Source organism: Micromys minutus (genome assembly GCF_963924665.1).
Source record: "Micromys minutus genome assembly, chromosome: 27".
Classification (NCBI taxonomy): domain Eukaryota; kingdom Metazoa; phylum Chordata; class Mammalia; order Rodentia; family Muridae; genus Micromys; species Micromys minutus.
The window spans coordinates 26,699,160-26,843,338 of NC_137962.1; the positions used below are offsets into that span (position 1 = coordinate 26,699,160).

The 144,179-nt window shown below is 42.8% G+C and overlaps 2 protein-coding genes and 3 pseudogenes across 6 annotated transcripts; 2 read left to right on the forward strand and 3 right to left on the reverse strand.

Moving 5' to 3' along the window:
- Window positions 1–7,004: 7,004 nt before the first annotated feature.
- LOC308437964 (ATP synthase subunit g, mitochondrial-like) lies at window positions 7,005–7,377 on the reverse strand (annotated as a pseudogene). The gene has a single exon. The product of its transcript is annotated as an ATP synthase subunit g, mitochondrial-like (transcript).
- Window positions 7,378–14,722: 7,345 nt separating this feature from the next.
- YAF2 (YY1 associated factor 2) lies at window positions 14,723–65,221 on the forward strand. Its single transcript, XM_080939199.1, has 4 exons — window positions 14,723–14,882; window positions 15,181–15,306; window positions 63,048–63,200; window positions 63,790–65,221. Exons 1-4 carry the CDS (start codon window positions 14,857–14,859, stop codon window positions 64,025–64,027), a joined length of 543 nt encoding a protein of 180 aa, XP_080795325.1. The 5' UTR covers window positions 14,723–14,856; the 3' UTR covers window positions 64,028–65,221.
- Window positions 38,039–58,690, reverse strand: LOC308438098 (peptidyl-prolyl cis-trans isomerase D-like; annotated as a pseudogene). Its single transcript has 2 exons — window positions 57,618–58,690; window positions 38,039–38,131 (listed from the first exon to the last, which is right to left on the reverse strand). The product of its transcript is annotated as a peptidyl-prolyl cis-trans isomerase D-like (transcript).
- Window positions 65,222–74,493: 9,272 nt separating the features above from the next.
- GXYLT1 (glucoside xylosyltransferase 1) lies at window positions 74,494–108,216 on the forward strand. 2 transcript variants are annotated; one of them, XM_080938876.1, is made up of 8 exons: window positions 74,494–74,741; window positions 82,760–82,852; window positions 89,170–89,341; window positions 91,609–91,734; window positions 96,035–96,286; window positions 100,282–100,405; window positions 100,727–100,899; window positions 103,134–108,216. In XM_080938876.1, exons 1-8 carry the CDS (start codon window positions 74,536–74,538, stop codon window positions 103,293–103,295), a joined length of 1,308 nt encoding a protein of 435 aa, XP_080795002.1. In that variant the 5' UTR covers window positions 74,494–74,535; the 3' UTR covers window positions 103,296–108,216. The 2 variants fall into 2 exon arrangements, with proteins under 2 accessions (XP_080795002.1, XP_080795003.1); XM_080938877.1 differs by lacking the exon at window positions 82,760–82,852.
- Window positions 108,217–128,558: 20,342 nt separating this feature from the next.
- LOC308438358 (large ribosomal subunit protein eL29-like) lies at window positions 128,559–129,073 on the reverse strand (annotated as a pseudogene). The gene has a single exon. The product of its transcript is annotated as a large ribosomal subunit protein eL29-like (transcript).
- Between the last annotated feature and the right edge of the window lie 15,106 nt (window positions 129,074–144,179).

Consider the following 144,179-nt stretch of genomic DNA (forward strand, 5'->3'; position numbering starts at 1 on the left):
ATGCCAAGAAATGCTTGTGAACCCCCAAAAAGACCACCAAGGAGCTGATTCCAATGCAATCTTATTGGGGTCTCTTTATTCAAGCTCCAGCTTGGGCCACACCACCTCTTTGAAGCAGGAGAATGGGAGGGGCCCTGAGCTCAGTTTCAAGCAAGCATTTATAGAGGCAAGAAATGGGTATCCAGCCTGGTACACATCTGATTGGGGGCCATTCTGACCTTTAACATCATAGGCTGGTGCTGGGAACCAAACTGTATGCTTAACTTGTGTTTTCTTCCTTTCACGATGTGGATTCCTTCCTTCTTTCTTCCTTTCTTTCTTTCTTTTTTTTCTCTTTGTCTAGAGGACACTATTTGGTATTTTAACAACAGGAACTTAAAAACTTGTTTTTGCTAAGAACCACCGACTTCTCGACACGGCACACAATCGACCACTGGCTTCTTGCCCTTCGTTTTGTTTCTGTCTCCCTTGCTTTGAGTTCGTGCCTCCTCACCATTTCCTTTAGGCATGTTACTTTCAGATCATCTAGTTTTGACTTTGCCAAGCCTGTCTTAGTTACTGTTCGATTGCTATGAAGAGACACCGTGACCACGGCAACTTGTAAAAGATAGTGTTTCGGCTGGTGAGATGGCTCAGTGGTTAAGAGCACTGACTGCTCTTCCAGAGGTCCTGAGTTCAAATCCCAGCAACCACATGGTGGCTCACAACCATCTGTAATGGGATCTAATGCTCTCTTCTGGTGTGTCTGAAGACAGCTGCAGTGTGTTTATATATAATAAATAAATTAATCTTAAGAGAGAGAGACTGGTTTATCCTAGAGTCTTAAAAAAAAAAAAAAAAAGATAGTGTTTGACTGGGCGCTGGCTCAGTTTCAGAGGGTGAGCCCATTGTCATGGCGGTGGAAAACGGCAGGAGCAGTAGCGGAGAGCTTACATCTGACCCGCAAGCAGCAGAGAGAGGGGGTTGGGGGGAGAGGAAAGAGAGAGGGAGAGGCCTGGAACTTTCTCTGGAGATGGCTGGCTTTGAACTTAGAGAGATTCACCTGCCTCTGCCTCTACCTCTCCAGCCCGAGACCCCCTTACCCTCAATTACTCTTCTGAGTGGGCCTATGGACCTTGGCAGCAATGGTGCCAATATTGGTGGTACATTTCCACAACTCCAAGTCTACTGTGTCACACAGTTCCTTCTGCACGGCTAGCATGAGGAAAGGAACCAGAATGCCATTCCCACCCCGCCCCCAGTGATAGTGCTCAACCCCTGATTTAAAGGGCCAGGAGCTTAAGTGGATGGAAGCAGAGAACATGACTGGAAAAGCAGGAGGCTTTGCTGTTTCCTGGCTCTGCTCTGCCCCATTTTCACCACCATGATGGACCAACACTGAGGAGACTGAGTTAAAACATCCTAACTTCTTGGGTTTTCTGGGAAGAAAATCAAATCCAGAGATCTCCCCAGAGAAAGCCTTCACTGTGGTTTCTTATTGTTAAAATTCCAACAGATGATGCTTTGTCTTCTCCCCTTTAAGGTGAGTGTTTTTCGGCTTGTTGAGGCAGTGACAATACACACAGACGATTAGCATATAAAAGGAGATTGATAACATTGATCCTTCTGTTAGCTTCACACTGTATTTTCCCCTCAGGGAAACACTTGATACATAGTCTAACCAATGACTAGACCTGTGTAGTTACTGCAACAGTACACAGGTCTTGGGTTTAATCTCCTGCACCAGGACAAAGTATCCCTTTCAGAAGGCTGTGTTGGAAGATGTCTACAAAGTAAGCATTAACAAAGTATTATCTGTTGGAGTTTGAACAGTAATAAACCACAGTGAAAGGCTTTTTGGGGGGTTCCTTTGTGGATTTGGGAAAAATTAAAAGCAAATTGTATGACAATAATAACCAATACGCTATATATTGTGCATTCCATTTTCAGTCTCTCTCTCTCTCTCTCTCTCTCTCTCTCTCTCTCTCTCTCTCTCTCTCTATTTAGGTCTTTCAAGATTTCTCTAGTTCTGGCTGTCCTGGAACATGCTCTGTAGGCTAGGCTGGCCTAGAACCCAAGAGATCTACCTGTTTCTGCCTCCTGAGTGCTGGGACTGAAGGTGTGCACCACCACCAGAATACATCTCCATTTTATTATATTTTGTTTCATATACCTAAGTAACCATAATTATATATTGAGCATTCACTATATATAAATTGAATGCTGAATATTTTTCATAAATTTTTCTTACTGTTGTTTTTTAGGAAATATAAAAGGTCTGTTTACTCCCCTTCACATATAACTACATGATAAGTCATTATCCCCACAGGAATTTGGCTTCCTTTGGATAAAGGTGCTTGTGTTTTTGACCTAAGAACACATTCTAAACTTTTTACCCACCTCTGGATTTTACATTAGGGAGCTGTGTTGTTTCTCCAGGGAAAGGTGCATGGATATTCTGTGAATGACCGCTCAGAGCATAGCCCCCTGGGGTTTTTCTTGACTACATCAGTCCTTAGGAGATGAACTCATGATTCCTGCGTACTTAAAAGGGTAGGTAAAGGGATGCCTGACTAAGAAGATCCCTTATTGGATAGTCTCAAGATTGATAGGAGCACATGAGGAAAGGGGGAGGGGCTTGGAAACATCAACTACTTCTTCTGAGGACTTAAGCATGCCAATACATTGTAGCAAGAGAATGTTCAAAGCTCAGTTAGAGAAGGCAGAGCCTAAAGGGTAACAGTAGAGAGTCCATTCTCAGGACCAGTTAGTTTCAAGTTATTCACTTATGTTACGTATAAGTTCACTGTAGCTGTATTCAGAGTCACCAGAAGAGGGCATCAGATCCCATCATAGATGGTTATGAGCCAACATGTAGTTGCTGGGATTTGAACTCAGGACCTCTGGAAGAGCAACCAGTGCTCTCAACCACTGAGCCAGCTCTCCAGCCCGAGTTAGTTCATTCTTATAAGTTAGTAAGTAAAGTTTCCTGTGCTCTTAAAAGAAATATAAGTTGAACGGAAATTATTAATCGTTATGTTTCTGCTCTTTATAGAAAAGTTGTACAAGGCAGGACCAAGGTATAAAAGACAACTTACAAAACATTGGGAACAAAAAAAAAAAAAAAAAAAAAAAAAAAAAGAGAGAGAAAAAAAAGAAAAGAAAGAAACATTGGGAGTGTATTGAATTAGTAGGTAATAAAATACAAAAATTATATGTCTGTTAAGAGTTTGTTTGGATTCTCATTGTTTTTTACTTTGAAACTGCATGTCTGCTGTCTGTGCACAAACTAGATGGTGCCTGGATAGATATAATCATTTGGCTTGCGGTATTCAGGTGTGCTTAGCTATGACATAATCATTTGAATTGGAATACTACACTGCTTAGATATGGGGAAAGGTTCATCACTGACTACAAGGAAGAAAGGGGAACGAGAAGTGAATTTAATAAATATTTCCTGATATCCTTGGATAATGATTAAGAGAAACCTGAAACTGTATGTGTTTGAATGTTCTGGATTTCTGTATAAATAAGTCATTCCAGGCTTGAGATATTCCAGGGTCACTTGCTTGAATGACAGCAAGTGGTCAGAGTCCTTTTCAATGACTCTACATCTCTTCTGAAGTCACGGACAAGGGCTCCGCTCAGACGGAAGTCAAAGACACAGCTAAGCATTGTTTTGTTCTGTTTAGTCCAGCTGGGCAATTAGCTCCCCAGTGCCATCATGGCCAACAGTGACAGGCCCAAGATCCTGACTAAATATCATTAGCACCAACATACTACTCCATTACTGTAATTTTAACAAATTATAGAGACAAAGATTCCTGTTATGTGCTCTTCCGTGTTTCTGTTGATTTAGTCCTCATGCTGACTCATTGTTTCTCAAATGTAACAATTCATCAATTATCTTAAAAGGCAATATATACTTCCGGTGGTTTGAATATGCTTGTCCCATGGGAAGTGGCACTATGAGGAGGTGTGACCTTGTTGGAATAGTTGTGGCCCTGTTGGAGGAAGTGTGTCACTGTGAAGCTGGGCTTTGAGGGTTCCTAGTACTCAAGCTCCACCCAGTGTAGAAGGGACAGTCTCCTTCTGCCTGCCTTGAGATCAAGATGTAGGACTCTCAGCTTCTTGTCCAGCACCATGTCTTCCTGCACGCTGCCATGCCTCCTGCCATGAAAATGGGTTGAAGCTCTAAACCTGTAAGCCAGCTGTTATTAAATATTGTCCTTTATAAAAGTTGCCTTGGTCATGGTATCTCTTCACAAAAGTAATATCCTAACAATTCTAAATACAAGCAGTAATGAAAGAGTTAAAATATTAAACACTAATGTGTAGAATAGACCTCCTTAAATCTGGTGCAAGCAATTTTAGCTGAGACAAGACGGAAAATCATAAAAAACAAACAGAACACCCAGATACATGTACGATCATTAATTACTTGAAGGGATAGATTAAGACTTCTCTTTCCCGGATCTTAATCTCCAATAGCGGGGTGGTCATTCCACATTTATTCTTATGAAGTAACTCCAAATCAGCATGTGTTTGCTTGGATTTTTTTGGTAGCATGAAGCAGTTTCTCCTATGAAGACTCGGTTTTCTTGCGACAAACAAGAAGGACAGGAAGTGAGGGAAAATGTTTATTTTCCATTCATGTGTATCACATCAGTTCATCTGCTGCATCTTCCCTACCTGAAGCCTGCAGCCCAAGGCTGTTGGGCCGCTTCCGGTGAAACAGCCCACAAATGAAACCATTTCAGTAGGCAGAGGGCACAGGGCAAAGGGAATCAGCTCCAGCTGTTTTAATGCATCTCTGTGGCCTGTCCCAAGATAGATGAAGGGCTTTACAGATTGTTAGACGAGAGCTAACAAGTTAGACAAGTGGGCCACGACAGAGGTTGGCAAAGAACAAAAGTCATGCCGTCCAATGACAATGAAAACTGATGATGGATAGAAAATTCAGGTTAAATCAGCTTGAACTAAGAATCAACCAAGGGAAAACAAAAAAAGACCTTTGTAGAATCCAGTAAAGATGTGCTGTGTAGTCTGTAGTCTGATCTCCAGTGAACTCAAAAGTCATTGCTACACCAATGTGTGTGTGTTTGTGCACCCGTGTATGAAAATGCACAGCCTTGCCCACGCTAGTGAAAATGCTCTACCACTAACATCTCTACCCTGAAATCTGACTTTTGATAGAAGCTAACATGAGATCCTGTGGTCAGATACTTTGATTTTCTTCCTAAAATACTTGCACCAACTGTCTCTATCTGAAATACACTCAGGTGCTTGCACACAAGTGTGTGGTTTTGCACTCTGCCTTACGGCCAAGGTGTAGAACTCCGCTGGGAAGCCGAAAACTAGAGGATCTAGATTGCATTTACCCATGCTTGCTGTTGGCTGCTGGGCTCGAGGGAAGCACCAATATCCCTCTCAGGGGATGGGAGGACAAGAGCCTAAGATGTGGGAGGCCGAAGCTTTGGTTCCCTGACTTCTGGGTATCCAGTTGCCACTGGAAATTGTGAAGAGGAGTTAGACTGGAGAGTAGAAGGATTCATGGGTCTGTAAGGGACATCCAGATGGCGCTGAATTTGCCTGGGGAATGGGGAACTCCAGTTTAGCACACTGGCGATTGTCCTTAGCTTAGCAGTGGTTGTCTGGGAGAGCAGAGAGGCCTTTTGTGGAGACTTAGGCTGTGCAGCTCTGTAGATAAAGGCTCTCTGCTGATGAGAGAGACAGTCTTTGGTTTCAAACTGTTTATTGATTATTCATTGTGGAAAATGGGTGCATACCATCTCCTCAGGGTGGACCAGAAGGAAGGTCTGGGAAGGAATGCTTACTGGCTAAACCTTCAGAGCCTCTAGAGATCTCAATAGCATGGAGAACTGTTCTGATGGGAAGGTCACATTCCTATGTAAGGAGTGTGGTCACCGACAGGGGCCTGGAAGCAGGTGAAGCAGCCACCATCCTCTCAGGTTCCTGGGCTTCCAACCCACTCAACCTTACCTAGTTTTCTGCCATGGTTCGTTGCCCCACACAAGTGCTGAGCCAGGAAGCACAAGAATGTGTGTAAATCTGTCTCTATTGTCAGGAAACAACTCAGGGCACATGATCTGCCCTAGATAAATCAGCAGAGTCCTGTTTGTCTCGAGTTATGAACAGCAGGAATTATTAGCTCATTCACAGAGGCTCCGACAATGGCTCTTTCTAAATGTAGAACAACATTTCTCACCTGAGAACAGAACCAATGGGATTACTAGCTTTGACTTCGGATAAGTGAGTAAGTCCTAGTGGCAACTGTTTCTTCCACAGCAGGACCTCACTTTACCTGGGAACATCTACTGGATCACCTGTTATTCCCTTGTCTTTGTTTCTTGAATTCACATATATTAGGGCTAATGGGGAGCTCCTAAGAGTGTTCTTAATGACAGAGTTTCAAATGCTACTTGCCTTGTTAGTCAGGACTAATGAGCTCACTGGCAGACAGGGCTATCGGTGGGTTTAGTTTTGTTGCTTTTGTTAGGACAGGGACCGGATGTCAATGATAGGCCCTTTAGGAAGCATCACTAAGGCGTTAATTTAGATAATGTTCCCATCTCAGTTAACTTGTGTGGAGTGTAAATAAAGCACATAAAGCAAATAAACATATACCAGGAGTTCCGATCTCACACAATCTAGCCATAAAATGTCATGACATGGACAGCGAGAACCATTGGCATCTTTGATATTTCCATTTTATGACTATATAAAATTTCACTTTTTTTTTTTTTTGAGAACTCAATGACATTAGAGTAGAAAAATAAAGCTCTGGAAAATGGGATTCATAAGAAAGCCATTTCTATTTCATGCAGATTTAAGTACTAGGGTATTGAATTGAGAATAGTTTCACCACGTACAATCTATACATGAAGTTTATACAGATATTATATTTTGTTCCCATATGTTTATATAGCCCATTAATCTAAGAGACATTCATCTGAAAGCCTTTTTTTTTTCCCCACAGCTAGGACTTTATTTATATTGCAGTTTCATTACACATGGTCCAAGAATATTCAAATAAGAACTTAAATCAGAAGCTAAAGATTGGTCTTCAAACATCATAGCCAACAATGCCACGTTTGCCTATGATCTCTCCCATATAAAACCACATCCACACCTCAGTGGCCACCAAACCATTCAGCACAGCTTCCTTAACTGTAAGGTGTCTGAAGCTACCAGTTTTAGCATGCTGAATTATTTTTTTCACGCTCTGAATAGCTGTAGGGATTTCATCAGGGGTTGGGGGAACCAGCTCAGCCTTGGCGTAGTGCCAAAATGTGGCCAATCTAGGCTTCAAGTAAGTCACAGCAACGGCCACCATCTACAGTGCTTTCTCTGCGAAGTTACGATGAACTTGGCCATGGTCTAAAGTGGAAGGTACATCTCCCCGAACCACCTGCTGAATCCTGAAACCCTTTTTTAATCTTGCCAAGAAACAGGAGTGTGTATATGTGTGTATATTTGTGTGTGTATGTCTCTGGGTGTGTGTGTATGTTTGTGTGTGTATGTTTGTGTGTGTATGTCTCTGGGTGTGTGTGTATGTTTGTGTATGTATGTCTCTGGGTGTGTGTGTGTATGTTTGTGTGTGTATGTCTCTGGGTGTGTGTGTATGTTTGTGTGTGTATGTCTCTGGGTGTGTGTGTATGTTTGTGTGTGTATGTCTCTGGGTGTGCGTGTGTGCGCACGCTTACACGCACATGGATACATGCTTAGGGCCACTTTGACAAATAAATGACAAAGTGTAATATTGGTGGTAATGATCACAAACTTTACCCAGAAGACAGTCCTCCTTCCTGTCTTCCCCATGCATGACAAGATAGAGGGAAGAAAGGCAGGCAGGTGGTAACAGGTGTGACATTAGCATGAGGGGACAGTTGGTAAAGCACTCACCACATGAGCAGTACAACTTGACTTTGAATCCCTACAGGCTGGTAGGTTGGACGTGGAAGTCTCTAGTCCTAGTGTTCCTGTGTTAAGATGAGGGGTGGAGATGGGAGAATCCCCCAAATTCCTTGGATTGGGTGGCCTGGTACAGCAGCAAACAAACAGGGCAGAGACCTGTCATAAGCAAGGTGGAAGGCACAGGACAAAGAACAGCCATCGATACCTTCTGGCCTCTACATGCTCACTGTGGTACCGACATACAAATGTGTTCTCCCTCTTTCTCTCGTGTGCACACACACACACACACCACACACACACACATATACATCACACAAATTAAAAAATAAAAAAAGTCTGGCTCACATCCAGCCTCCCATCTCTTGTTTGGTTGGTTCATTCTGATGGAAGCTGCATCTTGAGTTGCTCTGGAAAGAGGTCTACACGGCAGACGGCTGGTGAAGACCTCTAGACAACAGCCTCTAAGGAACCGTCAGAAGCGATCAGTGCCTCCGGGCAGTCTCTGAGATGATGTCTGCTCCGGTACTGAGGCTGTGTTCCCGTGATACACAGAGCCAGGGTACTCAGCTCATATCTGCCCAGATGCTTGACCCACTATTAGGTCAGTGGCCTTTGACTGTTAGGCTTTATTGTAATCTGTAATACAGCAATGAAAAATCAACACAGAAGGTGAGATATAAAATAGATTGATGACTTAAAAAGATACTTTAGAAAGCACTTTTGCTTTTTATAGGGCAGAGAAATCCTAGTGTCATATCCCACTGCATTATAACAGACACAGCTCTCCTCACGCTTACAAAAAGAAGTGCTACAAAATCCCCACCAGGGAGGAACTGCTTGTTTTCTCACCACCCACCACGGTGTGCAAGTGGCTCACACTGTGCCCTCAGTTGGGAAGGAGAGGGGAGGGAACGCTGGCCCTCAGCTCACCTTCTCCTTTTTATTTGATCTAGAACGTCCGTTTAAGAAATGGCGCTGCCCACTTTCAGCTTGTTTTGATCTTGGAGGAAATTGTTACTCGATGCATTTGAGGAAAAGTGATCTAGGGTGGGAAGTAGGTCAGGAGCCGCCAGAGATTAAGTTTAGCCATACCAGACAGCAGGTGGCAAGCTGGGTACATGAAACCAGGTGCACCTGCATGCCAGAAGAGGGCATCAGATCCCATTACAGATGCCTGTGAGCCACCATGTGGTTGGTGGGAATTGAACTCAGGACCTTTGGTAGAGCAGCCAGTGCTCTTAACCACCGAGCCATCTCTCCAGGCCATTGGTCTACATCTTGACTGTGTGATCCTGATTACATGACTGTACACATCATCCAAAATTTATAGAAGAATGAATTTCACTGTATTATGTATGTATTGTGCATATAGATGTATACAAATACATGTATATGAACCCACGCCCACTGTTTGGTTTTTGAGAAAGGGTCTCACTATGTAGCCCTTGTTGGCCTGGAACTATGTAAACCAGGCTAGCCTTCAACTCAGAGATCTGTCTCTCTCTGTCTTAGGAATTAATTATTTTTTTTAAAAAAGATTTATTATATTTATATATAAGTGTGCTGTAACTGTCTTTAGACACACCAGAAGAGGGCTTCAGATCTCATCACAAATGGCTGTGAGCCACCATGTGGTTGCTGGGATTTGAACTCAGGACCTCTGAAAGAACAGATAGTGCTTTTAACCACTGAGCCATCTCTCCAGCCCACTGCCTCTGGAAGTAAATGCATGTGTACCACACCTGGCGCTGTAAAAAAAAATTATATACAAATTTGTCTTTCCATCTAAATGGATTTTCAGAAATTTAGATAGCTTTAACTCTATAACATTCTATTATTTCAAAGTAATTCAGAAATTTATCTAGTCAACAATTTAGAAATATGATCTAAGTGCCGTAGTTGACAGTTGTAATCCTGTATTGGTTAGACAGAGGCCCTGAGCAGAGCAGTCTGGTCTTCAGTGTGAGACCCTGCAGGAATGAAGTCCTGGAGTGATCCCCAGGGTTAGAGTCAGATGGATCCCTGGAGCCCGAGGGCCATCTAGTACAGGTGAACTGGTGAGCAAGCTCCTGTCTCTCTCTCTCAAAAGAAAAAAAAAAAGACAGTGGAGAACGACTGAGGATGACAGGTAACTTCAATTTACACACACACACACACACACACACACACACACATCACCATATCTAGATTAAAAGAACATAGTTCAAACAACACTTTCATTATATCAAAATAAGTTCCAGTGAGCACGGTGAGATGTAATACTCAAACAGCCATGTCTATGAAATAGTCGACTTTACAGCATACTAAGCACTTATTCTTTGTATCCAAAAGCACAATGGAAAAGTCATAGTGTGGACCTCTAAGGCTTTGGAGCAAACCTATGCCTCTTTTGTAGATGATTTTTTTTTTTTTTTGAGGCCTGCTGCTGTCTTTATATTTAACTCTGTGTAGAGATGGAACAGCTAACCATGACATATTACCAAACGACCACATCAAGTTTCTTTTTCTGAAATGGACTAAGCCCAAAATCTATATGTCTATGTATAGTGACAAGCATTCCATAGAAATTGTGCGTAGGATATTGGATATAAGCAGGAATAAAGACCGACACACAGTAGGAATTCCTTCTGTCCGCATCTGAAGCTTTATAGAGTCTCGTGCAACAGATGAAGGAAAAACTTTAGGCCTGGTTTACAAACGGTTCCATGTGATAGGGCGCCTCCAACCAAGGTAGATGGCCATGTTACTCTAATCCTAACGAGAAGCGGCTCTGGGAACAGCAGTAGAGAATCACTCTGGTTAGGAGAAAGTTCAGCAATTCAACTGTCCACGTTGTCTGGATCAGGGCAAGGTTAGGGTGTGGATGTGTGTTGATTCCTGGGCAATTTCACCTTGTAGCTTTGCTGGATACATTACTACAGTCAAGTATCTAACTGGGAAACAGCACCTGATGTGGCAAGTTTCCTTGAATGAAGAAATCAGCTGCCTCAAGGGTTTATTATATTGACCATTTCCTTGTGGGATGGAAGAAAGGTGCTTTCAGTGAACCGGCAGGTATTCTATGTCCGCCCTCCCTGCATTAAAGAACTCCTTGTATTCTGAACCACAGTGCTTCTGGTTAATCTCCTGTCAAAGGAAAGCAGCACTCTGTTCATTCCTGTGGAGTTACTGGTCATCACAGACTTCATCTCTACGAGGCAACTGCCCCTACAGAAAAGTACAACGCTTAGAACAAGTCTTGGTTGCATCAGACAACATCCTGAAAGAGCGCGATGCTTCCGGCTCATTGGTTTGTTTGGTGTGATACGGCTTTCCTCTGCAGCCCAGGCTGGCCTATCACTCTCAGGAGGATCCTTCTGCTGCCTGCAGCCTCCTGGGTGATGCGACTCTCTGTGTTTGGAATGCTTGGTGTGATGCTGTCTTGCAAGATGCAATGTGTCTTTTGGATCAGAGGTCAAAAGATGGTGCTGTCCTTCTGGTTACCAGAATACAAGAGCAGGGGGTAGGGGGCGAGAGGGGAGGCTGGGGAGGTTGGTCAACTGGGAAAGTTCTAGCTAGCTGTGAAAGCACAGGGCCCAAGCTCAGCTTCTTAGGATCTTCAGGAAAAGCTGGATGCGGGTGGTGTGAGCCTGTTATCCCAGCACGGGAGAGGCAGAGACAAAGGATCTAGAGGTTCACTGGCCAGCCTGTCTACCGTGTCAGAGAGCCCCAGGTCCAGTAGGAGACTTGATCTCAAAAGGAAGGTGGAGATTGGGAAAGACACCTGATGTTGACAGCTAGCCTGCATTTGCATGTGTGCTCACAGAGAGACAGTCAGGGAGAGAGAGAGAGAGAGGATGTGGTTCTTACTCATCATACCTGTGTGCAGACATTTTGTTTTCTGTGGCCTCCATACTGAACACTACTTAACTAGGGGTTATGAATCCTAAGACACTCCCCTGAGACCACAACAGTGGTTCCAATGAATGGAAAGATGAAACCATTACTTGAATATTTAGCACTCCTTATACCACTGGGCCACCTGCTAAATAAGGAACTTAACCTGTTAAGTGGGGCAACTGAACCTGACTATAAAAGTAAACCTGATCTGCTGATATGCTGTAAGGGTAGAAATGGTGGAATTGTCTTCAGTGCAAGGTGGTCTTGAGAACACTTCTTTTTTTAATTTCTTTATTTCATGTTCAGACATACCAGAAGAGGGCATTGGATCCCCATTACAGATGTTTGTGAGCTACCATGTGGCTGTTGGGAATTGAACTCAGAACGTCTGGAAGAGCAATCAAAGTTCTTGACCACTGAGCCATCTCTCCAGCCCCCAAGAGCACTTCTTAATACTTTGGTTTCTAATAGTTGGAGCTGGTGAAGACCTTAGCATTCACATGATGTCAGTACCGCTTGAGCAGAAAGTCTCTTCAGGAACCTTGTCAGGTAAAGAACTCAGCCTGCCGAGGTGACTTAGGGTTTTCTAATGCTGTGGTGAAACACCATGACCAAAAAGCAAGCTGGGGAGGATTTATTTGGTTTATACATCCATATTGCTGTTCATCACTGTAGAAAGTCCAGCAGGAACTCACATAGGGCAGGAACCTGGAGGCAGGAGCTGATACAGAGGCCATGGAGGGGTGCTGCTCATGGTTTGTTCAGCCTGCTTTTTCCATCCAATACTAAGAAGATGCTTTTCGGCTAGACCTCATGGAGGCATTTCTCTCAGCTGAGGTTCCCTATTCTCTGATGACTCTAGCTTGGGTCAAGTTGACATAAACTAGCAAATACACTGAGAAATGAGATAGTTACTAAAATCAACTAGGACCCTGTGAGGAACTTCAGAAAGCAAGTGTAGATACTGAAGACGGGTTCTTTAAGTGACAGGTAGATTCCTGTAGGCTCTGCAGTAGAGGTAACAGGCCAGTCCAGAGCTGGTCCAACAGGATTGCTTCTCTGCTTTCCACTTTCAGCCCTCTTCCTGTGTCTCCTTAAAGACATAATTAAAATGAGGCAGCTGGGGAAGATGGCTCAGTGGTTAAAAGCTCTGCGTGACTTAGGAAGAGTGACTGCTCTTCCTGAAGTTCCATTCTCAGCATCCACATGGTGGGTCTTTAACTCTAGTTCCAGGGGACCCAACCCCATCACACAGCCATACATGGAGGCAAAACACCTAGGCCCGTGTAAGTCCTTTAAAAACCGAGATCATTAGCGTAGGCCCTAATCTGGTGAATGGTATCCTTTCAGGAGAGTGTGGCATAGGTAGAAGTGACAAGAGATTAGGATACAGGTGCTCTCATACAAAGATGCCCTTTGAAGGTGCGACTTAAACAGATGGCTCTCTGAAGGCAGAGTGGCCTGACATTCTTTTCTTCTACATGGGGCCTCCAGGATTACGGGAAAATACATTTCCACTGCATACATCCACCACTCAGCCTCTAACATCTATTTCTACCTTGCAAAATGAATGCAACCTCTAACATATAACTTTTATCCTCATCCAAGTCAGTCTGTTTTGCAAAAATAAACTAGACAACCAAGCAAACCCCACATACAACAATCTTCTAAAAGTTTTCTATTTTTCAGACTTTTAGCAACTTAGAGCAAGTGCCCCATCATTTGAGCTCTGGTCCTGCCCGTTCTGCAAGTTTCTTCTCTCAGCAGCTTGTGGCCCAGTTCCCTCTTAATTACTCCAATTCATCTCTAATTCCCAATGATAAAAAGGAGAGCATTCCCCACTTCGGTTACTAACTCTTGTTGCTTGGTAAGTAATACACCAATGCAGTAGTCTCCCCTTAGCTGGGGGTTTGCTTTCCTATTTCAATCGCCCACAGACAATATAGTTCAAAATATGAGGGACTTCATAACTAATTAAGTTCTTAGTTGCTACCCCATTCTGAGCATTATGATGAAAATTTGCTCGGTCCTGCTTTGGCCCAGGTGGATAGAATTTTCTAAACACCCTTATAGTGTATCCCAACCAGGAGCCACCCAGCTAGCTGTCTTTGCCTCAGATCAACTGTTAGGTACGCAGTGCTTGGACTGGGTCCTCTTCAGTTAGTTAAGCCTAACACTAAGCTACGACGCCTACATCGGTACACCCAAGTAAGGCAGAAGAAGGCTCTGCGAGAGGATGGATTTCATCTACCCTTTCTTCAGGAGCAACTTTCCTGAGGACGGACGATTCACCGACTTGGCATGCTAAGGTCGCCTCTCGATCAGAGGGATGGCACAGTAACTCTGGTTGTGGGCTACCCGCTAGATGGGCGGGGTGGGAACAGAGCAGAAAGGACCAGCGAGATGGCTGCTTGGGTCTAGCAGGCGACAGACAGAAATAACGAGGCTGGGGGAGGTGGTGTCCAGGGCACAAGCAACCTCGTTTGTGTCATGAAGGCTCACGAGCGTCCGTTTTATAACCAGCCACTGCAGAGCCCCGTGAGGCCAAAGCCTCTGGAATGAAAACGGGATCAGACCCTGGTTTCGTCACGTTTGAATTATGTAAGCCAGAGGAGGGCACCGAACCTCTCCGGAGCCTCCGGGTCGCTTCCCCCAATGAAGGACGACAGTCCCCGCCGCGCCGGGCTCACGCGTGTCTGCGGACGCCTGCCGCCGCGCCCCTCCGGGCGTGCGAGCCACGGCCCGAGAGCTGCGGGCGGCGAGCGGGCCGGCCGGAGGGAGGCGGGCGCCGCGAACCCGCCGCCGGTGCTGGGCCGCGCTCCCCGCGTTTGAAGTCTCCGGCGCGGCCGCTGGTTGGCCGGCGCGGGTCACGTGCGCGCGGGCAGGAGTTTCCCCGACAGCTGGAGGCTGCGTGGGATCCGGCGGCGGCGGCGGCGGTGGCGGCGGCGGCGGCGGCGGCTGCAGCTCGCGGCGCGGCCTTCCCCGCCCCCTCGCTTCCGCCGGCCCCTCACCGCGGCGCTGACAGACCCGGCCGCGGCCTCGCGCGCGTCGGCAGCGAGCATGGGCGACAAGAAGAGCCCCACCAGGTAGGGCGCCCGCGGCCCGGTGGCGCGGGGCGCGCGTGTGTGTGCGTGCGTGTGTGTGTGTGTGTGTGTGTGTGTGTGTGTGTGTGTGTGTGTGCGTGTGGAGCGGGGAGAGGGGGTGCGGCGCCGCGCGCGGCTGCCCACAATGGGCCGCGATGGCGGCCGGGGTCAGCGGCCGCGCTCCCCTCCCCCGCGCGGCGCCGGGCGGGGCGGGGGTCGCGGGCCGGGCGGGGCGGGGCACGGGGCCGGGCGCGGCCTGCCGCTGACCCCGCGCTGCGTCGTGTCCGGTTGTGTCCTGCAGGCCGAAGCGGCAGCCGAAGCCCGCCTCGGATGAGGGCTACTGGGACTGCAGCGTCTGCACCTTCCGGAACAGCGCCGAGGCCTTCAAGTGCATGATGTGCGATGTGCGGAAGGGCACCTCCACCCGGTGAGTCCGGCGCGCCCGCGGCCCCCCGCGCGACGCGGACGGCGGGGCGGCCAGCCAGGCGGCGGCCGCGGTGGGGCGCGACCCTGCGGAGCCGCGGCTTGCGGCGAGGGGTCGGCGGCGGCGGCGGCGGCGGCGCCTGCTGCGGAGATGACTGAAGGGGGGGTGTCGCCGGACGCTGCCATTCTGTGCGTGGCCGGTGCGGTGCCCCCTCCCCGGCCAGGCGCGGAGAGACGTTGGCCGCATTGTGGTGGTAGTGTGCGGGGAGGGGGCGGGGACGCGGGCGGGGAGGGGGAGGGGACGGAGGAAAGGCCGCGGTGTCATTCGGTCCCCCTGGGGAAAAAGTATCGCTGTAGGATCGGAATAGATTAAACTTTCTTAGTAAGGGTTGTCCGATGTCCGAAGGGTCTGGCCAAGGTTTCGCGTCTTTTTTTTTTTTGTTTTGTTTTTGTTTTATTTGTTTGTTTATTTCTTATTTTACAATTAAGTAGTTGGGAGGAGAGCCCGGCAACGCATTTTTTTTTTTTTTTTTAATTTTAACTGGAGTGCCTGAATATCTACACAAACGGGATTACATGATCTTTGTTTCCAGCCCTAAATTTGTTGTATGGGAGATCCGCAGTATTGTCTTTTAAAAAGATTTAAAAGAGTTAAATCTAGGAAATTGATACTTGGTGGCATTTTTCATCTGTCTCCACCTGGTTCCCTCGAAGGAAGGCAGACTTTAAATTCACTTCTTGGAGTCCTGTGATTTGTAGCAATATTTAAGTACCTTATTTATTTTGCTACTCCGAAGCCTATTAAAATATGTTATCACAGAACATGGGGAATTTTCTGTTTGAAAAAAAGAAGGCCCATATAATTTTGACATTCTAAATAGTTAAAGTTATTTTAAAAACACGAGGTATCCTGGTTTTAAATAAAATTCAGTTTATAGAATTTTATTAACATTGTAAGTGTAGAGACATGTCGGGATTTTATTGTTTCTACAATACTGGTTGCTTTTGACATCCCTGTCATAAATCTCAATAGGTTTTTATTGTGAATTCTCACTCACATTGATTACAATTTTTTTCAGCATTTCCTGGTGTCTTTTAAAAAGCAAGGTTTTAAATACCTTTTAAGTTCAAGGAGAGATTCTAAAAAGAGAAACTACTTGCTATTTTTGGACTCAGTTTTAAGTGTTTTGAGAAGCACAGTGAATTTGTCTATATAAGGATGGAAACGGCTTAGCATGTAATATGTATGTATTTGTAAGTAAGCAGTATGTAGATCATGTGATTTGTTAGGTTGAGGCAGGCGTTTGAAGTAGAGATAATTACTATAATTCTAATTCTGCTACTATATTGCTGCTTTTGTTTTTGTTTTCCTTCTATTCTCTCATGCTTTGAGAAAAACACTGAATTAGAAGAGCCTATTTGTTTATTTGCAGGGACAGCAAGGATGGGGGGAAGCTGGTGTCCTACTCCACAGCCAGTCTTGGGGTTAGAGGAACCCCGAGAAGTAGAGTAGGTGGTGACACTCAGAAGAGAAGCACCAGGCTGAATCCCTGGCACCTGGAAGAGGGGAGTTGGCCCAGACCAGAAGTGGGCCTACTTTAAAAGAGGCCTGAGGCCCACCTGGAGGCCCCTGACTTTTTTTTTTTACCAGTGTATTTGAGCTCTTGTAGATCCAATTTTTAGTGGTGGAAACATTACTTGAGGAGGACTCAGAGAAGCATTGTCATTTGGATTGAAACTGAAGAGGCTCTGGGCCACTCAGCAGAAGTCTAAGGGACACTGTTCCTAAAAGTAAGTGTTCTGCATTGTGACCCCCTCAGCTTCTTCCTCGTTCTGAAGTCTCTTTGACTCTGCCCCCAAATTAACTATTAGGAGCTCTCATTTCTCTGCTGTCTGTTACGTTTCCTTTTGCTTTTTCTGAAATCGAGTGCCATCCATGTTTGGATAGAACAGTAGAACAGGGCATCGTTAACAAGGAGATGTTGGTTCCATCCAGAAGGTTTCCTTATAGGATGATAGGAGAACAGGATGAAGGACTGTGAAACACAGATGGAAAGCAAGGGTTGATATGGGGGACACTTTCCCCAGGTGACGTGTTTATTAGTGGATAGAATTTAGAGTAAGGCTGGCAAGAAGGAAAGCAGGGTGGGCAGCTGCAGCACACAGGGATACAGCTTGCTAATGACTTGTTTGTGTGACCACAGCCAGCATTTGAGTCCCTTGGCTCAGAACGACCTCTGAACTGCATCTGTTTTAATTGTCAAATGTGAAGCCAAGCCTAAGCTATTCTAGGTGTCTGAAACCTTTTTTTCTTTAGGTCTTTATAGAAGATGGGTCCGTAGTGTTTCTTTAAATATTTTACCGAAATGGACGTATCCTTACATATGTATGCGTGCATACATGTAATTTTAATTAAAGCACCTGAGTCATATGCTGATAGGTCCTGTCATTCTGCAGAATGAGGCTATAGTCATATAGTTTATGCCACAATCAAATGTCACTGGACATAGCTTTAATTCCTCAGTTAATAAATTACATCCTATCAACTTACACCATTTTTCTTACTGAGTTTCATTTGTATTTGATGGCTTTCGTTTAAATTCAATTAATGCTTTAAAAAATCTAGACTATAAACAAGATACTTCAAGGATATTAAGTTTCTATATTGTGCTTTTTATGAGAAACTGATGAATGAAACATTCCCCATCCCCCCCCCCAAAAAAAAAGAAAAGAAAACCAAGATTCTTTTGAGTCAGCCTTTCTCTGTAGTTTAGGCTACCCTTGAACATACAGCATTCTCCTTGCCATAGCTTCCTGAGTGCTGGGATTACAGGTGTGAGCCACCCTAGACAGGGAGTATTTTAAAAAGCAAAACCAACATAAAAACCATTAAGATAAAAACAATAAAAAACCATTGTCAGAGGTGCTGCCTGGTCTCTTTTATAGCTGGCTTTTGTTTTAAGTTCAGTGAGTGTTATACTGTAGAACTTAAGGAGAACTGTTGAGTGTCTCAGGAAGGGAAGGATCTAGTGTTGCCTGTGAAGGTGTTCATTGCTGGGTTATTGGATTAAGACGGATCTTCATGGAGGAATAGAGAAGTCCTTCCTTGCTTACTTTGGACAGCAGATAGTTAAAAGTGTAGGTAACAGCTGTTGGCTTTGGCTTGGATCTGATGAGAGCTGTAAGGTCCAGTCAGTTACATGTTCAGGCATAACAGATCATGCAGTTCCCAAGATAGCGCCGTGGGTGCCTTTGGGGAGATAATAAGTGAGGGGCTGGAAAGGTGGGTCATGGCTAAGGGCACTGGGTGCTCTTTCCCAACCCCACAACTGACAGCCCTGGGGTCTGTGATGTCTTCTGGCCTCTGTCAGTAACAAACATACATGGTATATAGACAAGTGCAGGCAAAATACTCAAACACATAAATGGATAAATACAAATGAATTCTTTATAAGATGAGATTATATCTTCAGTGTGAACTGAAGAGATGACAGTTTCCTATTAAAATATATGTATAGTCTATAGATAGCGGAGTATTATGGTTAGGAGCTGATATTTAATGGTAACAAGTTATTTCAGTTTCTATAAAGTAGGAATAATTTCTAAAGTAAACATTTTGAAGAAACCATAACACAACCAGTTATTACGAGGTGAAAATCTTCACAGTACATCTGTGATCTGTCACAGTGGCTTTCTGTTTGTTACCACTTCTTCTAGATACCAGGTATTGAAATGAGTCCTTTGCCCCCACTACTTCTTATGTTTGGGAGGGTTTATCCTCTGTCTTGGGTCAAAGAACTCATGTAACTTCTTTCCTTCCAGGGAGATTGTGAGGGGGATAAGTGTTTGGATAGTATCTAGTGATGGTTTCAGAGTGTCTGAGGAGGAGCCTTGGGAGCCAGTGATGCCCCAGTTGTGTTCATAACAGCACTAATCTTTGGTGGCTCTTCTCACGGTGGACCACTGTGAACAGGGCAGAGGTGGTGGGAGGTAAGTGTGTCCATCTAGTGTGTTTCAAAGCAGAGGCACTGCTGCCAGTGTTTCAGCCTACCCCTCCCTGCCTAGTGACAGTCCACCTCAGTGTCACCTAAGAGGGCCTTGGGAAGCAGAACACAAGGCTGGGTTCCTCACATCTTTGCTCTCAGCAGTCTGCTGAAACGGGAAGTACACACAGAGCACTTGTGCTGTGGCCAAGGGGAGATACTTGTGCTGCCGCCGACACAAGCGGAACTGGCTGTCTTCATTTTCATGACACTTTGTTTACACTTAAAAGGCTACTTGGAAAACCATAATTATTGAGATGTGAATCTTTCATACACATTTTCTGAAAATAAATTCAGTAAGTCTGTCACTTCTAAAAGAAGAAATGACAGTATTTTTATCAGTGATAAAAGTCAAGTGAAAACTATACTTTTCAAAACTCATAATCACAGTGATGAGCTTTGTCTTCTGAATGCTCTTCTCATTTTTGTATGTACTACTTTTACTTTCTGCTTTGTTCCAATTTTTGTTCTGGTAAGATTGGTGTTGATACCACTGAATATAATTTCTGATATTTTCATGAACTGTCTCCACATTTGGAAGATCTGTATAATTTAGTGAGCTGTTACGTCTTGATAATCAATGCAGTGTGGTGTTAAAGAACCCTGCATAGATAGTCAAAGTATAAAACAGAAAGGTTTAAAGAAATATCTTGAAAATGTAGTTGATGTGGTTTTAGGTTTACATTGCAGCTAAACTTTAAGAAAGGACCACTTGGTAAGAAGAGCATCCGTAGTACATAAAGGGCCATGGAGGCCGGGGCTTTGTGGCGTGCGCTTGTCCTTCTAGTCTGAGGTCAGCCTGGGCTACAGCATAAGACACCATATTTATAAAAAGAAAAGAAAAAAGACCTTTTCTTTTTCACCATACCTATTAAAGTCTAAGTATATTTCTTATTCTTTTGGGCCAAGATAACATAGTGCAAAAAATTAAGAGCATAAATAGGTATATTGGGAAGCAAAAAAAAAAAAAAAAAAAAAAAAAAGCACTATATACAAAGTTATTGTTATTTTGGAAAATGCAGGTATTCTTTTCCCCTTATAGGGGATATATCATTTAACTAAAATGTGATGTGTTTAAGATGAACTAGCAAATCTATATTATATATTTGTGTGGTTTCTGCACATGGAATGCAAGGCCTCATGAGTGGTAAAGCAATGCTCTGTCACTGACCTGTGGTCTCAGGGTTTTATTTCCAATATAGCACAGATGAGAACCATAAACAGAGGTAAAAATCTACCTCAGTGTTTAGATAGTATCTAGTGATGATTTCAGAGTGTCAGCGGAGGAACCTTGGGAACACTGAGCACTTTTACAGTACTTAATGATGTCCAAGTTGTGTTCATCCTGTTAAGAGAACTGGCTACTCTTCTAGAGGATCACGGATCAGTTCCGAGAACCTACAAGGCTTGTTTATGACTTATCCCAGGGCGATCTGAAGACCTCTTCTTACCTCTTTGGGCATTGTATCATGTGGTTCACATACACATATACAGGCAAACACTCATATACAAAAAATAAAAATAAATCTTTACAAAACCCACATAGACATAGCTTTTAAGAGGTGCTGGAGAGATGGCTCAGAGGTTAAGAGCACCAACTGCTCTTCCAGAGGTCCTGAGTTCAAATTCCAGCAACTACATGGTAGTTCACAACCATCTGTAATGAGATCTGATGCCCTCTTCTGGTGTGTCTGAAGACAGCAACAGTGCACTCATATAAAAAATAAGTAAATCTTTAAAAAAAAAAAAAAAGACATGATGAGATCTTGAGACCAGAAATGATGTGAACTGCTAGCCTACGGTTTCTCAGGCTGGGGTTTCTCTTGTAAAGAGGTTGACTGGAACAGATACTATTCCTCCTGATTTATTCGGATAACTGATGGTCCACCTTAATGCTAAATCTTGTTGACTCGATTTCAGTCTTCTTCCAGTGCCACCTTGGTCTTTGGTGGTGGCTTTTGTTTTTGAATGAAATACTCTTTCCTTGATGTCACAAACACATTTTTTCCTAGTAAGTCTCTGAAATTAATTTTTTCCCAGCCATATCTGACTTTTCTACATTCCTGTCCTTGGATGAGGCATGAACCTTCTTTCTTACCTAAGCTAGACACCATCATTGTCTATCTCAACTGTGACCCTAATTTACTGGGATTCTTCATCTGTAGTCATTCATGGGTTATCTCAGGTCCTTTGTCTATAGTTTGTGTAGTTACACTTAATTCTGTGCCATTTCTTTCCTGAGACATTAGACTAATTGATCTCTTTCTCAAAATGGTGCATACATCTTTTAAAGATCTTGCACAATATTGGTCTTTGTATGTTTTAAAAAAGTGGTTTCTGAATAAATGATGAGCCTCAAAGCACGGTGCTCAGGTGTTCTGGGCTCTTCCTGGGCAATAGTGTTTCTGTGTGCCTCAGACAGGGAGGTGGAGACAGACTGAGACACGGTTCTGCCCCACACCAATGAACCAGTAAGTTTAATTGGGGTTACTTAGAGGAGGAGCATGCACTGTCCACAAAGAGTCTTCCTTCTGTTAGTTTGTATGTTTCCATAGAGAAGAAGGGGTGACTTGTGTGCTTTCTTAGATGGCTGTCCTTTCTCTCCTGGCAGTTAGGAAATGTCGTGTGCAGCCACACTGCCTTCAGGGTGGCGGTGGCTGTTAGAGCTCCTCAACACTCCAGTCTGTCCTCTGGCTCTTTTAGTTTCTGTGGTCCTTTTTTCACATGATCCCTGAGCCTTGATGAAGATTATTTTCTCTTAATGTGCTATTGTCCATGCTAAGAGTCACTTACCTTTAACACTTTGACTGGTTAGGAGTCTGCAGTAATCATTGAGCCTATAAAATAAGACTTGTCTGGCCAAACCCAGCAACAGTAATAACCCTTGGGAATAAACATAGAAGGTGGTTTGATAGGTTTTGATAAATGGAGAAGAGAGTTCCTCAACTTTCATCCAGTCATCTAGCTTCATACCCCGTTAGCAAAAATGACAGCCATGACTTCTCCAGCATTCTCTGTAACCTCTCCAGCTCTGGCTCTTGTCTTGCCTAATGCGTACTTTCAATCATGAGTTTCTTCCAGTGGACTTGGTCTCACAAGGTAGTTGAGTATATTCATGCCAGTCCTGGAGTTATTGTGCCGCCAATGGGCACATCTTGACTGGCATACTGATTAACATGAAGGGTACATGGTGAGTAAGACCATTGGCAACAGTTCTTTATCAGCCTTCACAGTACCTTTCTCTACTACAAATCATAGCCAGTAGAGAGTATGCTTTGAACTAGCCTCACCTCATTTCTCCATGTTCTGGAACCAAAGTTTATGCAGTAACCATAAGGCTTGTAGAAGAGTTTTTTGATTTTCCATCCAGGCAGTGTTCCTTCATGCAAATGTTTGGACCATTGTTTTAGCATTTATAGGCACAGGTAGTTGTAGGATTTTTTTCTGTCATCCTGTTGGGTGTTATTGGTACCTGACCTAGCTATAAACTCAAGAATGTCAGTGTCCCTGGCACTTTATGTGAATTGGATTTCTTATTTGTGCTTTTAGTTGCTCTTACATGTTTTCAAGATGCTTCTCTAACTCTCTGACATTGGGAGTTGGCTTTATGTAACGAGGTGAGGTAGAACACTCACACTAGGAAGAAAGCACTGGCAGCAGGTCCAGTCAGCAGGAACAATCTGATCCCATCACTCCCACCCGTTGGGTGATAGAGTAGATCCTTAGGTAACACTGCTTGTTTGTGCATCTCTAACCCTCATCCCTGTCTGCATTTCAGTTGCTGAGAAAACTGACCAAAAGCAGCTTGGGAGGAAAGGGATCACTACACCTCACATGTCCTAGTCTGTCATTGAAGGAACCTGGAGGTGGGAACTGCAGCATGGAGGACTGCTGCTTTCTGTCTGCTTCCCTCGTCTTGTTCTGCTACTCTCCTTAGGTAACCCTTAGGGATGGCACTGCCCACTGTGGGCTGGGCCCTCTGATGTCAGTTGGCAGTTAAGAAAATGCCCACAGGCCGATCCGATAGAGGCAAATCCTTAATTGAAGTTCCCTCCCTCCCAGGTGCATCCGTTTGGCTTTGGAAGCTGACTGACTTCCCATTTCCCCAGGGGTTAGGTAGGGCTAGCTCTAGTGCCTCAGGAGGTATGCCTTTGCTTGCCACCGAGGCTCTGAGTAAGTGGTGCTGGCAGTTGCTTTCTCATTGGCTACTCCTACCTGTTGAAAGGACCCAAGCTGAGAGAACAGTTTGTGCTCCCTGAGGGTGGGGGTAAGGATGGAGATACATAGGATACTCTGGGGATGCTTACCCACCCCTGGGACAAGTTAAATCTATGTCCTTTCCCAAGCTTTCCTGGCACTAAGCTCTCACATGCTGCACATGCATATACACAGGCAAACATGCATCATAAATATTAAGCAGTGGCATTTGTTGTTCAGGGAAACAGTTAAATAGCTTCTTGGCACATTAGTTTTTAGTGACCATTAGTGGTCTGGCTGTAGGAATTCAGTCAAAGCATTTCTATGACTAATTGGTACGTTACCGCGGTCGCAGTCTGTTCCCATGTAGCCTTCCATTTGTCAGTCTTCCCTACTTGGCTGGGAAGGAGGGGTGACCCTTTAGTCACAGTATCAGATCCAGAGCTACAGCCAGGCTGCCTGAGTGCTGCTTGGTCGGTTCATTGTTTCTTCTTTGGGAGTCTCTAACACTAGCTTGCTAAGATTTTGCATGTTTCTCTTTTCTTTTGGACTGACTAGAATGCCATTATCCGTAGTGGGAATGTTAATGTTCAAAGTGTTTTGTTCAAGGATTTAAACCAAAGGTTTCATCTGAGTCCTTGAACCTTTGGTTTAAAAATTATATTTTCCCTTAAATTATTTCATTTAAAGCTTGTAATGAAATGTTTTATCATTGTGGTTTTTAAATATTCACTTAGTCAAGTATTTGTTGAACATCTATAGTGTTTGATTCTTACATTTTTATTCTTTCTATTCTTATGTAAACTGTTCTGGGAATGACAGGCATCTGTTTGAAAGATTCTGTAGATACTTGATAATGTTGTTTGTTAGAAAGCTGTGGAACTCATTTTACGATCTGGAGGGAATCTTTAAAGACCCTCCAGAATGCACGCTCACTTCCTGGGACAGCCTCCTTATGATTGCTTGATACCCTACCTCAGAGGGTTCAGGCGGTCTGCAGAGTGAAGACTGCCAAGAGATTTGGGGCAGGATTTTGGTGTTCAGTTTCTTAGACAGTTGAGGCACAATTGTTTGCAGACCTCCTTGGGATTTCAGCTACATTTGGAAGAGTTTTGTAGTGTTGTTCTGAAGAACTAAGAGGCAGTGTGTGGAATCTGCTAGAATGAGGTCCTTACTGCTCCTGTTTCTTTGTGCTATTTGTCCTTGGACTTGAGGATCTAGTCTAATATATAGGTGGTGATGGTGATGGTGGGGAGATAGGCCAGTAGCTAGTTAATTTGAGACTAAAGTATCTGGAGGTCTAGGACCATTTCTGTCTAGACTCCCTACCAAGCATTTAAGGATTTCTTATAATTTTCTTCATACCTAGATGTAGCTATGCATCTTGTTAACATCTAACAGAAAACATACTTCCTATAAATAGAAACGAAAGGGCAGCACACAAGGGCACATACCTGTGGGAAGCTGAGGGAAGATTGTTTGGACCAATCACGGTCATTTATTTTAGATAATGCATGATCACTTTTTTGGGCTATGTCTGTGCCTGACACAATGCTGTTTGTTTGTTTGTTTTTGCTTTTCCAGACAGGGCTTCTCTGGGTAGGCCTGGCTCACACTGTAAACCTGTAGACCAGTCAGTCTGGCCTCACATTCAGAAATCTGCCTATCCCTACTTCTCAAAGTGCGGAGATTAAAGGCCAGTGAGTGCATACCAGCCCACGTAGGAAATTCTTGCCTCTTAGCAGGTCTTCTAAACCAGCAGGGGAGGGCTCCAGCTATGTCCTAGGGGAAATAGTTGCAGGCTGTTGAGAGGTCTTTGAGGCTTGTGGTAGCATGAATACTTTTTTTTTAAAAAGTGTTTATGTGTCTCCAGTAAAATAATGAAAAGTCAGATGTAGAGAACCGCTTGAAGAGTTATCTGCCGTTAGCAGCATGGTGTAGACTCGGGAGCTCTCCTGTTGCATTGAACGTGTACTGCTGGATTTGTGTTAACCAGACACAAGCTGGAGTTATCACAGAGGAAGGAGCCTCAGTTGAGGAGGAAATGTCTCCATGAGATCCAGCTGTAAGGCATTTTCTCAATTAGTGATGAATGGGGGAGTGTTAACCTTTTGTGGGTGTTGCCATTCCTTCGCTGGTGGTCCTGGGTTCTATAAGAAACAGGGTGATAAGACATGTGAAGCAAGCTGGTAAGCCCCAACCTCCCATGGCCTCTGCATCAGCTTTTGCCTTCAGGATTCTGCCATGTTTGAGTTTCTGTCCTGACTTCCTTTGGAGATGAACAGTAAATATAAGCTGAATAAACCCTTTGTTCCCCAACTTGCTTTTTGTCACAGCCATAGAAACCTTAACTAAGACAGAGTGGTTTTGTTTGCTTGTTTTTTGTTTTTGGTTGTTGAAAGTAATGCCTGTGGGTTGAAGAGATGGCTCAGTGGTTAAGAGCACTGACTGCTCTTCCAGAGGTCCTGAGTTCAATTCCTGGTAACCACATGGTGGCTTGCAGCCATCTGTAATGAGATCTGATGCCCTCTTCTGGTGTGTCTGAAGACAGCAACAGTGTGCTTATATATAATAAATAAATAAATCTTTAAAAAAAAAAAAGTAATGACTAAAGGTTTTAGCACAGTGCCTGTTCTAAAAAGTATTAGTTAAAGCAATCAAGTATGTAAGTACTCATACAGTTATAGTCTTGATTATAAAATATATGAACTCCAGTGTGCTCACCCACAATATCAGAACATAAAAAAAGTAAATAGTTCCTAATAAAACCATCTTTCATGTTTTTAAAATCTACCTACCCTCTCCCTTTACCCAATACCTCCTCTTGCTTTTCTCCTACTTTTGTGTGTATTAGGGGAGCGATGAACATGAATGAATTTAAAAATATATGAATAAATGAGCTTCCTGGCATATTGATGTCAATTGTCATATAAGTATCTTGACCAGAAGAGTAAATTTAAACATTGCTATCTAAGAAATATTCCAGTAGTGTAGGATGTTAAGCATGCATGCTGAAGTTATTAATAAGCAGCGAATCTGAAAGCAGTCTATGCTTTAAGTGGCAGTTGTGTTTTGGAAAGATGTTGGTTTTGTTTCAGTGTATCTTCTTAAAGTGTTTTCTGAGAGTCAGAGTCTGCTGTAAGGCTGCAGGTTGCTGTTACTGCTGTGGCAGTAAGGGTGGCAGCTGCATTAGTGATGGGTGCAGGATGCATGGTCCAGTGTTCAGAGTGTTAATGGAGACCACCTACGGAGGAACTGAGAAGACTCCACTGAACTGTAGAGGCCTTTATTCTGTATGTGATTCCAGGAGCTCCTGGTTTCCACTCAATTTCTAAGGGTCATTTATTTCGTTTAATTTTGAGTTACATGGGGTACATCTTATTTCTCCCATTTTACTGGATAAAAGAGCTTACTTTTTTGTGATTTTGTTTTTAAGCATTTAAAAAAATGTTTTCTTTCACCATCAATACCATGATTAGAACCACAACCAAAAGTGTTTGTTCTGACTTACTCACACTTGCTGGTTAAACCGTAAGCACAGAGGACATTTAGGAGAATTGCAGCAGTCTAGGCAGACTTGACCGTGGTATGATGAATAAAGGCACTGCAGCGCACAGGGAAGTGAGTGGGTTTTAGGTGTTCAGGGGAGTGTTTGTACGACTCCATTGTTAATTAGATGTGGTTATGGGGATAGAAAATCGGGTAATGTGGAAGAAGGACTCACAGATGGAGTCTGGCTTACTTACGTGATTGGATAAGCAGACTCTTGGATGGTAAGTGTCAGGAAGGCAGTAGTTTACTCTTAGCTACCCAGAGGAAGTCTGAGAGGGAGATCTGCAGTGCTGCTAGGCGTGTGGAGAAGGCTCGGGAGAGAGGAGCTGTCAGTGCATTGTAATTGTTGGCATCGTGACTGAGTGGAAGCCAAGGAAATGGGTGAGGAAAATGAGAGGAGCAGACTGCAGGGATGAGAGAGACTTCAGAAGACCTTGGAGAATGTCATTGGTCCTCCCTCCAGTCTGGACACTGAGCATTCAGAACAGTTGGAGGGGATGCTAGGAGAAGAAGCACGGGAGGATGGAGTGTGGCAGAAGCAGGATTCCGTGCTTCCCCATGAAGTTCCATGTAATAAATACATTTGTAACACTTGTGTACCACATCAAGGGTAACGTTTGTTTTCACAGCTATAAAGCTACTTGTCTTTTAAGTTTTAATGAACAATACTACATTTTGCTTGTCCTCAGCTTTTCATGATAATTGCAACAGTTTTAAATTGGATTTATAAGTTAAATAAGGAAGATTAATATTACTAGGTAGAAAGATGAATAAAATTATGTTATTAGCTAGCTTTAATGCCCAAAGAAGAATGCTATAATATTTAGTAATATTTATTACTTAAATATTACTGAGGAGGAATAAATCTATACATTTAAATGTAGGTCTGTCTTGTAGCTACAGAGTGTAATGTAATTAAAGCCCCCAGAACTTTGGGTGGATTCTGATGTCAAAATTTTTTGTTTTGTTTTGTTTTGTTTTTAATTGTAAAGAAGTATCACTTTGAAAAAATGAACAGTTGGGGACTGGAGAGATGGTTCAGTGGTTAGGAGTACTGACTGCTCTTCCAGAGATCCTGAGTTCAATTCCCAGCAACCACATGATGACTCATAACTATCTGTAATGGACCCGATATCCTCTTCTGCTGTGTCTGAAGACAGCTACAGTGTACTTATATATAAAAACCAAATTAAATTTAAAAAGAAAAAACAAGAAAATATGGACAGTCACCTAGCTGATTGTCAGTGAGGATGTGACTTGAGGAAGCTCCTCTGTCTTATCTTTAGGGGGCAGACTCTGTTTAGGGCTCTGTTGATGAGTGTACTGTTCATAAGTCTGTCAGGTCTGTGGAGTTTCAGTTATTCTTATAGGACAATGGGTCAGATTCAGGTTCTCTGTGAGTAATTATTGCTTAGAGCATGAGCCAGACAAACCACCTAAGACTTCAGTGAGCTGCTGGTGAAATCTGAAGATGCTTATGGTTTGACATGGTATTGTGAGGCTGCTGCTGTTCATAGTAGCAGAGTTGGAAAGGAGAGTAAGGGAGATCCTTAGACTCACGGGATCTAAGCTAAAATAGGCATAGATAAGATGGCAAGGGACAGACAAAGGTAAGGATCAAGCTCTTGTGGAGGTGACTTAAAATTTTGTTAAAGTTCTGTGCATTGAACTCAGACCTTGACTAAAACAGACAAATTCTCTATAAATGAATTAAACTCTTAGTGTACTTATATTGCATTTGTGTATTTATTTGTCTGTGTGTAGGGTTTACAGGACAACTTTTTAGACTTGTTTTTTTTTTTTTTTTTTTTAATGTGGGTTCATGGGATGAAATTCCTATCATCAGGCTTAGCAGCAAACACCTTTACTTAGCCATTTATGACGTTTTGATATGCACTTTTCAAGTGAGAGTGGAATTACTTTAAATTCGAATGACTAGCATTAAGTCTGGTAAAACGTAAAAGAGACTTATTACTGAAGCATTGCTTACTGGTCATGAAGGACTAACTTTTCTTTCAAAGGAAGCAAAAAGGTGCTCAGAACTACGCTTTAGTTGTCATAGTAACTAGAACTGTTAACATCAGACTACATTGAATTCATGTTCAAAAAATTTGCTGTTGTTTTATGAAGTCAATTTTACACAGAAAATACACAGTTGTATTTTGGAGGTGGTTATTTAGAATTGATTTGAAGGTGCTGGAGAGGATGACTCATTCATTAAGAGCACTTTTGCTTGTAGAGAAGACCAGGGTTTGATTTCCAGCACCCACATGGCACCCCTTGTCTATATGCAACTTCAGATATCTAGTACCCTCTTTTTTTTGACTGCCACAGGCAGCAGGCACATACAGTGCCCTTACATACACGCGGGCAAAGCACTGATGTGCAAACAGTAAAAACAAATCATTAAAAAACTATTGACTTGGAATCTATTGCTGGACTATAAGATCTGGTCAGAGTAATTTTAACACTGACTTGTTTTTTTTTTTTTTTTTTTTTTTTTTTTTTTTAATTTTTATTTATATGAGTACACTATAGCTGTCTTCAGACACACCAGAAGAGGGCATCAGCTCTCATTACAGATGGTTGTGAGCTGCCATGTGGTTGCTGGGAATTGAACTCAGGACCTCTGGAAGAGCAGTCAGTGCTCTTAACCTCTGAGCCATCTCTCCAGCCCAACACTGACTTTTTGTTACAAGCTGTAGTCAAGTTTTCAGTTGAGTTGCAGTCATTTTAGGGCCCACCACAGTTTACAGTTAAGACTTTATTCATTATGGAAACCTAGAATATAAATAAATCAAGTTGTTCAGGGCAGAGCAGGACTGATGGGGGACTGGAGCTGGGACCACAGTGAAGCACCAGCCTGAGTTTCAGTTATTTGAGATAGGTTATTGTCTAGCCCAAGAGGCTTAAACAAAGGACCCTCCCTCATCTAGACTATCGGGATTCTAAGTGTGCTTCACCATGCCCAGCTAGCTACCATGTGCTGTTCTTCTGTTTGTTCTGCTTTCAGTTAAAAAAAAAAATAGAGATTGGCCTATCTGCCTTTAGCTACCTCAGGTTCTCATTTTAATCTAGGCCTTTTTTTTTTTTTTTTTTTTTTTTAAGTTCAGACTGATTCTGTGAGGTGACTTACTGATGGAATGTTTGGTTCTGTTTTGAATACTAAGGAGTAACTTGGTTGATGCATGTTATAATCGTAGTTTCAAGACACAGTTTTTGAGCAGACATCCTAACCTCTGGAGTTAAAATAAAATCTGCTTGAAGGCATATAGCCTAGTGATAGAACATCGCCTAACATGTATGAGGTCTTGGTTGAAGTTCGGTTGTCACACATAAGGAACTAACTCATTTTAGTTGAGTTTATGCAACAACAATAACATGTAGCTTTCACTGCCACATGAAAGTTAGCCTGTTGGTTATATTAAAATATTTTAAATGTGTTTAATTCTCTTATTTTTAAAATGAATTTAATTATATTTTAAATTTAGAAGAATATCTAAATGGAGGCAATATTTGCTTTAAATAAAAATTGGATATTGCTTTACTGGGAATGATGTCTTTTAGCTCTAAGAATATTTAGATAATTGCTCCTGTAATCCATGTAAGTACATGTAAAATCTTTGTGCAATGTACTCCCCATTGTTCAGTGACTTGATGTTCGGGAGGGGTCTATAACTAAAAATATTGATTTAGATGACTCTTAAAAACAATCTAAGATTGGAGTGGTAGTGTACACTTTAAATCTCAGTACTTGGGAGGCAGAGACAGATGGATCTCTTGAGTCTGAGGTGAGCCTGGTCTACAGAGCAAGCCCCAGGATAGCCAATGCTACACAGAGAAACCTTGTCTCAAAGTAAAACCAAACAAAAACAACCCTAATCTGTAGATTACAGTTAAAAAATGGAGATCTTCTGTGTGTTTAAATAACAAATATATGAAGGTGGGTATAAAAAGAAAAGAGGTTTGTTGAGTTTAGTTTGGGAGACTAGCTGTCTGTGCTCAGCTTCTGGAAAGAGCACATTACCTGTGATGGAGGCACAGACAGGCCACATGGCAAGTCAGACTTTCTGATTGGTAAGAGCCTACCCTTGTCCCAGTGCCCTTGCCCTGGTGGGTAAATAAATGTTCCACGGCACTCAGTTCACTACAGTGAAGACAGATGTATGGTCAGGCACTCAAACCACAACCAGACTGTGGCACTCTAGTACACCCATGGCTGTAGTACCCAGTTTGAATGAATCAGTCACTTAAAAATGAAACCATTCATGATTATTATACTGTAGACTTAGAAAATGGATATCATTTACCCAGAGAAATAAATATGTATGATAAAATTAAATGTGAATCTAGCAAATATTTTAGCAAGCTACTAAGAGATTTTGATATTTGTGCCATGTACTAAATACTTCATAACAACAGTATTGAAATATAAGATCTTCATATTCTAAATTTGTTTCTGTGGAGAAATTATTTTATATTATCTTAGTCTTAATTGTATAGATGAGACAGGAAAACTTACAAACTTTCTTTAGTTTATCTCTATGGAATGAAGAACAATGAAGCCACAAGGATGTAGGTGGGCTGGTGTAGGTAGCTCACTGGTAGAGGCTTGCTTAGCTTTCATGAAGCCCTAGGTTCAGTCCCCATATGGCATATACTGGGAGTGGTGACAACATACCCAAAATTCCAACATTTTGGAAGTGAAGTTCAAGTCTAGCCTGGGCTATACAAAACATTGTTTGAAAAAACTTTAGAAAGATCTGGAAGGTATGGGATGGATGTTCAATAGTATAATGGTAAAAGTTTTGAAGTGTATCTGTATTTAGTGCTACTAGGGCAGGACTTGAAGCCGTCAGTGCAGGTTACAGGATGCCCTGTGTACAGTGAGGAGGAGGAGGAGGCAGTCTGCCTCGGGCCTCTCTTTGTGTTTGCAGGTGTATATGGATTTAGGTGTTGTCTCTTTCTCCCTCAGTCTTGTCCTTCCTCCCTGTCTGCCTTTCTTTCTGGAGCTGAGAACCAGCTCAGGGCAAGCACTCTAGAGCTGAGCTAAACTTCCAACACTGGCCTTTTTCTTTTTGAGTCAGTGTCTCTCACTGGCCTGGTGCTTTTCAAGTAAGCTAGGGTAGCTAGCCATCAAACCTTAGGAGTTCACCATCTCTGTCTCCTTGGTACCAGGACCACAAGCGTGTACCGCCACAGCTAGCTTTTCAAATGCTGAGGTGCTCTCTCTGTGTCCTTGGTGTCCTGAACTGGAAGGCCATCAATTTACACAGACCCAACTGACACTGTCTTCAGAGTCCTGGTGTTAAAGGCTGCCCTACAGCAACAACCAGCCCTTTCACATGAGTCGTACAGTCCTTACACTTGTAAAGCAAGCACACTACTTACTAAGCCTCTTTAAAGAGGTTCAAATCCCAGTAGCCCTGTGGCAGTTTACAGCTGTCTGTATTTCTAGTTCCAGGGATAGGACACTCTCCCATGTACATATATGGAGGCAGAGCACCAGTGTAAATTCAACTTAAAAAGTTTACATGGTGGTCTGATGATCCTGAGAAATGGCAGATTTGATAAACTGTTGATTGTTAATACTAATATTATACAATAATGATAGTATTTCAACTAAATGCAAATGTCATAGCTAATTTTTGTTGTTAAAATACATCTGCCATGGGCTGGAGAGATGGCTCAGTAGTTAAGAGTACCTGCTGCTCTTCCAGAGGTCCTGAGTTCAATTTCCAGCAACCATGCGTTGGTTCACAACCATCTGTAATGGGATTTGGTGCTATCTTTTGGTGTGTCTGAATACAGCGAGAATGTACTCATCTTCATAAATAGATAGATCTTTAAAAAATACATCTGTTATAGTAGACATTTACAAATGAAATTCAAATCTGTTTCAATAAATTTCATTTTTAATAAATAAATAAAGAGATCTTTAAAAAATACATTTGCTGTTGTAGTGGATATTACAAATGAAATAATTCAAATCTGTATTTTCTTTGTATTTGTGACTGTCAATCACATTATTTTTATCTATTTTTTATTTTGGTGAGTAGTTTAGCTCTGTGGTACATTCACACCTGTTTCTCCTGAAGTTAATAATCTCAAGTAAAATTAAATAATCTTCTTATTCTGATAGAGAAGAAAAAACTGGATCACTTACCAGTAACTGGAGTTCTCCTATTGGGTAATCTCCACAGATCCACATTCTCTGAAGCTATTGTGAATGCCTTGAGGACCAAGGGACCGTTGTGATCCCCCAGGAAGGTAAGTGAGTGCCTGCAGCATGTCTCTAGCCTCCTAAACCCACCCAGCTTCCCTCCGTGTGCATCTGTGCTGCATGCCCTCAATTCCCGCGGATGCGCTTCATGAGGATCCTGAGATGGATGGAAGCAAGGGGTGGATCTGTGAGGGAAAAGACCCAATAGGATAGCTCGAGTTACTGGTAAGTAATCTGGTTTTCACAAATGAGATTTTTCTCTCTCAAATTTCTTCTCTTTAGGAAAGTAATAGAAAGGTCATTGTTTGTGTAACTTTTTTTTGGTCATAAAAGCTATTATATATTATTTAGCAAACTATTAATAGATATAGGTATGACAATGGTTCTAAAGAAGTGTCACTTTCTAAAAATTATATGTTTTAGGTAAATAGTATAATAATTTAAAAATAAAACAGGATGGCTGGAGAGATGGTTCAGCGGTTAAGAGCACTGGCTGCTTTTCTAGAGGTCCTGAGTTCAATTCCCAGCAACCACATGGTGGCTCACAACCACCTCTAATGGGATCCGACACCCTCTTCTGGTGTGTCTGAAGACAGCTACAGTGTGCTCACGTATGTAAAGTAAATAAATATATTTAAAAAAAGGAATACTGTGTGTTGAACTCTTTATGAACTTATTTATAGTATCGCTTTAAATGAGATGCTGGAACTGTAAGTTTTTATACATACCAAATTTGGTCAGATTATTTTGGCACAGTATTCTGAACAGTAATAGTAGCTTTGCTTGTTTGTCTGAGGCAGGTGTTCAGTATGTAGAGCAGGCTGACCTTTAATGTGTCTGTGTCTCTCAAGTGCTGAGGTTTAAGTTTGTGCCCCCATGGCTGGCATTTGGTTTTAATCAACTAGCAGTTACCTCTTTCCTTTCTAAGCTTTCTATACAGCAGACATTCTCTGAGCTACATTTCTGCTAGGGCTAGCATTTTTCCAGAAGAGGTTTTAGCTTTATTCTTTGTTGTTATCCTTGAGCTCCTGATCCTCTGCTCCAGACCATGAGCATTACAGACATAACCACCATTCCTGGCTAATGTAGTGAGTGACTAGCCACGTTGTCAATGAGCGTTTTAGTTTCATTGAAGGAGTGCCTGAAGCATGATCTTGGGATTGCTGCAGTTATTTTTCCATGGTTTGTCTGGAATTAAGACTCTTGCTGTTATGAGCATTGATTTCATAAGTTACAGATTAGAATTCTTCATGTCTGTCTCTCTCTCTCTGCCCCCTCCTTCCATCCCCCCCCTTTCTCTCATGCACACCCTAACCTGAAGCTTCCCAAGGAAGTGCTCTACTACTGAGTTATGTTACCTACAGTTACTTAGTTTTGGTTTCATTTGTTTTGTACTATTGCCAGATCAATATTCTTCAAGGGCAGTTTTAGCCCAATGAGCCTAAGTAATATACTTCTATAGCTGTTTCATAAATTTTCATTATATCTGAATATTTAAAGCTGTTGTAATTCTATTTCAGTTCTCTTCATAGAGTCTTAATATCTTCAATTGGAAACTTTGCTCTTTGGTCTCACTTAGATAGTTTAAGGCTTGGCTGGTACTTTTCCATTCTCTTGGAATGATTTCCCCATTCTTTTGTCTATACTTGAAAGCTGAAGTACAGTCTAGCCCCCTTACTAGTCTTTTTTGGCTAGCATCGTTCATGTTTGCTGTTGTACATGGGTAGGTGCACTGGCAGAGCCCACAGGCCAGTCTCTGCCAGTCATTTCTCAACAGTAATATATATTACTATTTAAAGACATGGTCTCTTTAGTGGTAGGCTGACAACTGGGAGACTCTCTGCCTGGCTTTTCATGTGGGTGACAGGGATTGGATTCAGGTCCTCATGCTTTTGTGGCAAACACTTTACCAACTGGTCTATCTCCCCAGTTTTGGGTAGCATCTGTTTCACCTGTGTTTTCTGTGTGCAGCAGAAATTTGGTGATGTTGTATTAATGTATGGAATGTGCTTAGCTGTATTACTTCTATAGTCATAGTTACCTGTACCACACTGCTTAGCCCTTAGAAGTTAACTCTTTGCTATTGATAATTATACTTCTGTATAGCCTAGGCTGACCTTGAAACCACAAAATTCCTGCTTCACTCTCCTAGATGTTGGGATTACAGTTGTGTAACAAATTTTTGTTAAGTACATTTTTAAATACTTGAAACCCTATTGAATATTTTTTGAAAGCAAAGATAAAATTTTACTATTTTTCATTTCATGTGGTTTCTAAAGTTAGTAACTAATACAAAAATACCCACCGAAAATTAGTTTTTTATATATATATGCATGAATGCATTTACCAGTTTGTGTGTGTGTCTGTGTGTGTAGGAGGCATTCATTTATTGGCCATATAAATCCTATGTAAACTATATTCTTTTTCTTTAAAAACTGGTACATTGAAATTCCAACGAGTATGATACTGACTTTTATGGCACATTATAAACAGAGAATGTAAGAACTCAAGAAGTTAGACTCTAGCGAACCAATAACCCTATTAAAAATGGGGTACAGAGCTAAACAAAGAATTCTCAACTGAGGAATCTCAATGGCCGAGAAGCACTTAAAGAAATGTTCAACATCCTTAGTCATCAGGGAAATGCAAATCAAAACAACCCTGAGATTCCACCTCACGCCAGTCGGAATGGCTAAGATCAAAACTCAGGTGACAGCAGATGCTGGAGAGGATGTGGAGAAAGAGGAATACTCCTCTATTATTGGTGTAATTGCAAGCTGGTATAAGCACTCTGGAAATCAGTCTGGAGGTTCTTCAGAAAATTGGAGGAACTGCCTGAGGACCCAGCTATACCACTCCTGAACATATACCCAAAGGATACTCCAACATATAACAGGGACACATGCTCCACTATATTCATAGCAGCCTTGTTTGTAATAGCCAGAAGCTGGAAAGAACCCAGATGTCCTTCAACAGAGGAATGGATGCAGAAAGTGTGGTACATTCATACAATGGAGTACGACTCAGCTATTAAAAACAGTGACTTCATGAAAGTCATAGGTAAATGGGAGGAACTAGGAAATATCCTGAGTAAGGTAACCCAATCACAAAAGAACACACATGGTATACACTCACTGATAAGTGAATATTAGCCCAAAAGTTTGGAATAACCACAGTACAATTCACAGACCATATGAAGCTCAAGAAGAAGGAGGACCAAAGAGTGGATGTTTCAGTCCTCCTTAGAAGGGGGAACAAAATACTCATGGGAGGAAATATAGGGACAAAGAGTGGAGCAGAGACTGAAGGAAAGGTCATCTAGAGACTGACCCACCTGGGATCTATCCCATATGCAGCCACCAAACCCAGTCATTATTGCTGATGCCAAGAAGAGCTTGCTGAAAGGAGCTTGATATGGATGTCTCCTGAGAGGCTCTGCCAGAGTCTTACTGATACAGAGGTGGATGCTTGCAGCTAACCATTGGACTGAGCACTGGGACCCCAATGGAGGAGCTAGAGAAAGGACTGAAGGAGCTGAAGAGGTTTGCAACCCCATAGGAAGAACAACAATATCGACCAACTAGATCTCCCACAGCTCCCAAGGACTAAATCACCAACCAAAGAGCACACATTGAGGGACCTATGGCTCTAGTTGCATATGTAGCAGAGGATGGCCTTGTTCTTTGTTGGACATCAATAGGAGGAGAGGCCCTTGGTCCTATGAAGGCTTGTTTCCCCAGTGTAGGGGAATGCTAGGGTGTTGAGGTGGGAGTAGGTGGGTGGGAGGGGGAGCATCCTCATAGAAGCGGGGGGGGGGGATGAAGTGAGGGGGCGGGACAGGGAAAGGGGAATAACATTTGAAATGTAAATACATAAACTATCCAGTAAAAATGCAACAAACAACAATAACAAAACAGAGAATGTGGCTTCCTGTTGTGGCATCATTGGCTAATGGAGGACATTGTTCTGCATTACTCCATGACTTGGGGTCTTAACAAAGGCCATAAGGTGTTAACACTGGTAGGTTGAGGCACAGATGTCGTGGTGGTCATCTCAGTGTACAGACTGAACTCTTGTGCACACTGTTTGGGAGTGTGTGTATGAGCAGCACACCAAGGAACTCCTACACGTGTCCAAGGGTGAGTGAGCACAAGTCAGGTGGGAATGCACACCAGGGCCAGAGCCAGCAGGCAGACCTGCCAGCCCAGAGGAAAGTCACTGCCAAGGACTCATCGCACCTTGTCTCATCCCTCAGCAGTGATGCTGCAAAAGAGAGAGGGCGTGAAAGAGGGGACGGCGCTAGACTTTATGGCACACACCTTGAACTCTAGAACGCAGGAGGCAGAAGCAGGTGGAGCTCTAGTTTGAGGCCAGCCTGGTTTATATGGCAATTTTCAGGGTTGTACAGTGAGACACTGTCTCAAAATTTTGAAAAAGAGAATTGACATTTTGAGAATATAATACTTTTACTTTAAGGCCATGTACGGTCTTTATAAATTAAGCTACAAAGACAGTTTATTTCATTTTTGAGGTTTACATGTCTTAGAGAATTATTGCTTGATTTGCATAAATGCTTGCTTTAAAGAATACCTGTACAATCTAGGTGTAAATAAAATGTAATTTTAAGGACATTAAAGAATGAAATATCTTTGGCAGATTTGAGTGTCTCTAGATGAGAAAACCAGTTCATGTCTAATCATTAGGTGAGACAAGAAGAACAGTTAGATGACTTTGTCATGGTCACAGACATGCTGCAGCACACCTGCGTAAAGTGCTGTGGAATGGCAGTGTGGCACCGCGACAGCGTAGGATGTCTGTATGGGCCAGCATGGGAGAGAAAGAGCAAAGAGAAGAGATTTTAATTTTGAATCCCGTTTTAAAAGGGATTACAGGTTGAGCAGGCTTTACCTACTCAAACATGCCAGTGTTGTTTTTCCTAAGAATTGGGCCTTAGCCGTGACAGGTGGGACACTCCTGTCATTCTGTTGTAGGTAGGAGGTCATCCCTTCCTGTGTGGAGAGTTTGAGGCCAGTGTGGGTTGACCCTGTCTGAAACAGCAACAAACAAACAAAAAATTGAGTCTTGCTGGGCATAAGCTCACGCCTGTAATTAGTTCTGAGTGCTTCCGTTGTAGACATGAGCCTCTATACCCAGACTGCATATAAATTTTAATGGGAAAACAAATCTATATTGTAGGAAAAAAAAATCTCAAATTAATTGTTACATGAAATAGACATTCTTTAAAGTGAAAACCATAACAAATATGTCTCTGTTGGTAATATAACAAAAACAGGACAGTAAAGTCCAGCAGATTTGGAAATGAGGAGAGGAAGAGAAATGAGATAAACATCTTTCAAGAAAATTAATTTTCACAAATATATCATTAGTGGCTAAAATTAGCACTGGCTAGTTTTGTCAACTTGACACACAAGCTGGAGTTATCTGAAAGGAAGGAACCACAATTGAGAAATGCCTCCAAAAGATCCAACTGTTGGCAAGCCTGTAGGACATTTTTTTTTAAAGAATTATTTATTTTATGTATATGAATACACTGTAGCTGTCCTCAGACACACCAGAAGAGGGCATCAGATCCCATTACAGATGGTTGTGAGCCACCATGTTGTTGCTGGGATTTGAACTCAGGATCTCTGGAAGAGCAGTCAGTACTTTTAACTGCTGAGCCATCTCTCCAGCCCCCCTGTAGGACATTTTTAAAACTAGTGATTTATTGGGGGAGGGCCCAGACCATTTTGGGTGCTGCCATCCCTGGGATGATGGTCCTGTGTTTTATCAGAAAGCAGGCTGAGCAAGCCATGTATAGCAACCCTGTAAGCAGCACTCCATTCATGGCCTCTGCATCAGCTCCTGCCCTGTGTGAGTTCCTGTCCTGACTTCCACGATGAACAGTGATATGGAAGAGGAAGCAGAGTAAACTCTGTTCTCCCCAGATTCCTTTGGTTCCAGTGTTTCATCACAAAATAGTGACCCTGACTAAGACAGTGTGTGTTTCTAATGTGTGTCATGTATGACACATGACATGAGTGTGTCAGAATGTGAAGGTCAGAGGATAATGTTTCTCTCTTTCTTTCAAATGGCTTGCCAGGCTTTCAAGGCAGCCACCCTTATGCCCTGAGCAGTCTTGCTGGCTCTCTCAAGAAGCTAAGAAAACAATGAACCTGTTATTTGTATTAATAAGAGAAAACAATGCTCCTAGAAAGCCCTTATTTAATCTAGCAACATCCATTTAGAAAATGGGAATATCTTCATTATAGAAAACTTTATTAAGTCCCCAAAATTTTACTAAAGAATATAAGATTAGGAATAAAAGAATATTTCTGTGGATAGGAACTTTATTTAAGATTCTTACGAAAATTATTGAAACAACTTCTGAATTGTGTGCATATGTAGTATTAGACAGTAATCATATGGGATTTTTTTTCTTGGACATGTGTGTAAAATGAGCTTCATGTAAAAAATGTAAGGTACAAGAATGATCATGACAGTTGTGGAAATAAGACTCGGCTCACAGTGTTAGTGTAAGTCAACCTGGTAGTACACCTAAGGGCTGTGGAGCAGGAGTTTTGAGATGATTCTCAGGCTACTGAGGTGATGTGTCAAAACCAGAACAGTGGCTTTTAGGATGAACGCTACATAGCAATAAAAATAAATAATGCAGCATGTGATGGGTATTTTAGACAGTGTTGGATAAAAGAAGTGAGGTTCAAAAGCATAAATTGAGTGATTTTATTTATAGGAAGTTTATAGCTAATATGAAACAATTTTTTTTTGAAAGCATGGCACTGATGAGGAAAGATCACCAGGGGGCCTTCTGCCTAAGGTATGTTAGAAATGTCAGTATCTTGATCTGAAATAAGTCATATAGGAGTGTGTATGTATGTATGTGTATGTGTGTTCATGTGTCTGCAGGTCCTTGTGAAAGTTTGGAGGTCTAATGTCAAGCTCTAGTGTCTTTCTCAGGAGCTGTCTACTTTGTTTCTTTGAGACAGGTGTCTCACCCTGACTTAGGGATTTGCTGATTAGGTCAGGCTAGCTGGCAGTGAGCCACAGTGTCTGCCTGTCTCTCCAGTGTTGTGTTTACAGGTGTGAACTACCATGCCTGGCTTTAATGTAGGTGTCAGGGTTTGAACTCAGGTGCTTATGCTGTGTAGCAGATAATTTACTGAGCTACTTTTCCAGCTACTAATGACTCATTCTTTCCATGGCTTAGTCACCAGCAGAGTAATCCCTGTGGAGGCTGGTGGACCGAAGACCTAACCACTTCCCACTCTACTCCCTAATGTTCTAACCCCTCCTAAGGTGGCCACATTGTGGCATAAGTTTCTAGCCCATGAATCTCAGGGTATACTAGCTTTTTTTTTTTTAAGATGCTTTCATGTATTCATATTGATCTTAAAGTATTTTCAATTTATTTTAACCTTTTGTTTTTGAGACAGGGTCTCATGTGTAGCCCTGGCTGAGATCTATATATGAGCCAGGCTGGCCTTGAATTCACAAACAGCTGCCTACCTCTGCTTTATAAGTGCTAGTATTTTTTTAAATAGGCTATAATTATGAAAATTACAGCATGTAGTTAAAATTTAATTTAATATGATAAACGTACTTTGAGTATATGGTAAAAATAAGGTTTCAAGTGTATAAAAATTAAAGCATCCTACAAATCTTCAATTTTTATAAAGATTATGTATTTATAAAATTCCAGAAAAAATTCTCTTGTATTTGAATGTCAATATAAATTGTAACTTTTAGCTCATAAAATATTAGAAAATTAAAAAAATATATTATGTTGATACTCAAATTGCTACTTGTTTTATCTAAATTTCAATAAAAGGTGAATAGTTAAATCTTAAAACATCTATATAAAAATCTCAGCAAATCCTTTTTTGGTGGCTGTTCTTGGTTGGAGTTGTCCCGCACCTAACAGGAAGATGGTGGCCGCAAAGAAGTCAAAAAGGTCTTTGAAGTCGATGACCTCTAGGCTCCAGCTTATTATGAAGAGTAGAAAGTACGTGCTGGGTGTGAGCAGACTGAAGAGGAGCAGACAAGCAAAGCAAAGTGGGTTGTCCTCGCCAACAACTAACTGCCCAGCTTTGAGCGAATCTGACAGAATGCTACGCTGTGTCGGCTAAAACTGGTACCCATCCATCACTACAGCAGCAATGCTATTGAATTGGGCACAGCATGTGAGAATGCTAGAGTATGCACAGTGGCTGTCACTGACCCAGGCCATCAGAAGCATGCCAAGAGACTGGTGAGAAGTAAACCCTTGTCAGAAACACCAAATGTTGGATGACACTGCTGGTGCAGCGGGAGGGCCCAGAGGACCTGCGGGCCCAGGATTAGGAGGCCCCGGCAGTTTCCATGGAGGATTTGGCCCTCGGTCGTGGCCATAGTCATGGCCACAGGGCTTATGGAGGTAAAACTGAAGACAAGGAGTGGATCCCTGTCACCAAGCTGGGCCGCCTGGTTAAGAAGATCAAGTCCTTGGAGGAGATCTACTTGTTCTCCCTGCCCATTAAGGAGTCTGAGATTATTGACATTTTCCTGGGTGCATCCCTAAAGGATGAGGTTTTGAAAATCATGCCAGTGCAGAAGCAGACGCTGGCTGGCCAGCTGACCAGGTTCAAGGCTTTCGTCGATAATGGGGACTACAATGATCACTTTGGCCTTGGTGTTAAGTTGCCATCCGAGGGGCCATCATTCTGGCCAAGCTTTCCATCATCCCTGTGTGGAGTCTACTTCGGGAACAAGATTGTCAAGTCCCACACTGTCCCATGCAAGGTGACAGGCCGCTGTGGCTCTGTGCTTGTGTGCCCCATCCCTTCCCCCAGAAGCTTCTGATGATGGACGTATAGATGACTGCTACACTTTAGCCAGAGGCAGCACTACCACCCTGGGCAACTTTGCTAAGGCCACCTTTGATGTCATCTTCAAGCCCTACGGCTACCTGACCCCTGACCTCTGGAAAGAAACTGTGTTCCCCAAATCTGCTTATCAGGAATTCACTGATCATCTTGTGAAAACCCACACCAGAGTCTTTGTTCAGAGGACCCAGGCTCCAGCTGTGGGTACCACATAAGGGTTTTTTATAAAAGACAAATAAATGAACTATAAAAAAATCTGTATCTTAAACAAAAAATAGAATGTCTGATTTCTAAGGTCACTTGTAAGCACTAAAATTCTATGATTTCCACAAATCATGTGTGTAGATTAAACTTGAGTTTGTATCATTGGTCAGAAGATGTCTTGGACACATGGTGCACACCAACAGTTCTATTGCTGACTCGGTTTAGCTCATTTTTCTGTAGTACAGAGATTTCATACTTCACTTTGTTCTTGGTTATCCTCAGTTGGGATTCAAAAGTCCCTTCTCTCTGCTTGTTCCAGGAGATGATGATCATGTAATGCAGTTAACTCTGAACAACTGTAGAATAGACTTGCCCAGAAGAATATGGCTTCATTCTTTCCAGTTGGTATTGTAGCTGTTCTCTTTCTAAGGGTTTATTTTGGGCATAATGTGAGAATTTTCCAGTGCATACTATTGATATTAATATCAATGATATCCTGTGTGGTTCAGGATCCACAGGTCTGATGATGAGTGCTGCTTTTAGAGGTGTGTGCCGTCATGCCAAGTTTGGCCTCATTCCATGTAGTTGGAGATGACTCTGAATGTTCGATCTTCTAGCCTTCACTTCTCAAATCACCATCAGTTTCTGCTGATGTTCTTAAGCCAGATCCAAGCTACAACACTCAGAATCTACCACTGTAAGAACACACGTAAGAATACACTTTTCTTACAGCTCGAGAACAGCAGAGGTGAGATTCAGGACTGAGACTTGAATGTCAATCTTCTGGCTGCAGGGTTCACTCTGCCCTGTGCCTTTCAGTGCTCATGAAGACTGAGAAGACTCTGAATGCAGGGAAAAGGGAAACAGGCCAAACTATTGATGTGATCTCACTTGTAGTCTTTTTCAAATCACCAAAGAACAGAGTCCTGTGCTTTCAGGACTCTTAGGTGTCTGAGTGAGTACTTCACTCTAGAGGTAATGAGCACCAGTAGCCAGAGTTCTTTTTAAGTTCTTTGGAATATTTTCTATTGCTTACCTTTCTTCTTTTGGTGGCCAAAACTAAGGTAGTTTTACTGAGAGTTCTATATAAATCCCTGACTTGTTTTGAGCCAAAACACAATACATGTACTATTTTAGTCTGTAAGAATTTCTGGTTCTCAAAAATTTATTTAAATTTTACCTTTCTGAATTGGATTAGTTTTATTTATGTTTTTGTTAAATATGTATTTATGTATTTAGTTTTTCGAGACAAGGTTTCTCTGTGTAACAGCTCTTGCACTCAGAGAAACTCCTGCCTCTCTGCATCCTGAGCACTAGGGTTAAAGGTGTGTGCCACTATGCCTAGCTTTATTTTATTTTGTTTTGAGACAAGGTCTCTCTACATAGCTCTTGCTGTTCTAGAATTCACTGTGTACACAAGGCTGACCTTAAACTTAGAAAGATCTTCCCGCCTCTTCTTCCTAAAGGCTGATATTAATGCACCACTATGTTCAGCTGAATTTATTTTTTTATAAATTAGGAGACTTAAAAGTTTGGGATAGTGGAATTGTTCTATCATTGCTATGTGTTCTATCACTGCCTTTGAATTCGGGTTATCTTATAAAACTTCCTGTGCTCTTTGTTTTGTTAGCGAAATGATTTCTACAGGCCACCTTCTGTTTAAGTTGCAAGTAGGCTAAGAACTATTTTTAGATATTCAGATTTATAATAGACATTAAATGCCTTTCATATCTGTCATAATGTGTCATAGAAGTGATTCTGTTATTTCCTTTCTTCATAGGTAAAAGGGTGTGGTTTATGGGTAGTAAACAAGAGCTAACATGTAAAGTCCTTAGAAGAGAAAAATCTGAAAGTGGGATGCTAAGGAGAGTACATTGAATAAACCTGGTGAGCAGTGCTTTTCTCATATTGTAGAGATGTGAGAAAATGTAAGAAATTTAACCCTTCAATTTCAGTTGAGAAGATCACAGATAAAGCATAGTGTGATGCTAGGTAGATGATGCAGTTAAACGTGGTAAATCCTGTTCCATGTGTATAGTGCCTCTCTGTTACCATTGTTACTGCTAACTATGTGTGTGCAGGAAGCCACAGTTCACTTTGAATGCCTTCCTGACAGTCTCCACTTTGTTCTTTTTTAAAAAGATTTATTTATTATATATGAGTACAATGTAGCTGTCTTCAGACACACCAGAAGAGGGCATTGGATCCTATTACAGATGGTTGTGAGCCACCATGTGGTTGCTGGGAATTGAACTCAGGACCTCTGGAAGAGCAGTCAGTGCTCTTAACCCCTGAGCCATCTCTCCAGCCCCCCACTTTGGTTTTGTAAGGGTCTAACTGAACCAGCTGATTGAGCGAGTTGGCCAGTGAGATGCAGAGGTCCTCCTGGCAGGCCGTCCAGGTGCTGGTGATGTGTACTTCCGCTCCTGGCTTTTTTCACATGGGTTCTAGGTATCAAATTCAGTTCCATGGAAGATGTTTACTCACTGAGTCATCTCCCCAGGCTGTTGTTGTTATATTATTACAGCTTTTATAAAGAATTATAAAATTTAATTAAAAGTTATCTTTGTGAAAAATTAAATATTCATGGAGACACTTGACTCACTACAAGCATTAATGAATAGGGCTGTATCCCAGGTCCCTTACTTTTAAAAGATCTATTGAAAATGATAAGGAGGGCCACATGCGCTAATCTTACTCTCGAGAGATAGTGAAATCCTCACATCACCAGAGTATAGGGATTAAAAGGGTCCTACTCCATCCAGAATTTATAGCTTAATTCTTACATTGGACGGGAAAGAAGAAGACTTTTATGGACCAGCCATGGCAAACTATCTGTAGGTAACACTCTTACGTGGTTTTCCACATATTCAGGTTCAGGTGACAGTGTCCCCATACCTATAGCCCTCTGTCTTTCTTAATCGAAAATTAATTGGAAAGTTCTTTGAATATAACATAATTTTGGGATGAGGCCAATACATTGTACAGCGTTTATTCCTTGGGGATTTTATCCGTAGGTGCTGGGAACTAAACTCAGGTACTCAAGAAGAGAGTTATGCGTTCTTCACCATTGAGCCGTCTTTCTGACTCCAAGAGCCTTTATTTTAATTGCTTGTGTATTTTTTCTCCTTTTGACAGCAAAGCCGTGAAAGCCCAAACCTTGTCTGTTGTGTTAAAAACACCTGTTTGTGTACTGTTAAGCTGAAATCATTGTTAGAAGCTCTTGCTAGTCAGTATACACATTTAAAGTTTGACTGTAAAATAGTCAGTGTTTCTTGCTAGGCCATTCTTTAGACATTCTGCATATAGCTGTTTTAAACTTATCATGTTCACAGTTAACATGGATTCCTGACTAGTTTCTGAATAGTTTTTTTTCATGTCCTATATTTTCCATTCATCTGAAAATGGTATGTGCCATTCCAGTATCTAAAGTATTGTTGAAATTACTCAACATTGCATGCACGCTACTGTTAACATCCTCGGATGAGTAGTGATCATTTCTGCTGGCTTCATGCCATAAATGCTCTGATTTCTCTGATTTTATTATTCTTCTCCTCTCCCCATCTGTCTCCAGTTTAGAGCCAGGCAATTTTTATTTCAGTATCATATCATGTTATTTTCCTGATTAGATCCCTTCCTAGCCATCTAATTTCTCACCTGAATTTGAATAAAATTGTAAGGTTTTCTGTGTTTGATTAAAACACATTGTAATCTAGCTCTTTGCTGTCTTGAGTGACTTTCACTATTTTCTTTCGCTCATTGCTCTTGAATTTACTTTTTTATTGCTACTTGAACATGCCAGCTGTTTGCCATGACTGAAGGCAAATTTGTAATTTTATGTCCATGCACACACATGTGCCAGGGTGCAGTTACCATTTAATCTCTCCTTCCTCTGAAATTTAGGTTATCAGGCTTGGTGGCAGATGCCATTACACACTGAGCCATGTCTAGGCCTGCCCAGGATTTTTGCCCTTCGTTTTTCCCTTTATGAATGTCTGACATCAGTTCCTATGTATTTCCCTCTTTCTCCTCTGAAGAATGTGCTGAAGCGTTGCTGAGAGGCTTTCATTTTCTCTTGATAGAAAACAGCATTTCTGAGTAGTGCTCTATGCCCATCTCATATTCTGTTTTTTCTTCTGCTACCATTATATGCACTCTGTATGATATCTGTGTATACAATTGCTTCTCTATGTTTACCAGAGTAAATGCTCTAGGAGGAAATAGTCTGTGTGTATCTGTTCCAAGGGACTGGAAACATAGTATTTTAGTAAATGGGTTTGAGGAACTGAACGGACAGCTAACAGGAAAAAGTGTTGGTTTAACTGGCTTAACTTTAAATCAGATATATAAAAAATTTAATTATACTTTACTTCATAAATTACCTGCTTTGTAAGACTAGACTTGATTTCTTGCTATATTTCCATGCCCATGTTATCTGACATGAATACTTCTTGTTGTTTATTTACCTATTTTTGGTACTGAGGATTTATGTGGGGCTTCACATATGCCAGGCATATCATTTTCCATTGAGCAGTATATCTTTAGACCTAGTGATACATGTCCAGTAAACAGTTACTGATAGAATGAAGTTATATAAATTAATAGAGTGGTGTTTATTATAAAAATATCCACATGAGATGATGTTTTTTTAATGACTGCAAGATGGCTGCAGCATGCACATAAGACAAAGGTGTACATGTAGACTAAACACTCATGTATAAAAAGAATTTTAAAAAGTCCATGTTGTGCTCTATATGATAGTCACTTTACATAGAATTAGCAGTAAACACATAGCTCCCAAGATTTGGTTGGGAAAAAGACTAGTTAAGATGGTGGTATCAATTTCCATCTGGCCGTCTTCACTGTTTGCTATGACTGTCATCTCTTGCTTGGTTTATCTTAGTGGTTTACCCTTTGCCCTCCCCAGGTCCTTATATTGCTCTCCATACAACACTTTATATGATGGGAGTCGTTTTCTTTCTTAGATGTATTTCCGGTACTTACTTATTCTTTAACGTGGCCTGTCTGCTCTGTCACACCTGCTTCTCAGGCATCATGTGTGTGCTCCTCCCTCATCTGGTGTCCGTGCTGGCTGACTTCTCCACTTCTGTCACACACTTTCTTTGTACATATGGTACTTGAAGTAGTCTTTCCCATTCTTTCGTTGGAACAGTTTTTTGAGGGGGATCACTGTTGTTTTTTGTTTTTGTTTTTATTTTGAGACAGTGAAGTTTCTATATAGCTCTGCAGGCCTAGAACTGCTTGCTATATAGACTGGGCTGACCTCAGACTCACAGAGATCTGCCTGCTTCCCGGGTACTGGGATTACATTTGTGTCCCACTCACCCCACTTCTGAGAAATCTCTTCTGCTGTTGAATGAGATGGGGGATGAGCAGCAGCATTCATGTCATGTTGCTGATGCCTAGGTACCATTGCATCTCTGCAAGTGTGGTTGGTGCTCTCAAGTAATAAGTCCTCCATAAGTGTTTGCTTAGTCTGTGTGCTGATTCTATCATATTAGAAGGAAAACAAGAAAAAGTGTGAAAGGAACAATTAAAGAAAGCATAAAACATAACAATGTACTTGTTAAAACTAGCAATGCCCACCATTGAGCTTAGCTATTAACCAAGATTCACCTGCTTCTGACACCTGGTTCTGAGGTTGCTGTATGCACTACTATGCCTGGCACTTTCATATGGGTTCTGGGGAAAGAACCGGTCCTTGAACTACTAGTTGACCTGCTTCCCAGCCTGAGAAGCAGTGGTCAAGTAAGTATGTTATCAACCATGTACTCTACAATAAGGTTTCAAGCTAATAGCATTGCAGCAAACCACAGCACTTTTCTAAACCTTAAAAATACAATTTCAAAAATTAGGATGACTCAGTGGGTGAAAGTACTTGCTGCTTAGACCTGACCACCTGAGTTTGGTTCCTGGATGATCCCTCTACGAAAAGAAAGAACCTACTCCGGGAGTTGTTCTCTGACCTCCACTCAGAAGCCATGGCAGGTGTGCACCTGGTGTGCAGATGCTCCTCCCTCCAAGAAGAAATCTAAGGGGCTAGAGAGATGGCCCACTGATTAAGAGCACTGATTGTTCTTCCAGAGGTACTGAGTTCAAATCCCAGCAACCACATGGTGGCTCACAACCATCTGTAATGGGATCTGATGCCCTCTTCTGGTGTGTCTGAAGACAGCAACAATGTATGCACATACATAAAATAAACAAACAATTCTTTAAAAAGAAGAAGAAGAAATCCAAAACCTCTTTCCTAGGCCAGGGAACTTCATCTCATAGAGTGCTTGCCTAGGTTGTATAGCCTCATTCCTCAGATTACCATTTACAGGCAGATGACTTGAAATGAGGGAGTGTACATTTTAAGTGAATCAAGAAAATCTGTGTTGGGAGTCAAACACCATTAAGGGAGCATATAGTAAGTATTCTTGAGAGACCATCTCATGCCAACGTGCTTGGCTCAAGTAATAAACTAATGATACAATTAAGTTAAATGGCCTTAGTGGGCAGCTCCTTCTACTGTATAAATAGTGGAGTGTAGGGTCAGGCTATCTCTCCAGCAGTGTGTACACTAGCTGTGGTGCACACGTTACCCCCCACACAGGAGGATCTTAGGTCCTTCTCTGGTACCTAGCAAGCTAGGCCACACTGGGAGCCATAAAAACAAACAAACGATCTGAAAAAATGTCTTAGTTCAAAGTTGTATTGCAAACTGGCAATTGTGATTTGTCTAGAAAAATCTAACAAAATTAAATATGCAAGTAAAATAGTATCTAGATTGACAAGATGAACCTGAGATAGAAAAAAAAATTAGTAAACTTAACAAATAAATCAGAAAACCAAGTATAGTTTAGTAAAGCCAAAGCATCACCTTTCATTTCAAGGAAATTAAGCAGGGCTGAGAATGGCTCCATCAGTAAAGTGTTTGCCACAAAAATATGAGGACCTGAGGCCAATTCTTAGTCCTCACACAAAAGCCAGGCATTCTAGTGCATACTTGTAGTCCCTCTTCCACATGCTCATACATGCACGTGCATCCACATGTCCATATGCATATGTACACACCTGCATATATGAAAGACCAGACACATTTTCTTGGCTTGAAATGGAAGGTATGCTAAGCAGAATTAGGGCTACCAAAAAGAAGAAAGTAACATCAGCATGAATGATGCTGATGCACAGCTAGTAAATCAGAACTCAGAAGCTCAGTGTGGTGGTACTTACCTAGATTCTGGCCCTTGGAAGGCTGGGTTAGGAAAGGTGAGTTCAAGGGCAGCCTGAGTCATAGTCCTGTCTCGCAAAAGGGAGGGAGGCATGGAGAGTGGATTTTCTTTTGGTAGGAAAATATGAATTAATAAAAATGATCCTACAAGAGACTGAAACCTTGAACCCACCAGGCCCAGATGGTTTTGGGAGAGACTTTTTAAAGATTTCACAGAATGATGTGGTAAATAATTAAGATGACGGAGAATAAAGACAAAGTTGAAATTTCCTGTTCTTAAGGCATTAAATTCCTGTAAGTCAGAGTTGGAGTGGAGACAGACCGAGTTAATAGAGATGTAGCATTAGAGTAAAGCCTGACTACAGAGAGAGCCTCGGGGATGATGGCAGCAGAGCAGACATAGGGAGCACGGTGCATTTAAGCTGTGCTGTGTCACTGTGTCTCAGGCTATGGGACTGCCAGCTGTCAGTAAAATGTTTTAAATACAATCTGTGTATTAGTAAGGGAAAAATTACAGGTTTTGACATGATTTAATTAAGTTGAAAATTCATTCTAAAAAACCAAACCAAAACAAAAAGAACCCCAAAACCCAGTGTGTTAGCAAAATTAAACATGCACTTCAAAACCACAGTCAAGAATGTGCTCATGGGGATCTAGTAGAGATTAAATTTAGGAAGTTCTCTTACTCTGTTATTTTAATGATGATGAATATACTCAAAGTCACAGAAACCGGAGGAGTGTGATAGAGAAGAAAGCCTGACACATTGATAAACACCCAGGGCTCTGCAACATTCAGCAACTCATGTTTTAGAATAACTTGTCTTGTTGAAGTTGTCCTCATTTTTGTAACTCCCATCTGGTGGAGTCACACAGCCTCTGCAGTTTGTCTAATAGTGAAGCCAACACACAGCCACTGTGCTTGTGAGGGGTTAGAGAAAGTTGTCGACATGGCCTTCCCTCCCCTGCTTGCCAGGCACCTGGAATGCTCCAGGCAGCTTCATGAAATAACAAGCACTAATTGATGATGGTTTTTTATTTTTGGCAACATACACACACACACAACACATTGAATATTTGCATGTTGAAGGTATACATGTCTGGGTGTGCTTAGATGTTTGTACATATATGTATGGAGGCCTGAAGTTGACGTTGGGTGTCTTCCTCAATTGCTCTCTTCTTTCTGGGAGGAGGTGTGGTGGGGCAGGATCCCTCACTGAACCAAGAGCCCTGGCTTTCCTAGTCTAGCCAGCCAGCTTGTCCTGGGCATCCCCATCCTCTGCCTCCTAAATGCTGGGATCACAGGCACCTGCCACAACTACTTGGCTTTTGTGTGGGTTTCTGGGAATCTAAATTTTGTTCTTTATATTTTTATGGCAAGTACCTACTGAGCTCTGTCCACACCTATTCTTTCAGATTATGATAGACATTAAGTTATAAGCAGCTTGAAGGACTGAAGTTGTTAATGGGTGACTAGAGTCACCAGAAGCAGATATACTGAGAAGTGGTAACTGATAGCAAGACAGGAGGCAGGAGAATTACCGGCTAGAATGACACAGCCTTCTGGCAGTACTATTGAGTGTGGGCAGATGGCCCAGAACATCCTAATGAGTCCAGAGAGCCTTGCTTTGTGAGCTTCCGAACGGTGCTCGTGAGTCAGCAGTGTGGAGTACTGTGTGTGGAAGGATAGACATTAGGATTCCGCAGACCTGGAGTTGATTGAGACATGGAAAGTGACCATGACAGGTTTCTTCACTCAAGGCAGAATTTAAATTAAGTGGATAAAGGTGGAAAACTTCATATAAGCTTCATACTTCACTTAAGGACTCCTTAAGATTAATAACTTCAAGTAATTAAGAAAGGGAAGCATATAAGATTTAGTCAAATAGAGAATCAGTTTTATCTAAATACTTCAGTTATCTATTAACTAAAATCTTGCTGCATTAAATAAATACTGTATAGGGTTCCATATTGTCATTTTGTGGAAGGACAGGATTTACCAGGAGTGTTTTTCTGCATATTTTGCCACTGCCCCTTCTCACTTCACCACTGGCACTAGTTTCCTTTGTTTCTCTTGACAGGGTTGCCTTTTTTTTACTGTACATTTATGTTTTTAGTTACATAAAACTTCTAATTGGTGATAAACGTACACTGTATATAATTAAATGTCTAGTTCTTACATGCAAAAATATCCTCACATAGTTCCCCTGCATCTGTACATAATCATGGGTGCTCTCTGTAAGACAGTGAAATTGTCTCAAATGGACTTTTGTATTTTGGCTAGTCTAATACTAATCTTCAATCAAAGGTATCGAGTTACCTCATGACTGGCAGCTGGTTGGTTCATTGCTATTTCATATTTAGACATGTGTTAGTGTAAACAAAGCATTTAGAGTTTAGCTCTCTGTGCTAAGATAATTTTTGTTTAGCAGAATATAGATAGGAAGCAAGAAAGTCACTTAAAACCACGACTCCTTTTCATCATCTGATCTGGAAGTAGCTGAGTTTTACAAAGGTCTTGGTGGTTTTTCATTAGCTTTAGAAAGAGAAGCCAGAGCTTGCTTGAACTGGGCATACACAGACATACAAACACTCGGTTGTAAGTAAAAATAGCTTTTGTATCTGATGTAAAAATGTTATATAGTTTATATAAATTAATAATTATATATTATTAATTTATATGGCATCATGTTTAAATTATATGTAGATACAGATAAACAGACTTCACTTTCTGATGGTTTAACTTAACAATTTATTGACATGTGTGTTTATCTTTTGCAGCAGCATTGTAAGTTGCGAGCACCTGTGTACACATATGACTATACAGCAAAGATGGGACATTTCTACTGTAGGGCAGCTAGTGTCAGGCACCAAGTTTCACTTTTGTCTAATCTTCAGTGTCCTTGCTTTGACAGTAGTGAGGAGTGGAAGTGGGCCAATTTCAAGTTTTCATTATAAAACATTTAAAATCAGATGCAAAATCTATTAATTAAAAATGTTAATATAGATTAAGTTTGTGAAAAACTCTGCTCAGGGACTAGCTTGAAAATTCCTCTTTTCAAGAAGAGTTTTCTTTGACTTTGAGGTGTTAAGGTGTTATTTATGTTTCTTGCCTTTCAAATTTATTCAGCAACTACTTGGACATATGCTGGTCCCTCCTGTTTTTTTCTACTAACTTGGATCTTATCAATGCTAGAAACCACACTATCTTCATTAGGCCCTCCTCAGTTCAGCATCTTAGTTTGTATGTAGACATCTTAGATGGACTCTGATCGCCACAGGTGAACCTCATTGTTTTCAAATAGACTATTGCATAATAAGTTATACATGTGCCATGCATTTAGTTTCTGTAAGTAAAGTGCAACAAGCACTATAAACTAGGTCCGGTGAGACAGCTCAGCAGCTGAGGGAGCTTGTTTCTAAGCTCTGATTATGTGAGGTTGATTCCCAGGATCCACGTGATAGAATGTTCTCCCACAGCTTCTCTGACCTCCACAGGCTCCATGGCATACACACAAATGCACACAAACACAAATAAATTAGTAAAATATTTATAAAATACTAAAGACAATTTTGAAAACTCAGTGATCTTAGAGCAGTGGTTCTCAGCCTTAATGCTGTGACCCTTTAATACAGTTCCTCATGTGGAGACCCTCAAGTACTTTCATTGCTACTTCATAACTAATTTTGCTACACAACTTTGTTATAAATCATAATGTAAATATCTGATATGAGACCCCATGAAGATAGTAGGTAAGAAGGTGGGAAGGATATAGAAGGAGTTAGGGAAGGGATAACATAATCAAATATATTGTGTGAAAAATTTTAGATAAATTATGTACAGTATGAGGAATACTGTACATATTGGCTTAGAATACACATTAATAGCCATTTAAGGAAACTCTTGCTCTTGAATGCCACCCTAGATTTCCAGGCAATTGGAAAGCTTAAGAGCAAACACGTGCAGGCAGTACAAACCGAGGCAGGCCTGCACCTGCGCCTCTCCGTCTTTCGTGTTACCCTCTGAGGTTCTGACTTCTTACTGTATGTAACCTGGCTTTCCCAGCTCCCCAACAGGTGTAGGGCATCTGCTACTTTTATTTTTCACTTCTCTCTATCCCTCCAAAACAGCACCCAGTGAGCCTCACTCCTGATGGCATCCCAACTTTTAAACAGCTCAGATGATCAAATTATTAGGGAAATGACAAAGTGGAACTTCTGTAACTTCTGCTTAGTCATTTGGATCACTTGCTCTGAGGAGCCAGCTGCTATATCTAAAGGACTTCAGTGGCCTTACAGAGATGCGCACTTGGCAAGGAATTAGAAATCCTGTAAACAGCACTCTGTGTGTGTGAGCCATCTTTGATTGAGAAAGGAAGTTTATTTTATAATGACATCCTTTTACTTTGTGAGTTAACTGTTTCCACCATTAAAAGACCCTACTCTCGGTAGAGGTGAGAGAAGTTTGTGCTGCTGAACTTTCAGGGAAACCTTCTGGGGCCTGCTGGGAACTTCTATAAAAAGCAAGTCTGGAAGGCTATGGTTCAAGGCCATTTTTGCTGGCTACAAACACGGTCTTCAGAACCAAAGAGGGCACACTACAATTCTTAAAATTGAAGATATTTATGCCTGAGATGAAACTGAGTTTCTATTAGGTAAGAGATGTGCTTATGTGTATAAAGCAAAACAAAACAAAACAAAACAAAAACAATATAGTGACTCTTGGAGGCAATCAAACAAAACCAGAGTGATCTGGGGAAAGGTGGTAACTCAGGCCCACAGAAACAGAGGCATGGTTCGAGCCCAATTCCAAAGCAATCTTCCTGCAAAGGCCATTGGATACAGAATCCACATGATACTGTACTCATTTTGGATTTAAACAAATGGAGAATAAATTTTAAAAAATGGGTTTGTGCTTGTGCAGAAAAAAATCACTTTTCTCATCAGCAGATTGCTCTTGTCAAATGCAAGAGAAACCACACTTTGTTCTGATCCCTGTGGACAAATGCACGCACGGTGGAGTTGCACCTCTCTAGACATTATAAAGGACTGTGATAAACTCAGTCCCTGCTGCCGTCATTGAAGGAATTTTAAAGCCCATTCAGCCTCTAAGGAGCAGAAGGGAATTTTATTTCAGTTAATAAATGTATTCCTCTACACTCTTTTCTTTTCATTCAAAGTTGAATGAGATTAAATAATCTTAGAATTGTGGGTTGCAGTTATAGTCTTCAAGGGAAATGTAATCCTTATTACAAGAACAAGAATAGAACAGTGGAGTATTATATAATATAGAAAAGCCAGTGATAGAAGAACGATATAATTACTCAGAAACGTTTAAAAGGTAATCTCACTGTATGACAGTTCTGGACATATTAATGCATTCTGGTTCCTCTCACCTTGGACCTTCTTTTATGCCTCTCTTACCATGCTTCCTGCTGCAACCCCCTTTTCCATTTTTTGTTGCTTTTCTTTGTTTTCTTTTGTGACACAGTGGGTTTAACTATGGCCTTCTGGGTTTGGCACTGTCTTTTGGAGCGTGGTAGGCACTCTGATGGTGAACAACTGAAAGCAACCTTCCCTCCCACAGGAGCCACTGATAACCGGTAGTTCATCAGTGATGGCGAGGACCCCATGAGTCCCTTCCTTCTCCATGACTGACTGCTAAGAGGCCCATTCTCATACAGATCTAGTGTCTGTACCCACAGCTGTGGGACCATGATTGCAGTGGTCGTATCGTTCTAGAAAATAGTGTATCTCAGCCCTTCTTCCTCTTACTCCCTCTTCTGCAGTGTTCCCTGAGCCTCATGTGAGATGTATCCACGTCCTGGTTAGGGCCATGTAGTCAACTGTTACTTTTTCTCAGCACCTTGAAAAGCCATAACATTTAAAGGCAAGGAATACAATAAGACTCGGGGTATAGAAGTAATAGTTAAGGTTGCTTACTAGGTACTGAGGTGATAGTTAAGGTTGCTTACTAGGTACTGAGGTGATAGTTAAGGTTGCTTACTAGGTACTGAGGTGATAGTTAAGGTTGCTTACTAGGTACTAAGGTGATAGTTAAGGTTGCTTACTAGGTACTGAGGTGATAGTTAAGGTTGCTTACTAGCGTGCCGGTTGTACAGTTCTCTTGCCCCATGGCCTGCTTCACTCACAAACCTGCAAACTCAGTGTTGGTGTTTGCTTTGCATGCCACTGATAAAGCAGCTGACAGAGCAGCTTAATGGAGAAGAGGCCCATGGCTTCATAGTGCCGTCTGTCACCATAAGGAAAGCACAGCTTGGTCTGTAGTGCTGAGAGCATGCCCTAACGTCTGTTCTTCACATCTGGCAGATGAAGGAGCAGAACTCCTGTCAAAATCAGACATGGATGTCACATGGAAGGCCTTCCCTAGTGGTCCAGTCCACTTCTTTTAAGGGTGCCATAGTCTCCCAAAATAACACTCCAGCTCGAGAACAACTTCAAATACATGATGAGCCAGTGGCAGACATTTTACATAGCATGTTCCATATCAAGTCTGTTGGTTCTCAGAGAGGCTACTGTTGTCCTGCCTAGATCCCACCATTCCTTCTCACATGACTGGAGGCCCTCGTCCCTGAATCTCCAGGTGTACATTAGAGTTCATTGTTTCACTTACACCCCATCCTACTGGACTGTAGTTTTAGATCTAGTATCACTTGGTTATAGCCTGACATATTCTTTTTCTTCTCTGACAGATTCAACTAGTTCTGCTGGTTTTGCTTTGTGGACTAATTATAATATTTTCAACTATTTTATTCTTACCATTGAGAGTATAGTACTTTAGGAATATTCTGAATTGATAATTAGTTTAAAATCAAGGATTTGATTCAGCTCTATGGATTCATGTTATAAATTATACCTTATTAATAGACGTTTACTTTTACAGTGGTTAGCCTGCCTGTCATCCCCTGCCCCTACAAGAAGTAATTGTTCTAGGGAGAGAATATCTGTAAAGAATGAATAAAACCGAGTGAAAGAGTAGCAACTCTGTTGTCAGAGCTGTGAGTTAGAAAGTTGGAGTTGTTTTCTTCTTGCATGAAAGTGGGAGTGTGGTGCGGGGGGGGGGGGGGGTGCCAAAAAGCTGATGGAGCTCGCTTGGTGACAACCGTGCATGGGGGCAAGGACATGTCACAGACATGTTCAGCCCCTCAGTGCAGCATAGTGATGGTATGTACTGTGACCTAGAGTTAGGGAACTGCTGTTAGGTGCCTTTCTCTAAGGGCAGCACTGCTTACAGCGGTTATCGGTGCTCTGCGGTGATGGCAGTGCTAAGGGACTTCATTTGCTAATGGCCGGAAACTCCAGGGTTTCCACTTTTTAAAGGATTCTTTTTATTTTATGTGTATTTGTTTTTTTCTGTGGACGTGTACACATACTGTGTGTGTGTGTGTGTGTGTGTGTGTGTGTTACAGTACCTGAGGAGACCAGAAAGAGTGCAGGGGAACCTGGGATTACAGGGAGTTGTGAGCTGCCATGTGTGTGCTGGGAACTGAACTGGGTCCCCTGCAAGAGCAGTAAGTGCTCTTAATTTGCCGAACCATCTCCCCAGCTCCAGGTTTTCCACTTTAAATTGTTATAATTTTGTTAGTAATATTTTTATATATCATCTGTATTAAATTCTGAGATAAAAGGAATGACAATACAAAGCACAGTATATAAATGTGACAAAGCTGTAATTTAACGGAGAGACCCAACAACTTAAAATTTCCTGCAATGACAGTTTGTTCGTTCTTTTTGTTTTTTGAGATTCACTATATTTTGTAACACTTTATTAAATAACCTATGTCAGAACTGCTAAGTAAACAGTGACAAAGATGAAGGGAAACACATCTGGGATCATGTAGACAGTGATATACATTGTCCTTTATATAATCGATGCATAGTAGTTAAGGAATGTTTGATCCTTATTAAGCATAAATAACATAAATTTATATAAATATAAAAATAACATTTTGCACGCACTGCCTTCTCTTTGTCTTTCTGTGTCTTTATCATTTGTTTGACTCTGAGCAATTCTTCCTGGAGAGCTTTATCTCCTGGGGCTATCTCAAGATCAGCAAATGCTTGATCACATTCTTTTAATCCTTGCTATCCTTGCACTTTTCTGAATAGTGCTTTAGTGTTTGGCCGGTCCATTTTAAGAGCCTCCAAGCAGCTGTCAACTGCCCCTGCCGATTTCACATCTTCAGTTTACAAGCAGTAATATTCAGCACACTACTTCAGGCTACAGGTTGCAGTCTGGATGTATCTGCTTTCTCAATAACGGCCTTTGAACTATCCACGTACCTTAAAACCTTCACATATTTTTTAACAGCCATCTCCCAGTTCTGAGACTCAAAAAGTATTTCCAGTGTTTTTTAAGTCTTCAGATATTAAAAAAAAATTTTTATCTACATTTTTTAGATCTATATTTGCATCTGCAGGAAAATCTGGATGACTGTCACCAGAGCCATCTTTGTGGAATATGCCCCAGTCTTCCCCTTCTTTCAGTTCTCCTCATTCTGTGATATCACGATTTGGCAGGCTTTTTACCATTCACTTCTACATTCTCAAGCATCCTTGCCACACCTAGTCCTTTTATTACTTGATCAAATACCATGTTTCCCATCCAAATGAGGAGTTGGAACTGTCATGATGAAGAACTGAGAACCATTTGCATTGGGGCCTGCATTTGCCATGCCCAGCAAACCCTCTCAGTCATTCTTACAATGAAAATTCTCATCTTCAAAGTTTTTACCATGAGTACTTCCTCCACCTGTCCCATTCTGATTCGAGAAGTCTCCACCCTGAATCATAAATTTCTTAATAATTTGGTAGAAAGGACATCTTTTAAAATGGAGAGGTTTCCCAGTTGTGGATCCAGTGCCTTTTTCTCCTGTACACAATGCATGAAAATTTTGTGTAGTTTTGGGAACAATGTCTGCAAATAATTCTAAAACAGTTTGTCCACCTCGATCCCCACCAGTGTCCACGTCAAAGAAGACCTGAGGGTTCTTGGAATTGGAGGGCTTGGCTGCCGGGGATGGGTGGGACATCACCGCAGGCACTAGGAAGTGGGACATGAGGGGCTTGAACTCTACTTGCAGTGACAGTGTTTTGGCTATACTTTGTGTCTTAGAGGGCTTAATTCGTTTTAAATGACTCTTTACCAGCATTAACCTGATCAGATACATTCCCAACCATGCTGTGTCTTTCAGTGTTCTCTTTCTGTGTTTTGGTATAACTCAAAAAAAGAAATGAAATATTTGTTACTCTAACTCACACACCATGTCTTCATCCGTATATAGCAAGTAGTTAGCTCATTCTGGCCAAGAAGCTCTGTTTCTTAAGGATGCCTGTCAGAAGATGATATGCATTATATCTGGCTACTTACATGTCACACTGCACCACATGCACATTGTTAGATGTCAGTAAGAAAACACTTAATTTATTATCCACTTGTCCGCATTCATTCTTAATCCAGGGTACACTTAGACAGTGCAGTGGGACTGTAGCAGTTACAGAGTGCCAGCCGGCGCCCAGGCTGCCTCACTGATGGTGTTTCTAGGCCATAAGGAGACATAAGATTATATTACACTCTTCCCTAACACTCCTTGTACTTCTTACGTTTTGTGAATTACCAGTACTTAAGAGTCTGGGCTTATTTATTTTTTGTGTTGTTTTGTTTTGTTTTTGATTTTACTTTTTGGTCTATTTTCATTGCTATAGCAAAATACCATAGAAATACCATGGGTTGGGTAATGATTAATAACAAATTTTTTTCTATCACCTTTTAAAGTTTGGGAATCACATGTCAAGGTGCTGCTTATGAGGGATGTCTGATGAGGGGCTTCTTGCATGTGTTGTGACTTCAGGTGGTTGTGGAAAGGACATATGGCTCTCTGGAGTCTTTGTCAGGGCATTCATTCTTCTCAGGGGCTCTGGTTTTAGGGCCTAACCACTGTACTTCCTTATTGTAATCATATTTGGGATTATGTCTCAGTGTGGAAATCTGAAGGGATATGAACATTCAGATCCTAATATTCGCACAGAGAATCTTAGCTACATGCAAATCAAGGCTTTTTACTTCTTGCTCTAGAAGTAGCTCTTAGAGGTGATGAGGACATAGCTAATCAATTACCACTCACCCTTAATCTCTCTAGACAGACACTCAACAGTCATCTCCTTCCACTGATGCCTGACAAGGCTGTCTTGTCATATGCTACATATGCGGCTGGAGCCATGGGTCTCTCCATGTGTGCTCTTTGGTTGGTGGTTTAGTTCCTGGGAGCTCTGGGGGGTCTGGTTGGTTGATATCATTGTTCTTCCTATGGGATTGAAACCCCTTCAGCTCCTTCTTTCCTTTTTTTAAGTCCTCAATTGTGAACCTCAATCTCAGTTCAGAGGTTGGTTGAGAGCATCTGACTCTATTTCTCCAGCTCCAGTGTAGCCTCTCAGGAGGCAACTATATCAAGCTCCTGTCAGCAAACACTTCTTGGCATCCACAATAGTGTCTGGGTTTGGTGGCTGTATATGGGATGGATCCCCAGGTGGGTCAGTCTCTGGATGGCCTTTCCTTCAGTTTTTGCTCCACTCTTTGTTCCTGTGAATATTTTGCTCCCCCTTCCAAGAAGGACTGAAGCATCCACTCTTTGGCCTTCCATCTTCTTGAGCTTCATGTGCTCTGTGAATTGTATCTTGGGTAATCCGAGTTTTGGGGCTAATATCCACTTATCAGCGAGTGTGTACCATGTGTGTTCTTTTGTGACTAAGTTACCTCACTCAGGATGATATCTCCTCTCCTTCCCTGCATTGGTTCCATTGGTTGGGATGAGCAGTCTTTCCTGGCCAGTGGTAGCTTTGGCTGAGGCACCCTGGTGAGCTGCTTAGGGAGGTTGGAGAGAGGTATTTTCACGGTGGACAGCTCCACCTCATGTAGGCTGAGTCAGGGAAGGGAGGGAGAGGTTGGCCTCCCCTGCTCAGGGATTACACCAGGTTCCTGGCTTTGTAATCTGTCACTCATGCTGGGCTGTGTTCTTGGATGCAGTTGTTTTTGAGTCATTTCTGCTCCTGTAAGTAGCCCTAACAAACCTCATTGTTCTCTGAATTGGACTTTAGTGGCACCCATACTTTGTTCTGTTGACAGTTCCATCTAAGCTCAGTAGATTTGTGTGTTGTGTCTTCCTAGGACATAACTTCCCTGAGTCAAACAAATTAGTTTACTTGAAAACTTGAATTCTTGGTCTGCACTCAGAAGTCACTAAATCAGAAACTGGAGGAAGGTGTTGACAAGAAAATCCTTCTGGGAGATTCTGACACCACTTGAACATATGAACTGTTCCTCAACCCTTGGTGTTGTGTTCATTTCCTTAACAGAGCCAACCATAAAATCCAGTAAATACTTTGATCACTTTTATATGTGTAGCTGGTTTTGCATGTGTGGCATATGCATGTGAAGGCACACACTGTCCGTGGAGGTCACAGGAGGATGTCTGGAGTCCTCTAGTGTTCCTCTCCCCTTATCTCCAGCCACGTTCCCTTGGTGGAATTAGGAACTCTCACTGACCCTGAACTTGCTGCATTGGTGTTCCACAAGCCTTAGCTTGTTAGCAGTGCTGGGTTTACAGGTGTCGGGGGCACGCCCAGCCTTTCACCCGAGTGCTGTGGGGCCAGACTGCGGTGCACAGCGGCACTTAACCCACAGGGCTGTCTCCTCCAGCACTGTTACTGCAGCTGTCAGCCTGGGCACTGAACCGGGTTCCTGTCGGTTCTGCGGCCTTCTATCCTCATAGCCTTCAGACCTTCTGTTGGATTAGGCAATATTATGCAATATTTTCTCATTTCCTGGTTGTGCCCTGATGTTTCTTGTTTCTTTTATAAGAAAATATAAATGATTTTTTTAAAAAATTCTCTATCCAAAATACTATTTTTAAAATTAAATTCTAATTAAAAACAAAAATCCCTTGAACAGTAATTCCAACTCTTGGGAGGCAGAGGCAGTCACATCTCAGAGGCAGAGGCTAGTCTGGTCTATATAATAGTTCCAGGACAGCCCAATCTTCACAGTAAAGTCCAATCTCAGAAAATGAAATGAGGGGAAAAAAACCATGTTGGCTGTGAACATCTCATTGGACAACTGCATTCTGAATTCTATTCTGAAAGTATAAAGTTTCATATTAGATTTTATACTTTATTATCAAATTTAAACATTTGATAATATGGACTTGTCCTCTAATTTTAAAAAAAGGTAAAAGACAAAAACTGTGACAGGGTTGAAACAGGGAGAACAATTGGCTTTATATCCTTTTTCATGGCTCAAATGCTCTTTCCTCATCAGCCAATGTGTGTTCCCTTTCTTGTTCTCTGTTCTACATATTGTACTGTGCCCACATGCATGTACACACACTGTGGGCTGGGATCTCCAGATGAAGGAAAACATATATGCTTGGTTTTGTTCTGGGATTGTGTGACTGCGATTAATACTATATGTTCTAAGATTTTTCTTTGGGTTGTTTTATTCCAGGATAGGCTTTTCTAAGCAATAAAGTTAATTATTTATAAAACATGGGATGGATCTATCTATCATCTATCTATCTATCATCTATCTATATCCGATATTTCTCCACTCTTTGTCCTCCTGCTTCTTCACTTTTCTTACCTTTGGAATTTAGAGATTGTTTCTGTGATTCTTGTCCCAGTTGCTCCAGCTCTGTGAGAGCTGGTCCTTGATCTGGGACAATAGGACGCTAGCTCATGCTAGCGTCCAGAGGAAAAGCCAAGAAGGCACCCTGAAATGCAGAAATGGAAATGCCACAGAATGGAGGATATTCCAGCATCAGAAATTCATCTTAAGATTATAGCCAGAAACAGGAGTCTCAAGGATTTCATTGGTGTGTTTTTGCAGTAAACAAATAATCAGTGAATGGATTAAAGATTTTAAGGTGGAACCAAGTGGACAATACTACAGATATTTAGGTCTTTCTCTCAGAAGGAAGGATAGGTTAAAAAGACTTCTTGGGACCTGTGATGTGTCTTAGCTTATGCTTTGCATGTGTGAGGCCCTGTACTTCAGCCACAACACTGATACACAGAAACTATGTAAGTGGAACTTTAAATTTTTAAAGTTCATGTTTGTTATTGTGCGTGCCTCATTTTATTGGATATGAATTGTAAATAATGTTGACATGTTTCTTTATGTACACTTGTATTCTCATGGTCTGAGATATATCTTGGACTTAAATTTTAGCTGTTTCGATAACTATTTTATTGAACAGAAATAACAATTGATATTTTATATATGAGAAATTTAAACTTTAAAATATCACAAAATTTATTCTCACAACCTACGTTTATTTCATAAGGATCAGTCATCAGTAAGTTGTAATAAATCCTTCCTCTTTCCTATGCACACAGGAAACCTCGCCCTGTCTCCCAGCTGGTTGCACAGCAGGTCACTCAGCAGTTCGTGCCTCCTACCCAGTCGAAGAAAGAGAAGAAAGACAAAGTAGAGAAGGACAAAAGTGAGAAGGAAGCAGCTAGCAAAAAGAACTGTCACAAGAGAACCAGGTAGGATGGGCTCCATGGGCTTTTCAAAACAATAGAACAAGCATTTAATCTTCCTTTTTTAACTTTGATCATACTCTTGTACACACGCAAAAGTAAAGTATTTTATCTCAATATGAAATATCACAGATTTTTCTGCCCTTGAAAATTATGTTTGAAGTCAGAAAACACAACTTAAAGAGGAAGAGGCTTTTGTTTTATGTGTATGAGTGTTATGCCTGCATGTATGTATGTGCACTACGCATGCCTGGTGCCCGAAATGCTCAGCGTGTCACATCTGCTGGCACTGGAGCCAAGGGATGTTGTGAGCCTCCTTGTGGGTGGTGGGAATCAAACCTGGGTCCTCTGGAAACATCTAGTGCTTTTAACCGTTGGGCCATCTCTCCAGTTCCCAGCCTTAGCTTTTCTCAGCTGCTTTTGTGATCAGTTGGGTCTTTGCTGTCCTAAAGCATCTCCTAGGATAGAATTACCAAGCTGCCTGCAACCTTCAGCATGACTCATTTTGTTACTTTGCTTCTTTATTTAATATTTACTCAGAAATTTGATAGTGAGAAAAGCTAGTTTTAAAATTCATTGTTTTTTTTGTGTTTAGACCAAGATTAAAAAATGTGGATCGGAGTAGCGCTCAGCATTTGGAAGTCACTGTTGGAGATCTGACGGTCATTATTACAGACTTTAAGGAGAAAGCAAAGCCAGCGCCTGCATCCAGCGCTGCTGCTGGGGACCAGCACAGCCAGAGCAGCTGCAGCTCGGACGGCACTGAGCGGGGCGTGTCCAGGTCCTCCTCGCCCCGGGGAGAAGCCTCTTCCCTGAACGGAGAGTCTCACTAAACATTCTCGCTCCACTTAGTCATGCCTGTCCTCCATGGAAATACAGATTATGCCAACAACTACCACATTTTCATGACAGACACACTCATGCATAACCTATAATTTGAGTTTTACATGAAATACGAATTTGCCAGGATTCATTAGATTTTATTGCAGTGTAAGCTACTGAACATTTCCAGACTTAACATTTTGGTCTCTGCTGTTAAATGCCATGAAAATGTGGTTGAATTATTCATTATGCAGTGTTATTGGTAAGTCTATTTTCACTTATAGTTTAGTGAATTCTAACACATAATTATTGAATTCTCTACTATTGGCATGTAATGAGTTTAAATTTTTTATTACATAGTGCAAGCTGCCTAAATATGTATTATTTGAGAATTGTGAAACAAATAGTTATATGTATGCAAGTCAAAGATCAACTTAATCAACTATTGCTGCAACAGGATTTTCTTAATGGTTATCCTCTTAATGCACCTGCTGGTACTTGGTGTGATTAAATAGGAAAGTTGTTATTAAATAAAGAATTTGTATGAACCTTTGCCAATGTTTTTTGACATGTTTTTACTAAATTATTGTTTCTGAGTTGTTTTATCCATTTGTTGCAGTTTATGTTTGTTAGTTTGCTTATTTCTCAGAACATCGATTTATTGTGCTGTTTACTAGCTGAATAGTAAACAGTAAGACACGGACTGCATAGCTTTCTGACTCAGGGTTAGTGCTCTTGTCACTGGACACTGGTGTTCCCTGTGTTCTCTAGGACAGTAAGTTAGAGGTACACGCGTCTGGCAGACACGGAACAGCACTTGCCATACTGCAGAAGCTTTAACCTAATGATAGTTTTATCACTGTTTCCTTGTTCAAACCTATCCAGGGTCATAGTCATGAGAATCTAATTAATATAAACATGTAACTATTGCACAGTACTGAGTGTCACTCCTAAGTCAGTTTAATTGGCCTTTTCCTAAATATAAGAATTGGTATGGAAACCATAGTTCTTAGATACAGCCTTCAATTTATGCACTTATCAATATCTTTAAATAAAAAAATATTTACAGCCCCACTCACTTATGTATAATTACCAATAAAATATTTTTTATGACTTAAGATTTTGCATTTTGTTTACATCTAAGTAGAGTGTGTATGTTGTATTTGAAAATCCATCTTAAAAACTACATGCTATATCTTAAATTCTCCTCAGGTTCTCTTGTTTTTTTTTAGCCATTTGCTTAACATATATCTGCCTATGGGGGAGGGACTTCTGAAATGTAAATTAGCATAAAGACAAAACCTAATTTGAACATCATCTATCACATAAAAGGCATCATGGTAACATTGAAAGGTAAAGCTGTGGCCCCTGACAGTGTGACATTTGGTTTCTCGTGATGATGTAACTGTTGAAATGCGGTGCATTTTATTGACACAGCGGTACTTTTGTAATGTGTTAGTTGTGAATCAGTTTATTGCATACAGTAAAAGTCTGTGATGAAAACATTCAGATACCTCATTCTTTAGTGTTGTTAAATGAAGGCTTACAACTTGTTTTATTCTAAGACACTTCCAATGGAGTACCAACTAACCAGCTATGTTCTTTTCAAACATGCTATTTTTACATTGATTTTCACGTATAAATGTTTAGTGTATTCAATTTTAAATCTTGTAGTGGGGAAATACTTTAGTCCCTAACACAAAATAAGTAAAGGCAATATATCTTACAGTGACCATATATTTTCCTAATATATTTTAAATTTCTCTGCAAGAGAGAAACACATTAGAAAAGGTGCGATTTTTACCTGAATAGGTCACACACCTCTTTGTGTGCTGGTGGACGGCATGGAGGTCAGAGTGCCAGGCCTAGTGCCCACGTCCCTGCTGTAGGACACAAGCTTGAGTAAGTCCCGGCTCCCGTCCTGGCCTTAGAGCAGGGTAAGGATGGCCATCTCTGGATGCACGTGGTTCTTGGGAAGATTAAATGTTAACCCATGTGAGATCCTTAGCATCTGGCTGCTCACTGTATGTGCGCCTTTACTTTATTAGTATGGGAAAAACATCTTTAAAAATACATTTTTCTCACTAAGTTATCTTAGTGTTTCTTGGGTAGCCTAAGAAGACTGTGTTGTCACAGTTTGCTTTGGTCCCAGAGGGACCACCTTTCTATGATGGAGAACCTCACCCTCTACACTGAGACTGCAGAAAGGAACAGTGCCACCTAGTGTAGGATTTTGTTTTTTCCTTCATCCTCCATTATTCACTCTACCTCAAAAAGACTTCAGGAAGACAGGCATGGTCCATTAGTACATGTGCTTAATGTTAAAATATGCAAGACTACTCAGAGCCAGGGCTTAGAGCGGATCTGTAGCTGTCCTGTAAATTTGTAATATAGTTTTAGTGGTGGGCTCTCTTAGTTTTTTATTTTATGTGTCTGGGTATTTTTCTCGCATGTATGTGTGTGCACTGTGTGCGTGCCTGGTACTTGCAGAGATAGAGATGGTTGTATTCGCCTAGGTGGGTGCTGCTAATCAACTCTGGGCCTCTGCAAGAGCCACAGATGCTCTTAACCACTGAGCCATCTCTCCAGCCCTGTTAGCAGGCAGTTATTTTAACCAAACTCCACACTAAAAAAGTCTTTGTATGTCGTTCAGAATGAAAGTAAAGAGAAGTGAATATGAAGGTGTACTTTGAAGCACATAAGAATATACCACTCTTAAAACGTTTTATATTACATGGTGGGGATGGATGACTTAACGGCTTAAAGGTTTTAATTAAAGTTTAATCAAAAGTTTCACTAAATGCTTCCCTAAAATTATTGCAATAGTAGACAAGATGAAGTACATTGGCAGAAGGAAGAGAAGCAACTAAGTTGATGGCATGTCAACTTTCATTTAGTTATAAATCCTCAGTGCCTAAAAGAATGCTTTTTGGCTTACTGTGTACATTAATGGCTTGAATTTCTTATTAACTGTCTTAGCAACTTACTGCTTCTGGAATCTTTGTAAAGATTCGATGTAGGAGCTAGTCTTTGCTATGTGGTTTGAGAACTAAGTGGAGGGGGGCAGGGAGAGAGAGAGAGAGAGAGAGAGAGAGAGAGAGAGAGAGAGAGAGAGAGAGAGAGAGAGAGAGAGAGAGAGAGAGTGTGTTTGTGTGTGTGACTTTAGGAAAATTATGTGTTACAGGGCAGTGGTGGTACATGCCTTTAGTCTTAGCATTAGAAAGGCAAAGGCAGGTGGATCTCCACAAGTTCAAGACCAGCCTGGTCTGCAGAGCCTGTCCCAGGACAGCCAGGGCTACACAGAGAAACCCTGTCTCAAAAGCAGAAACAAAAAACCAACAACAAGAACACCCCCAAAACAGAAATAAAAGCATTGACTTTATTACTGTTTTCCCTCTTAGCCACCGTAGGCATGTACAGAAGAAGCCCAGAGCAAAGAATGTAGAAAAGTTGAAGTATAATAAAATACATGACAAAAATAGCCCAAGGAAGCCGTGAAGGGTACAGAAAACAAGGACGTAAGAGTGACGGGAAACAATTCCCACCACTAGCACAGGTGAGGGAGAGTAGGCATGGGAGAGCATGTGGAAAGAATGAAGAAAAGAAAGAGTACAACAGAATGTGTCAGTGGCCTGGTTTCTCCAGGAAGGTCACAGCAGCTTATAGTCTACCAGTCTCTGGAGACATGTCGGTGGCATACAGTGAAGTCATTTCTGTAATTAGGCATGAGCCGTCCCCTTAGCACATGATGTTAAGTAGGGCAGCAATCTGTGTAGTAGTTTAGAATAGCTTTCATGAAGCCAGTTCACCGTGAGCTACCGTAGACAAGTTTCCTTTATATAAATAACTTTCTGCTACATAACACATACCTACTATCCCACATCATTTAAATGTTATGACGTAGGCTTTTCTTAGTTCGTATAGATCGATCACCCTGTCTTTAGGGAATGGGCCAATTCTTTACCACTTGAAATACTGTGGAAATCCCAGATACTCCAGTGAAAATTCAAGTAGAGTTCTGGAAGGTTCCGGTGTTGGGGAATGAATTTCCTATTCTCTGTGTCAGTGTGTCTAAGGTATGTTTATATGGGTACTGCCCGTGTCATTCCTCAGGTGTTGCTACCGTTTTCTCTTTATTTTAATAAACCGTGTTTGGTTTTGAGACAGGGTCTGTCTACGTCTCTTGGCTGACCTGGAACTCGCTGTGTGTATTAGGCTGTCCTTGAACTTACAGAGCACAGAAGTAAGCCTGCTTCTGTCTCCCAAGTGCTGGGCTTATAGGTGTGTGCCTCATGTTTATTTGTTTTTATTTTATGAGTGTTTGCCTGCTTGTATGCTAATACACCATAGTATCAGATCCTCCTGGACTGGAGTTAGGACAGGCATCAGCCACCATTTAGGTCCTGAAAGTCAAACCTGGGTTCCTACAGGAGTAGCAAGACCAGTTCTTACTGATCTTTCTGCCTTAGTTTTTTGTTTGTTTGTGTGTTTGTGTGTTTTTTCTTTTTGATTCAAGGTCCTTTACAGCTTTTCAAGCAGGCTACGATTACCAACTAGTGAGCCCAAGGGTCCTGCTTGTCTCCACTGCCCCAGCCCAGCGTTCCAAGTATGGATCACTGAATCTCTGCTTGCTTGTTTTGTTTTTTGACTGTAGGCCCTGGAGGAGCAAACAACCCCTGTTCGTGCTATCAGCACAAGCGCTTTCCCCCAGCCTCACATTCCACATCTTTTCACAGACCGTGGCTTACCTATCACTGTCTTCCGGATGGTTACAAAGATGCTAAAGCTGTGAAGTGCACATACAGGGACATCTCTACAACAGTAAAAATATGTACAAGACACAAGTATTACAGGAGGGAATGCCTGGGACCTTTGCCTTAGAACGTTCACCTAGGCCTTAAACATCCACTGGAAGTCTGCGCTAGAATATTGGGCTCTGGTTTGGGCATTTGCAGCTAATTGGATGACTGACCAGTTATCTGAGCTCGGTGTTTGTGATCTATCACTTCAGCTCATCCTGTTCAATCTTTACCCTTGTAAGCATACTAATCTGAGATGACTCATTTTCTTCTCATTTATTTAAAATATTTATTTTAAAGCGGATGAGTGTTTTGTCGGCATTTGTAAGTGTGCCACATGTGTGCAGTGCCTGAAAAAGCACTGCTGGCTGTGTGAGTCACTACATGGGTGCTGAAAAAACCAAACCCATGTCCTCTGCAAGAGCAGCAAGTGCTCCTAACCACTGAGCCCCCCTCCAAAAAAAAAAAAAAAAAAAAAAAAAAAAACACTTTGAAAAGTCAAAACAGTAAAGTTTCCCATTTCTTCTTTGTGAGAGTGCTGAAGGAAGATTCTGCATTACTGTCCAAGTTAGAAATTTTACTCAAATTTTATGCCAAAGTTTGCTTCATTTGAGAAATTAATTTGCCATTCTCAAGACAATTTAGATTGAGCATTCTCAGATTTTTCTGTAGTTGTAAAAAAAATTGCAGTTAAAATTGGCTTTTTTAAAAGAACAATAAAGATTCATTTATTTTATGCAAGTACACTGTAGCTGTCTTCAGACACACCAGAAGAGGGCATTGGATCCCGTTACAGATGGTTGTGAGCCACCAGGTAGTTGCTGAGAATTGAACTCATGACCTCTAGAAGAGCAGCCAGTGCTCTTAACTGCTGAGCCATCTCTCCAGCCCTGAAATTGGCTGTTTTAAATAATTTATGTAGAACTCAATGGCTGTCCTTACTCTAACTTATTTTTTTATTTTTTATATGTAACAATTTTGACTTTTTGTTTTGTTTTTATAAACTGCCTCAATTCCCTTGGGTGAATAAGACTTAAAATCACCAATTAAAAATATTTTCATTTTCTGTGTTTTGCTAGTTTGTGTATCTGGGAACCATATGTGTGCCTAAGGCTTGTGAACCATCACATGGGTGCTGGGAACTGAAACCAGCCAGGTCTCTGTGAGCGCAAGCTCACTGAATCAGAGCCATCTCTTCTGCCCCCTAATACTAATAATTTTTTTTAAAGTGGCTTTACTTCTTCTAGGTGTGAGGATAAGCCAAAGGTAACTTTAGTATAAAGAAAATGCGATACCACTGCTGCCTTCCCTGAGTCCTGAGGAGATGCTTGCCCTGAGGATGAGTCCTAGTTTTCCCTATAACTCAGAAGAAAGCCGCCTGTCTGCTTACCACGTCTCTGTAGAGTTTTATAGGAAAATCCACAAGTAAACTGAAGACCAAGGTTTAATCATTTAGGCTTCTCCTGAGTGCTGTCTTCACGATCTCCTTTTGACTTACAGTTACAGCAACAGTAAAACGGACCTGTGCCTACTTGTAGGTGGGGGAGGGAAGCAAAAGTGGGAAGAACTGGACACCAGGAAACTAACTTGGGAGAACAGAAGCCCAGGCAGAAGAAATGGGAGCGTGTCTTTACAGGAGCAGCTAGAGCTTTCAGTCAAAGCACAGGCACAGTGTCGGGCCCAAGAGAGACTGAGACACAAAGAGGACTATTGTCTCGTTCTGTCTGGCAAGAACAAGACAGTCGGAGGACATTTTACCTTTTCCTTTTGGGACAGGGTCTTTCTATGTAGTTCTCCTTGCTGTGTAGACAGGCTGCCGTTGGTTTCAGATAGCCACTTGCCTCTGCCTTCCAACGGCTACCACTAAGGTCCCACTTCACCGCACCCAGCCAAATGTGTTTTTTTTTTTTTTTTAATTTTGGATTTTCTTTGGAGACAGGGTCTTGTTATAATGCCCAGGCTGGCCCAGACCTTGGAATCTCCCCATTCCAGCTTTTCCGGTGCTAATAGAGGTACGCATGCCCACAGCGACCTAAAACTCATTCTCTCTATGAAAATACTGGAATGTCTAAATAGACCTATGAGGGAGACAGGAGCCGATGTGACCTGTAATTCCAGCACCTGTGGCACCTGGATAAGATCATTTGTCTAAAGGATGACTCCTCCCTTTTTAAATAAACGCAAGTGCAGGAACTGGGAGGAAATGCTGGACAGGACTCCATACATATTTGAGTGGTCTGACGGAGGGATGGATGGAGAGAAGAGAGAGCACACCATTTAAAATTGTGTGTGTGAGAGAGAGAGGAGAGAGAGAGAGAGAAAGAGAGAGAGACAGAGAGAGAGAGACAGAGAGAGAGACAGAGAGAGAGAGACAGAGAGAGAGAGACAGAGAGAAGTGGACACAGCTCCCCCACCAGGGTGGAAGTTACTGGTGGTTGTAAGCTGCCCGAGATTGGTACTGGAAACATAACTGTTCCTCTGCAAGAGCAGTATGCACTCAGAACTCTTTCTTCTAGCTCTGTACCTTCTAAAATGGAGATTCTTTATATTTTATTCTATCTCGGAGATCTTTTGTCTAAGTTTAGAAACTTCACATACTAATTTCAAACTTCACTTCCTCTCCTTGTCTAGAGTATCACCTTGATTATGCCTGATCTTAAGTTTTCTTTCTTTCATTCACACTCGTTTGTTTCGAGTTGAGGATTTGAATTCACTTAGCCTGTCACTGCTGAGGTAAAGATGGTGGCTCTAGATACCGACTTGTAAGGCAACCGTGAAATCACTGAAAGGAATATGCACTGGATGTTGAAATAGGTAACAAGTTTTCTGTAAGGAAAGTCAATTGGGAAGGTAAAAATGAAGAGTGTGAACCCTGGCTGGACAGCAAAGCAGCCACCCCTCAGCTTTCCAGGTAGCCAGGACTTGGTGTGTAGGTGATACAGACATTTCATTTTTACAGTGCCTTTTTTTTTTTTTTTTAATCGAAACAACTTCTTTTGCAACTACAGGACTAAAAGGATTGTAAAAGAGGATGTGGTCTTGAACGCCCGTGTCAAGAACATGATTATTCTGTGTGGTCCTCACCTACATTGTGAGCTGGCTTCCGTATATATCATGGCTTTAAGATCTGTGAGTCAAGAGATTACTCTTCATTCTTCCTACATGTAGTTTCTTCTTGGGAAAAAAATTATTAGCAATCCTCCCCCTTTTAAAAATGGGGCCACACTGTGTTACCCAGTTTGATGAGGGACTCACTATGTTGATTAGGCTGGCCTTGAGCCTGAGGTGGTAACCCTGCCTTGGCCTCCAGCGAGCAGGAATTACAGGTGCCAGTAACCAAGCCAGCTTTCCTCAGCATCTTTTAAATGGGCCGTTTCTCCGGGTCCTCACTCTACTCCAGCTGGTACCACATCCTTCTGTTAGTGCTCTTGTAACTCTGTATATGCTCTTTTATCTATTTCTCTAAGAATTGTAAGGTGTATTAGAAAGATGTACTGTTCTCTTTGTTTTTACTGGCCTGTCTCCCTTTTGAGGGCAGGACACTGCTTTATTCCTGATTACTGTGCATCTGAGCCTCTTGTCTGGCATGTAGAAAATATTCAATAAATATTTATTGAATGAACAGATGTATGCTTTCTTTCTCTTTTTACACTTTGCTGTTTGTTGGACTCCCCCCTCCACCCCCACCCAAGGCACGAAATTTAATCCTTATGGGATGGAAATAGCCCATAGTTCATCAGTTGACTTTGCCTTGGTTGTAGAGCCAGGGATTGAGAGCTTCTATGCATGGACTTTCTCTCACATTGTCCTTTGTGGACAAACTTCTCAGTGACCCAGATGCAACTTGAACAATTCAATAGTGTGTTTTTTTTCTCATGAAGTGTGTATGGGCTTTTAAGTGTACTTTTAAGTATGCATGTAGTTTTTAAGTGTATGCTTTTCAGTGTGGTTTTGCCTGTGCATTTTAAAATATGTGCATCTTACTTGTACTTTTAAATGTTTCAAGCGTGCATTTTAAAATATGTGTTTTCAGCGTGCATTTAAAGCATTTCAGCACTCAAATCTCTCATCTCCCCAGCCTTTACTCAAGCCAGACTCCTCTCTATAACGCAAATGTGACCATCTTCCTTCCTTAAAAACCCTCCAACTTCCAAAAGAGTTTCCAAGAGTAACTGCTGTCCCTCTGCAGCCTTACCACTCCCAGGGTCCGCTCTTGCATTCATTCGTCCTACCATCGCGCTTCTCAGTCTCCTGAATACAAGAGCTGCTTTCATTGCTCACTAGAATTCCTTCCCTTAGAGGGCCACCCTCGCTCAGGAATCTCCTCTGTACTGGGCGGTACAAGCGACTTGGGGCTTGTCCACACCCTTACAGATGGCTATCCTGTCTCTGTGCTACAGCCCTCTTCGAAAGGGAATAAGAGATTTTGAACCAAATATGAGTGACCCGTGCTTGGAACATGGATTCGGGTTGGGTGGAGAATAAAAGAAGTTAAGACATTTTCCAGACACCGGTTGGATCATCAGATTGATTATAGCAAGAAAAACGGACAGGTTTCGGATCTTTTTCTAATAACATTCTTAGCTTTCAGATTGGCGGAAACTATTGATTGGTTCGCTGAGATTGCTTTCAAGGTTTTGAGTCAAAAGTATGTTAGATCTGACAAGAAAGCCAATTCAGGGGACTAATAGTATCTAAGAATAATCATGAAGTTTAAGCTACAGTCATTCTGCTTTGTAAAATCAACACAGCTCTCCAGCACCAGCCAAAGTCCCCGAGCTGTACATTCCCAATATCTACGCCCATCCCCCTACCCAGTACCCCACGAGGCTTCTGCGTGAGCGGAGCCTGGCCTGTGGCGGATGAATGCCCGGCGGGAAGGAAGGGAGGCTGGGTTTGGAGCCTGTCAGTTTTGCTTTGGGTATGCAAATGAGTTGTCAGCAAAGTCTAATAAGGCTGCCTTCCCAGCCTCGTGTGGATGGGCAAGCACAGCAGCACTGCATTACCGCCTTCTTAACACACCCCCATGAAGGAAAGACGTTTTAGACCGGACGCTGAGGTCCGTGGGGAGCAGGATGGGTCGAGGAAGAGTTAGCAAGTGCCGTAACCACGGTTTCTTTTTAGTCAACGCAGCGATGTCTCAGAATTCTAGTTGCCCAGCGCCACGAATTGCGCAATGGAAAGATCGTAGATTTAGGGCAAGGGCCTAAAGCCCCGCCTTGTTCGCTACAATGTCCGCAGCTCAGAGCCGGGCAGTCGGGAAAGCAAGCAGCGTCCACTTCTCGGTTCCGCCCGGAGGCGGGGAGTGCGCAAGCGCTCAGCTCGGCTTCCCGGAGCGCCGCGGAGGCGGAGCTTTGGCCGGGCGTTGGGGCGTGGCACGGAGGCGGGACGATTCGAAGCCCGGGCCCTCGTTTGAAACAGAGGCAGGGCTGGCACCGGATGTGGGTGGGGCTGGTGCGCGGGGCGGAGCGAGACAGCGGGCGTGGGGCGGGGCATGGCAGAGCTAAGGGCGTGGTGTGTGGGGTGCTGGGCTTGGGCGGGGCCGGCCCGAGTGGGACCAGGCCAGGATTCCGACAGAGGGGCGGGGCGGGGAGGGGCGGGAACCGGCTGGTCATGCTGCGGCTGCGCGTTGCTGCTCTTCGTAGTTCGCCCGGGCGGGCGCGGCGGCGGCGGCGGCGGTGACGGCGGCAGCGGCGGCGGCGGCGGTAGCGCGGGCCGGGATGCGGCGCTACCTGCGGGTCGTAGGGCTGTGCCTGGCCTGCGGCTTCTGCTCGCTGCTGTACGCCTTCAGCCAGCTCGCAGTGTCTTTGGAAGAAGGAGCGGCCGCAGGCCGCAGGCCGCAGGCCGCCGTGGTTTCCTGGCTGGCGGAGGGCGGACGCAGCACCGGGAGAGGCGCGGGCAGCGCGGGCCCGGGCCGGACGGGCAGGTACGGGCCGCATTGCCGGGAGCCGGAGTCTGGGGGGGCCGGATGCGCCGCTCCCACCACGGAGCACTGTCTGGCTTCAGACCCGGTGTTAGACCAGTTAGAAATTAAATTGCTTTGCGACTTTCTGAAAGGTTCGTTGGAAGTAAGTGGTGGCCCACAAAAATCCTAATTACACTGCGGCTAGTGGAATTCCCTCCTGTTTCCATGGTGAAGCTGAGCTATTGGAGACGCAGGCTGGCGCCCTGTTGATCCCCCCCCACCCAGGTGTCTAAATTTTCGTCCTAAATCTTAGCATTTTATCGGTAGCCCTGGCTAAAGAAATCTGGACGTTGCATAAAACGAGCTGCGAATTTTTGTTTTGAAAATACTCGTTTATTTTTTTTCTCGGAAACATAAAGGAAGTTCAAAAACATGAGGGATACTTATATGCTTATGTTTTATGGGAGGAGTGGGGAATGAAGATATCTTTTTTTTTAATTGGATATTTATAACACAGCATGATGATTTGGCGGATTTGCACAAATCACTGCCACGGTTAGAATGATAAGATTTAAATGGAAAACTGTTTTGCACTGCCTTGGTGGGTATCTGCATTGGGGCAATTCTGACACCAACTAATTGGCGAGTGGAAGACAGAGGAATTGTAAAAAGAGTGCTATCTACTTTTAGCTATTGTGCATGTAGTACCTGATGGTGTAAAAGAGAAGCAAGAACGGAGATAGTGAGTTATTGGTTTGTGGTTTCATTGTAGTCAGAGATTGTGGGCTCTAGGCATGTTCATGTTCTCTTGCCTACATCCTATGCCCCAGTGGGATTTGCTGAGGAGTGTGGAGGCAGGAGGATCATGAGTTGGAGGCCAGCTTGGGCTACACATTTAAAAGACTGGTGGCGGTGCACACCTTTAATTTCAGTGCCCAGGAAGCAGAGGTTCTGAGTTCGAGGCCAGCTTGGTCCGCAGAGCAGTGTCCAGAATAACCAGGGCTATGTAGAGGAACCTTGTCTCAAAAAGAAAAAAAAGTATTAATTACCCAGAATTACATAACAAGAAGTACTTGGGAGAGGAAAAAAAAACCCAACTCAATAAAGGAAAACAATTTTAAGTGGTAAGAACAGTGTTTGAAAGAAACCTCTTCTCAACTAGTATATCCTATTTGAAATGATTATTTCAAACTGGGCTTGGTGGCCTGTACCTGAATTCTCAGCTTTCAGGAGGTAAGGCTGGAGGATAGATTCAGTACCTGTCTGGTTTTCACTGGGGGTTCCAGGCTAGCCTGGGCTACCTAATGAGAGCAGGTTCAACAGTCCAAGGGCTGTATTTGTATCCCAGTGGTAAAGGACTTACCTTCCCACGTGCCCAGTTCAACCCATCCAGGGAGTTGGAGTAGCAGAGTCAGACAAACCTGCCTGCATCCACTTTTGCAGGATTCCTTGATCACATGGTTACTTCTGTTTCTGTTACTGTGAGTGTAGACAATGGGTCTTAGCTACACTGGAGTATAGCTGACAAGGCTACATGTGTTTAATACTAACAACTTGAGACTTTGATGCACATTCTGAAATGATTGTCACTTCCTACTTTTCAGCCTGCCTACACCTCAAGTTCATGTTTGCTGAGTCCTGTCAACATTGGTAGATGTACTGAGAATTTAAGGCTTTTGAGTCAAACACCTTTACCTTTATTGCTAAGTGCTGATGTGGACCGTTTGTGAGGACTGAAGTGACTTAGTTACCTAGTATCATACCTGGCAGGGTAAAACTAGCTGATGTGGTGATTGTTTTAATTTTAGGGTGTAAGCATCCATCCTCCCTCCCTCGACCCCTCCCTCTCTCCCTCCCTCCCTCTAGAGTGCCAGTGATCTGTGTTTTAACCTTGAGCTGTTACTAAGATGCACATAAATACGGGAACGACCGACAGTTGAGAGATGGATTTGGCCATTACTCCTCTGTACTGCTGTTTCCCCCTCCTTGCATCTGCTTTTGAAGGAGAGGGAAATTGGGTCAGTGAACGTTGGAGAAAGTAGACCTCGGGGAGGCCCTTACTCCGTGTCGTTAAATGAGACCTTGTACTTACTGGACAGTTCTGCTCACATCTGCGTTGTGGGTTATTTGGGCTGCTGTAGAAAAGCTTCTGATTGCACCGATTGGAAACAACAGCTATTCATTATTTCTTACGCCTTTGTGCTCACATAACCAGGCAGGTCTAGAGCTGCTCCTAGTAATCTCATCCGTGGGGCACTGACCCTCATGGTCTAATCACATACTAGAGGCTCCATCCATCTCTGTCGTCAGTCATTACATGGAAGGTAAGGATTTTCTGGTGAGGGAGACATACAAAAGCAGTCTAAATACTTAGCATAATCCTGACCCATAATATTTAATAAAAGCTAGTAATTAACATGAGCTTTTTGAGATGCTCATTTCACTAAAAAGTGTACTTTTGGCTTAGAGATCTTATTTTAAAGTATAAATATTCATTTCTATTGAAATTCTCCCTGCACAATTTTTGTTTGGAAAGTGTATCTTGCAGTGGATGTTAAAATTTTTGTTTTCAGATTGGCTTCTTTCTTTATTGTTCTTAATCTTTATTATGCATAGAAGAACTTTCTTCCAGAGTTCCTCCTCTCTTAAAAAAAAACCATATCTGTCATCTAGATTTGTCAGGGGAAGAGAGTGTGCTTTGAGGTCACTTCATGAGATGGCGAGACAGTTTCAGCACCATCTGTTTAGTAACTGCCTTCCCTCACTTTCTGAGTGTTGAAGACAGTAGAGATCAAGGATATGGAGGACTGAGCTCAGGGCTACAAAGCAACATTATGCAATCAGTGGGTTTGCCTGAAATCCACTTCTGTTGTTTACAGGTTTTAAAGAAATCTTGTGATTGTTAAGGACATTTTGAAACGAAGGACAAATCCCTTTTTCAGTTTACTTAATTAAAGAAGACTTGAATTCTACATGACTTGGTCCTGGAGATCTGACTGGGGCAATGACGGAATGCAAAAGGACAGACAGACAGGCAGACACATGTACAGAAAAGCTGGGGTGGAGGTAGTGAGCACCTACAATCTGGTGTGGTACCACAGCACAGAGGGAAGAATTGTCGGTGAGCAGTGTCTAGTGGAGGAATCCACAGGCTGTAAACCTCAGGGGAGGAGGAAGGTGGGGTTGGGAGTTTTAGGCTTGAGCAGGAGAGGCTTTCCTGTTCTTTTGGATCCTTGACCTGTCAGTGATGCCCATTTACTCAGGACTTCATCTGCTCTTTATCCGTTTGCTCATGGCCTCCTCAGATCCCCACAGAAGACATCTGTTCTTGGATTTAAGTCTGCTTCAAGCTTGAGAGGTTACTGAGGAGAGCAGTATTACTAAGTGCCTCTGTTGGTGATATCTGATTTTGTCTTTGGCAGGGTCTCACTATTACTCACACCAGCCTTCATCTCCCAGACTCGGACTCTCTTTTCAGCCTCCCAAGAACTGGTGCCAGATGTTTCTGTTTTGTTTTTAACCCTGGCTGTCCTGGAACTCAGGGAGATCACCTGCCTCTCTCTCTTTCCCTCTCTCTCTCTCTCTCTCTCTCTCTCTCTTATTGGTCCTGTGTGTGTGTGTGTGTATGTGTGTGTGCACGTGTGTCTATGTGAGTGAATGCATGTGTGTGGAGGTCAGAAGAGGCTGTCAGATCCCTGGGAGCTGGAGTTGCAGACAGTTTGAGTTGCCTGATGTACATGCTGAGGATCGAACTCTGGTTCTCTGCAAGAGCAGCAAGTGCTTAACTGGTAAATCATCTTTACAGTCTCCTTTGTGTTTTTGTTTTGTCTGGTATTTTTCATAATTGTAGGTATATATTCTTTCTAAATGTGTTCTTACATATTCCAATACATTTTTCCTGTGTGTATAGTATATGCATGTGTATATATATTCATGTATATACTTGTGTGCACATGCACATATGTGTGAATGTATGTATGTATGTGTGTGTGTTTATATGTGTGTGTGTGTGTGTGTGTGTGTGTGTGTGTTTGTAGACCAGAGGTTGACATTTGGTATCTTTTTTCAATCACCTTTTCTCAGAGACAGGCTTCTCACTGATCATGGAGCTAGTTTGACTGGACAGCAAGCCCAGGGGTCTCTCTGTCTCCACCTGCAGCGCTGCAGCCCCAGGAATGCTGTTGTGTTTGGCTTTTTCCATGTGTGTTGAGGATCCCAACTGGTTCCATACTTTCCTGAATGAAGTGTCCTCAGTCTCCAATAGTAAATTTTAAATCTTGTCTATATATTGTGTGTTTCCTACGTGCTGTTAAAGCCAAGAAACACTGTAAAACTTGGTATGTCTGCATTAGCTCTTAATAGTTTCCTGACTGCCCACGAAGAGCCCTGTGCCTGTTGGTCTCTCTGTTAGCTTCCCAAGCCTTGTCTTAGCCCTCAGCTACCTCCAGTCTGCTGTGGTTGTAGATTTGCTTATCCTGAACAGTCATTCAACACTACCTGGCCGCAGTCATCTTTCCTGTAACCATAGCTAATCTCAGTGTTCTTGAGTGTTAAGAGTATTAGGAGTGGAAGTTATGGGCTATTGTGGCTTCAACTAGTACCTTTTTTTAAAAAAACTTATTTTGTGTGTGCATGTGTATGCTCTAGTGACTGTGGAGGGTGGGGGACAGCCTGCAGTGGTCTGTTCTCTCCTGCCACCATGTGGGTTCTAGAGAGAGTTCTCAGGTCATCACAATGAGCTTCAAGCTGCTTTACCTGTGGAGCCATTTTGCTAGTCACTAAATTAATGCCTTAAAAGAGAATTGTGGCTTATATTACTCTTCTTGCTTTTGTAGCAAATCCAAACTTTTCAACAGTTTATAAACTAACAATAAACAATAACAACTTCTTTCTTTCTTTCTTTTTTTTTTAGAGATTTATTTATTTTATTTGAGTACACTGTAGCTGTTTTCAGACACACCAGAGGAGGGCATCAGATCTCATTACAGATGGTTGTGAGCCACCATGTGGTTGCTGGGATTTGAACTCAGGACCTCTGGAAGAGCAGTCAGTGCTCTTAACCGCTGAGCCATCTCTCCAGCCCACAGTAACAATTTCTTAAGCATTACAAGACTGTGGCTATGACTCTTCATTGAACGTTTTATCCTGAAACCCAGGCCAGTGAAGCTCTGCTTACATTGAATGTGCTCAGTCTTGTACAGAAGTTGAATGAGAGGGATAGGGATGTAAGCCAGTGACAGAGCGCACTTGCCTACCGCTCTTAAGGCCCTAGGTTCAGTCTCTAGCATTATGTTGCTTTGGCCAAGGTCTGTAAATAATGTGATACAGGTTCCCTTTAGAGGTAGGAAAGTTGATGGAAACGAGTACGTGTACAGCGCTCAGGGTGTGGGATGAATAATTATGGACATGAAGACAGTTTACTAGATGCTTCTGATTAAGGAGGGAGCAGGGCTGGTTGATACAAGGTGAAAAGCATAACATTCCAGTGCAGGTAGATGCTACGGTGCTGCGGTCCTCAGAGGGCCCAGCTACAGCAGGTCTGAGTTAGTCCCGTCCCATGGGTCAACACACTAATGCCACTGCTTTGTACTCACCTGACCTGTGGATAGAAGGCTTGGATTTAACTCAATTTCACTGGAAGGGTGTGGTCACAGGACAGAGGAGGAGTTGAACTGTAGGAAAGGAGGTAAGCCCTGTATTAAGTATGGAGGGAAATGAGTCTCTGAGGGAGCCTGCATGACCTAAGAGCTTCCCTGACAGGACTGCAGTGTAGGGTCAGTTTCAGATGACCAGGTCCAGCAGGAGTCCGTCTTAGCTCAGAGGAGTAGGGGTACAAGCTAGTGCTATTGGAGAATTGAGGGACCCCACTGTTGGGTAGGCATCCCCTTCTGGGCCTCTTACTGGAGTTTTTCTAGTGTTTGCCAGTGTATTTGATCATTCAGTTGATAACGTATTGAATAAACAGGAAGAGAAAGCAGAACTTGGTGCTGACAGGAGGAAGCTGGCTCAGGAGCTGACTGAAAGAGTACCCAGTCATAGGTCAGCTTGCCACAGAACTGGCGTTTAGTGCTGGTGTCTGCTTGGTTTGCTGCCTTGCACCCGCTCATGTTACTGCTCCAGACTCCGTAGGTGTCTGCATGTGTGTATCCTTGGGTTCAAAGTCCAAGAAACAGGGCTTTGCTTCAAAACTAAGGGCAGTCTACTTGTTAAAACAGTGAGAATGCACCTAGATTTTGTAGGAGGTAAGAGTAAGTCTACCTACCTTTTGATAGTGCTTGTAGAATTTATGGCCATCCTTAACTTTCTGAATTTTGATCCCCTTGTTTGACACCAGTAAAATCCAGAGACCTCTGTGTATTTCAGAGTTTTGTGAGATTTAAACTCATTAGACGTTGAGGGATGAATGGGTGCAGTGATTCATATAAACTGGTGCAGTACTTTAGGTGAGAAATTCTGTGGGCCTGTAACTGGACAGTTGTTTCAGCCTCTGGAGTTATAGAATCACAGGCTTGTGTGTCCGCTTCTGAGTCCCACATGCACTCTTGCTTAAAACACTTGATACACTGTTTCTCATTCAAGTTTGACCTTGGTTACTTCAGATTGGTCCTTGATTAACCAGCAGAGGATAGGACCCTGTGTCTGTATGTCTAATAAGTGACCTTAGGACCAGACAGATGGAGAGAACAATGCACAAATGACTTGTATAAAATAGAGTAAGAGCTGCAACAGAAAGTGGAATTGTTATACACAACTTTATAAAGTAATTTTTGTTGACATTTCTGTTTTCATTTCCATTGTTACCCTGTTGTGCAGTTTGACAGGAGAAATGGAATAATCTGGTTAGTTCCAGTACAGCACACTCACTCCTCCCACCTCCACCCCACCCCCAGCCAACCACAAAGATACATGCTTGGTGTTGATTGTAAATAAAGTCTGTTCAAATAACACTGGTAATGTCTTTATCTGGAAAGTTTGTGAGGCTTATTAAATGGATCTTCAGGCACTTGAATTTGACACAATTTGAAATATATGTTATCAGGGTGCCACTGAGTTTGACTGCCTATAAGACATGCAGTTTCTAATCAAGAGACAAGCATTATTACTAGGTACACATTTATTTTCCTGACTAACTTCTTTTTAAAATTAAGATATATAAACAGGATAGATTTTCCCAGTGATCTTAAAATTCCAGTGGTATAGTCGTTTATGCAAACCCTGGTCCCAGAGTTTGATTTCATCATTAGTCTGGTACGCATCTTTCCTAGAGATGGTAATATGATTTCAGGCTGAGGACTCCTGTCTTAAATCATAGATTGTAGAGGTTTGTGGGCCATCAGACCAAAGAGTTTTTGCAAGTCTGACATTTTATAGATCTTTTGATATTAGGATAGCAACTTTTAATTGAATCCATGGAGAAAACAAAGCTCCATGCTGCCAAGAGGACATGTTGTAGGTCACCGACTTGCCCCGACACTGTCCACAGGGTAGATAGTGTCAGATGGCTGCGTTGGAAACCATTTTTGCAACACGATCCACTTTCGGAGAATAAGGAAGCAGGGATGTAGGGATTAAGGGCTCTCAGTACAGTGTCTTGTTCCCAGTTTGAAACACCATGTGAGAAATTTCAGTCATTGAATTTGAATAATTTGAATGTATTTAGTGATTCTTTTCTGCCATTATACCCGTATTTGTGACATTTTTGTTGTAAACAGAAGATGTTGGTGAAGTGAATTTTCTTAGATAGTATGCATAGTCTGTGAAGAAAATGATAAGATGTGTCAGTGTCTACAGCAGAGGGGAGGAGATCTTAATGTTTCCAGAGAGTTCCTGAGCAGAAAACATTCCCAGTCCTAAGATATCCTCAGCTCGTGGCTTTATGAAAATAATGTTCCCTACGTAAAGAAGACACTGGTTTTCTAAAACCCACTTCAGTCCTACAATAACTGGGTTTCCAGTTCTGTTGCTGTGAAGCTGAACATAAAGTTACTGTGTTATTCCTAATCCAGATGCTCACCCAGGACTGTTATTTCTTCTGTCAGGTGTAAAGACTTCTCTCTGTGTTACTGGAATCCCTATTGGATGCTGCCCTCTGATGTTTGTGGAGTGAACTGCTTGTGGGAAGCGGCTTTTAGGTAGGCTTTTACTATTTAATTAGTAGATCAGAGTAGGTAAGATTAGATAGTAGATGATCAAACCTCTCACTGTATAAAACAATCTTTTTTTTTTTCTTGTATTTCAGTATCATATAACTAAATTGATTTTATGGTTGGGTTTTCTCTTTATCTCATCTTTTAGTTATTATTAATTTTAATAATATTATATGTAAATGCTCTAATTTTTTTCAAAGGCCACTAAGATAAATTGTAAATCTTAGAGGAATTTATGATTCAGGTTTACTTGTAAATTGATATGTAGATGTGTGTGTAAATGCAGCTTGGGAGGAAAGGGTTGTATTTGGGTTATACGTCCAGGTCACACAGTCCATTTCTGAGGGAAGTCAGGGGAGGGGAGAAACTCCTGGTGGGAACCCTGGAGGAGTGCCGCTTGCCCGCTGCCTTTCTTGCATGGTTAGCTCAGCTCCCCTTATAGAGCCAAAGCCCTCCTACCTCCAGCTGGTACCTCCCACAGTGGGCTGGAGCCTCCCACCTTGGTCATGAAGACAGTCTCTCACAAACATGCCAACATGCCATTCTGATCTAGGTAGTTCTGCCCTCAGATGACTCTAGGCTGTGCCATGTTGACAATTTATGTAGACAAAATGATGAAAGGCTTCCACTAGACATTACAGATTGTGTGTGTGTGTGTATGCATTTGTCATTTGGCTTTAAATACTGGGCTGGTGAGATTGTTTATCTGGTGAAGATACTTGAGCTGACAAGTCTAACACTTTGAGGACACATAGTGGGAAATGACTTACTGACCCCTTGGCTTCCATGTGTGTACTGTGTGTGCACACACATTTCAAATAAGTAAAATATTAAAAAAAAAACCCAAAATGCAGTACACTAAAACACATCTTGGAAAGGGTGTGACAGCTAAGGAAAGGCTATGTTAGCTTTAGCCTGGAGGTTTTGGGGGAAGAGGAAGATAGAGACATCCTTACTGAAGGAGTAAAAGAGAAGACGTTATTTCCTGACCCTTTAAGTCAGTGCGTGAGGAAGACTATCTCAGACTTTTAGGGAAGAACCAAGTGTTGATACAAGTGGGTAAGGCAGTCACTGTCCTGAGACCATTGTGGTGAGAGCCTGGGGCAGCCTGACATGTCCTCTGAGAGCAAAAATCCTTTGACGTTCACTTCTTTATTATTGGATATTTTCTTTATTTACATTTCGGATGTTATTCCCTTTCCTGGTTTCCCCTCTGGAAAACCCCCATCCCATCCCCCTCCCCCTGCTTCTATGAGGGTGCTCCGCCACCCACTCACTCCCTTTCACCTCTCCGCCCTGGCATTCCCCTGCACTGGGGCATCGAGCCTTCACAGGACCAAGGGTCTCCCCTCCTATTGTTGCCCAACAAGGCCATCCTCTGCTACATATGCGGCTGGAGCCATGGTTTGCTCCATGTGTGCTCCTTGGTTGGTGGTTTAGTTTCTGGGGTCTCTTAGGGGGTCTGGGAGGCCCACTTCTTTATCATTAATTTAAACTCTCACTGTTTGCCAGGGCAATGTTGGTTGCTACATTCTGGAGTCAGGATGATGGCTCTGTGTTTCAGAGCTTGCATGGTAATGTTTGTGAGAGTGAACGGAGGTGATTGTAGAGAATGACAAGACCTGGCATTTCCTGAAGGCTCCAGTTGGAAATTGATGAGCAGGAAACAATGGAACTTGTAGGTCATCAAGCACAGTTCAAGGTCGTGTGCTCTAGACGAGAAAACAAATGTGTGATGGTGTGCTGTGGACGAAGTGTGGAGCTTACACACATTGTCAGCACACTGCCCGCCTCTCACAGTACCACTGTAGAGAGAACATGGAAGGCCTTGAGCCATTTTAGATGTTCTTAGTTTTATATGCATGGATGTCTTGCCTGAATGCATCACATGCATGCAATGCTCACGGAGGCCAGAGCACTAGGTCCCCTGGAACTGGAGTTACAGCTGGTTGTGAGCTGCCATTTGGATGCTGGGAAATGAGCCTGGGTCCAAGCAGCAAGTTTGTCAGCTGTTTTGGAATATATACATTTTTACTGTTGGCGATCCCTTTGCTGTGTAGTGAACCTTGGTCTTTTGGTCTTCCCTTCTGCCTCCTTTCTGGTCACGGCCTTTTTGTCATTTTGCATTATCCATGAGCTGCAGTTGTTGGGTTTTTGTCTCTTTTTTTGATTAAAATATGCTTCTATCATTTCCTTCCATCTTGCCCCTTCCAACCCTGCCTCTCAAATATAAGGCCTTTTTCTTTAATTCTTATTGTTATATATATATATATATATATATATATATATAAATTACATCTCACGGAGTCCATTTAGTAATGCATCCTCTAAGCAAATGGAAAGGGTTAGTTGATATCAGATCTCCCCCTCCCCTCTGTGTGTGTGTGTGTGTGTGTGTGTGTGTGTGTGTGTGTGTGTGTGTGCACAAGTTTGACCAGTGCTCACAGAGGTTAGAAGAAGGTGTCAGATTTTTTAGAACTGGAGTTATAGAACTGGTGGTTCTGAGTGAGCAAGTGCTCTATGTGCGGAGCCATCTCTCCAGCTCGAGGTTCCTTCTATAGAACTAAACCTTCCTCACATTCAGTGCTCTACATCAAATAGACAGTGTAAAATACAGATACCATGTTCTCACCCTCCTTTAATTGTGTGATATGTGATGTGTGATTCTGCATGCAGGTGGGTCTGCTGTGCTGTGGTGTACAGGTGACCTCAATCGGGTGTTGATTCTCACCTTCCACCTTCTATGAAGCAGGCTCTCTGCTTCCACAGTAGAAGGTTAAGGTTCTCTCTTTCCACCTTGGGTTCCAGGGATGGAACTTGGGTTGTCAGGTTTGCCTTCAAGCATCTTTCTCCCCACTGAGCCGTTCCACTGGCCCTCATCTGTGACATATTTTGTTTTGCAGAATTACCCTTAGATTGGATTTGCCTGAGTCTGTGCTCATGCTGTGTGTCACTAGAGTCAGCTGGCGTCTACCTAACACTGAGTGCTTGGTTAGCACGTTAGGCAGCACGTCAGTCCCACAAGGTTAACGTTGGTTACGTTTTATCCCATAGTTATGGACTCTGTGGCTTCTCTGTCTTTCTATGTCCACTTTGAAATGAGTGGGAAATATTTCTTTCCCTTTATTTTTTTTTTTTTTTTTTGACAAAGTATTGTTTGTGGCGATTCTCTCATGCTGTATTTGTTGGTTGCAGATTTTGAAGCGTTTTCTTTACTTAACACACTCATGTTCTGAGCTGTTATGCTCACTACGGTTTTGTTGGTGGCATTGGCGACTGAACCCAGAGCAAGCTGGGCATGAGCTTTATGACTGAGGTGCATCTTTGATCTCCCTTTTCTGTGTGAGCCTCTGGAAATGAGAGAGGATTTACATGTGCCGTCAGACACTGCCCCGGTAAGAAAAGATATGGCTGCTTAACCTGCTTAGGCCCCTTAAAGGTCTTCTGACTGAGTTAGGGATGGGAAGGAACTGCCTATGTGAGGTTCATTCTTCACACTTTCAGAGGCTCCCCCGACTTAGTGTCATTTCCTGTTGCTATAATAAAATACCCCTACACTGACAATAGAAAGGACGCTTCCAAATTCCAAGTTACAATCTTTCGATGTGGGAAGTCAGGATGACCTAAACCAGTTACTCCCACACTCAAGAACAGAGGGCAATGAATTAATTTACGTGAACTAGTGCTGGGCTTGTTTTTACTTTGTTACTGAGCCCAGGACTCTGTGAATTGGTGATATCCATATTTAGGGTGAGTTTTCTTCTCAGGTCAATAAACCCAGTTAAGATTAAGTGTCTCACAGGGTATGCCCACAGGCCAACCTAACCTAGACAGGTTTTTCTCTTTTGAGACCTCCTTCCCTGTTCCTTGTACATTATGTCTGTCAATTTGACAATCAAAATGAACCATTACCACTTCCAGTCAGTAGCTTAGGACACAGCTGTCTGTTGGAGAGCTTCCTAGCAGAACTTGATGGATGACTGGAAGTATCTTTGATAAAAATAAAGCTGGGTAGAAAGCCTGCCAAGGGAGCTGGATTCCTGTTGTCTGCAGCAAAGTTTAACACCTTTGTAGTCCAGGGCTCCTCTCTGGGTGACCAGGCTGCTACCTCTCTTTGTGAGACCTGCTGGATTCTGCTGGGCCTCAGGACTCCGCCATGCAGTGAGGTGTCCTTGTACCCACAGGCAGCCTCCGTGCTGTGCCTCCGCTTATGGTATGTTGAACTGAATTATTAGAGCCTGCTGGCGTTCTTTTATCTAGAGATTTCTTCGTGTTATGTGGAAAAGTAGGCTTTATTTTAAAGTTCTTTTTTGGGTAGCATTTATCTCTGCGGAATTTGCTTGTAAGAGCATGATGAGGATCCTGGTCTCCGTTTGGGCCAGAATGACCAGAATGGCTGCTTCCCTGTCAGCGCTCAGAGAGCTTCAGCTACCAGTTCCTTCAGTATAGACGCAGACAGCAGATTTAATTCTCCTGCAGTTGTTTCTGTTCTTGGTACTGAGATGGAGAATCACTGTGTTTCATCTTGTCAGCTTGTGCGCTGGGGTCTGCATGATACTGCCAGAGAGTGACACTCACTCCTCCATCCTTAGTAACATGCAGGGGGGTTGAGTGGACTGGTTTTAGTTTTGCTGTGTTGTCTTTGAGACAGGATCTTGTGGATCATAGATCACAGATCTCAGACTTCCTATCTAGCTAAGAGTGACCCTGTCCTCCTGGTCCATCTGCTTCCACCTCCTGTCCAGGTATTGCAAGCATGGCTGCTCCCTGAGTCTGCATTTTACTCCTAAGGTGTATAGTGTTCCTTAACATCTTCTTCAGAGTCTGTGCGGAGCAGCGTGTGACTGTTAGGGTCAGTGGCTTTGGGATGTACTCTACATGTGGACCAGTTAGGCAACTGAACATATTGGAGATTCTTAAATTATGATTTTGTTTTTCCTGAGACAGTCTTGGTTTAGAGCCCAGACTGGCTCTTTTTTCTTCTGCCTTCCAAGTGCTAAAACTGTAGGCTTATACCACCTTGCCTGGTGTGGTGTTTTAGTTTTTTTCTTTTATTTTAGACTTATTTTATGTGTTTGAGTGTTTTGTCTGCATATATGTCTATGCACCAAATGTGTGGTCTGATGCTACAGAAGTCAGAACAGGGTGTCGGATCCTGGGCATTGGAGTTGCAGATGGTTGTGAGCCACCTTGTGGACAGTGACAATGGAGATCTTGTAGGAAAGCAGAAACCTTGGCTGGCCTGTCTCCTATAAGTACTTAGGGCAAGGAAGGGAGGTTGACAGGTCCAGCATCCACCAGTCCTCTGCAAGAGCACGTTCAGCCACGGAACCATCTTCCCATCCTTAGGCTGATGTTTTAGTGAAGACTTTTTAAAAAACCACTGAGAGAAATAGTTAGCAGGAAGATGACTTAGAATTCTGTAGAATTACGTGCCTTGATTGCCTTCTTTGTGACTGTGGCTTCTACTGTTCTGAGGTGAACTAAACTCCTGTTTGTTTGTCCCAGCATAAGTGGTACCTGTGAGGTTTTCATGGTAGGAAAGGAAGGACTTAACAGATTTGAGGGTGAGGGGTTAAAGGAGCTATGGGAGAAGGCACTCCTTCTGTCCAGAGCCTATATATAGTAGGGTAAGTGTGCGGAGCCCACACCAGAGCAAGGGAAGGCCCAGCCTGAATCCACTGCTCTGTTACATGGAAGCTCCTGCCTAGGTAGAAAGTGGGACTGAGAAAACCCTTCCTTGCAAAAAGACATTGATTGTTGTGTAAGGTTTCAGAAATGTTTACACATCTTGGTGAGTGTTTGGTGAGTGCAGCTGAGTGTGCTCCAGTGAACAAAGAAAGTGCCCTGAACAAATTTCATGTATTCGGCGTGGCTTAAGATAAGATGAACTATTTATGGATGAAATCGTAGATCACTTGCTTTGTAGTGGCCGAATTTGGATTGAAGAAAGCATGTGGAGGGGCTTTAAATGGAACTAGGAATTTTTAATTTAAAAATGCAGATTTCAGGTATCTGAATGGCAGGTCTTCCTATCACAAGGCTTCCTGTCTTAGCAGCAGAGCAAGTGATGAGTGCAGCTCTTGGGAGGATGGCCGCTTGAGGAATGCTGGCTGTGGAAGACCAGAGACAGTGCAGTCATGCATGGTTGGGTGATGGAGCTAGCATTGCAATGTTTTGTAGCTTGATATTTGTTTTGCACTTTAAAAAGAAGTTGTAAACTTCTGATTTTAAATGTAGTAAAATGGCATTTAGTAGTAAGAACCTGCTGAACTGCTGGAAATGCTTCTCTCTGTTGCTAGGTATAATCTGAACACAAGGCCCAATGAGAAAATGCACCTTGCTGTCGTTGCCTGTGGGGAGAGACTGGAAGAAACTGTGACTATGCTGAAGTCAGCTCTGATTTTCAGCATCAAGCCGCTGCACGTCCACATTTTTGCTGAAGAGCAGCTACACAATAGCTTTAAGGACAGAGTAAGTACTGGGCACGCAGTGACACTGCAGGGCTGGCTGACCACTAGTCTGCTCCCTAGAACCGTCCTCGGCAAGCTTCTCTCTTAGTGCTTTCTCGGAGTCCAGGTACGGGGCACAGGAAGACTGGGTTGTGAGCAAGAGCAGGCCACCTGAGTCCTGCCAAGAATGAAGAGTTTATTTACTTTCTCTGTCCAGGGTGTTTGGACTGAGAAGTGAAGATAGAAGTAGGCAGAGATTGCCGAGACCTGTTGTCATCTGTAAAGAGCGGGCCCTGTTCTGTTCTGCTTGTAGCCAGGCCTTTTCATGATAAGACTCATGATTTAAGGCAGAGCCGTTCAGGCTCCAACCATCACAGCCACATTGTATGCAGTCTGAGGAGACAGTGAAGAAGGACATGCTTCTTTCCTGCCGGCACCTTGCATAGGGTGACAGTGTTCCACTTTTAATATGAGCTTAGTCATGGGTCCTAGCAGCTGCCAGAGTAGACAGACTGTTCACTTAGGGCAGCCTTGTCGCCTCCTCAGCAGCAGTTGCCCAAACAGGGATTAGGGACCATCAGCAGGGACAGCTGTACACAAAGGAAGACGACTTTGTGTTCTGGGCTGGGAGGTGATGCCACCTCACCCTCCCATCTCTGCTAAACCTGGCTTTTAAGCCGCTAGGGATTTTTGTATCTGATTGAACGACTTATGGAGAGTCTCTGCTTTCCCATTCATTTCCATGTTGAAAGAAGAATAGCGTTTGTAGTTTAACTCTGAGAGGTAGAGAAGGTTTACTTACACTTTTAAGGGTTTGAGTCATCTCTGTTTCTATGCATACTTTATCATCCTTTTCTCTTAATCTGGGTTGTTTCTTAAAGTATAATTTATTTTTCTTTGTGTTTTGTTGTTGTTTTGAAACAGGGTCTCAACTGTGTTACCCAAGTTAGCCTTGACCTCCCGTTGACCCTCCTGCCCCGGTGCCCTGAGTGCTGAGATTGCACAGGACTGAGTTCCAGGCACAGCTCTATGTTGTATTTTTAGCTGAAATGTTTGGCTTTGACTTTGATGTAAGAATATCAGATATTTGATAGACCAAATTGCAAAACATTCTAATATTAAATGAAAAATGTCAAAGATTTCACTTTGAAGTTAGTATTACAAAGATCTTTAAGTGATTTGTAAATTGAAAGGGAAAATGAAATTGCTATTCTTTTAGAATAATTAACAGGGGCACCAAGCAGGGTGTCACAGCAAAAGCATTCTTGAACTCTGTGGGAAGAGAGCCTGACCACAGTCTAACTGAAGAGACCCTTAATGAGCCTGCTGTCACCATCCCCACCTTCCCTGCTCATTCTGTTTGCTCTTCGGGTAATGTGAACTAGAAATTCTAAAGCTAGCCCTGGTGGCAAGTGCTCTCATCCCATTTCTTCACAGCATGCAAGAGCCTCAGTTCGAGGCTGGTCTCTGAAGGGTCTATTCCTCAGTTTACACAGCTGCAGTAGCATAAGCCCTTTGGGAAGTAACAATGCTAGATTATGTTTAACAGAGTCTAGACCAGGGCAGTGTTTAGAAGTGAGTTTGGAACACTACAGAGTAGTATTCACTATAGATTTTCTTTTAAATGTATTTTGGGTCCTTAATGGTTTTTAAAAATTGGCATTGGATATGTAGCATAGTGTTTTAGGAATACCAGTATACATTTAACTTTGCATAAGTGGACTCAACTGCGCTATATTAGTCTGACTCTTAATGTAAACATTTTTATTATATATACTGTGGTAATGAGTTAATTTTTCTGAATTTTAATTTGTTCAGGATTGACAAAATTCATATGGGTGAAGTTAAGGGAGATCAAATTTGGGCTGTTGTGCTTAGCAAGAGGCACTTGTGTGTGCTCAGCCTTTGTTTTAACTCACTGCTTTTGGACAGGCTGACTACTGAGCAAGCACAGTTGTTTCCCTGTCTTCTACCCAGCAGTGTGCTGGGGTCTGAACTCAGACTCTCATTTTAGCTTTCTGGACTGATCGGTCGTACATTGACTTAAAAAAAAATCCACTGTCCTTAGCTCTTGATGGAAAAGTGTTTGTAGTGTATCATTATGATTCTTAGATTTGAAATAAAAATGAAGTAATTGAAGATGATCTTAACTGTACGACATAAATGTGGCTTTAAGTTTTGGCAGTTTTGTTTTGTAGCTATTGGTTTATGATGTTACAGAGAAGGTTGAGAGTAAAACAAGTCTAAATTGGCTTATGTTTTTAACATTAATTCTTTTTTTGTTTTTAGCTTGACAGCTGGTCATTTCTACAGAGATTTAACTATAGCCTGTACCCCATCACCTTCCCAAGCCACAGTGCCGTGGAGTGGAAGAAGCTCTTTAAGCCCTGTGCTTCCCAGAGGCTGTTCTTGCCAGTGAGTTGTTTTCCTTCCCGGAGTTTCTGTTTACTTTTCTTTTTTAACTCTGAAAGTTAACACAGAACATGTGTTAGTAGGATTTCTGTTGCTGTAAAGAGACACCATTAGCATAGCAATTCTTACAGTGGTAAACATGTCACTGGGGCTGGCTTATGGGTTAGAGGCTTAGTAGATTGTCATCATGGTGGGAAGTGTGGCAGCACACAGGCCAACATGGTGCTGGATAGTTGGATGAGAACTCTGTGTCTAGACCCATATGCAGCAGGAAGAAAAAGCCACTGGGCTTATTTTGAGCACTAGAAACCTTAAAGGTACCCCCATGGACACACCTATTCCAATAAGGCCATACCTCCTAGTAGTATCACTCCCTAGTGACCAAGCATTCAAGTCTCTGAGCCTATGGGAGCTGCTCCTATGATAACCACCACAGAAGACTGTGAATAATTACAGACAAGCCCCATTAAGTAAACAGAGATACTTGTCAAACATGAGAAAAATTTCATAGACTATGTCAGAGTGATAATAAAGACAATAAAAACTGAAAAGTCTAGGGCTTTGGATTAGTGTAGTGATGTAGCTGGTCCTCAACACTGAGAAACGTGAGCTGCTTTAACCAAGGGAAAGAATAGTGGTCAGGTCTCAGTAGCAAGGGTCTGCAGGCCCTTGGCTGCACACACAGCCAGGGAAGTCAGACCACTGCTCTCTTAGGGTTTGTATTCCTGCACAAACATCATGACCAAGAAGCAAGGTGGGAAGGAAGAGGTTTATTCAGCTTACACTTCCACATGCTGTTCATCACCAAAGGAAGTCAGTATTGGAACTGAAGCAGGTCAGGAAGCAGGAGCTGATGCAGAGGCCATGGAGGGATGTTACTTACTGGCTTGCTTCCCCTGGCTTGCTCAGCCTGCTTTCTTATAGAACCCAGGATCACCAGCCCAGGGATGGTAATACTCACAATGGGCTGGGCCCTCCCCTTTGATCACTAGTTGAGAAAAAGCCTTACAGCTGGATCTCATGGAGGCATTTCCTCAACTGAGGCTTCTTTCTCTGTGATGACTCCAGCTTGTGTCAAGTTGACACAAACCAGCCAGTACAGCGGCATCTGTGATGGCATTTCTGTTGAAGTCACCTTCCCTTTCCTAAGTAATACCTGAATCAGCTGTACAGCTGTAGGGCAGGAGAGAGCAAAGAGGAGCATTTGTTTACTAGAGCTCTTTTTTTAAAAAAAGATTTATTTATTTTATGTATATGAGCACACTCTGTCATCAGACACACCAGAAGGGTGCATCATCCCATTACAGATGGTTGTGAGCCACCATGTGGGTGCTGGGAATTGAACTTAGGACCTCTGGAAGAGCAGCCAGTGCTCTTAACCGCTGAGCCATTGCTTCAGCCCACTAGAGCGCCTTAGTGATGATTTTGGTAACAAACCCCAATTTAAAGATAATGTAAGTTTGAGTTTATTTGACTTAAAATTTAAAATCCACAGTTATGTTTCTGAGTCCCGGCATTTAAATTTCTTGTGGTATATCAATTTAAAAGTGTATCGGCAATGCAGATTCTCAAGGTAGAAGTGTGCTAAGTGTGGTGGTGCACACCTTTAATCCCAGCACAGAGGCAGACAGGAGCTTTGCCAGTTTAAGGCTAGCCTGGTCTACACAGAGAGATACCAAACAGCCAGACCCACATAACAGAGAGACCTTGTTTCAAAAACCAAACAAAACAAAGGCCATAAGTTTCTGGAAAATATATGAATTATAGGGAAGAATCTTCAGTTGCTGCATAAGTGGGTCCAAGCACCTGAGTAAATTAATATTATAGTTTACCATACCCAAGTATATCAATTACATTTAAGTTTAAGTTGCGATTATTTTTGTTATCTGAGTATCTGTTTAACATGTATTGTTTTTAAATTATGTGTACACATGTATGTGAATGCATGTAACATGGGTGCCTTTGGAGCCCAGGGAGGACATTGGATTCCCTGGAGCTGGAGTTAGTGTGAGTTGCCAGACGTGAATGCATGGGAGCTAGATGCTGGGTCCTCTGGGAGAGCAGGAAGCACTCGTAACCACTGAGCCATCTCTCCAGCCCTGTTGTTTGAGTTTTCTGTTTGTTTTCAGATAGGAGGGGTCTTCTCTAGCTTAGGCTGGCCTCGGGTGATCCTGCCTCTACCTCCTGTGTGCAGGGCCACAAGGCCAGCTTTCTCATTATGATTCTAATGGTCAAGTTGGTTTCACAGTGATCTTGGAGGCTATGCTTAAAAGTTTTGAATCCTAGGATTTTTTTAAAATTTTCCTTCTAATGTTAAAACACACATGAGGACTTTATAAGCTTTTAATATGAACCTTATTATTTTTTTAGGCAGGGTCATTGTCTTAGCTGATCTGGAGTACAGTCTGTTGACCTGGCTCGTCTAGAACTCAGAGAGCCACTTGACCCTGTCTCCTTATGAGTCTTACTTGAATCACTGCAGTGTCACAGCTATTAGTATGTTCTCAGTCAGCGAGAGTGCTGGTTACATAGCAGTGCACTGGAAAGCTGGAGGCTTCGTGTTTTCATAGCCTGTTCTGATGGAGGGGATGATCATTGAACAGGTAGTCACAGATATGTTACCAACAGTAACACGTGATGAAAGGAAAGCATGACGTCGTGGATTTCTCTGCTACTTGTACTTAATAGTTTAATTGCTGAAGGTTTGAAGGGAGTTTCCTGGATCATTTGTGTGCTGCGGTGCTAAAGTCTCACACGGAGTTTAAGCACTAACATACTTAAACCGTTAGCTGTCCTTGAACTTTACTGTTACTTTATCTTTCCAATGAGACTTGAGTATTGATACTTTTCTCCCCTTCGATAAGCCCTTGCTGAGCTTCCCTTTCTTTGACGTAAAGATGCACCCATGTGCCTTGTGCCTATACCGTCTGTGTCTCTGTGAGATTGTGTATGTTGGTGTTGGACTTGGGACATAAATATATACATAAATAAATCAAAACATGATTTATTTATTTAGTAGTGCTGGGGAACAACCCATCTACCGCTGAGCTGTACTTGGAGCCTTCTTGTTACTCTTCAGACAGTTTTCCCAAACTACCCTAGCTGGCCTTGAATTCAATATCCTTTTACATCAGCCTTCTGAATAAATGGAGTTATAAGGCCCATCCTACCAGGCCTGGTTTTAAGCATGGAGCTATACATAGTGTCTTCATGGTCTTCTAATAACGTTAATCTATGGTGTGTTATGGCCGAGAAGCAGAATATTGATAGAGAAAGAAATCTTGGGCTAGGTGTAATCTTGATCCTCAGTTCTGTGATTAGGTCCTCCTTGGGAGGCTGAGGAAGGAAGAGCCCCGGAAGTTCAAGTCCAGCCTGGGCTATATATTGAGATACCAGGTGCATTAGTCTGACTTTTGTACAGGAACATAACTGATAGAATGAGTCTATATGCATTAGAAGGGTATTTATTAGAATGCATACAGCCTATGATCTGTCTAGTCCCACAGTGGCTGCCTCCTCAGCAAGAGTAAACACAAGCAGGCAAAACCCAAAAGCTTCATTTTATATCCTTTTAGGTAGGCTTCCATCAGAAGGTGTAGCTTCCACTTAAGGTGAGTCTTTCAGCCTCAGCTAATCCAGTGAAGACTCCCCTCCCAATTGTGCCCAACTCCCTGTATTTTAGTTGATTCTAGATGCAGTCAAGTTGACAACTGAGATTAGCCTTCATACAGGACTCCCTAAGACTCTTCAGGAGACTCTTAAAAAGCAAAACAAAAAAAAAAAAAAAAAAATTCTCACCCCCTTTCTGTCAGTGGGAAGGCACAGCCTGGCCTACCTCTTCTTAACTGTGGTCTCTGAGTTAGGGAGCCTTCGGCATTCAGACTCAGCTGTCACCATCAGGGAGTTCCCATTTCTGCTCCTAGGCTAGTCTGTAGCGGCCTGAGAGAGGAATGGGGTCTCAGCATAGCTGCTCAGCGAGGCAGTGGCTCAGCGTTGTTGCAGGAATGCTGACAGTTGCAGAGTAGCCGAAAGCGGAGCAAATCTCACTCGTTTTGTTCATCCTGACCTGGCTGTTTTTTAATTCTCACTGAAGTATTGAAGTTTTTATTAGGGCTTCTTTTTCTAGTTTTCCTAAAAGTTGATGAAAAATAAATAGCAAAAGTATTTATGTATTTTTCAGAAATGACAAATTTCTGAAAAATTACCTTAAAAGATTTTAAATTGGCGTATCACTTAAGTGTAATTTGTTACTCTCCTTTTATTAAATATATTTGTAACTAATTATTCAAATCTCTCCTCATAGTTAATACTGAAAGAAGTTGACTCACTGTTGTATGTCGACACTGATATCCTGTTTTTACGACCTGTTGATGATATCTGGTCATTACTGAAGAAATTTAATTCCACACAAATTGCTGCAATGGCCCCAGAACATGAGGAGCCCAGAATTGGATGGTATAACCGCTTTGCCCGGCACCCATACTACGGGAGGACAGGTGTGAACTCTGGGGTGATGCTGATGAACATGACCCGGATGAGGAGAAAGTACTTCAAGGTAGGAGTGCTCAGAGCAGGTGCTTCTCTGAGCTGTCCTTTCTCCTGAACGCTTTTGAGGTTCTTAAAACCTAGATTATACCAGGACTGCAGAGGTGTTCAGTGCTTAAGAACTTTGACACTGGACAGGTTTTAGCTTCTGCCTCAGGCAGCTCCCTCCTGGGGGGGTCTGACGTCCTCTTCTGGCTTCTGCAGGCACAAGCACACATACAAATCAAAATGAAGCAGTTCTTTAAAAACACATAGCTATGGGGCTGGAGAGATGGCTCAGTCACTATAAATAAATATATATATATATATGTGTGTGTGTGTGTGTGTGTGTGTGTGTGTGTGTGTGTGTGTGCGCACACACACACACACACACACACACACACATACTCACATACTTACTGTTCTCACAGAGGACCAAAATTCAGTCTCCAGCATCCACGGGAGGTAGCTGACAACTATAACTCCAATTCCAGGGGATCTTATGCCTTTTCTGGTCTCTAAGAGTGCCAGGGACTCACATGGTAAATACACTTACTTGTAAGCAAAACAAAAGAAAAATAAGTATGTCCTGTGTGTGTACGCGTGTGTATCTTGAGATGAGGTGGTGCACATCTTTAATCCCAGTACTGAGGAAGGAGGGGCAGGATCCCTTTACCAGCCAGAGCTACAAAGGTGAGATATTATCTCATCGCCCCTCCCCCATTTTGTGTGTGTGTGTGTGTGTGTGTGTGTGTGTGTGTGTGTGTGTGTGTATACACTAAATTATTTCTAAGTTTTCTACGTAGGATAATTGGGAAAAAGTGTGTTCATAGTGTTCTGTAGTGGTCAATTCAAGTAGATCATATCAGATGGTATGTCTCACAGTGAAGTAAAATACACACCAAGTAGCCACCGCCATCTCTAGACTGTCATCATTTTATAGCATAGAGAACGTGAATCTAAAGTGACACCCTGCAGCCTGTCAGTCTGCCTCTAACTTAGTCTCCGTTCAGAGTTCAGTGAATGGGGTGAATTTTGACAATCCCAGGGTTTTCTTTATCTGTACAATGGGAGGGTGCTGTAATAAGCCTGTGCTTAGGCCTCTCTATGAGGGCTTGGTGGCTTAAACAGTTGCTGATAACCTCTTGCAGAAGACCTGAGTTTGGCTCCCAGCACTCACATTTGGAGGCTCACAACTGCCTGGGAACTCCAGTCCCAGGGCATTCTCTGCCCGGCCTTGGCCTCCACAGGTAACTGCATGAGCATATACGCATAATACACAATTTAGCCAAGCAAACAGACAACCCTACAAAGTCCAGTTTACAGCATGACACTTCATATTCAAGTTTTTAAATAAATATTAGGTGAAGTTAAGTAAAAACATGGACTTCTGAAAAAAATGAAAAACAGGCTTTCCCTCAAGTGCGTATTTCTTTATTTCTAGCTAGGGATGATTAAACTCAGGGGAATTAAGATCTGTCTGTATTTTGTATTTGTATTTGTTTTCCGAATACTTTTCAGTGAGTTCTGGCAGATCAGAACTTATGCTGTTTTGTCCCTTCTGTACATCTGTTTAAATCTTCATGTCTTCATATCATGTAGAGAGGTCTTCTTTGTTTTTCCCCTGTGGCTGTTTGTTTGAGCTCCTGGCTATTCTGAACTTTCGTGTACACTGCAGAGACCTGCCCGCCTCTGCCCGCCTCTTCTGAGGTGGAAGCTGCGTCTGTGCCCGTGTTGTTTTCTGTATGGGAATTGTCGCTTGTAGTTGTCACCATGTATGTCAGTGATGTTATTACAGGCTTCGATAGAGGAACACAATGGATAGAATGGGGTTTTCACTAAATATATAATACATGTAGAACTTATTATATATATACAAGAATTATCAGTGACTTAAAGGATATTCTTCTGATAATCCAACAATGACTATCTACTAACAGAAAGTCTAAGAGTTGTATAGTCTACTGGGAAGATCTGTTAGCTGGTCCTCAGGTTGGAATCCTCAAGAGGTAGGCTGTAGTGCCTGTGAAGGATGGATTTGCCATCAAGAGTGAGGACAAGCAGGGAGAGGACAAAGCTCCCTTCTTCCATGTGCTTTATATCGGCTGCCAGCAGATGGTGTGAACCAGATATAAACTGTATAGTCTTCCCACTTCAAATGGGTTAATTAAGAGAACTCCCTCACAGGTGTTCTTTGCTTGGGTGTCAGTTAATTTCAGGTGATGTGAAGTTGACACTCGGAGTAGCTACCACACTTGACATCAGCTCCTGCTGGACAGTGGACACTTTGTTTCACTTCCTCTTACATTCTGGGTGGTTACGTTTTAAGGTAAAGCTTTCCTGTGTGACAGTTCCTCTGCTTGCTAGACTGTTTGGTGGTGTCATGCCAGAAGATGGTGCTGTAAGATTATCTGCTGAGAACTGTTTGACTTCTCACTGCCTGCATTTTGAACTTCCTAGAGTTACAAATTTGGTATTGCAAAAGAAAATGGAAACCATTTAGCACTTTGATTTTAAAACTAGACAATATAGCTGAAATTTATTACTGCTCTTAAAAGTTCTCTCCCTGCTTCCTGAGACGTTCTGCCTCACCTTTTTCCTTTTTCTTTCTGTTTTTAAGCCAGATGGCAATGTGACTGTGTGAAGGTGTCATTCTTTAGCTTGCAGAGATGGCTCTGCAACATTGACTGATTTTAAATACTTTTTCTCATGTATCTTTTTCTTCCTAGTTTTTCTGTCTCCCCTGTTCAATAACTTTGGGCACAGATTATAGATTTTTAGATCTTTAGCCATTTGGCTCTTAGCCACTTTCCAGATTGTTCCTTACAGATCCATGAATGTGGCCTCATGGTTATCATCACATGAAAACCTAAAGAGAACTGTTTATAATAAAAGCCATGGTTGTTTGTTTTGTGGCTGATACCCTGTTCTTGCTCCTATGACTGCAGTTCCAATCTGCTACATTATAGTAGCATTAAAAAGTTAAAACAGTAAGAATTCTGCGTTGTTGTTTGTATCTCTTACTGCTTGATAAGCAGGAGCCTCTGTTTAAGCTGCTAGTATACAGGCAGGCAGGTCTCTGCGGTGTACACGAAAGTTCAGAATAGCCAGGAGCTCAAACAAACAGCCACAGGGGTTGTATTAGAGTTGGGGTTGAACTGGTAAGAAGTACTCAGAACAACGTCTGGCATGTGATTTTTTTTTTCCCGTCAAGACCACTGTTCTTTTGGATGTTTAAAGAAAATTATTGGAAATTAATAAATACATATAATTAAAGTTTTAACGCTAATAAACAGTATGCTTCCCTAACATCTGAGAGGCAGAGAGAAGAACCCTTAGGCCATAAGTTTGAAGCCAGCCTGGGTTACATAAAACTGTGTATAAAAAAGAAAAAAGAAAAGCAAGAGGCTTGACAAAAATGTAGAGGATGAGAAATAATAAAATGATGAATTTTATGCACTAATGGTACTGTACTCCCCCTCAGTCTGAGAGCAGTACATTACAGGGGTCTCGGTGATGCCTTAGTGAAAGGTTGGTTGCTCGGTGATTGTTCCTGGGTCAGTGTCGACAAATACTGCTACCCCAATAGGGCACCAGGGACATCTGCAGCCTTACCAAGCCATGAACTTTGAAGATGGCTGTGGCAGTACACTTTGTAATCTTGGCTTCTCAGAGATAGACACAAGGTGACTATGAGTTCGAGGATAGCCCTAGAATACCTGCAAAACCTTGTCTCAAGAAACAAAGCAAAAAACCACTTTTCACAGTCCTTACCTTAGCAGGTGAGCTGCCATGCTGCTCTGTGGGTCTTTTGCCTGTGTCATTAGCTTTATCTCTGTCTTACCATCAGTGTGGCCTTCCCTTAGACAGCAGCCTCCGCACATGCAGGTTGTTCAGGACACATGGTTGTGTAACTAAGCGTTTTCTGTCCTATTTGGGATTTGTAATGGTTCTCAGGGAAGAATGGGAGCTGCCATGCTGCCCCTGGGATGTGGATGCTAAGACTTTTCAATGCTTTATCAACAGAACGATATGACAACAGCGCGGCTACAGTGGGGAGACATACTTATGCCATTGCTTAAAAAGTACAAACTAAACATCACATGGGGTGACCAAGATCTGTTAAATATCATGTTTTATCACAATCCAGGTAATCATCTCAATTTCTTTACTTCTTTGTGTTTGTAAAACTAATTACAGATTAAAATCAGAAAGCAAGAAGTAATGGGCTTGGGGCTAGCTCAGTGGCAGAGTGCTTGCTTAGTGGATACAGTGTCTTCAGTTCAGTCCTTCCTACCACAGGAAACACACTGGCTCGATTTTTCTTATATTAATGGTTGTCAGTATTTCAGTAAGACTTGAGTGTTGATTTGGATGGGAGAAATGTAAATATCACCTATAGTTTCATAAGTTGATTCTGTAGAATCATTGTGCTTTATCACGTCCCGTGGTGGGCTTCTCTTCACTGCAGAAAGCCTTTTTGTCTTTCCGTGTCAATGGAATTACCGACCTGATCACTGTATCTATGGGAGCAACTGCCGAGAAGCAGAAGAGGAAGGAGTCTTCATTCTTCATGGAAACAGAGGGGTTTACCACGACGACAAGCAGCCAGCATTCAGAGCTGTGTATGAAGCGCTAAGAAATGTAAGGTTTGCTCCCCTGAGGTTCTCTTTCACTTAAAATTTACAGTATCGTGAGGAGTTTGGAAATATCCTTTATTGTAAAGTCACCACCCAGTTCCTTTGTTAAGTAAACATCAAAGCTTCCTGCTAGCTCACAGTTGTGTAGTTTCCTCCTATAGTTGTAATATCATGCCCACAGTTCACATCTGGGACCCACGTATAACTACTATAGACCTGGGGTACTTACCCTCCGTGATTAATATTTTCCTCAAGTTGTGTTGATGCTGAAGGTGTTTCTGATTTGGCTAGGAGCATGGATACACCATCCCTTTCAGATCCACTATCAATGTCTTAGGGCAGAGCTTTGGTTTCTTTTTCTCTTGTTTAAATACATACATGACTTACTAGAAGACGGTATCTTTGTCAGGCTTTTCTCAGCCTAGGTCACATAGTGCTTTGTCAGCACATATAGAACATATATAGTATATAACACATACAATATGATATATGTTATATGCACTTCATTGTATTCATCTCTCATAACCTCTCATGTCCACCTTCTGATCCTTTCCTCTACTCAGGTAGTCCCTCTCTCCTGCCCTCCCAGCCACCATTCCACCCTCTCTCCTCCTCTCCTTCCTTCCATTTTACCAGTGGGCACACTCCTGAAGAAAATGTAGAGCTATAGAAAAGAGTTTCTGTGTCTAGGAACCATTAATTGCCTCTGAACGCCTTAAGGAGGGGTGCCACCTCTTAAACCCCCCCCTCCATGTCACGGTGCTCAGTCTTGCCACAGGGACTCTGTGGCAGCCATGTCCTGGCTGGAGGACAGTGTTCCACAGTGGTCCAGATCTTCACATCCCCACGCCCTCCTTTTGTGAGCTAGCTCACTTAGTGGCGAGCCTTCTACAGCACTTATTCTCAGCATTTTAGCCATTTGTGAGTCTCTGATAATTGCTGCCCACTGTTTCTTCCCATCAGTCTGCATAGCATCTTGCAGCCATACTAAAGCAAGCTTGCAGGGAGGTAGCTTCTAGTTCAGTTCCACCTTCATTGGAACTTTGTTTTCTTCCTCTTGGTGTGCTGTGACCCTCAGGTACAATCTTCATTTTCTCCCAGATTTCTATATATTTTACATTATAGATAGAAGGTGGCCAAAAATATATTTTGAAATTATTAGGACCATCAGCATTTAGCTGATGTTTTCTGGCTTACTTACTTTCTAGACAGTCATGTGCTATAAGAGCCCTGTGAAGAGCCTGGTACTTGGAAGTTCTCATATGTACTTGGGTCCCTTTGTGCAGTATGGCAACAAACTCCCCATTACATTAGGAAATGCATGAGTTTGTCAGTTTATGTGTAGGGAGATTTGTTCTTTTGCTCAGTTTCAGAAATTTCAGTCCATAGTCACCTGATCCCATTGCCTGTAGTGAAACATTACATCATGGTGAGAGCAGGTGGCAGAGGAAGAAAGAGAAGGAATAGGACTAGTTACCGTCCCGTGTCCCTCTAAGGGGTTTTCCCAGTGATTAACTTCCTCTACTGGACCCCTCCTAAATATTCACCGCCTCCCAGTATTATGGGGGAGTGACCTAGGGTCCAGTCTAACATGGACCAACTGTAAGAAGTGTGAGAGTTCCTTAGGAAGTGACTCACTCCACTCTTCTTGCTCTGGCTGTCATGTTCACGGCTAAGTCAGCATCAGCAGTGTCACTGTGGGGTCAGGGGACAGAGTGCCATGCCATGGAGTACACAGGAAGACTGTCCCTTTTCTGTAAGTGAGTCTAGCTTTTACTAGTTTGTCCCCGATGCCTTTAACAAGATTTAGCCATTTCTCTGCATCCTTTGTTTGTTTGAGACAGAGTTCCTCTGTGTAGCCCTGGCTGTCCTGGAACTTCCTATGTAGACCAGGCTGGCCTTGGAATCACAGAGATCCTCCTGCCTCTGCTTCCTGAGTGTTGAGATTAAAGGTGTGCTCCACCACCCTCCAGAATTTCTCTGCATCTTTTCTGCTCTTGAATGTATTCTTCCCTTGGCCTGGAAGGTCCTTCGTTGCCTCTTTCTGAAGTCTCCCTGTCTGCAGATTTCCTGTCATCCCCTTCTCTAGTCGTGTCTAATTCACTGATAAGACTGGTTAAGTGTGTACTTCATGTGAAATAGCAAATCCAAGTTGTTAATATTAAACTGAATGAAGAACTTATTTGGAAAATAATTAAACTTTTGTATGTATTGTTGTCTGTTATATTTCTTTTCTAGTGTTCTCTTGAGGATGATTCCGTTCGTTCCTTACTAAAACCTTTAGAACTGGAATTACAGAAGACAGCTCACACGTACTGTGGAAAAACTTACAAAATATTTATCAAGCAGTTGGCGAAAAGCATAAGAAACCGTTATGACATCCCACCAAAGGAAAGGTGATTCTTCGCGACTGCAGTGAACGGAAGAAACAGTAACACTCAGGAGGTGTGAAGGAACAGTGTTGGGAAAGGGTTTAGGGAGGTGTTTCTGTGTCCAGAATAATCCTCTTCAACAGAGTTAAACGAGCAGTGTGTTCATGTCATGAAGAATAAGTTAAACTCTCGGGCTCCAGTAAGGAGACAGTTTGATCTCTGACTGTAACATTACTTGGTGTCATTCCAACATTAATGAAAACATTGGACCGTGTGGGCTGAGGAGCTGGGTTGGCTCTTAATCAAGTGAGGACTGGGAGGATGGATGGAGAAAATGTACCTCGGACATAGTGGAGACATTCAAGCTGTGAGTGTAGCAGTAATTTATGTCAGCACTAACCTCACTTTAAAGTGTGAGAAGAAGTTTACAGGAGCAGAAAGGTTCTGTTTTTTTAAGAAATGTGATGTAACCAATGTAACCATTGACAATCTATGTACCCGCATACATTTCATCTCTGCTCTACAATATTTGGTGACAATCATGTTTGAGATTATTTGTAGATTTTAAGTAAGCTGCACATTTAAAAATTAGCTATATGAGAAAGGAGAAAATAATGAAAACTTAAAAGGAGGCATTGTTTGTGTGTGAGTGTATGTGTGTGTGTTTGTGAGTGTGTGTTGACAAATGAAGTGTATTCATTTTGTATGTATTAAACTGTCTTGCCAAACCTAAGCTCTAAGATATTTGGGGACATTTTAAAAATCACTTTAAGTGAAAAATTTCAGCTTTACTGGGCATTCTGGAAGCAAAGTATCTTATGCTGAGAATAAAGAAAGAACCGAATCGCAACACTAACAGGACCAAATGCATACACCTGTGAGGTTAACAGTGGTCCATTCAGACTTTCTTCTACCTCAAGTGCATTTCCAGGATCCTTTTCAAGAGGCAAATGCAGAGCCTTACTTAGATTAGTTAGCTGTGGTGGATGGTTTGGAGGAAAGAGATTTTTATATCTAGCTGTAGAAAAAGTTGTTTTGATTTGCGTAAATGTGCATATTTCTTATTTTGAACACCACTGAAGACAGTTGCCTTTTTAAATCTGGAAGATGAGAAACATCACTCCTTGTCCATCTTGCCTTGATACCTAATGTATTCTGAGTGTTTCTTTCTACCGGGCACTCCTGAATCCTGGGCTGTGGTCTCTTTCTCTTGGACTTTTAGTGCTTAAATGGAGAAAGGGATTTAGTGAAGGAGCAATGCCAGTAGTGAAGAGCTCGTATCCTCTGTAGGAAGGCAAAAGAAGTGATCAGTGCAGCTGTTCAGCCAGAGACAGATTAAGAGAAGGTTTCAAATGCCATCAAAAGTATCTGCGCCCAGGAGAGGAATTGTTAACTAGCTCAGAACTCAGGTAGGTTGAGGGAGCAGCAGCCATGATTCCTTGGCAGAATGTCATCATAAAGTAAGATCCTGTGGACTGTGTTAGGTGGAAACCTGAAAACCTTATCCTTTGAAGTTTGGCTGATAATGTGAGGGAGCTTGCCAACAACAGATGTCCTACATATACTGCATCTAGGAAGGAGTCTTTAAGACACTTTTTAAATGAAGAGATTAAAAAATTACATCAAAGTACAAAAAGGCTATACCTCAATAGTAAGAGTGCTTGCTTTGTGTGCTCAAGGCCCAGCAGTACAGAAATAGAAGAAGATGAGAAGGAAGTAAGAGCATCGTGCAGTGGCTCCCACTGGTCATGTCTGTTACCGGTCAGGATCTTGCCACATTTACTTCATTTATTCCTTTCTTATATAAAAGTCTCAGGCATCGTTGTGTGTCCTGTCCCTGCAGTGACTGCTTCGGTACTTACAGGTAACAATAGCAACTACATCATCCCTAGCAACGGCAGCAGCTGGCCTTTCGTTCCATCTCATTACCAGTTTTTAGACCCATATCCATGGTTGTCTTAAATACACTTGGGAAACGATTTTGCTTTGAATGAGTCCCGCAGAAGGTTTTGATATCAGTTAGTTTAGGAAGTGCTAGAAATAAATTATGCTGTCTTTAAGGTTGAAGTTAGGATGTCACAGTTATTGGCACAGTTGCTAAATGATAAGTGCCATTTTTGGGCAGAGGAAGCAGTTGGGGTTATTGACAAGAGAGGGATTCATACAAGTAAGTGCCTTCAGATGCCATTTTCTCAGTAGCTGAAGACTCAACCCCATGTCCACTGTGATTGGTTTAGGCTGTTTAGAGAAAGGATTTTAAAATGCATCAAACCTCTAGAAAGTCTGGTTTAAGGAAGCACAGTTTTCCTCTATGAAGATGAGCTCACCAGCTATGCTCTGCTTGCCTTGGGCCCTGCTTCCTGGTGCTCTCATCCGCCTGTGTGGTACGGGTGTGATGACGAGGACAGGCACTGGCCTGGGTTCCCTTCTTCGTGGGCTTGGCAGGGGTGACTGGAGGAACATAGCTCAGCCTGCCTCCCGAGGCTGAGAGCTTTTGACTTAGTTCTCCAGTGTAGATTTGTTGATGGTATGTGGAAGGAACAGATTTTAAGGAAGGGAAAGTGGAGAAGAAAAGGATGAAGCAAACGAGGTCCGAGAGGGAGAAAGAGAAAGATGAAGTCAAAGAGGGAGAGAGAGAGTTAAAAAGTAAAGAGTGATGGAAGGCTGAGTGAGAGGAAGGATGAAGGAAGTGGGGAGATGGAGAGATGCACGTGGAGGAAACTGGAAACATGGGGTCCCCTTCCTAGGTCAGCGCTTGCCCTACACTGCCTGGAGCTCATGGCTGGGGACAGCAGAGCAGCCTTGTCTGAGTCACTGATACCAGGCATGTTTCTTGGTCACCTTGTTCACGGTCATTTAGTGGTAGTTGTCCTTTTTTTCCTTTCCCCTTGGGAACATGCATACATTCCAATTTAATTTCCTTTAGCTTCTCCAGGGGAAGTCTGTGTGAAGGGAACTACTCTGTGATGTCAAATCCCTCGTGGTAGCTTTTCTCTAGCACTGCTGAGAGACTAGTATGACCATTTTGTTGTTGTTCATTTGTTTTTAAGTATAATAGCCATTTCCAACTTTAATATAAAGTCTCCTCAGGGAGTACTGAAATATCATAAAATAGTCCTGTGCTTGTGGTGTTGCCTAGAATGGAGGCTAGGACCATGGTCCCATCTACTTATTCCTCAGTGGGGACACTTTGAACTGAACTGTCGAGAGCAGATTCAGGACAGGAGATGGTAGGAACAGAAAAGAATATTCACTGTCAGGACCGAGAGCTGACTCAGTGACTTATGAGCACTTTGGTCCCAGCACCCACATGGTGGTCCACAGCTACCTGTAACTCCAGTTCCAACGGATCCTATACACTCTTCTAACCTCTGGGTACCAGACCCACATGTGATGAACATACATGCACACAGGCAATACATACATATAACCTAAAAAAGTAAAAAAAATACTCATTGTTCTTCTCAGTCATAACGATAATAGCACAAACTCAGTCAGCCCCTTTGAGATGTTTTTAGAAAGACAGTTGAGCTGTCTTTTCCAGAATGTGTTTGGTTTTTTGGAATAGAGAAGAAAAATAGAGTGTGCAATATGTCAGGTGTGGGGCTAGTTTTTATTATCATTTCAAGTGTCTTAAATAACTGCCTTACTACATTGTTCATACTCAGTGGAGGTGGGCCGAGGTGACTGGCTTTGCAATAGTCATCTACATTGCCAAAGCAGCCCTTCTAAAGCCTGCCTAACGTGTTCTGATGTTCGTTGTTTTTATAATTCATTGGAGATAAGATTAAAAAACAGCCCTGAGTTATATATATTTAAGACAGATGTCTAAAAGCTGTCTTAAGGATCAAAACTGGTCATGGTGACACGTGACCTGTTACCCAGTACTTGGGATTGAGGTGCATGCAAGGCCAGTATGACCTTTGTTGAAATCTTGTCTCAAAAAGCTAAATAAAAAAACAAAAACAACCCCCCTCAAAAAAAAAAAAAACAATAAAGCCTCTAAAAATGTGTGTTAATGAAATATCTAGTACTTGGAGATACTGTGTCATTGCGTCTTGGCCTGGGCCATCTACAGTTGATGACATTCCAGTGTCACGGTTTCTTTTGAAGACTTGTCACCTCATCCCGGCTAATAATTACAAGTATCTTCGGGGATTTCCTTAGACTTTTCTATACATTTATGTTTCAAACAGGAGCTTTGTAGGGAATATCTCTCAATAATACTGTGAATACCAGATATTTTACTGTCAGACTTGGAACCTTTGACCTGTGTCGGTTACGTATGCAGTCAGACTAGAGCATATTTACACATAACAGCACACCATGACTGCTTCTTCCAAAAGTTCATTTGGAGATGGTGACAACCGATGTGCCATTTAAAAAGTAAATTGTTTCACTGTGGTGGTTCAGTAGGGACACTTCTATTTTAATTGTTACAAGAGGACTTTTTAAAAATAAAAAACTATAATAGCTATTTTCAACTTTTGTGTAAAATCTCTTCAGGGAATACCAAAATGTTATAAATTAGTCCATAGCTTGTGGTGGTGTTCTGGACTGTGCCTATTCAGACTTCAGCAGAACATGAGTTACCTTTGACCTGTGAGAGCCAGGTCAGAGGAACCTGCCGAGTGAGCTCTGTCCCCCACAGGTGTCTGTGGGATGGAAACGAGAGCCTGGTACAGGCAGCGCGTGTTCACTTCTGCCAGCATTTTGCTTGAGTCTGGGACCGTGCTGAGCCCAGTTGTCTGAGGCTGTGGGAAGGCATCGTGATGAACCTTGCTGTGTAGACATTACTGCCTTGAAACTGCTTTTACCTTAAAACATTTTGGTTTTACAATAATGTGAATATCTTTAAGTCACTTGTGTATCTTGAGAATTCTTAATGGGGAATATAAAAGTATAGATTTGGAATCTAGCTTACCAGTATTGGAAGATGCCCTGTTCTGTTCTGGAGGGTTCAGCTCAGGTGTTTCTTGAGAAACTGTATTGGTGTTACTAAACATGTACTCAATAAATGCTGGATTTCCTCATGTGTCTTAATTTTTTACCAGGCAAAACTCTTTTACAGGCTGAAAAGAGGGCTGAGCAGGTAAGGGTACTTGGTGCTCTTGCAGAGAACTTCCGTTGCATTCCCGAATCCGGATCCTAGCACGTAGGAGCTGCCAGGCTTGCTGATGCACACCTATAACCCTAGTGCTGCGGAGGTTACAGGTAGACCCTGGAGCTTGGGGGCAAGCTAGTTCAGCCATCGAACTCTGGGTTCAGAGAGACTGTCTTAAAAGCCTGGAAGTGGTGGCACACACCTTTAATTCTAAGACTTGGGAGACAGAGGTGAGTTAAATGCCAACCTGGTCTATGTAACTCCAAGCCTGCTAGGTCTGCACAAGGAGATTCTCATCCCAAACACTGTATCATCTTGTGTGTTTGTTGGTGGTGGTGGTGGTGTTGGTCTGCAAATGTGCACAGACACATATACCGTGGGTATACACACAGTATATATACCGCGGATATACACACAGTATAAAGAAAACTAGATGCTCAGTCTCCAGCACCAAAGGAGAAGGAAATGAAAGCAACAGTTTAACAATCTGTAGGCTGGTCCGCTTGGTAATGAAGTCTCTGAAGGGTGGTCCCAAACTGGCTAATTCAGCAGCTGAAAATGTCAGGCGCCCCAGCACCTTGTGTCCCTCGCCTCTTACCTTGTGAATTTGGCTTGTTCTCTGGGCTCCAGGTGACAGATGACAATTAGAGGGAGGTTTTACTTGGTCTGATAGTTATAACATTTAAAAAACAAAAAGCAAAAAACCCAAAACAACAACAAAAACATTTTTCAAAAGGAACGAAGCTGACCTGATTGGCTTAAGAGCATGGAGTTTTGCCCCTAGATTTAAAAATGGCTTCCCTTCAAAGAGGAATGACCACCATGAGTTCTGGGTGAAGTTGCTAGGGGACTAGGGTTTGGGAAGTAGCTGCTGGGTGGGCACACTGTCTTTTATTTGGCTGGTGAGTGTTTGCTCTGATTTTAAGGGAATGCTAAATGCCAAGCCTAGAGAAGAGTGCCTGTGGGCAGGGACTTTGTTTTAGCGAGTCTACTGCTGTCATGATTCAGGCTTTCAGCCTTGTGTGTTTTTATACAGCTGTTTGCTGGCACAGTGAGAGTAGCTCAGGGAGGTTTCTGTTAAGACTTTAAAAGTTCCTTAAGATCGGTAAGGGTCTCGAGAGATGACTGCGCTTCCAGACAACCTGGGTTTGATTCCCAGCACCTACTCGGTGGCTGTGATGTGTCATAAAAATAACCGTTTGCGACTATGGCTTCATGAGACCCGAACCTCTCTCTGTCCTTCACGGCTACTGCACTCACAGGCAACACATGCAGGCAGACTGACAAAACCTAAAAAGCAAATTAAGTGAAAATAAATTTGTGATGCAATCACATTTTAATTGCTTCATGAGCTATGAAATGCCTATTGAAATTTAAAAAAAGAATTAGTATTCTTCCCACCCTGTGGTCTCAGGGTTCCAACTCAGGCTGTTGGGTACAGTGGTAAGTGCCGTACCTGCTGAGCCATCTTACTGCCTTCAATTCAGTTGCTCAGGAATTAAGGCCAACAGTTTACAGCTGGGGCCTCATAAAACTAAAAAGCTCCATACAGCGAAGGAAACAAGCAAGTGAAGCAGCTCACAGAATGGGAGAGGGTATTTGCCAGATGTGTATTTGACACAGGATTAATATCCAAAGTATGTAAGGAAAGTAACAGAGTCAAGAAAACAAATGACCCAATTTAGGAATATGGGCTAGGGATCTAAACAATTCTAAGAAATAAAAATGACCTAGAAGTATCTCAAAGTATTCATCACCTTTAGCAATTAAGGAAATCCAAGTTTAAAAAACCGAGATTTGCCTCACCACAGTCAGAATGACTAATATTAGCAAAACAGTGGTCAATAAATGCTAGCAAGGCTGTGATGACGAAAACTTGGTCATTGTCAGAATACACGTGTGTGTAGCCAGTATAGAAATCAGTATGGAGAATCCTCAAAAGTTCAGAACTCAATAAATGACTATATGACCTGGCTGCCACACTCCTAAACACATGCCCCAAGGATTTGACATCATTCTCTAGATCCTTGCTCAGCCACACTCATTGCTGCACTATTCATAACAGCCAGGGAGTGGAAGCAGATACATAGATAATGGAAATGTTCTTGAACACAATGGAACACTTGAAATTTGTGGGTAAATGGCCAGAACTAGAAAAAAATCACATTGAGTCTGATAAAGACAAGCACCACGTGTTCTCTCATCCGAGGCTCCAAGCTTCAAATCTTCAAGTGTGAGGCGTTTTCTCAACTAGTGATCAAGCAGGGAGGGCCCAGCCCATTGTGGGTAGTGCCAACCTTGGGCTAGTAGACCTGGGTTCTATAATAAAACAAATCGAGCAAGCCAGGGGAAGCAAGCAAGCAAGTAACATCCCTCCACGGCCTCTGCATCAGCTCCTGCTTGAGTTCCAGTCCTGACTTCCTTTGGTGATAAATAGCAATGTGGAAGTGTAAGCTGAATAAATGCTTTCCTCTCCAACTTGCTTCATGGTTATGATGTTTTGTGCAGGAATAGAAACCCTGACTAAGATGTAGAAACAGGAGGCAGAAGGACATACTGGGAATGGCAGGGCTTTTCAAACATCAAAAGACTATCCACAGTGTCACACAAGGCCATACTTCCTAATCCTTCCCAAACAGTTCCACTAACCAGGAACCAAACATTAACTTGCACAAGCCCATGGGAGTCATTCAGACTACCACAGTAGCCAATAGAAAGTTTGTTCTAGGGCCTATGACCTTTGTAACTATGGGTTTTGACCAGGCTTATAGTATAAAGCAGGAATGCAGGCTATAAAGCAGACTCTTAATTCAACCAAGAGAGTAGCTGGCTACTCTCATGAAGTCTTCCCACTCTTGTGCCACTGGCACATCTTGCCTGATGGGTCAGTAGTAAAGTATGCAGGGTAGTGAAATGTAAAAAACAAAGTTGAAAATGTAAAGGAAAATGTAAAAATATAGTTTTTAGGGGCTCTGAGACTTTTCCAAAACACCCATTCTTGGGAAAGTCAGCAAGGACAGAATTTACTGCTTGACAGCCACAAGGTCTCATAGAAAAGCCCAAATATACATCATCAGCCTACACCCCTCAAAGTTTTTGAAAATGTATAAACAAGGTTCTAAAAATGTAAAAACAGTTTTAGTGGACAGGTCAGGCTGTGCTGACCAAGCTGAGTTAAGACAAAACACAGTGGAGAACTTCTGGTTGCCCCCGCTAGGTTGTGCTCCCACCACCACTGCTGATTCGTATTAAGCACGTGAAAGGACACATGATGGAGAATTCTTCGATATTGACATACATTTTGGTTCAACTTACATTTTGTTGCTGAGCTCTGTTTGTTGTGACTCCATAGAGAGAAACACACCAAAAAACAACTTCTGGTGGTGTTCTGGCAGCTTCTTGCTGCTGCTTCTGACTCTGGCCAGTTAGCAGAGGGGTGTCAGTGGATACAGACTCAGGTGGAACTTTGCTAAGGCTCAGGTGGTGAGGCAAAGACCCGTGGGAGGTCACGTGATATATGGAGGGCATATAAATAGGACCCAATGGACAGTGATGGCAGGCACTGGTTGTGCCCTCTCCACCGCTGCTGATTCGTATTTGCTATCCCGACACTACCGATCTGGGCAGCTGGTGTATCTGTGAAGTGTTTACATGTGGGTTGAGCTGCCGCTGCTGACCTGTGAACTGAACTGACGATTTCCTGACAGCGCAGATCGGACTTACTCCAAAGAATACTTTCTAAACCGGTCTACTTCCCCCATATCCTGATAACCTTTCTTTTCTACTACCTCTTGTGGGTGGTGGGCTAGAAGGGAGGTTAAAGCATTTAAGTACCCTTATTAAAAGTGGGTTGTGAAAAAAAAAATCAACGCCTACACTGTGCTCGTGCCTCAAGAGCCGTGAAGATGAAAGACCAAGGAAGGGTCGCAAAGCTAGCTTCGAGCAGCCTGTCACTGTTGAGTTCTATTTATATTCTCCAAACACTGAGCGTCTTCAAGTGGGTCTTTCCTCAGCAAAACACCATGGGAGTCTGCATCACAGGGTACCACGAGAAACTTCCACTTCAGTTTGGAAGTCACTGGGAAACATGAGAAGCTCCATTGTATCCGCCAGAGAGCAAGAGCTTGCAACCAGGTCTTGGGGTCCTTCCATCTGTGCCTTGCTGCCTCCTGGAAATGTGGCATTTGGAAGAGACTGACGCAGAAGTGTTGGGTGTGGAATGGGAAGCTAGGACAGGATGGAACCTGAAGGTCATCCTAGCTGATTGAAAATTCCTTCCTGGAGTCTGGGTGGAGGCTATATCCTAGGGTAGCAAGTTGGAGAGAGAGGTAAAGGAAAGACAGGGACAGATCTGTAGATCTGAAAACGCTGGACTTTATTAGCGTGATTTTTTTTTTAAGTATAAGTTTTTTGCTCCATTTTCTCATATTTAGAAGCAGTGTTGGATGGATCTGTCAATTTTCTTGATTATTTAGCACCAGTGGTGGGGGGTGTCCCCCTTATTTTTCAGTGCTTCTTGTGATGATCTGACGCAATGGAACAGTCACATGACAGACAGGAGGGTAGCCTACTGGGGTTGCCGAGTTGTGACCAGGATTCCAGGACTTGTAGTAAATTCTTATTTAAGTTCACTATATCCATCATGGGTGTCAGGAATCAAACCCAGGTCCTCTGCCAGAACAACAGGTACGTAACCTCTGAGCCATCTCTCTAGCCCATTGGAGGGGGCCATGGACTAGAGCAGAGCTGGTAGTGCTGCCCAATGGGTGTGAACCTTCAGTTCTATTAGCTGAGAGGAGCACTGGAGATTGTCAGCAAGATGGTGTGACTGTGTTTAACACAGCTACACTTAAGAATGGTTAAGATGGGGGCTGGAGAAATGGCTCAGTGGTTAAGAGCACTGACTGCTCTTCCAGAGGTCCTGAGTTCGAATGCCAGCAACCACATGGTGGCTCACAACCATCTGTAATGAGAACTGATGCCCTCTTCTGGTGTGTCTGAAGACAGCGACAGTGTAGTTATATATAATAAATAAATTAAAAAAGGAATGGTTAACATGGGGCCAGCCGCCCCAGGACACTGACACATGCCTGCCTCCCAGCCCTCAGAAGGCAGATCAGAAGGCAGAGCAGGGGATCATGGAGCCTGTATAGACCATACAGTGAGACCCCACCTCCAGAAAGACCAACAGAACAGCAAAAGGAGACCATAAGAAAAGAAGGAGATGATCACATTTGCGTTTGCTGTGCTTTGCTAAAGCTTCCCACTCCAGAATCCAGTTGGAGGAAGGGGGTCCTTCTGCCACAGTGTCATCATGACACTTTAAAAACAAAGTGCCATCACACCAGCTTAGGTGAAAGTCTCCAAGAGAGTGGGCACGGACCAAACACCGTGGTTCTGAGAGCGCTTCCTTCTGTCTGTGTGGAGCAGACTTGGCCAGGTAGCAGAAATGGCCTTGGGGAAGCTTGGACGCCTGAGGTAGTGTGACCCTGGTTATGGATTTCTATCTTCACTTCTTTCTGTCCCCAGATTCAGGACACAATAATGGGGCACCGATTGTTCATTCTAAGCCCAGGGTAGACCCCCCACAATGTAAACGAGGAGTAAACTCTGTTTTGGAATTTGTCACGAGGACAGATGCAGGGACATTGGCACCTCTAGGGGGTGGGGGGCTGGCAAGGATCTTTCCGGAGTACCCTTCCCTAGATAAGCACTGCCTAATTAAGAATAATTGAATTGTGGCTCCTGCTCGGGAAGCTGGTATCATTTGTCTTGTTGATAGTAACTCCAGAACCCACAGTCCAATTAATTAACTGGCAGTTATCAAAAGAGGAAAATCAGTCTGTGAGAAGAGCCCTTGGAGCTGATACCATCTCCAGGAGACACCCTGCTGCTGTGTGATACACTTTTGAGCAAGCAACTGACCCACACTGACCCCCCTGTGTCCAATGTATTGGCCTCAATCCTGTTTTGATCATGTAGGAGCAAAAGAGACACCCTACCCCGCTCCTATATGACCCAGCACATCCCATATGACAACTGGAGGAAGCCAAACGTAACAAGGTCACTTGGACTGGGGTCGCCCTTCTAGCAGTAAACCTCAAACTGTTTTCTGCAGACCATTTTCCCGCCTTCTACCTGCCATACTGTGGGGGTGTGCTGTAGTCCTTGTGAACATCCCCACCTTCAAGAGGAAGCCGCTGCTTTCCTTTCTGGGCAGGTGAACATCAGCCTGGTAATCTAGGTTCATTCACAGCTTTTGTTGTTGTTTAAGCCCTTCTGTGTGTTTGGTTAGCTGGTTCTTCTGATGTTAAGATACTCTTGGGAAGGAATATTTCTTTTCTAAATGCTTCTCTCTTCGAGCCTCACTCACGTTGACCATCATTTCAAAAGCAACTGGGAAAAGCACTACTGTTTTCTGGTCGCCTCTGTGATGTGGTCCGGCTTCCTTTGGCCGATAGGTCACAGCCTCTGAAGAGACTTTGACTCTTACAAGCAGGTGCCCTTTGTTCCTTTACGGTGGCCAGGAATGCTGTGATGCGGGGTGGTCATCTCCGTACCTTCATTACCCTATCCCTTCCACCTTCAGAGCTCACTGTCTGTCCATCGTCTACTTGTGTCTGTCTGTCCAGGCACAATGAATGCAGGTCTTGTGTTGTCTAGGAAGCAGCTTCCAGCAGCTCAGGGCTTACCTGGTTCATGTCATGGTCTGTGGTGTGTCGTGCATGACATGGTCACCTGGGATTCCTCAAACCCCGGAAGTAGCTTGTATGACTTCAGACAAACAGAGTTGGTTGTCTGTTGCGAACCTAGGAATCAACCTGGCAGTTGAAGCCGGGGTGTGGTGTAGTTCTGATGTGCACAAGTGCACAGCTGCACTAGAGATACAGTGTACGCTGAAGACACAAGGTTGTTTCTTTTGTTGTTGCTGCTTTGCTTTGTTTTTGTTTATGCTTGTTTGCTTGTTCTGAGGCAGGATTTTTCAATGTAGCCCTGGCTGTACTGGAACTCACTCTGCAGACCAGGCTGGCCTGGTTCTGTCTCCCAAGTGTCAGAATTAAAGGTGTGTGCCACCACTGCCTGGCATAAGCTGGTTTTTAATAATTCTATCCTAAATCCCATTTTCTGCCCCCCGCCCCCACGATACCCGGGGAGGTATTTTCCAAAATCTCAACCATTTTCTCTTACTAGTTCAGTCTAGAACGGTTCAAAGCTTTGGTCTCGGACTGGATGGAAATTCTTCCTCGGTGCTGGTGGGGCTCGCTTCTCTTCTGTCTTCTTCCTCAAACACAGGAAGGGATAAGAAAAGAGGACATGCACTCTGGTCCTCTCTGGGTGAGACTTCGGGTTTTGTTGGTGTTTGTGGTGAAGCTGACGCAGTCCTCCACCAGAGGGCACATGCTGCCTGGCTCTGCGATCCTTAGCACCAAGGTCCCTGACTGGGAATCCTGTTTCCCTCTTCACCCTCTTGCTGCAGGCCCTTGCCCGTTTCCCTTGCCCAGACCTCACTGGCTGCACTTTCCGAGGCGCCGCTGCATGCAGGAAAGTTGTACTCAGACCACAGACTGTCATGTGCCAGCACAGACTCCCCCGGGGCACCCTCCTCTGTGGTTGTCCTATCTGAAACTCAGGTTACAAATCAGATCTCTGCTGTCCTGTGTCTAGAGAGCAGAAACCTAACCAGGCTATCCAGTGGTGATGCTTAGAGGGAATTTTGGGGGAAGTGACTGGGGTCAAAAGACATAGACGTCGGGCTCATATGGTTGAATCCTAGGAGGTCTGTAAGAGGAGAGAGACCAGACAGTTGTATATATTCCTGCACTTTCAGTCACTTGTCATGTGAACCCTGCTGCTGCCTGGGACACTGCCAAGAAGATGCCCATTACCAGATGGGGCCCCCTGAGGCTGAATCAACTGTGAATCAAATTAATCTCTTTTCTTTACAACTTGCCCCGTCTGTGGTATTGAGCTGTTCACAACAGAAATTAGACAACACTAATTTTTCTGCAAGAGTTCCTTCCAGAATGTGTGTGAGGTCCGTGCTCCAATGCCGGGGGAGAAGGAAGGTCACAGGAGGCTGGAGGGAGCCAGAAGTGAGTAAGACATCTGTACTGGCTAGTTTTGTGTCAACTTGACACAAGCTGGAGTTATCACAGAGAAAGGAGCTTCCATTGAGGAAATGCCTCCATGGGATCCAGCTGTAAGGCATTTTTTCAACTAGTGATCAAGGGGGAGGGCCCAGCCCATTGTGAGTATTACCATCCCTGGGCTGGTGATCCTGGGTTCTATAAGAAAGCAGGCTGAGCAAGCCAGGGAAAGCAAGCCAGTAAGTAACATCCCTCCATGGCCTCTGCATCAGCTCCTGCTTCCTGACCTGCTTGAGTTCCAGTCCTGACTTCCTCTGGTGATGAACAGCAATGTGGAAGTATGAGCTGAAAAACCCTTTTCTCCCCAACTTGGTCATGATGTTTTGTGCAGGAATAAAAACCCCGACTAAGACAGCATTCTTTACACAGTACAGGAGAAAGTAGCTAAGACAGTTAGACACAGGCAGGCACTCAGGCATACTGGGACACAGGTCCAAACACAGGCAAGTGTAGGCACACACATACCTACAGACAGACATACAAGCAAGCTGCTGATGGCAAAGTCTCAGGTCTCTAGCCCCAAGGCCATCTTTATACAGAACTCACATAAAAGTGACATTCAGCCAGGAATGGTTATATAAAAGAGTTCCATCACTGTTTACCTTGAGTGTCGCTCAGACATCCAGTGTTACCATTGCATACTGACTCTTCATTCCCTGATACTGTGTCGTTCACATTAGCTGACTCCTACAGGATACCCAACCAGGCAACATGTTGTCTAAACACAAGCAGCCCATAGGCTCCTATGTCTGCCTAGGTGTTCTTATTGACAACTGTAAGGTGACAGCTGTGTCATTGTTAATAAGGTCACTCTAAGGAAGGCCCAAGAGCTCCTTGGACACCCTGTTCTGCTTTATTAAAAGGAAAAAGATCCTTTAGTTCACTACAGGAGACCAATCTAACAGTTTCACCTTTCAATCCTTAACTTCCCTAAAATTTGTTATATCTGAATCTCATTCTGTAAGATCCGGTTTAGAAATGAAATGAATAATTTCAGAAGTTCATTGACTTTGCATGTTACTTCGGTTAAAATTATATTTTGAGTGATGTGTGTGTGTGTGTGTGTGTGTGTGTGTGCATTTGTTTCTATTCCATGACCAGTATAAAAATTTTCATATTTTTCACTATGGAGCAAGTGTATGTTTCTGGGATGGTTTGCATATACTTGGCTAAGGGAGTGGCACTGTAAGAAGGTGTGGCCTTGTTGGAGTAGATGAGTCACTAGAGGCATGGGCTTTAAGATACTCACCCTAGCTGCCTGGAAGCCAGTGCTCTGCTAGCAGCCTTCAGATGAAGATGTAGAACTCTCAGTTCCTCCTGCACCATGCCTGCCATGTGAATGCTGACATGTTCCTGCCTTAGTGATACTGGCCTGAACCTCTGAACCTGTAAGCCAGCTCCAATTAAATGTTGTCCTCTATAAGAGTTGCCTTGGTCATGGTGTCTGTTCACAGCAGTGAAACCTTAAGACAGAAGTTGGTACCTCCTCCTTCCTTTTTCATGCGTTTGGAAGGATTGCTGTTGGTTTCTTTTTCTTCTCCATTTTATCTATGCACCTATAGAATAATTTGGAGAACATCTGGCTCTTTTTTCTCACCTAGTTTTCTCCACACAATTTTCTCTGCATTTTATTCTGAAACAATGAAATAAGCTGAGTGCTTCATGACTTTCTTCTGTGTCCAGTGCCTCCCATCTGTGATCTCACTGTGTGGTCATCAGTACCATAACCTGATCCCTCTGAGAACAGGACCTGTGGAACTCTCCTCTTCCTCCTTGTGTGTCTTTGTGAAGCAGACAACATGCTATACAAATATTCACCTTCATGAACAGGGTTTGTGACTGTCCTGGTTCTAATTGCAATTTATTTTATACTTTCTTAATTCCATGCATGCATATAACGTATTTTGATCACCACCAACCTTTCTTTCTTACTCTTATTGGCCCCCTTCATCCAAACGAGTTCTCTTCAACATGCTTGTGTGTGTGTGTGTGTTAGAGAGAGAGAGAGAGATAGAGAGATAGAGATGATAGAGACCCACTAAGTTTAATTAGGACTAATTACACTTCCAGCAAGCGTCCCCTCTCTCTCTCTCTCTCTCTCTCTCTCTCTCTCTCTCTCTCTCTCTCTCTGCCACATTGATGAACACAGTGTATATAAAACAGTGTCTGTCTTCATCTGAAAATCCAGGCAGAAAGAAGGGACATGATTTGTCCAAGGTTAAGAAGCACCATTGATGTGTGATAAAGGACCAGGTTGGCGACCAAGGTCCATCTTATTATTTGTGACACCATTTCTTTCGTTAGTTTCTGAGAAGCCAAGGTGAGTGGTTTGATTAAATGCTAATAATGTTCACATCATTAACTTCAAATTACATTTACTTTTAATACTGTGAGATGACTCTACAGAATTAAGAGTTTTAGAGTCAGCATGTTATGGTAATAAGTCCAAGCCCTACAGATTAGACTTTGTGCCAAGTTTTGTCATGTTCCTGACAAGTGGATAATTCATTTATTTTGGAAAGTGTATTTTGAGTTCTTATTCTAGTTGCAAAGACTATTAAAAGTTGTTCCCTTCTTGGACTGGCAAGATGGCTCAGTGGGTAAGGGCATTTTCTGCCAGCACTCACAACCTGAGTTTGATCCCTGGTAGAAGAGGGAGCCAATTCTTCCTCAGATTGTCTTTTGACTTCCACATGCATACACACACAAGCATATGTACTTGAGTATGCACACAGAGACACATACACTCACAGAGACGCAGACACACACACACTGGCACACAGGCATACACCCCCTCCCCACTTCTTTCCTCTTGCTGGGTCTGTTCTCTGAAGCCTCTCAGACACAACCCTTTGTGTTCGTCACATACACAAAGGCAAGTGCAATCACACAAAATATTAGCTGTGGTGTGGTAGGTACCATGCCTACTGGAACGCAACCGTTACGCTTGGTTATCTTGGATGCCGGACTTAGATAACATACACAGCGTGGCAGTGAGGCGTCCTGTGTTTGGGACAGTAAAGGGCTCCATTGCTCATGGAGGAGACGTGCAACTGGGAGACTTGAGAGTCCTCATCCTAGGAGCAGAAAGTGAATGTTGTTAGATCAGCATATCTATCTTGGGCACCTGTGCATGCCGGGTAGTAATGAAACATGTGCTCCCAGCTTAAGAATGTGTATCTGATCACTGGAACCTTGAGAGACCAAGTATGGAAGGACTCTGTGGTCCAGATGCAACTGATACGTCCGTTCATGGAAATACACTACCCTGCTTCTTAGGAATTGAACTATAACCCTGTCACTGACAAACACAGTCTGTAACGAAAATTCAAAAATAGCTACCGTCCTGTCTAAAGATGCTTTTTTTTTTTGGCTATGAAAAGGATGACATTTAAATTTATACATGAACTAAAATACGAAGCCTGTCCTGTCATAGCTTGACAGGTCTAATCACTTACCCTGTAATGCAAACAGTAACCTAATAGCAAGATGCTAATCGTGCCTTGATGCAGGTGTTGCTAATTAGCTCGGGCTGCGGTGGCCTCTGTGCTCTCACCTCCGCTTGTGCAGGATGCAAATGTGGAGCCAAGCGGCAGAGTTTTAGGTGTTATCCGTGGTGCCCAGACTGACCTTGAAACAAAGAAGCTGGGGTTGTGGTCTGGTTGATGTTTGAGGCTCTGGGCTCTCCTTTCTGTAGTTAGCTTTCCTGCAAACCAGAAGCTAAGCCTGGCAAGGGCTCTGGCCAAGAGACTGGATGAGCAGATGGAAAATACTTCTTGTTTGCTAGTAGCTGCGTTGCTCTGGGAAGGATGAAGTTAGCTGTTAGGGACTTATGAGCTGTCCGGTTTTCAGCAGATGTGTGCTTTTTTAGTACAGTATTTTTAGATTCTTTGAGGATCTCACACGAGAATATGGTGTATTTTGGTCCCATTCCCTTCCATTCTTCTGCTAAATGCTCTTCCGTCCATCCCTAACCATCGCCAAACCTCCACCGAACATCTACTCAGTGTGGAGTAGAAATGAGGTAAACAAACAGTTGCTGAGTGAAAAGTGCTCATTGGCGAGTCATGGAAATTCTTCCACAAACGCTTTGTAAAGGTGTGGATCTAGCTGTAGTGAGGAATGCTTTCTCTTTGCAGGATCAGTGTGTAGAAGGGACTCATAACACCCCAGCGGTTCCCCCACATTCTCAACTTCTTCTATGGGGCAGGGAGAAAAATATTAGTTCTGCTAGAGTTTCTATCTGGTCTGAGGAAGTAGAAAACCCAGCAACGAGGAGGAAGCTGTCTCTCTGGAGGGTGGATGAGCACACCCAACTGTCTGGGTTGTAGGTGGCAGGAGGCAACCACCTGAGAAGCTCTCTTAGAGTTTAGGGACCTCCACTAAGATCAAACCAGGACTGATGACTTTAGCGCGGAAAAGAATTTCAGGAACGACCGTTGTGAAGTAGAGTTAAGGTTTAAGAAAGATATTTTAATGTAGATTTAAGCATGAAGGTTAAGCGGAAGAGGTGCTCGGGAGTCAGACCCCGAGAACAGGCTGGATTTTTCAAGACAGTGAAGCAAGCTCCTTGGCAATTAGTAACACCATATATAGGATTTTGGTGGGGTTTGGATTTACTATTGTCAATGAATTGCTGAGAAACCTAAGACCACGGGGAGGCCCTAGAGGGGCACAGGGCAGTATTCTCAGAAAGGCAGAGTGTCTTTTACTGCATACAGATCTGAAAGGAATGAGGTCATACATCTTTGCATATACATGTATACCTACATACATACATACAGACACATGCATCTGTACACGCACACACACGCACACACACACACACACACACTCACTCACACACACACACACACACTCACTCAAAGTACACCCTTGGGTCTCTTGCCAAAACATAATAAACAGTAAATGTATCATTAAATCAAAGCACCACAAATCATTTGATTGCTATATATATATATATATATATATATATATATATATATATATATATATATATATATATATATATATACACACACACATATAACATATATGATATACAATGTAATGTGTATATATATATATATATATATATATATATAGTACACTTATATATTTTTTGAAAACATGATGACTGTGGTACCTAGGTTTTGGGCTGAGAGTGTATATAGCTCAGTGAGAGAACACACCCCTAGTGTCTTTGAGGTTGTGGGTTGGACATAATACTCAAGTACTATTCACTGTTAAGCCTAATGCGGTGTTGCTCTTAACTGAGGCAAGTTGTTCCCAGGGGCTTCTGAGGAGTGCATGGCTTTGAGCAGAAGGGTTTATCTGGTCTGTGCTAGTCAATAAAAAGTAGTTGAAAGTCACCTTCGCTACCTCTCTTAAAAGTAACTAATCTTTTCACACTGTGGGGCCTGGAATCAATGGTTGCGGGTCGATATTTTTCTATATTTGGTTATTGTTTCCTTCACCTTATACACTCTGGGCTGAAAAATCAACACACTGTAGACTGAGACAATCAATGGGGGACATTTAGAGAACACGGGCTAGGACACTTGTCCTTTTGGAACTCACACACAAAGGAAATTATGTCCACACTTTCTCAGAGGAATCCTAGGCTAATTATGAGATGGATTTGTGATCCAGGAGACTTCTCCTCAATTACAGGAGGGCTGTCGATGGGTTTCCGTGGAAGGAAGCTGGCTCTCTCAGAGACCCAAGGTGGTCTCCGTTAGAATAATTGCCTCTGATGAGTCCAGACTCAGGATCTGGGAGCTACTTCTCATCTCTGGCCCATTTAGCCTTCATTGTCGGCAATAGTTACAGTTACAGCTCCGGGAAAAGTAAACTTTCATCAGTCTCAGGGATGGGGTTGAGCTCTCTCTCTGGAGCCTGCGGGATCATTACCCAAAGCCAGCATGCCCCCTCCTGTGAGCTGAGGTGCCCAGCAAATGGGAACCCAGGAGTTCTGCACAAGAGAGTGCGGTTTTCCTCAATCCAGAGGAAGGTTTGGGGAGGGCTGGTGTGCTCGGGGTAGGGAGAGGCATCTACCCGTGTGGCCAAGACGACAGAAATGGGGGTTCTCGTTTATATTTTGTGACCATTGTGGATAATAATAGAAGGTGTAGTAGCTCTTACATTGCCATTTGCAGATTAGATTCGTGACACTATTTAATCTTTTTTTTTTCATTATAAAATATACTTTTTATTAATTGAAAGACTAAATAATTTTCTTTATTATTTATATACACATATATGTGTTTTATAGATTTTTATACATAGGTAAATATACACACATGCACATGTAAAACCATTCTAATAAATCAGTGAATTTAGTCTTTTTAATTGTCTCTTCCAGATAATATCTAGCTATATTTTATGGATGAAAACCAATACTTATGCCTGTTTACAGTGCATTGTTTGTTTAATTTGATCCAAACATCAAGTACTGTTTCATTAATTACAACATGCCACCTAGTACTTAAATCAGTTATACAGGTTGCCAAATAAAACCAGCAAGGATTTATTTTTTTGCAAAGGGACACTATTTAATCTTAAAAAGAAGCTGAAAGTTAAATGGATCCCTATGTTTCTGTGTCGTTTTCAGTTACATCTGGGTGAGGTGAGACTATGTCACATTCTATCTAGCCAAGGACTGGGGAAATCATTCATTCACTCATTCATTCATTCATTCATTCACTCACTCATTCGCTCACTCATTCACTCATTCATTTGCTAAATCATTCATCGTTCATTCACTCATTCACTCACTAATTCATTTGCTTATTCATTAATTCATTCACTCACTCATTTTCTAATTCATTCACTCATTCATTCATTCACTCATTCATTCACTAACTCATTTGCTCATTCATTCACTCACTCATTCCCTAATTTATTCACTCACTCATTTATTCATTCACTCATTCATTCACTAACTCATTTGCTCATTCATTCACTCACTCATTCCCTAATTTATTCACTCACTCATTTATTCATTCACTCATTCATTCACTAACTCATTCATTCACTAATGCAAATATCTGGTTGTTCAATGGCAGCTAAAGGCTGAGAATACAGTGACAAAAAATGTGTCCCTTGAAGACTTTGTAATTCGGATAGGGGATGGGATTGTCCCAGCTCTGTCCAAGACAGTTTGGGTGACTATAATGAAACGCCACAGGCTGCATGCCTCACAGACAGAAATTGCTTTTTTCTTTCAGGTGTGGAGGCTGGGAAGTCCAGGATTGAGGTGTCGGCCAGTTCCTTTCTGGTAGAGCACCTCCTTGGTTCCCTGCTGTGTCTTACACTGACACTGTATTCAGTGCAGTTTCTTCTTTCAGGAGCTCTAATGCCACCATGGGATACTGACCTCATCCAAGGTAATCATTTCCCATACATGGTGGGGAAAGGGAAAGCCAGCCCAGGGGACAGGACTGCTGTGATGTTTTGTATGGGGATCTTTTGCCCCCTGACAATCTCATACTGTAAATGCTTTGATTTCACACATGCTCTCTCTCTTTCTCCCTCTCTCTGTCTCTCTTCCTCTTTCGTAAAGCTTTTGTTGTTGTTTTTATGGATGTGTGTGCTTTGTGGAACTCAGTGTGGATGTGAGAGCGTACCCTGGGAGGTCAGAGAAAGGCACTGTTCTCTGGAGACGGAGGTATAGGCAGTTATAAGCTGCCCAAAGTGGGAACCAAACTTAGGTCCTCTGGAAGCCATCTCTCTAGCCCCTTGACAAACAGAGAACAAGACCAAGCCTGCCTTTCTTTCTCATCTCCCCCACCCCCCATTCTTTCTTTTGCACTTCCGTGAGAGACTGGGTGTTCAGCGTGTAAGTTGTTGCTCTGGTCTGTGGCCTTAGGACTGTAACTTTCAATCCTGGGCACGTGGGATGCAAACTTTTTTTATGTGTCTTCGCACTGGAGACTTTAGGAAACTGTAACATGGGCCATCCCTCTTCAGAGCTCCAGTCCTGGGGCTGCAGCTGCCCATCGGTAGAGTATTCATTGTGACTCCTCAGGGGTTTGGGGTTTGATCACTAACACAAAGTTCTCGTTTAAACTCCAGAGCTCTAGAGTAAGATATTATACCCTATGGCATTTAAGAAATAACCAATTTTACTTAATGTTTTTGACTTTTTGTGACATGTTGAGAGAGCAGAATTAGGCAGCCAATGGGCATGTGTGTTTGAGCTTTGGAAGCTATGGCCAAACTGTAGATTTTGGGGGATGTATTTAAAACTGACCCCTGCCCCATCACTTTCTGGTATGCCACATCACTGCCTGCCTGCTCAATCTGTAGCCTTACCAGGCTTCCCCCAAAACTCCTCTTCTCGCTAATCACCATGATGTGTTTAAAATCGCCTAACTCGAGGACTTGTAGTATTAAAAACGTTAATACCACAAACATGCTTCATAACCGGCAAGGGAAAGGGTTAAGGCTCCCCAGCAGTCTTCCACACAGCCTTGTGAGTGAAGTCACAGGTAGGAGAGTTACTATAGTCCTGAACATTGCTGAAATCCACCTGCCGTGACAGAGCAGGGACATCCGAGAGCTGGCTGGGAAGCTAGGAGGTATCTCACTGAAACCATCTATTGTGTTAAAAAGGAAAGGGGCCCAGAGGCTAGAGAGGGGATGCTGGAATGGAAGCAGGGAGGCTGGTACAGGGCTTGGTTTTCTAGTCACAGGTGAGGGCGTGTCTAGTGCAGGGGATGAGGTCGGGAGTTCCACACTGTTTTTAGAAACATCTTTTTTTTTTTTTTTGGAAGGAAATACATAAAAATATTTATTGTTCATTATGGGGAAAATAAGGACTCTCTTAGACTTGGTTTATGGCTGAACATTGTTTCAAGCTAGATTTTAGTGAGACAAGATGGCTGGCTACTCATTTATAACCTTGATAGTTCCGACTTTAGCCTGGAAAGGGGGCCCTTGGTCCTTGTTCTTTACCTGTTACTTCAACATGGTGTCTCGGCGCACCAGAAGAACCATTCCAATACATGATGTGTATGTATTTTGACTTTAAGTGAAGCAAATAATGGAATCTACGTACTAAATAGTTTTTTTAAAAAAACAAATTCTTAGGTTTTTCTAAAAAAATTTCAGTGCAACTGGAAAATTTATTTAAAATCTAAAAGCAAATTTAGAAAAACCTTGATTAACAAATTTCTGAAAACAAGTAGAATATATAATTCTATGAATTACTAACAATGATATATTTGATGAATTATACAATGAATAAACTTACCGTGAATTAAAAATAAGTTAATCAGATGTTAAAAAAATACCATATACTCTGTAGTAATTTCATGGGGTTGGGGAGATGGCTCAGCGGTTAAGGGCATTGGCTGCTCTTCCAGAGGAACCAAGTGCAAGTCCCAGTACCTGCTTGGATGCTTTTAACTATCTGTAACTCCAGGTCCAGAGATCCACCATTCTCCTCTGGCCTCTGTGGGTGAGGTACTCACATGACACATACACATACGTGCAGGCAAAACACTCGTATACATTGAAAAACAAAACAAAAGAAAAGAAACCCACCATCTTTAATAACCAAGGTATGAAATCAGCCTAGGTTTTCATTGATAGTTAAATAAAATGCTATTTATCTGTCTGTCCATCCATCCATTCATCTATCTACCTACCTACCTATATCCAGAAGAATATTTAGTTTTTTTCTTTTTTATTGAATATTTTATGTATTTACATTTCAAATGTTATCCCTTTCCCCAGTCCTCTCTTCCACTTTCTTCTCCCCCTGCTCTCTGAGGATGCTCTCCCTTCCACCCACCCACTCCAACTCACCACCCTGGCATTCCCCTACACTGGGGAACTAAGCCTTCACAGAACCCAGGGCTTCTCTTCCTATTGATGCCAAACAAGACAATCCTCTGCTACATATATGGGGGTCCCCCCATACGTACTCTTTGGTTGGTGGTTAAGTCCCTGAGAGTTCTGGGGGTTTGGTTGGTTGATATTGTTGATCTTCCTATGGGGTTGAAAACCCCTTCAGCTCCTTCATTCCTTTCTCTAACTCTTCCATTGGGTCCCCATACTCAGTCTGAAGGTCAGCTGCAAGCATCCTCATCTGTATCAGTAAGGATCTGGCAGGCCTCTCAGGAGACATCCATATCAGGCTCCTGTCAGCAAGCACTTCTTAGTATCAGCAGTAGTGACTGGGTTTGGTGTCTGTATATGGGATGGATCCCCAGGTGGGGCAGTCTCTGGATGGCCTGTCCTTCAGTCTCTGCTCCACTCTTTGTCCAGCGGAATATTTTTTAGCCACAAAAAGTAACAATGTAATGTCACTGGTGCAGTATTGGTGGAACTAGCATGTTAAATGAAGCAAATGCTCACCTGTGTTACATGCTCTTACTCATACACAGAAGCTAGAACAGTGGATTTTGTATGCTTAAACAGTAAAATAATAGAATTAGAAATGATAGGGTGGTGTGGTGGTGGAGGGAGGCTGGCTAGCAGCCTGTCTGTTAGCCTATTATAGAGTTAGAGGAAGGTCTACATGGGAGTGTTCTTATGACAGTTGGGTGGCCACGACTTATAACTGTCATATATACCTATACCTACACATCATATACATATACCTATACATCATATATGCATGCATCATATACACATACATCATGTACACATACACCATATACATATACACCATATACACATGCATCATATACACATACACCCTATACATATACATCATATACACATACATCATATACATATACATCATATACACCATACATCATATACATATACATCATATACACATACATCATAATCACATATATCATATACATATGCATCATATACACATACATCATATATGCATACATCATATACATATGCATCATACACACATACATCATATATGCATATATCATATACATATACATCATATACATATGCACCATATATACATACATCATATATGCACACATCATATACATATACATCATATGCGCATACATCATATACATATACATCATATATACATATATCATATACATATATATCATATACACATACATCATATACACATATATCATATGTGCATACATCATATAATATACATCATATATGCATACATCATATATACATATATCATATACATATATATCATATACGCATACATCATATACACATACATCATATACATATACATCATATACCCATACATATACACGTACATCATATACATGTACATCATATACATATACATCACATACACACATATACAATCATATACATATACACATACACATATACATCATATACGTATACATGTTAAAGAGACAAAACAGAGAAGCTCAATGTTTTCTGACACAAACAGCACACAATGCTTCAGGAGACAGAGCATTAAGGGCCTTGATTCGATGGCTGAACATTGTGTATCATATCACACGGCATCCCATGGATATGTTCAAATGAAAGAAGTACCAACTTCAAACGACAGGACCAATGGGACTGTTGGCAACGGTGCACGTATTTTCTTTCAAAAGGTTTTTATTACTTATGTTTTCCCTGCATGTGCGCATGTGCACCATGCACATGCCCAAAGACTGCAGAGGTCAGAAGAGGTCATCAGGTTCCCCGGAACTGGAGTGATAGGTGGTTGTGAGCCACCACGTGGGTGCTAGGAGCTGATCAGGGTCTTTAGCAAGAACAAGTGCTCTCACCCTGAGACGTCTCTCCAGCCCCATACACACTTTTGTGTGTTTTATTTTTCCAGTTTCTGACTTTGTGTTCTCCCACTCTGGCCAGGAGCTGTTAAAGTGTGAGCTGCAAGCTCTAGACATTTTCTTTTGGTCTCTTTATCCTCAGACTATTTTATGGCTGAGGAGGTACTTGTAAGCATCCGCGGACTCATTCGCAGAGCCGATCCCTTTACTCTGGTAAACTGTACTCCTGTTTTGAAGGAAGTGTGTCTGACTTGTGGTTGTCTTTCTTTTTCTTTTTTCTTTTTTTTTCTTGTTTCAAGTTTATTTGTAAAAACAGCACAGGACACTGGTCATCTGCACTAGTGTGTAGGTGGGTGTCACCGAAGTCCGTCTGTCTTCACTTTGGCAGGGGCCTTTTCAGGGACCTGGGCACCTTTGGGAGCCTGAGCTGGAGCCGAAGCCTGGGCCTTAGGGCCTCTGCCTTGGTTTGAACCTTGGGCTTTGGTTGGCAGAGCCTATGACCCTTGGCCATGTAGCTTCGAATCTTCTTCCCAAGCTTAGGGTGAGCGATGAAAGCCAAATGGCTGAGTTTGCGGCTGGGGCCCTTTGGCATCTTGATGACCTCAGGCTTCACAAGGGCCTTGATAGCCTCTGCACGTGCGCTCACTGCCTTTGCATTGTTGGCCTGCATCTTCTTCAGGCCTTTCTTGTTGTGCTTCTTGGCAAAACGCATGTTCCTCAGGAACTTGGGATCAACCCCCTTAAGAGATTCGTATCTTTGTGACCGGGGTTTCTTGATGCCATTCCTGTGCCATTTGCGGGACTGGTTGTGGGTGGTGTGGTTCTTGGACTTGGCCATGTCTGCACGGTAACCCGCGGCTCCCGCAGCACCTGGGACCGGAAGCTGTGGTTGTCTTTCTTAGTTTGGAATGTACCGACGGGAGCTAGCTTCCAGTCTTTGCCGCCATATATGCAGTGGCTTATTGAAGCCAGTATAGATGTGACCCACATAAAACAAAACCCAGTCTGTGCTAAGAAGGTAGCTCCCTGCTGGCTAGATCTCAGAACGCTAGGAGATAGTACACAGACTGCTGGAGTGAGAAGATCATAAATAGCCCCACACAATCATGACCCATGTCATGATTAATAATAATGACCAGTAGACCCAGAGGAGCAATAGTGGCATGAAGGGTATCTAGGCAACCAACTGCTTTCTGATAGGATTGAAGTCACTACACAGATGGAAACACAGGTTTGGCACTGCAAATCTGACCCAGATCCACGAGCGGGGAGCTCACAGGCCCTTGGGGGGGGGGGTCAATCTATTACTATCGCCAAGATATGAACACTCTCTTCCTCCCCACAATGCTGGTGTTTATTAAGATCCCTTGGAACTCTGTCATGGGCTGCACTGACTGAGGTGTTGTACTTAATATGAAGCCTCCATGCCTGATTGAGGAGTTATAGATGGTTGATGGCTTCTGAGGTAGAAGGAAGATTAAGATTTGGGGGTATGTCCCTGAAGTCATTTGGGGGCGTGTTCCTGAAGGCTATCTTCCTGATTCCATCCTACCTCTTCAACACCACAAAGTGAACAGGCATATACCACGTGCTCCTTCTAGAATGTTCTGCCTGTCATAGCCTCACCGGGGTCAGGCCCAATGGCTTTAGACAGAACCCTCTGAAACCATAAGCCAAACTAACCCCTCCTCCCTTTAAGTTGACTATCTCAGGTGTTTTTGTGGGGATGCCGGCTGAGTGGCAAGATAAATGAACTGTCAGCCCCTAGTGGAAGCTCATCCTGCCCAGCGTTTTCTATTATGTGCGGCTAAGACACTGGTCTGAACTAAGTTCTCATAAACACAGCCTGTATGAAAGCTGGACCAGACTTCTTCATTTTGATGGTTTGACTGAAAATGATGCCCATAGGTTGCGTATGTATATTTGAATGTTTGGTTCCCAGTTGGTGGAACTTTTTGGGAAGGATTAGGATGTATGCCCTGGTTGGAGGTACTGTCACTGGGGGGAGGGCTTTGAGGTTTCAGAAACCCCACACCATCCCCAGTAGGTCCCTCTGTCTCATGCTTGTAGGTCAAGATGTAGGCTCTCAGGTACTGATTTAGTACCATGCTTGCCTGCCTGCTGCTGAGGTTCCCAAATGGTGGTCACAAACTCTACTGCTCTGGAATGCCGAGGCTTTCTTTTTTATAAATTTCCCTGGTCATGGTGCCTTTCTACAACAAAAATTGATGAACATGGTCTCTGTTATAAGCACAGTTCTGTGCAGTTAAAAAGTTGTATTTATAAGGCACGTCATTTCCCTAGCTGAATCCCTGACAGCGTGCCTACCCTTTAGTTTCCTAAATATTGGAATGAAATCTATGAAGTTGTTTCAGGTTAGGCAGAAACTAAGCAGTAGCTGTTTCTTAGGTCTTATTATAAACAACCTTTTCCCTCACTGGATATTTTGGAAATATATGTAATTTTAAAAGGCGTAATTACTCCCTGTTGTCTCTTCTCTCTCCAGTGATAAGAATGAAAATTTAATAAAATACCGACTGATATTGATGTTGGGAGGTGGTGGCTGCACGAAGCTACCTCTGGGCACTGCTGAACAGGTCCCTGTCACAGTAGTGGTCCGACTCTGAGGGTCGATGTTGCCTAGACAATCTGAGACATGCTGGGGCAATCATTGACAAGTGACCTCTACCCTTTTCCCTGGTCATAATGTACAAGGTCTGAACCATCCAGATTAGAAATCCAGTATATAGACCTAAAGAACATTTTCCCCTATTAATTAGCTAATGGAAAAATTAATTATTTGGTTAATTTTAAGATTAATTTAAAAATGAATTAATTGGTTAATTAATTCAGTTTACATTCTGGTGCCCCATCTCCTCCCAGTCTCCTCCTCATATAGTTCTCTGCCAACCCCTTCTGCTTCACCTCTGAGAAGGGGGTGCCCTTCCCCCTGGGTACCAACCCACTCTGGCACATCAATTCACTGCAGGACTAGGCACATCCTCTCCTACTGAGGCCAGACAAGGCAGCCCAGTTAGGGAAACAGAGTCAGGGAGTACCCCGCTCTAGTTTCTTTGGGGATCTGCACAAAGACCAAGCTGCACATCTGCTACGTATGTGCAGGGGGTCTAGGTACAGCCATTGTATTTTCTTTGGTTGATGGTTCAGTGTAAAGAGCACTTTTTATTTGTAGTTGAATAAATCGTCCTCGCTACTTGTTGTGGGGACAGACTTCATTTAAAATGGAGTTATATATTGGATTTACTTAAGAAGGAGAATCTGCCAGCAGTGCAAATTGGTTTAGGAAAGCGGAGTGTGAGAAACCTAAATGGGTTGTCCGCATCAAGCCCCTTCCCTCAGGGCTCAGGGAACCCCGTGGAAGGGGAGGCAGGAAGCCAGAGGGATGGAGGACAGCAGGGAAACAGTCTTCTAAACATGGCGGGACCGATACACATGAACTCCAAGAGACTAAAACACTAAGCACAGGATGGTGCAGGGCTGGGCCAGATGGGGTCCTAGTGCTGAAAGGGGAAGTGGGCGCCCTAACCCAGAAACTCTCCAACTGCTCACAGATGGAAAATCAAACCATAAGGACAGGCTCCATGCCCGGCAATAAATGACCAACACAAAATGAACTCAGTGGCATCGTTGGAGGTTCTTTGTCTCATAATTCTTTGTCAGGGTATTAATTAATTAATTAATTAATTAATTAATATTACCTTACAGGTCTTTTTGCTTATATATTGTTTCTGGTTTTGTGTTTTTATGGGATTTCTTTATTCCTCATGTGTGTGTGTCTCCATGTCTGTGTGTTTATAGTATTTTTTCTTCTGTTTTTAGTTTTGCTTCCATCTGTTTTTAGATTATTGTTGTTGTTGTTGTTGTTGCGAATGCCTGCTTATAGCCTAATGAGAGAGAAAAAACGGTTGTGGATTTGAATGTGTTCTGAAGTGGGGAAGGGGATCTGGGAGGAGGGGTGGGAAACCATAATCAGAATGTATTCTAATAAAAAATATATATTTTCAATAAATTCTCTTTTACTGGAATAGTTGTAAGATGCTGTTTCTTCTGGAACATTCTTTGAACATATTGTCCCTGTACACTAGTTTCATTTATGTTTGTAACTATTTCAGCATCTGCAGTGGTATTAATGTTATAGAACTTGAATGGGCTGCAGAAACGAGAACTCTAATTAGGGCGAAAGACAAAACAGCCCCATGAAGTGAATCGGTTAAAACATAAACTAGTACTTAAATTTCAAATTTACTTTGGCCTGAAATTAGATTGACATTTTCGTAAGCTATCAGGAAAAATAAAACAAAAACAAGTGTTAAAATTCGTACAGGGTCAAGTCAATCTTTGCGGATTCCTTTGTGACTTTTGAATGGTGTAAGTATCCCCTAGAACACCTCGGTGCTCCGCGGAGGGACCGGCTCTTCCCTCGCACCGGCAGCAGGTGGCGCTGTGTCCCCCTCTGGCGGGCCTTGGTCAGCGGCCGGGGCGTGCAACTTCTGCAGAGCTGAAGATGAGGAAAGGGAATTGAGAAGTTTGTGGGCAACCGAAGTCAGACGATTCTGTGCATTTAGAATTTTTACCTCATGTCCTGCGGATTACACTCTTGAGGGCATACAGGTGTTGGTGTACTGAGTGTGCACTGCCCGTGTCACAGTTTGATGTGTCACGGCCTCCTGTTCTGACTGGGTTCCCAATCAGGAACTGGTCTGAGAACATCGTGTGAGCACAGTTTCCCCTGGGCCCTTCTGTACTGAGGAATAGAATTTTAGATGTCCCGGGCCAAAGGAGTTGTCAGGGACGGCTGGGCTCAAGGCGGAGCTTTTGGAGTGTTGGGGAAACCCATTTCTGGGGATCCTGTTCCCCTCGCTTGTTGCTTTCCTTCCCGGTTAGTCATTGAGGCTGGCGTCATTTAAAGGGTTATATATATGATTTGAATGAAAGAATCCATGTCATTCTATACCTCAGGATGTAGCATCTGAACTGAGATACGGGTGAACAGGACCTGTTATTAAAAGTCTGACAGCAAGTGCCTCAGGCCGACTCTGCTAGTGGGTCACACTAACCCAGGTGTATGACTTAGGAGAAGATTTCACTGTTGGTAGATCACCCCGTCCCCCCCAGCCCCCCCCCCCCGTTCTCTGTTTCTTTACTTGGTCTTTCCAGAGATTGTAGCAATCTCCAGAGCAGAGAAGATGGGAGGGTGGACCCAGAGGAGGGACTACCAGCTCTAGGACCAGGTGCGCAGGCTGGCACTTCTCAGGATGACTGTTCCTGTCATCTCTCTTCCACAGGCCCCTGGCTGGCTGGAGCTAGAGGCAGGATGGCTATCCTGAGATCCTTACCTTCCTGTCCTTTATCACCAGCTGAAGGAGGCAGCCAGGCCTAGTGACAGTAGGCAAGAGACAACAAGAACCAAACTCCAGCTGTTTGCTCAGCGCAGCAAGGGTGTCAGGAGGAGTTATTATTCCATTCTGTAGATGGGGAAGCTGAGGTTCAGGTTGTTGCCTAGCCCCCACAGCCAGTATGGGGCAGATCCTCATTCTCCATCCCAGGCCCCGTTCTAAAAGAGTTTGCTGCCCAGTACAGACCACAGAGCTCAAATCACTGTAATGCAAACGCACTTGGAGCTTGGAGTACCCTGTGGTGTAAGACCAAGTGTGCAGTAAGTAGACAGTGCCTCCTTCCTTCTCACTGTCTGGACAGGTGTCCATCAGCCTCCTGGAAACCTGCTCCTCACGTCCACCTCAGCCTGTTGACTAGCCTGTCAGGACAGTAGGTTCTCTGTGACCCTTCTCTTCTCCCTAATGTTGGGAACTTTAGGGAACAGACCTGTGTTCTCTGTAGTTGATTAGCAGAAGAAATAAAATGCAGAGGCTGAGGAAACTCCAGAAAGTCACTAGGGAGACATGCACTAAATATCACTTCCAGACGTCATGTGTGTAAATGTTTTCATGGAACTTCACCAGGACTCCCTTCTGCCTAATCTCCACTGAGACTCATTCTGGAAATGGGTTTGAAATGTTTGGTGGACTCTCCTCGGTGGGCTTGCCCAACCAGGACAGAATAATAGCCTGAAAGATGAACACTTGCTGCAGAACTGCGTCAGCTAACGGGACTTTGTTTATAAAACACATTTGCACACTTGCTTTTGTTTGCTCGAAATAGGAGATGAATCGGATGGGTTGAGGACAACCTGACATTTAAACAAAAGCCTGGCAAACAGCTGGACTGTTTGGAAGATTTACTTGTACTCAATGTAGTACTTAAGAAGGTCAGGGCACTGAGTCTAAAATTCATATGTGAAAGTACTTCATTTCTTTTTCTTTAAGGTCGAAACTAAAAGTTTCAACACCACTGTCTAACTAATCAGTGCGAAGTGAACCCATGGAGGGGTTAATAAACCTGCCAGTCACTACATGGGTCAGAGAGACATGGCTTCCCCATTGCAAGGACCTGCATGTATGCTGTGGAACTCAGGGAGTGCCAGAGAAGTCTAGCTGCACTGTGTGAAGCGCTCCAGGGTTCCTGAAGTCTCCTGGTTGACCCTGAAGGTATGAGGTTCTACCATGAGACCAAACAATAAACTCCCCGAGAGCAATCTTGGCGAGAAACTCTTCTGCGTACTCCGAGGTGATGGGAGTGTGCTTTTAAAATAGAGAAGAGCCCTAGGTTCAAGAGTGATTGAGCTAGGTTAGCAGGGAGCTCATCAGAAGCAGTAGGGATGTGTTCTTGGGTCCTGGGCCCCTCAGATGGTAAGGGGAACTCAAAAATTCAGGCAAGAGCCAGGCTGCCCTTTTGTGGAAATTTCGGTTGGATGAGAACCTTTGCTCACAGCGGGAGAACACAGGGGCTGATGCCCTGCAGCTTGGGGAGAGCACCCGGGGCTGTGATTTGCATCTATCCACAGGCGTCCCCTCAGCTCATTGAGCTGATAAAATGGATTTTCTCACCGCATCGACTGCTTGTCACACAAAATTGCAGAGCTGATAGGCGGGCTCAGCGTCTTGCAGATATAGCCACAAACTTCAATGACTGGACACATCCTTAAAAAAAAAAGATTTTAGAACCCAAGTTTGAAATATCCCCGCAGGCTCCCAGCCATGTGATGAATGTTGGGGAGTGCCAAGAGGAAGATTCCCTAGTCGATGGTGTCTAGTGTCACAAGTGTGTATTCACAAGCGTGTGTATTCACAAGTGAGAATTTCAGCAATACCGACTAGAGACTTTGCTTACATGTCTTTTCTGCTCTGCCTTCGGGAGCTCAGCAGTTTGTTTCTTCCCTGTCTGCTTCCACTGTCTTCAAATCTTGGAGTGACTATAAAATTAACCCAAGGTAGAGGCCACATTCAAAGGGGCCTTCGATACTCACCGTGCAAATGATTTCCCCGTGAAACAGTATTTTTGGATGAGCTTCTCGAGGAAATAAGCTGTTCTAGAAGTCTACACAGAAAATAGATAATGGGGTACACATGCTGAGAGCCCCAAACAATGTTCCCACTATTCACGTAGCGTAGCTTTGGAGAGGTCCCTGCCATTAGGAAATGTTATCTTATGTAAGAAGTTGATAATAAGATATGCAGATGCTAATATGGGTCGGTGATGAGCTGATAATGGGGAGTGTCTTCATATCAGTGGTTTTTCATTTGTCACTCAGCGAAGCTGCTCTCCCTAATACGATATTATAATAAAATCTGGGCAGACAGTCGGCGGTGAAATTTATGATGCAAAAGAGAAGTCAATAGTATTATAAATCTTATGAAATGATTATATTTCAGCTGTCAGTGTTCTTGGCCGGGAGATCTCCTTCAATTCCCCTATCTTGGTCCTGTTCGCTTAGCAAAGAGACAGTTTCGAACCTTTAGTGAGCGGCGCTCGATTCCATATGGCCCTGAGGCCACAGGTCTACTAGCTTTGCCTAGTCAAACTCCTACCCACGTTTGTAGCGTCAAACAAGTGAGTAGTTGGTCAGAGAGAACCAGCAGGAGGTGGTTTGAAGGGATGTAACCCAGGTTTCCTGTGTAAGATGCTTTTAAGCTTGTAGGATAGCTTTTGAATTTCATTCGAGGATTGCCACAGACCCGTAGTGTCCTTCTTTACAATGAAGACGGACTCTAGCCAATGAGAAAATTTGGAAAATCATCTCCCTGGAGGGACAAGGGGATCCAGTGTGATGCAGTTTATTAGAGCCACAACATCATCAACTACAACCTCTCGGGTTTCAACGCAAACCACACACGCAGCTCTCGTCAGAATCTGGCTAGAGGCCTTGCCTTATCGTCAACTCCCTGGAAAACTCCAAAGGGTGGTCCTTGCAAACAAATCCTCATTTTGAGGTACTGCCTGACCATGAAATATAACTCCAGGAATTTGAAACACTGAATCTCCCTTCTGCCTATGAGCCAGGGAACACTTAGAATCTACATGCTGGTCTCGATAGCACGAGATGTACCATGATTCCATCAATGGCAATGTCTTAGAGAGATTCCAGCCTCAGTGTCTAACGCGGTGTGTACCGGTTCATTGTTCAGCATTAATACTCAAAGGTAAACGAGTCGAGTACGGACAGCTCAGCAAATCTCCACGTTTAATCCAAGGATGGAGAGATGCTGTTGAAAGAGTTAAAATTTTAAGTTGGCCCCACTGACCCTGTATGTCTCAAGGCTGAGAACAAAAACTGCAGACCACCTGGTCTCGCTAAGGTCTGACTCTGTAGGTCTGAGAAAGACAAGTATGAAGGTCGGTGTGCCCCAAAACAGGGTGGGCTAGAGTTGAACCATGTCTAAAATAGGCAGAGTGTGCCAATTTGAATGAACCAATGAAATTGCTATGGGCCTGTTGCTAACTGTTTATGTGATTTTCCCTATAAATATTTCTCCCCATTTGAGTTTGGGGTCGACTCCTCTATCTCCTGCGTGAGATACGTGTTGTCCCCAGAGCTCTGCCCCTCCCCCCCCAATAAACCTCTTGCCTGATTGCGGCAAGATTGGCTCTCTGTGAGTTCTTGGGTTCGAGTTCTCCTGGTACTTGAGTGAGGGGCTTCCCCAATTCGGGGGTCTTTCACTGTCATGGAGAATGTCTGTGCACTAGGCCTGATGTGTAGCAAGGTCTCCGGCTGTCATAGGCAGACATCTTACAGACATCAGGAAACCTTTGTTAGGGTTTTAGTTCTCACGTGACACACTGGAACCTTGTCTCCAGCCAGGAGAACACACGTATTTTCTGAAGGAGACAACACAGCTCTTGGTGTCTTTGAGATATGGAGGGGAAACCTCATATATTATGTACATAGGCTGGTCCAACTTCCAGAATGGTCACACACAGTTAACAGACCCCGTTCTCCCCCCAGGATTGGCATTTTAACCCTACGTGACACTTGGCTAATCTTAGGTCAGAGAATGACCTCATTTCTTTCTCTCTTATAAAGTATTTAAATTTGGTTAAATTTCCACATAAATTTTCCTTTGGGATCCCAGTTTCTCATTATTAAACTTGGACTAAATTAAGGTCAGAAGCCTCACAGCTCCAGTTTTTGTCTTTTTCTTTTTCTTTTTCTGGTGTGAAAGGATTAACAGCTCCAGGGCCAACCATGTTTTTCCTGTGAATTTCCATTGCTCCTGAGATTTGACCTTGTGTGTCCCTTTGGTGTTCTGCCTCCACTTATTCCCTCTGCCCTGGTGGCTCTGGTCACACAGGCGGCAGATGCTCTTTTGGCTCTCTGTATAGCACTAACCCTTGAATCTGCTTTGCTTAGGCCCTAATCTAGCCACTGTGCATTGGGACACCACTTTCAACCACAGAGCTCTAGGAGTCTTAGATTCTGTTTCTGGGCCAGTTTTGCCCACAGGAATATATATGATGGGCAGGCCACAGCAATATCACCAGGTGTGATTAATGTGTCCAGGCCAGCATCGGACATCTGTGTTTGGTAAAGATTCTGAACTTGTAAAAAGGATGCCTGGGTTAGAAAACTCTGTCCAGCTTCTGTCTTTCTTCTATCAGTCTCTGTGCTGCTTGTATTCCGTCAATCACCTGGGAAGAGGGAACCTCACCTGAGGAATTGTCTCCATCAGATTGGCCTGTAGACATGTCTGTTTCTTGACTATTGATAGATATGAGAGGGCCAAGCAAACGTGGGTGGTGCCAACCCCTAGGCTTGTGGTCCTGGGAAGATTTTTGGTTTTTGGTTGTTTTTTTTTGGGGGGGGTTGTTTGTTTTTGTTTTCCAAGACAGGGTTTCTTTGTGTAGCCTTAGCTGTCTTAGAACTTACTCTGTAGACCAGGCTGGTCTCTAACTTAGAGATCTGCCTTCCTCTGCCTCCTTAGTGCTGAAATTAACGGTGTGTACCACCATGGTGCAGCTGGACTTGGAAAGTTTGAGAAAACTAGTTGAACATGAGTCTAGAAGCAAACTAATGAACAACATTCCTCTGTGATCTCTGCTACATTTCCTGACTCTAGGTTCCTGACTTCCCTCAATGATGCATTTAATGAGGAAATGAAAGCCAAATATACCCCTATCTCTCCAAGTTGGTTTAGGTCAGTGTTTTATTACAGTAATAAGAAGCCAAGAAAGACAGTGTTTTAGCCTTAAATTTTTTTTTTTTTTGCTATAATTTTTTTTCTATCAATAATGACAAACCACATTGTTCCAATGAGTTTCTTGGTATGAATAGTTCCCAGGCAGAAAACAATACTGGGCTTGATGTAATCACACACTTTTAAATCAATATCAATTGAAGGAGGGGAAATGGTTTAGGGCAGTGGTTCTCAACCTGTGGGTCCTGACCCCTTCAGGGGTCAATCAAATAACCCTTCATAGGGGTCACATATCAGATTTTTACATTGTGATTCATAACAGTAGTAAAAGTACAGTTAGGAAGTAGCAGTGGGAAAAACTTTATGGTTGGGGGCTCACCACAGCATAAGGAACAGATGGATCAGAGTGTTAGGAAGACTGAGGACCCACTGGGTGAGGGGGTGGGAAAGAGGAATGTTTGGGAAGAGATGCTTCTAGACACCACGACAATTACAAGACCAGACAGACATTCTCTGGGCACTGAGTGTTGGCACACAGCTTTCGCCATCCTGGAATCTACTCTAGGCAAGCCCTCTCCCTCAGAGCTGGCAGCTCAGCCTCCCTTGAACACTGAGCACTTGGATTCTTTTGGGTCTCAAGGCAGAGGGCTGTGCTAGTGACTTTTCTCTGGTGTACGCAGTCAGTGTAGAGACTTTAACTGAGACTCGCCAGGGAGCCTAACTTGAGCTCATAATTATTTTGCAAGACATTTTATACGCTTTCACAACATGGCTGGGTCATAGTGAATGGAATTTGCCTAATGTTCATTTAGCCTTCTGATATGTTTGTATTTTATCCACCACACAGGGAAAACCAGGTGGATAGTAACGACACATCCATGGAGCAGCCATGAGGTCTACATCCTTCTTGGAGAAAAGGATGACCTTGTGAGGTGTTTGACCAATAGGATGGTGACACTGTACGATTTCAAAGTGGAGGTCCTAGGAAACCTTCCTGATTCTTCCTTACTGGGAACTACGTTTTGTAACCCAGCTACTGTGAGAAGCCCATTTGTCTTAGTCAGGGTTTCTATTCCTGAAAAAACATCATGACTAAGAAGCAAGTTGGGGAGGAAATGGTTTATTCAGCTTACACTTCCATATTGCTGTTCATCACCAAAGGAAGTCAGGACTGGAACTCAAGCAGGTCAGGAAGCAGGAGCTGATGCAGAGGCCAGGGAAAGATGTTACTTACTGGCTTGCTTCCCCTGACTTGCTCAGCCTGCTTTCTTATAGAACCCAGGTCTACCAGCCCAGGGATGGCAGCACCCAAAGGGGCCCTCTCCCCTTGATCACCAGTTGAGAAAATGCCTTCCAGCTGTATCTCATGGTGGCATTTCCTCAAGGGAGTCTCCTTTCTCTGTGATAACTCCAGCTTATGTCAAGTTGACACAAAGTACACCCTTTTGCACAGAAATTCTGCAGGGAAGTAAAATCCCTTGCTCAGACAAACCCTTCTTCGAAGAGCCAACAGCAGGCAGCTATGTAGGGGTAGAATTGTTATGTATTTTAGCTCAACCAACTCCAGACAACCCTGGTAGTTTTCAGCTAGAGCTAAATGGTCTGTGGGATGAGTGCTGGCCCACTGAATTATGAGCTAATTTGCTTTATGTCTCCAAATCTTGCAGTGCTTTGTTCCACAGTAATAGGTACCGGAACACATGTTTATGGGATAGTAGTGTGCTACTGGCAATCAGCATTTATTTAAGGCCCCTTAGTTAGATCCTTGCATCCCCACGAGGAGCTGTTTGAGACTTCGTGGGACGCTTTCTAGAGTGGTTCTGTGCCTGCCGATGGCCTGTCTTATGTCAAGCGGTGTTCTCCACTCACAGGGGAGTGAAAGTACTTGAGAGGTACCATGGGGAACAGAGCTAAAATGTGTGTGCACGCATAACACAAACACACACTGCTTAGAGGTCCTCGACTGACCGTTACATATTCGAGTGGCATTGGAAAGTAGCAAGACATTGGATATCTTCTTCCGAGGACGTCAGAGTACACGAGGGCTTCAGGGATGCCCCAGTTTATCCCTGTAATTAACATAGGATTTTTGGATGCAATAAACAGAAAAAAAAAAAAAAAACCAAGGTGTATCCATCTACGATATTATTAAAAGTGCATATGATCATTATCTAGCAATCAGCATATTTAAGAAGACACTTGATTATAATTGGTGCTTTGCTTTAAATATTTCTCTCCTTGCCGTGCTGACTTATACAGAATGTTTTAAAGCAATTAGAAATAAAAAGAACAAACCGCTGACCCGCAGCTTTGTTTTGGTTAAGTCTTTTGGTTTTATGATATTTACTGGTTGCTCTTCATTGTGGTATATCTTTATATAACCTTGCTGGGGTGGTTATCACTTTGCCTTTTCAGATGGGGGGGCCTAGAGGGTTTAAATCATTCGCTCAAGGTCATTCAGTAAACGCAGAGCCGGGACTGGTTGTACAGTCCGAGCGGGATTGCAGCCGTACCGTCCTCTCTCTGCGCCTGTACCTGCCGTTGCCCTTCTAAAAAGCTTGCGATTCGAGAGGCAATTTGTAATAAAGAGCCAAACTGGAACTGAGGTTTTAAAGCCACCGCCTGCCCTTTCGGGTATAAAACATTTTGTTAGAAGCAATAACAGCGTAATTACAGCAAATGTCTCTACCTTGCTGTCACAGCTGTGTAGAGCCCAGGTTACAGGTTCGAAAATTTCCCCGATTATTGGTGCCTAATTGGCTTCCTGTAGGTGATAAATGTATTACTGATTGATTATCATGACTTGGTCATATCTGAAATGTCAAAGTGGAAAATTGAATTGTCTTATTATTGCGTGTTCTCATTCAAGCACCGGATAAATATTACAAATGATGATTTTCCTACTGGGTACCGTATAAAGAATTTATGGAATATTAATAATACTGTTATCCACAACCTTCATGCTTGGTGAATGACCCCAAACTGAAATCGTGTTTGACTTTTGAGGAATAAGCCTTACAAACGATCTGCTTTGACCTGTTCCTTTGCTGCCTAGTGTTTTACAGGATGAATATTCCTAAGGATAGTCCCTGCCTCCTTTAGCAAGAATTGGACACTTAAGGCTGGGTGGTAATGCTTTTCCTTTGCTTTGTTTTCTTGCTGTCCATATGTCTCTGCCCGGCAGCGAAACCACTGAGTGAACATCCTGTCTTCACACACAGCCATGGAGTTGTAAGAGGAGGGGGCTCGGTCCCAGCTCTAAGCATAGCCCGGGCCAAAGCCTTAAATAAAAGGCTGTTGTAAACCACCTGCAAAATCCACTTTTGCCAGGGTGTTGGGGTCCTATTTCCAGAAGCTGGATAAGAGGAATCTAGAAGGGAAACCTTTGAGACAAACTCTGGCAAGAGATCCCAGTCTTTGGGGGGGGGGGGCTACTTGCGACCTTGACAAGATTAAAGGGCTCTTCAGATCACTAAGTACAGCAACTGTTGTCTGTAGGCTGAATTTAGCTCATGACCGAGTGCGTGCTACGTCAATACAGGACATACGTATATGTATTTGATAAAAATGAAAATCATTTTATGCTAACACTGATTATATCATACCCTTCATTAGAGCTTGCTACATGTGTGTCTGTGTACCACATGTGTATGGGTGCTCACGAAAGCTAGAAGAGGGTGCCCAATCCCCTCAGGCTGGGGGGGGTACCGTCAGTAGTGAGCGCTACCATGTGGGTGCTAGGAACTGGACCTGGGTTCTCTGTTAAAGCAGCAAGTGCTCTTAGCCAGGGAGATATTTCTCCAGCTCCTGATATATTTATATTTAGAAGTAACAAACTATTAGGATAGGGGATGTTTACTTTTTTTTTTTTCAATTTCAGATGAGATTTATTTAGAAAACTTGTAGATACAAATGCAAGCCATCTGAGGCTTCAGAACGGTAAGTATCCGTTTTCAGTTGATTATAAAATTAAAATGTAATAGAGGATGCATAAAGTTCTTTTTCCCTTCTGTTTTTTTTTTTTTTTCCCTTTGGCGTGGGCCAAGGATCCATTTTCTCAACGATAAAGGCTGCCAGGAGGACATAGTTCAAGATTACTGATTCTTCCATTGTTGAAACTTTGAAGAAAACTCACATTCAAGGGTTTTTCTGACTCCTCCGGTCAGTCTGAACTAAAAGGCCGGCATCACGCTCTGAATCTGACTCGTCCTCTGTGGGCTGTTTTCAAGGCTCGACCTCCATGGTGGATGCTAGTTTGAAAAAGGCTTCAGAGCCCTTAGAGAGTGGAGCTTGGCTAGAAGGGGGCCCGGGATGAGGGTTCTCAGTGTGTAATCCTTCCTTCCTGTCTCTGTCCCTGGTTCTGGTCTGCTATGAGGAGCTGAAGTTATCCTCCGTGCATGCGTCTCCTGCCACGGCGCTCCATCCAAACGTGGGAACAAGCAACGTTGAGCTGGAACACCCCAAACTATAGCAGAAAACCCCAATCTTTCCTGCTTTAATTTCTGTTACGCGCTGTGGTCACAGTGTCTTTAAACAATGTCTAAGTGCCTCCAGCTCTGGCCTCAGGACCCCGTGTCACCATTTCTTTCCAAACTGTCATTCTTGATTTACCCGTAGACCCCATCAACAGTAGGTGCTCAATAAATGTTTGTGAATGCTGAAGGAACTACTGTCCTGTGAGCACACCCTCCCCAGGCTATCTTGGGCAATTAAGCTCATAATTCAGGGTGATGGCTCTAAAGGAAACGGAGTCTCTTTGGGTTCCAAAGAAAAGGAAATCATTGCTTTCATAGCTGTCTTCGAAATAACTTGTATCTTTCCTGCTTCTCTTGGTTGTCAAAAATCAAAATATATTCTAATTAGAATTTCCTACCTGTCCCTTAGAAGTAGTTTTGCCCAGAGCTTGACACACAAGGCAGCCATTCCCCCCTTATTTATACAGCCATGTGTTTGAAGAGGAAATGTCAGGGTGCGTCTTATCTTTGACTTATTAATATAGAGTAAACGGGAAATTGAAATAAGTGAGGGTTTTGTTTTTTGGCTTTTTTTTTTTGGAGTGGACATGTGTTCTTGGTTTCTCTCTTTGTCTCTCAGTCTGTCTCTGTCTCTATCTGTCTCTCTGTACTTCTATCTGTCTCTCTGTTTCCTTCTCTCTGTCTTTCCATCTGTCTGTCTCTCTCCCTCTCTCCTTCCTCACCTCTCTCTGGATTTGCATCTCTTTCTGTCTCTAACTTCAACTATAAGCAAGTTACGCCGGCTTTCCCCTCCCTCTCCCAGTTTTCTCCCTCCCTCCCTCCCTCTCTCCCTCTCTTGGTGCCTCTGCTTTGTATAAGATTTTCCCAGTTATTTCAGTTACAAACACTAAGCACCAAACCTTCATTATCTCAACAACCTAACTGTGGAAAACCCAGATTTTGGTTTATCAAC

Coding starts and splice junctions, on each gene's coding strand:
- YAF2 (XM_080939199.1), top strand. CDS start 14,857: ATGGGCGACAAGAAGAGCCCCACCAG. Junction 15,307..63,047: donor CGGAAGGGCACCTCCACCCG/GTGAGTCCGGCG, acceptor CTATGCACACAG/GAAACCTCGCCCTGTCTCCC. Junction 63,201..63,789: donor AACTGTCACAAGAGAACCAG/GTAGGATGGGCT, acceptor TTTTGTGTTTAG/ACCAAGATTAAAAAATGTGG.
- GXYLT1 (XM_080938876.1), top strand. CDS start 74,536: ATGCGGCGCTACCTGCGGGTCGTAGGGCTGTGCCTGGCCTGCGGCTTC. Junction 89,342..91,608: donor ACAATAGCTTTAAGGACAGA/GTAAGTACTGGG, acceptor TTTTGTTTTTAG/CTTGACAGCTGGTCATTTCT. Junction 100,406..100,726: donor CATGTTTTATCACAATCCAG/GTAATCATCTCA, acceptor TCTTCACTGCAG/AAAGCCTTTTTGTCTTTCCG.